The sequence below is a fragment of the Akebia trifoliata genome, chromosome 5, assembly GCF_017979445.1.
Source record: "Akebia trifoliata isolate Shusen 1 chromosome 5, ASM1797944v1, whole genome shotgun sequence".
Taxonomy (NCBI): Eukaryota; Viridiplantae; Streptophyta; class Magnoliopsida; order Ranunculales; family Lardizabalaceae; genus Akebia; species Akebia trifoliata.
In genome coordinates, this window is record NC_141379.1 from 29,892,002 (window position 1) to 30,006,301 (window position 114,300).

At 34.2% G+C, this 114,300-nt stretch overlaps 7 protein-coding genes and 3 long non-coding RNA genes across 17 annotated transcripts; 6 read left to right on the top strand and 4 right to left on the bottom strand.

Moving 5' to 3' along the window:
• The first annotated feature begins 1,085 nt into the window (after positions 1-1,085).
• LOC147402073 (polyubiquitin-like) lies at positions 1,086-6,100 on the top strand. The gene is made up of 2 exons (XM_086443585.1): positions 1,086-1,288; positions 5,099-6,100. Exons 1-2 carry the CDS (start codon positions 1,241-1,243, stop codon positions 5,975-5,977), a joined length of 927 nt encoding a protein of 308 aa, XP_086299711.1. The 5' UTR covers positions 1,086-1,240; the 3' UTR covers positions 5,978-6,100.
• Positions 6,101-10,408: 4,308 nt separating this feature from the next.
• On the top strand, positions 10,409-13,177 carry LOC147402074 (polyubiquitin-like). Of its 3 annotated transcripts, none has more exons than XM_086443578.1 (3): positions 10,409-10,644; positions 11,162-12,218; positions 12,797-13,177. In XM_086443578.1, the coding sequence occupies exons 1-3, from the start codon at positions 10,552-10,554 to the stop codon at positions 12,946-12,948; spliced, it is 1,302 nt and encodes a 433-aa protein (XP_086299704.1). In that variant the 5' UTR covers positions 10,409-10,551; the 3' UTR covers positions 12,949-13,177. The 3 variants fall into 3 exon arrangements, with proteins under 3 accessions (XP_086299704.1, XP_086299705.1, XP_086299706.1); XM_086443579.1 differs by having other exon boundaries at positions 10,409-10,597; XM_086443580.1 differs by having other exon boundaries at positions 11,162-12,183; positions 12,797-12,961.
• A 4,862-nt stretch (positions 13,178-18,039) lies between these two features.
• On the bottom strand, positions 18,040-24,014 carry LOC147402075 (uncharacterized). Of its 2 annotated transcripts, XR_015178790.1 has the most exons (5): positions 23,536-24,014; positions 23,292-23,451; positions 19,274-19,529; positions 18,555-18,662; positions 18,040-18,214 (listed from the first exon to the last, which is right to left on the bottom strand). It is a non-coding gene; the product is annotated as an uncharacterized LOC147402075 (long non-coding RNA). The 2 variants fall into 2 exon arrangements; XR_015178791.1 differs by lacking the exon at positions 19,274-19,529.
• A 4,174-nt stretch (positions 24,015-28,188) lies between these two features.
• On the top strand, positions 28,189-33,251 carry LOC147402076 (polyubiquitin-like). Its single transcript, XM_086443584.1, has 2 exons — positions 28,189-28,415; positions 32,318-33,251. Exons 1-2 carry the CDS (start codon positions 28,368-28,370, stop codon positions 33,194-33,196), a joined length of 927 nt encoding a protein of 308 aa, XP_086299710.1. The 5' UTR covers positions 28,189-28,367; the 3' UTR covers positions 33,197-33,251.
• Positions 33,252-40,511: 7,260 nt separating this feature from the next.
• On the top strand, positions 40,512-51,361 carry LOC147402077 (polyubiquitin-like). The gene is made up of 3 exons (XM_086443576.1): positions 40,512-40,682; positions 48,930-50,049; positions 50,687-51,361. Exons 1-3 carry the CDS (start codon positions 40,635-40,637, stop codon positions 51,136-51,138), a joined length of 1,620 nt encoding a protein of 539 aa, XP_086299702.1. The 5' UTR covers positions 40,512-40,634; the 3' UTR covers positions 51,139-51,361.
• Positions 51,362-58,425: 7,064 nt separating this feature from the next.
• On the bottom strand, positions 58,426-68,525 carry LOC147402078 (uncharacterized). Its single transcript, XM_086444476.1, has 6 exons — positions 67,941-68,525; positions 67,591-67,897; positions 66,572-66,802; positions 65,192-66,133; positions 64,460-65,074; positions 58,426-58,838 (listed from the first exon to the last, which is right to left on the bottom strand). Exons 1-6 carry the CDS (start codon positions 68,523-68,525, stop codon positions 58,426-58,428), a joined length of 3,093 nt encoding a protein of 1,030 aa, XP_086300602.1.
• Positions 68,526-70,675: 2,150 nt separating this feature from the next.
• LOC147402079 (uncharacterized) lies at positions 70,676-73,793 on the bottom strand. Of its 2 annotated transcripts, none has more exons than XM_086441607.1 (5): positions 73,493-73,793; positions 72,588-72,721; positions 72,261-72,367; positions 72,005-72,101; positions 70,676-71,289 (listed from the first exon to the last, which is right to left on the bottom strand). In XM_086441607.1, exons 2-5 carry the CDS (start codon positions 72,643-72,645, stop codon positions 70,808-70,810), a joined length of 744 nt encoding a protein of 247 aa, XP_086297733.1. In that variant the 5' UTR covers positions 72,646-72,721; positions 73,493-73,793; the 3' UTR covers positions 70,676-70,807. The 2 variants fall into 2 exon arrangements, with proteins under 2 accessions (XP_086297733.1, XP_086297734.1); XM_086441608.1 differs by having other exon boundaries at positions 72,588-72,726.
• A 2,085-nt stretch (positions 73,794-75,878) lies between these two features.
• LOC147402080 (uncharacterized) lies at positions 75,879-78,144 on the top strand. The gene is made up of 3 exons (XR_015178792.1): positions 75,879-75,969; positions 76,302-77,777; positions 77,862-78,144. It is a non-coding gene; the product is annotated as an uncharacterized LOC147402080 (long non-coding RNA).
• Positions 78,145-79,571: 1,427 nt separating this feature from the next.
• Positions 79,572-81,720, top strand: LOC147402081 (uncharacterized). Its single transcript, XR_015178795.1, has 3 exons — positions 79,572-79,653; positions 79,985-81,364; positions 81,451-81,720. It is a non-coding gene; the product is annotated as an uncharacterized LOC147402081 (long non-coding RNA).
• Positions 81,721-82,323: 603 nt separating this feature from the next.
• Positions 82,324-90,823, bottom strand: LOC147402082 (endoribonuclease). Of its 4 annotated transcripts, none has more exons than XM_086443589.1 (12): positions 90,544-90,823; positions 90,339-90,410; positions 89,705-89,784; positions 88,526-88,650; positions 88,379-88,411; positions 87,415-87,497; positions 87,270-87,342; positions 86,083-86,428; positions 85,608-85,939; positions 84,247-84,584; positions 83,263-83,623; positions 82,324-82,957 (listed from the first exon to the last, which is right to left on the bottom strand). In XM_086443589.1, the coding sequence occupies exons 2-12, from the start codon at positions 90,377-90,379 to the stop codon at positions 82,742-82,744; spliced, it is 2,028 nt and encodes a 675-aa protein (XP_086299715.1). In that variant the 5' UTR covers positions 90,380-90,410; positions 90,544-90,823; the 3' UTR covers positions 82,324-82,741. The 4 variants fall into 4 exon arrangements, with proteins under 4 accessions (XP_086299715.1, XP_086299713.1, XP_086299714.1 ...); XM_086443587.1 differs by having other exon boundaries at positions 88,526-88,751; XM_086443588.1 differs by having other exon boundaries at positions 89,626-89,784; positions 90,544-90,612.
• Between the last annotated feature and the right edge of the window lie 23,477 nt (positions 90,824-114,300).

The window sequence follows — 114,300 nt, forward strand, 5'->3', positions numbered from 1 at the left end:
TTTGGGTCAAGATTGATGTTTTGAATTTCAATAAAGTTTCAATCTAAAATTTTATTGGATTAGATTTGAATAAACCTTGTCCGATTTGACAAGGACTCAATACCATAAAATGTTGAAAGTATATAATTTTTTTAATTATAATTTGTTTAAATATATGGAGTTTATTTTGGTTTTATGTATCAAGTAGGGTTTGAACCCATCCAGTTGTTATTGGATCGATCCGGAATCTTAATATTAAGATTAAATAAAACCCAATCCGATATGAGCCCGATCCAATACTTATTGGATCAGATCCTGATCGATACAATCTTTTTATCTGATTTGTACCATGTCAACCTCAATCTGGTCTGGATCTGATTCATCGGCAATCCTATGTGTCTGGAGTCCAACTAGTTTTGTTTTTTTTTATTTCAATCTTTAAAAGGGTCTTTGGGCTTACATGCACTACTACTTTGGCAAACTAACGCCACAAACTTCTAGATTTCATTAAAAAAAAACTCATATTTAAAAGAAAAAAAATTTTGAATTTTTTTTTTCTTGAGTTTAATCAAAGATGTTGAAAATGTACGACTACTGAACACCCAAATTTAAAATTACAATTCAATAGTAAAAAAATAATTTTTTTTTTTTTAAATTCATAGAATTTCATCATCAACAACCTCATGGCATCAGATCATATTTTTGAATGCCAAAGATGATCAGATCAGGAAATTTCTCTCTTATTTCTTATGTCATTTGCGTCACATATTGTGGCTAATAATATCGTGCTGTGAGCAAAAAATTACTCGTCATGTATGTCTAAATCACCCTTGTTTTTGTTTTATTGGAAGTTTCCACAATCAGTATGTGGGCTGGGCCAGTTACGATTAATTAAGATTTTCATCATTAAAACATATTCTGTAGAAAACCATCACCTTGGGTATGGGATATCTTTAATATTAATAAAAGCATGATAGGATGATTCCAAACAGTATGGCAAAGGTATTCGAACTTTTCCTTCTTTTAGGGGTAGTTGAGTTCTCACTTTACAAAGTTGAGGAGAAGTGTTCACTCTTCCAAATCCATTCTTTCCTCATTCCACAATCAATCCTTCCTTCCTTGGATATGTATTCTCTTAGTCTTTTAAATATTATTTTTGTCCTCTTCATCAGTTCACTACCATCTGTGCTTGTAGCCTTTGTTGCAAAGTTTATTCATAATTCCAATATTTTAAGAGTTTCTTTCCTCATCATCTCTACCAATGGCAGCTATAGATGGGATTCAAAGCTTCCCTCCAACAGATAAAGAGGTTTCTTTATCTTTTAATAATAATTTTTTTTTAAAGTTTCTTTTTCTGCCCTTTGTTTCAGTTTTATTGTAGATTTTTTTTTAATAGTGATACACGTGGCATACTTGATCGACTTATCTGACATGACAGGTTTGGAAACGTAGATGTGCTCTTCTCGAGATACAAAACTGCATTTTTTTTTATGAAAAATAGTAATTGTATATCCCGAGGAGAGCACATCTATGGTTCCCAATCCTATCACATCAGATAAGGCGATCGAATTGCCTCGTGGCCAAATCAGATTATCAGTAGTCTCTCTTTTTTAGTCTTTTTTTCCTATTTTCTTTAGTTTCTGATTTAACTTCTTTCCCTGTGGAAGAATTTTCTGGGATTTGACAGAATCCAGCGTGACCAATCACACGAAGAGGGCTGTGTGTTGGATTGCTAATGTGACTGTAGATGTGCATTCTTCAGGGTATAGACTATCACCTTTTTATGGGGAAGTACGGTTCTGTATCTTGATAAATACATATCTATTGTCCCCAAGCCTATCACGTCAGGGGTGTTGATTGAATACGCCACATGCTTAAGTCAGATTATCATCACTCACGTGCTAATCTATTTGAGCAAAATGACCATTAGTAAGGTTTAAAATCTTACTAAGTTAGTAAGGAATCCCTTGTAATTTGGGGATGTCAATAGACATGGGTGTGAAATTTGGAATCGACTTTTATGCGAGCGAAAAGTGTGGGTCTATTTGCATACATTGAAATTGCAACTTACACCCACTTCTTGTCATACCCACCTAAAATAACTATCTACACACCCATTAACCGTACTTTAACCAAAATTGCCTATTTTACCCACTTAAAAGGTATCAAATCATTTTTCTTCTTCTTTTTCCTCCTCTTCTTATTTATTCTTTTTCTTTGTATTTAGAAAGGTTTCAATGAAGATTTTAAGTTTTGATCTTATTTATTTTTTTTATCCTCACTTACAATCAAATTGAAGTCATTCACATGGGAAAGTTCTGTTTGGTAGGTACCTATCGAATCGATTTTGTAATGTTCGATAGGCTCAATGTCACTTAAGTGGGTGCAATGAGTTGTTTTAGTGTGTGCAAATAGACCCAATATTTTCGAACGCACTAATGCTGGAGTGACATTGTATTTATTGCGATTTTTACATTTTTGACATGGAAGTGCGCACATAACCATAGATGTGTTTTCTCGTAGCGCAAGGAAACATCATCTACGGTTATGTGTGCACCTCCACGTCAGAAATGTAAAAACTGCAGTAAATCCAATGTCACCCAAATACTACTCTTTCGAACGTCGTCTCCCAAACACCAAAAATTTAAAATATAGCCTTATTGATGAGCATGATTCATCAAGAGCTCAAAGTCGTAACTTCATCTTAGTATTGGTCATGGTTCATGATACAATGGTCTAAAGTGTAGATTGGCAACAAGTAATTAGTGCAACGGGAAGAGTTATTGCTGGAGATTTTCACTGCGTAGGCTGATTTCTAGAATTTTGATTATTTTCATGTAGTACTTGATGATCTCATGATTCTGATGAATGTGATATTCAACTATTGGTTATCTTTATAAGTACTCTTTTGATTTTAACCAAACTTCTATGAATTTAACGATCATAATAAATCGAATGACATTAAGAAATAAATGAAAGTAAGAACACGTAAGGCTATGTCACGGGAGGAAAGTTTGTGTTTTTATTTAGATAAAGGGCATTTAGGTCATTTCTTGTTAATCTGTAAGAGAAAACCTAAGTCAAGAGGATGATGTCATCCGTTTAAATAGGATATCTTGAAGATTCACCCAAAACAACTAATGCCTCCTTGACCTCGGTCATCTCCAATAGATTAATGCAAATGACTTGAATACCTCATCTTTAATCTAAAATAAAAAATCCTTTGATTTCTCTTTTAAAAATCAATTATCTTTAATCTCTCGAGTAAAATCTCTTAGCCTAGTCTTCAACCTTCAAACCTAAAGAACAAGAAAATGCTTTTGAAGTACAAGCTGATGAGATTTTTTGGATAAAAAAATTCTAGAATTTTCTACAAGAAATTAAGATATGGTTAAAAACAATGGATTGAAGATGAGATTAAATAGATTAAAATTAATTTATCATAGAGGTTGAGGAGCTTGAAAATGATTGATTTTAGGAAGAAAATTTAAGAATTTATTTATTACGAATTGAAAATGAAGGTATTTAAATTATTTTTGTTTGTTAGGAAAGGAGGATCAAGTTCAAAGAGGATACATCAAAAGTTACAAAATATGGTGGTGTCTCAATATTAACCAAAATGTAGAGGAATGTCCAATTGGGGCATGTCATCAATATGGAAATACAAGGATATCTCAAATATTTACGAAAATAGAGGGGTTCTAAAATCAAAATCACTAAACTATTTACAGGGGCAAAGGGGGTATTCAATACGTTTGAAAACATAGAGTTAATTCAAATATGTCGAAATACATAGGGGCAGCAAATTAATCAAAAAATTGATTTTTTTTTTTTTTTTTTTGTGTGGGGGGGGGGGGTGGAACTGCCCTCTCTCGCCCCCCTAGGCTCTACTCCTGTTCACGGGTTTGTTATAAGTTTGCTGACAACATCCCTAGGCTCATTGAACCAATTTTATTATATTTTTTTCCTACGAGTATAGCTCTCATTTTATGTGCCTTGAAACTCTTTAGCATTTGAGATCACGTTTCTATATATAAAATAGTAAAAGAGATCAAGTTTCATTTTTTGTTTCATTTCATATCTTATAATGTTGTACTCGACATATATTTTGGTTGAATAATGATTTTATAACTAGAAAGTCTTCACTCGGTCAATACTAGGCTGACGTGTTATGGACACGGAACCATAGATCTGTTTCCTCAAGATACACAAATATGTTAGAATATCAACACTCATTTTGGTTTCAAGTACTACTCCACCTGTGCAATCCTCCACCTCGAGTTAGGTTGGTCAAGACTTCTATTACTCCAGTTAGGTTGAAAACCTCAATGATTTGCAACCCAATTGATCAACAATATCTTTAGTTTCATTGATCGTTTGTGTTATTTTTTTGTTGGACATGGGGTTTGGGAACATAGGTGTTTTTGCAGTTTCGCATTGATTTGATACAACAATGCTCAAAGACGTAAATCAGTTATTTGGGAGCTGTTTCAAACCAATGTGCATTCCACGTTTGTTTTTTTGGGCAGAATATACACTCCAACTCTAATTGTGAATCCTAGCTAATCATAATTCCAAAATTATCCCCCTTTTATTTATTTTAGGTTTTGAGGTCAGTTACCAAATTTCCTTGGTGAAACTATTCAATTAGTTGGCTACAAATGATTTCTAGAGATAGGTTGTGAAGGGATTATAAGAACCATGGAAATCTTTGCCTTGTGTGATTGCTTTTTTATTTCTTTATTGTTGTTCTTTTTCTTATTCAATGTATCTTGTGCATTGCTTTGTGTATATACAGTTTTGTTATAAATTTAGAATCATGATAATCTGAGTACCCCACATGGCATACTCAATCCACTCCCCCGATGTGACATGTGTGAGAATCGTAGACCTATACTTCTCGGGATACGAAACTACACATCCCCATAAAAGTGCAGTTGTGTATCCTGAGGAGTACATATCTACTGTTCTAGCACATGTCACGTCATGGAGAGTCAAATGGGTATCCCCCGTGGAGGAGTCATTTCATCAAGATTCATAAATTTATGCTACATTGTTATTGCTGGGTAAATATTCTCATTAGGTAGCTTATACACCCTGTTACTTATACCTGTTACAGATGAAAATACATTTGAAGGTAATAACAACTTTTGCCATGGGAGTGAAGAGCTCCGACACAATTGAGGATATCAAAGCTAAATTCCATCACATGGAAGGCTTTTCGGAAAATCGTCAGGAGTTATTTTTCGCTGGAAATCATCTCAAGAAAGGTAAAAAATTAGTTGATTATGACATACAAAATGGATCCACTCTTCATATGTTTCTAAATTTAGGGACTAGAATGCGAATACATGTAAAGATGCCACAAAGTAAAAAGACAATTACACTTGATGTAAATAAATGGGACAGCATTCATAATATCAAGGCCAAGATTCAGGAAGAAAAAGAAATCCAAATCAACCAACAATCACTCCTCTACAAGGGGAAAGAACTCGAGGACGTACGGACTTTGGTTTCTTATGACATTCGGAATAGATCGACTCTCTTTCTATCCTTTTCTGTAGAAAGGAAAATATTTGTAAAATTGCCGAATGGAAAAACAATCACATTTAAAACTAAATTAAGGGATTCTGTTGAGTACATCAAGACCATGATTGAGAGCATTGTGGGCTTCCAAGCAGTGCAACAAAGATTGTTTTTGGATGGGGAAGAGTTGGAGAGTGAGGACTTTGAAGAGAATAATAACCAAGAGGTGACATTGGATTTGGTTCTTACCATGCGAATATTTATAAAGACACAAGCAGGGGAGAAGATTAGCCTTGAAGTAGAGAGTTCTGATACCATTGGTAATGTGAAGGATATGATTCAAGAAAAGGAGGGGCTACCACCACATTATCAGAGGCTCATCTTTGGTGGGGAGAATCTCGAGGATTGGCGTACCCTCGCATACTACAATGTCCTAGATGAATCCACCATTCACTTGATCTTAGTCAATTAGCTTCTATAAAGTTTAAAACAGTGGTTTATTGTGTAGTTGCATTGTTTATTTAGACACTTCCTTGTATATTCTCAAGGGTTATTATGTGAAAATTATTTATAACTGTAATTATTTTAAAAGATTAAGGAACTCTCTCGTAGTATGTTTGATTAGGCATGAAAAATGGGTGAATAATGCATTTTTCATGGAAAATTATATTTTATTTTCTAACCTCATCCAAAAATTCACTTCGGGAGCATCTTAATTTCTCACCTAATATCATGAAAAAATGAAATCCACCTTATAGAATACACCAATATGTACACTACCACAAAGTCATGATCATTTGAAATTTTGCTTAGCATTTTAATTTACATTTTCATTTGATCTTATTATTCCTTACAGATTTTCAATTCACTCAAGATCTATACAAATTTAGTGTGAATTTACTAGTATAGATATCGTCTAAGTCTACATTTTTTACTCCCTTAAAATTCAACTCGGAATTTCTCAGTATTCCTAATGATCAATTGCATGAAGCCTAAGGAGGGTAGTTTTGTTATTGGGGGATGCCCTCAATACACACGAGTTCATGTGATTAAAATACCCTCATCTTCGATGTCACGGTATAAAATTCTAGATTTTTTATGTGAAAAAATCATTATCTTTTAACATCTAACCTATTGGCTATTGAACATCTTCAAACTAATTGTCTTCGACATATCATTTTCAATCTCTTGGCAAAAACTCCCAAACGGTTGAAAGTGATGGGTCAATTAGGAAAAATTGAAGGACAGAAAGTTAAGCTTAGAAGTTAAATGTTCATTTTCTTTGAGATTGAAGGACAAACGGTTATGAGTTCAAGTCCAACATTATCCAACAAAAAAAAGTTCTCTAGTAAATGTTCATTTTCTTTCATTTAAGTTTCAGGGGGCCAACTTGCTTTGTTGGTGAAGTCTTTGGTTGATGATACTAGAGACCTGAGTTCATATCCTGCCAGTGTTCGAGTCGTGATACACTTGCCTGCATTGGACAGTACTGCATTGACATGGCAGTGCACAGATAATCATAGATTTATTTTCTTGAGATACAAATTAAAAAAATCAATGATTTGACCGTCCAACGCAGTATTGAACGGTCTCTAATGCAGGCAGCCCATCATTTTTCTTAAAAATATATTCTTTTATCCACATTTTCTTCATTTACGGAATGGCGGTTTGGCCATCTGTCTTATTCATTAATCAAGTATTTTTGGTTCATTTATGGATGATGTTTCTAGGGCTTAAATGGTTCGGCTTGGATCTACGCATATCCATATTCAGATCCAAGTGAACCAACAGTCCCTCCTTTACAGAGGGGAAGAACTCAAGGATGTACGAATTTTGGTTTCTTATGACATTCGGAATAGATCCATTCTCTATGCATCTTTTTTCTGCAAATGGGAAAATATGTGTTAAAATGCCAAATGGAGATACTATAAATTTTAAAATGCATCTTATGAACTTCGGTAACTGTTTTCTCCTAATTTTTCTTGGAACCTAATGAAGTCATGATTTCTTAGATCAATTTTATTGTCATTTATATTTAATAATACCTATCACAAAAATTGGATAAATCAATGGTTTAAGAATTTTATATAATACCATTCAGGTTCAATAAATCTTATTATTATATATAAAGTCCTATTCTTTTAAGGCTTTTTTATTATTATGGTTTTTTTAAATAACAGACATGGACCTCATTTCTTTTCTCTTAGTCGTCCCTGTAATTATCTAGGCTTGGACCACACATTTCGTTAAGAATATTAGTTTGAATAATTTTTTATAAACATATTTGTGCTTAAAATATTAACGATTTCCCTCTATCGGAGTATCCGCTGCAGATGGAGATACTTTTGAATGTAACGAAAAAGCATTAACATGAGATTGAAGAGTTCTAACACAATTGAGGATGTCAAAGCAAAATCCTACCAAATTGAAGGTGTTCTTGAAGACCTTCAGGAGTTGTATTTCAATGAAAATTATCTTGACAACGGTAAAAATTGATCGATTATGATATACAAAATGGCTGAAGAATCCATATGATTCCCTTTCCAGGAGCTAGAATGCAAATACATATAAAGGCATCACAGATTGGAAAGATAATTTTAGAACAATGGGGACACCATTCTTAAGGTCAAGGCCAAAGATTCAGGATGAAGAAGGAATCCCTATCAACCAACATTCACTCTTCTATACTGGCGAACAACTCGAGGACATAAAAACGTTGAGGGACCTATAACATTCAGATTGAATTCACTCTCTATTTGAACATCAACCCATATTTGAACCATATTTTAATTCAGATATACTTCATGAAACCAAACCTGCTAAGTTTGAATTCAGATCATTCAAATTTCGATTAAAATCCGTACCGTTTTAAGCCCTACTTGTGTAGATTATTTCAAATCAAAAGAACCATCCTTAATCAATTTTCATCTAAAAGGAAAGCAAAACAATTGAAAAAAAATCTTTGAAAATAGCTTATTATTCATTATCAAATCCTTTTCATCATATTGGAGACTCCAAAACTTGATCGGATATCGAAAATCCAATTTTTTTAGACAAACATGGGAAGTATCTCAAATATTCTTTAAAATGCTTATATAACCCCCTTCAATTTAGTCTTCTCCAATAGATTAATACAAAATGATCTTATTACCCTTTTCCTTAAATTTGAAACTAAGATTCCTATGATTTATCTTTCCAAAATCAGTCACCTTCAACCTCTTTAGGTAAAATTCTTTATCTTAGATTTCATCTTCAAGATTAATCTAGTTTTTAAGTTTCAAATCTAAAAACAATATAAGATTTTGGAAGTAGAAAATGATGAAATTTTTGATAATTTTTTTTAAAGTTTTCTACAAGGGACGTTAGTGATTTTCAAAACGATTGATTGGGGATGAACCTTTCACAACCCCACACCTATATGTCAAGAAGATAAACTAATTTTATTTTTTCAATAGAAAACATGTAAATGTAAGATTTTAGGAAAAAAAAATATAAAGCTATCTAAAAATTAAAACATATATCAGGTAATTAGTAAAGAACCATGATAATAAGATGCTCCCTCTGACAAACACCTCGTTACGCCCCCATCACAGAATCGTAGATCAGCTGCATTGTGATACATACAAAAAATATTTATGATTCTACGTATCTTAAGACAAATGATCGATGATTCTATGATGAGGGTGTTGGGAGTGTTTGTCAAAGCGTTGTATGATCACGACTCACTAGTAAGGCATCACGTTCTTCATATGATTTGTCCGCTTGACAATTTGCACATATAGTCGCACAATGTCATGTTTGTCTTCCTTCATATTGGAAAGTGAAGGTTGATTCACTGAACCCTATTTCTCATTAAAATAATATGAAGGCTGTGCATTTTTTCGTTGATCTTAATTCCAACAGAGAATGATCATAATAGGCCCGATTTCATAGACATGTGACAACCACTAAAAGGTAAGATCTACATTTTCAACGAAATCAACCACTTAACTAAAGAGATATCCAGTCTTCGAAGGGATTGATTCTCTTAGCTCAATTGCAATGAAATCCTAATCTTTACTATTATCTATCTTTCACAATTATAACGAGAGAAGGGCGAAGTAGGAGTGGTTTGACTTTAAAATTTGGATCTCATAAATACTCTCATTAATTTAAATAGGGTATTTTTGTCAAAAATTAAAAAAATTGTAATTCACGTAAATATTATATGGGTTTGTTTCTAAAATTACAAACGTATCCTTTTTAATATATGTAATTCTTTAATTAATATTATAATTTACAAATAAACTCTTTTGATACATGTACGATTGCACATGCCACCTTCTACTAGTATTATAATGAGAGTAGAAGTAAATCGACCGCAAAATTTACAATTAAATATAAGAAAATACTTAGTTGCGCTTGACACTATGATGACGTAGAAATATCTGAAAAACATAGATTCTCTCTTTGTATCTTGAAGAAAAAATCTATAGTTCTTGTGACACTGCCATGTCAGCGTAGTGTCAAATGACTCTTATAGTAAATATAATTAAAATCAAGAAAAATTACAATCCAAACTTTATGATCACGTTGGTTAGTACTAAAAATTATAAGAATATCCTTTATAATATTTAATCTTAAAAAATCCTTTGATTAATATTTTAAATTACAAATAACCTTTTGTGATATATGTGCTAATAATAGTTTTTAAGCGCTGTTAAAGGGCAATAAATACACTTTGGAAATTAGAATCCCAGGGTATTTTTATAAGAAATAAATTTTTGAAGGGCATTTTCGGTACAAAATCCAATTTTGAAAGTGCATATATTGCAATTGAACGTGTGCCTTATGGTACACCTTAAAAAAATCCCAGTTTTTAATATACTAATGCTAGTTAGTTAGGTAGTGAAGATGATAAGCCTTCTATCTGAATTTTATATTATAGAAAGTTAGAAAACCAACCTGGCTTCGTCTCTCTGACGCTAGTCCGTACTTATCTCCTTTTGTCTTTTTTTCTTTCCAAAATTCATTCTGCCTACAACTCTGCATCATTTTTTTCTTCAAATGTTCTCTACAGTCATTAAGTCTTCCACAGCATCACATTCCAATGGTAGGGTTTCTTTCTTAAGCTCTAGAATGGAACCTTTAGATCAAGAGGTCTGTATTTTTTTCTCCATATTTTGATTGATTTTTTTTTTCCTCTTGCTTTTAATTGGTATAATTTAAACATTCTTCTGTGATAGAATTCAACCTTGATCCGAAAACCCTTCATCCTTAACCATGGGTTTTGGTTAGAAGATTGTCACTTGTTCTTATAGCACGATTTGATTAGTTAATAAACCTTAAATAACTCCTCCAAATAAATCAAAGTTGAAGTTGATGGTTTTTTTTAATGTGAAAATCAAGAGTTTTGTGGGAACCAAAAAAAATAATAATAATCTGTAGTGAAGAAGAAAAGCTCCCTGCTTTAATATCCTTTTATTGACAGTGTTTTAGCAAATAGTGAACATGTTCTGTCGATTTTTAATTCGATGTCTTGTTCTAACATCAAACCCAATTTTTTATTTTTATTTTGCATTGTTTGCATTATTTTTATTTTTTTAATATGTTATAATGCATTAAATTTTTTGAGTAAATGTGCTTGATATATATTTTTTGTATTTTTTCCTTTAAGATGAAGATATATGTGAAGGTAATGAAAACCATTGCCCTGAAAATGAAGAGCTCTGACACAGTTGAGGATGTCAAAGCTAAATTCTGTGAAATGGAGGGCGTTTCGGAAAACCTTCAGGAGCTATTTTTCGCAGGCAATTATCTCAAGAACGATAAAAAATTGGTTGATTATGATGTAAAAAATGGCTCAACAGTCCATATGCATCTCTATTCGGGAGGTAGAATGCAAATTCATATAAAAGCGTCACAAATTGGAAAGATAATTACTCTCGATGTGAAAAATTGGGACACCATTCATAATGTCAAAGCCAAGATTCATAATGTCAAAGCCAAGATTGAGGAAAATGAGGGAATTCCTATCTATCAACAGTCCTTAATTTACGATGGAAAACAACTTGAGGACAGCAAAACTTTGGCAGGTTATAGCATTCAAATGGGATCGACCCTTTCTTCAGTCTTTTGTACTGGAGACACGATGCAAATATTTGTAACTGTGCCTAGCAGAGAAACCATTAAACTTGAAGTGAAACTATGGCATACTGTTGAGAATGTCAAGACCACGATCAAGTGCATGGTTGGGGTTCCGGAAGATCGACAAAGGCTCTTATTTAATGGGAAGCTTCTAGAAGATGGTGTTACCTTGGCAGGGGAGAGCATTACACTCATGTTGGAGAGCTCCGACCCGCTTACTAATGTTAAAAGAAAGATCCACGACGAGGAAGGTATCCCATTGGACCGGCAGAAACTCATTTTCTCTGGGATGCATCTTGAGGATGGCAGAACGTTAGTAGATTACAACATTCGGGATGAGTCTACATTGAATCTTGATGAGATGCAGATTTTTGTGAAGTGTTGGACAGGGAAGACAATCACAGTTGAGGTAGTTAGCTTCGACACTCTTCATGATGTGAAGATTAAGATCCAAGACAAGGAGGGAATCCCATCTAGTCTTCAGAAGCTCAATTATGGTGGGAAGCAACTCAAGGATGATTGCACCCTTGCAGACTACAATATCCAAAAAGGGTTCACTCTTCACCTTAGCCTTTTTGTCAATATGGGTAATTATGTTTAGCAAATTCATCGGTCATTTTGTCTATTGTTGTTTTGTTTTTGTTTCCTTAATCTCGTGCACTGTCTTAGATATATTTGAACTTTCAAATATATCATATTAACCAACCAACTACTTCAAAGGACCGATCTATTGGAGAGGGGGAGAACTATGAATATAAGAGGGTCGCGGGGCTTAACTGGGGTATGACTAATACACACCCTAGAGTGGAGGAAAATTTACACTCCACATTCACCCTCATCCATAAGGGTGGAAAGAATCGAACCCACCCATGACCTCTATGAAGTGCTTTGATACCATGTTAACCAACAGGACTTAACTGGGGTATGACACACCCGAGAGTGGAGGAAAATATACACTCAACACACTTTTGAATGGTTTAGTTTAGTATCTTCTGTCCTCTTAATGTAGTTACTATCACTCTGTTGAGAATCTTTCGAACTCCACTTCGAGGCTTCGATACTTGAATGTTACTTTTTCTTAATAATTAATCACATGGTAGTGTGTGTGTGCATTTGGTTGTGTGTTTGGGGTTAAATGTGTGAAATCTGTTGTTCTTTTGTGAAGGAGGGACAAAGAGAATATTTGTTAGCATGCCTACAAGAGAAATCATTGAACTTGAAGTGGAACTATGGAGTACTGTTGCGAGTGTCAAAACCATGATTGAGAACATAGAGGGGATCCCAAAAATTTCAATGCACGTGACATCATGCCATTGATTCGTCAGCTTAACTCAGTTTTTTGTTAATTTTTTGTGAAGAATCATTTTAGGTGTTGTAATTGTTGAAGTTGAATATGTAAATTCGATGAAATCATATTTTGTCTATCAAAATGTGGTGAAGAAGAGACTACTTAGATATCATTCTACCATTCTGGATGGCCTCTGTTTCAATCCCAAAAATTCAGTATTTTTATTTAGATGTCCCAAGAATTGTTGAAGTTCTGACATCAAAGCCCAAAAATTTTAAGTTCAATTTATTGTTTTTATGTTATAATAGTGCATTATTGTTTTTGGTTGTCATGAATATATTTATTTGGAGGTTGTCAAAACAGTTGCTCTGGGAGTGAAGAGTTCTAATACAGTTGAGGATGTCGAAGCTGGAGTTTCAGAAAACCTTCAAGAGTTCAAGAGATATTTTTTGTGGCAAATCATCTCAAGAATGGTAAGAAATTGGTTGATTATGACATAAAGAATGGCTCAACCATCCATATGTTTGTTCATTCGAGATACATATAAAGGGGTTACAGATTGGAAAGACAATTACACTTGATGTGGTCAAGATTCAAGAGATACATATAAAGGGGTTACAGATTGGAAAGACAATTACACTTGATGTGGCCAAGATTCAAGACAAAGAGGGAATCATGATTGACCAACAAATCCTCACCTACATGGGAAAGCAACTCATCGATAATCAAACTTTAGTGGCATATAAATCAGAAAGTTAATATGTTTAGTACAAATAATAATCAGAAGTTTGTGATTAACATAATAAGATAAAATCAAAAGATCGTCTAAGATGTTTTTAACAGAGCATGATTTACTTTGATCTTAATTAAGTCATCAACAAAATCGAAAAACTATAATGATCTTTACTTATCAAATTATCATCACATATAAACAATGAAACACAAAAGTAAAACAAGCAAATTATTCATTTTAATTACAAGAAACATAAAAGAGAGAATAGATAAAAGAGACAAGAGAAAGGAGAAAAAATCTTCTTTATTGGTCTTGATTTGAACTTGGACAGTAATTCTTCTTATTACAAAACATACACAGAAAGTAAAACTAAAAAACTCACAAACGTGGCATGACTCAACTTTGTTGCTTATCTGTTTGTGGACCAGTTGGTAGGATGATTAAGATTTTCATCATGAAAACATATTCTGCAGAAAACCATCGACTTGGGTATGGGATATCTCTAATATTAATAAAAGCATGATGGGATGATTGACATCTTCATCATATATTCTATACAATATCGCATAAGTTTTAGAGAAGTATTCAGTCATCCAAAGCCATTCTTCCCCCAGTCCACAATCCTTCCTTTCTTCCTTCTTTGGATATTCTCTTAATCTTTCAAATATTGTTATTTCTCCTTCTTCACATGTTCACCACCATCTGTCTTTTAGTCTTTCTTACAACGTTTATTCATAATTCCAATATCTTAAAGTTTCTTTCTTCATCATCTCTAGCAATGGTCGCTACAGATCGGATTAAAAAGGTCTGTGTCGTCTCTTCATCTATAAATACAACGTTTTTTTTTAGCATCTTTCCCTCTGTGGATTCGACTGAATCCAGCATGGCCAACCACACGAAGCTTAACTTGGACATTTCGTAATGAGTCCTACTAGCCCTACTAAGTTAGTAAGAGGCTCAACTCGTGGCATATTCAGGGTTGTAGAAAAGAAAATTCTTTCAACTCTGAAAAAAATAATTCCAAAAAGATAGTTATTTTTCAGCCTTTTTTGAATTTCAATTTTAAGTTTGGGAAATCCTAATCTATCTAATCCACAATCTCTTAAGATTTGATATAATCTAAAATTATGATTCAGTGCATCACATTGCATATTTTTATATTGCATCCTACTATACTATAATATGGGAGTTATGTGGAAGTTCGATAGCCATAGATTTTCAAAACTCAAAATATATTGTTTTTTGAAAAAATAAATTTGCTTTTGAGTTTTTCAAAGAAACTCAAGAGGGCGGTGGGTTGGACAGCTGATGCGGTAATCCATTTGTGCAAAATGACCCTTAGTAAGGCCTAAAATCTTACTAAGTTAGTAAGGAATCTGTTCCTCTTCCGTAATTTGGGTGGGGTTGCTCAATACTGATTGGTCGTTCCAGGATTCCGTGAAATCACAATTCGACGTTTATGCTAGCGAAAATGTTTTCCAGCGTTGTCTCCCATACAACAAAAATAAAATAAAATAAAATAAATTGGGTAAATTACCCTCCCATGAGCCGTATTTGACAAATTTATAATTCCCGCCAACTATTCATTTTAATTACCAAAACGTGAATGTGCAAAATCGTAGGTTTTTCAAGTGACGAGATCACAAGTTTAAAGTGACAAATTCATTGATATTTTCCATGCAAAGTGACAATCACTGGTTTGGATAGTGACGACCTCACTAAAAGTAGCTAAACCTATGAGATAGTCACTTGAAACTTGTGAGATTGTCATTTAAACTTGCAAAATTGTCACTTTAAAACCTCTGATATCATTATCATTAACGTTTTGATAATTAAAATGAACAGTAAATCAGAATCTTAAATTTGTCAAAAGTTGGTTACGTCGTTACCTGAAAACAGGAAAATTTGATGGGCCAAGTTTCACGATTTTTACAAACCGATTTAGATGGCCCAAGGCTGTTGAAAATTTTTATGTTCCTGGATTCAATGGCAAAGATACTTCAAATTTCTCCCATCCTCCATTTATTTGATGGTTTTGATCCGTTGAAAAAAAAAATTCTACAATGAAAAATTCGACGCTTTGATTCATCAAATTTTATGAAGTTTGACGGCCCAAGGCCGTAGAATATATGGGCTTTTCTCATGTTGTGCGTTTTTCGTGAATATCTGTTTAAAGTTTAGCCTTATTGATGAGCATATTTCATCAAGAGTTCGAAGTCCTAACTTCATCTTAGTATTGGTCATGGTTCTTGATACAAAGGCCTGAAGTTTAGGTTGGCATCAAGTTAGTGCAACTGGAAGAGTGAGTGCTGGAGATTTTCACTGCCTAGGCTGACTTCTAGAATTTTGATCATTTGCATGTCGTACTTGATTATCTCATGATTATGATGAATGTGATACTCAACTGTTGTTTATGCTTTATAACTCCTTTTATTTTAACCAAACTATTTTGAATTAAACGATCATAATAAATCGAATAACATTATGAAATAAATGAAATATTTCACAGGTAGGAGCGGAGACAGGATTTTCTTGTGGGGTGGGGACGGGGGGGATGTAATTAAGGTTGAGAGCTTGAAGATGACTATTTTTGAGGAGGAAAATTCGTGTTTTTAGTTATAGAAAGGGCATTTAGGTCATTTCTTGTTAGTCTATGAGAGAAAATCTAACTCAAAGGGATAATGTCATCAGCTTAAATAGGATATCTCAAAGATTCACTAAAATGCCTAATGCCACCTTGACCTCAATCGTCTTTGATAGATTAATGCAAATGACTTGAATACCTCGTCTTTAATATGGAATAAAAATCCTTTGATTTCTCTTTTTGAAATCTAACATCTTCAATCTCTTGAGTAGAATCTCTTAGCCTAGTTTTCAACCTTAAGATTACTCTACTTTAACCTTCAAACCTAAACAACAAGTATGTACTTTTGAAGTAGAAGATGATTAGATTTTTTGGATAAAAAAATTCTATGATTTTCTATAAGAAATTACGACAAGGATAAAAACGATAGATTGAAGAATTAATTTACCATAGAGGTTGAGGAGTTAGAAAATGATTGATTTTAAGAAGAAAATTGAAGAATTTTTAAATTACTTTTTGTTAGTTTGGAAAAGAAGAATAGGGTCAAAGAAGACACATCATAATTTACAAAACATAATGGTGTCTCAAATATTAACCAAAATATTGAGGAGTGTCCAAATCATCCAAAAAGTTGAGAGAGAGTTTGTCACTAATTTGAAAGCAAAGGGATATCTCCAACAATTACCAAAACATTTGGGGGTGTATTAAGGGAGTGGCAACAACGCCAATTGGGGCGCATGCCATCAATATGAAAATACATAGATATCTTAAATATTTACGGAAATAGTGGGGTTCTAAAATCTAAATCACTAAAATATTTAGGGGGAGTGGGGTATGCCATATGTTTGAAAACACGGAGGTGTCTCAAATACACCAAAATACATAGGAGCTGAAAATTAATCAAAAAATTGATGAGGGCAACTGCCCCTCTCGCCCTCCCATAGGCTCTCCACCTTTTCGTGAGGTTCGTCACAAGTTTGTCGACGACTTCCCTGGGCTCGTTGAACTAATTTTATTATATTTTCTTTGACTATGAGTGTAGCTCTCATTTTATGTGCCCCGAAACTCTCTAACATTTGAGATCAAGTTTGTATTTTTAATATATTATAGAATAATGATTTTCTGACGTTCTGGAACGCCCTTTGATGTGGCATGTGGTAGACACTATAGATCTTTCTCCTCAGGATTCACAATTGTACATATTTATGGGGTGAGCAGTTGTGTATCCCTGACACTACAAAATTTTAGGTTTTTAGCGGGGGTCAAAAACCGTCGCAAATACCAAAAACCGCCGCTATTAGTAATAGTGATGGCCATGTGTAACGCCACTATAGGTGGTGTCGCTAAAGGCCATATGAAGCTCTATAGTGGCGGTCAAAAACCGCCGCTAATTGATTATATTACCACCGCTATAGATATGAGTGAGCCCTATAGTGACGGTCAACAAACCGCCGCTAATATATTTTATTACCGTCGCTATAGATATACGAGTCCCACACCACCTACCAAAAACCGCCGCTAATAGTGTATTACTGTCGCTATAAATATGAGTGAGATCTATGGTGATGGTTAAAAACCGCCACTAATTAATTTTTTACCATAGCTATAAATACAATTTTGAATGCTTATAGTGGCGGTAATAGCCACCGCTAATAAGATTTATTTATTTTTTAATTTCTTTTATTTTAAAATTATTTGTAATTAAATACCTATTTTTATACAACCTATCAATTAAACACAATTACTTAGTAAATCAAATTAGTTAAGAAACAAGTACAACAAAATAATAAGTCGATTGAATTAATAGTCAATGCTTATAAATCCATGTTTATCATTCAAAAAACAAAAGCTATCTATCATGGTTGTTGTGGACACTGCTCATTGTCGGCTTTAGATTCTGTAATGAGAGGCATCGAGTGCGGCCTCTTTTTCTCTTCGACTTTGTCCTCTCACCAGATGAAGTTTGTCCAGGTACCATCTGCAAATGTAATGTGCAACAGAATGTTCAAAATGGAGTATAAGTTTACGACTACAATAAGATACAACAGCTCAAAATTAGTGTTCTTCAATTTAGATTTTCAGCTATATTTGGGTACCAATTTGTTTCTTGAGTCAATTAGTATATCCTGTACTTGACAAGAAAGCCTACATTCACCTATGATAACATAGCTATCTACATAGTTCGAATGCTACTTTATACAAGTCAAGATCATAACACTCAAGATTCAAATTTCATGATTATTCCATGCTATATAATTCGGGAGATGTATTTAAAAATAATTTTTTTACAAATGTGCAATCTCAAACACATATCTTACCCCTAATCGATAAGATCCGAATGTAAATATAACAGCATTTGCATCCTGAACCATCTGCTCATTGTACCCTTTTTGACAAGTCAAGTGCTTCACCCAAACTCTTACAACCTAAAACATAGAATAAACAGTAATTAAATGTTTCAAGAAGTGGAAAACTGAAACTTCCAAAGCAAATTGAAAAATAGTATGCAGAAAATATAAACAGCTTTGGAGAACAAATGGTGCACTTATGGTCACATAAAGTGCAAATGTAAAGTGTTTGAGTCCTTTACAAATCCCCTCTTTACAAATCACTTGATAACACAAACAATGGTTCTAATTGCAACAAAGTACCTATAATAACAGCTATAGATAAGCTTCTACTTATCATTCAGCAGGAGAGTATTTTCAATTGTCATTTATATGTTATTTGGTAGATAATATGTTAATTTTATAAGTAAAATAATTATAAAGATTTTGTAATATTTTTCACATTCGATTAGTAGTTATGGTTCAAATTTTCTAAGGAACCAAGTCAGAACTGTCCATTGACACCCATTTCCCAACATTTTCGAAATAAAAAATAAAATTTGGTTGGGCAAAGGGTTTTGGATTCGGGTTCAATTCGATTTGCAAAAATTAAGACCGAACCGAAACAATTTTGTTTCGGAACGATTCGGATAAGAATCGGGTTCGATCCATAATTTCGGTTTCGGTTTCGGTTTTTTACCGATACCTACCCAAAAGAGGCTGTTTCTGGATTCAAAGATAGATAGAGATATCCACCTCCAGTCCTCCACTCGCTCTGTCCCCTCTATGAATGGCTCGTATCTAGCTGTATAAAAAACCCTGAATGGGGCGTCTTCAATTTCGATGTGTGTTCAACTGTGTGCATGATTTCTACACTTTCTGCACTAGTTCTATCACAGGCTGCACTTCGATCCCTTGTTGGGTTCTACTTCTACCTTGGTACCATTGTTGATACATATCGAATTTCTTTCTTGCATTCTCGCATAAAAGCACAAGTCTTCAATTCAAATCAAGTGACACAAAACATGCTAAGAACAGAACTTACATTCAATAGCAGTGTTCTATCTTAAATTGACAATCTAGATTAGAGATTAACGTTGGAGTGTTAAAGTAGGACATAATACAAGAATATTTCATATAGAGTATACTACAAAGAGGAAGAAACACTGAAAAAAGGAATGCAATATAACAGTCCCTCGTTGGGTCCCCAAAAATGCAATATAGCATAAAATGGGGTGCCACCAGAACTTGGTTAGGAATGGGACACCTGACTAGATCCCTACTCAATAACCACATGAGGAGATAAATTATACTAAAAGAAAGTTGCCTCGGGGTTTAGTGTCCATGATATGGTATGTGATATGATTAGAATGATTGCCAAGGAACCTATACAGACAAATGGTGGCAGAGGTGGTGATGCTTCTGGGACAATGGGTATGTTTCCAAACCTTATTTTTTGGTGCTATCATGCACTTTAGGTGCATTTTAGAGAAGACCCACCACATGACACAATTTAGTTATTTATTTTTAACTTTAATATTTTTTTGTGTGTGTGTGTAGGTGTGAGGCTTGTGGTTATGGGAACCTATACAGCCAAGGCTATGGAACTAACACAACAGCTCTTAGTACTGCCTTGTTCAACAATGGGTTGGCTTGTGGATCTCGCTATGAGATTATTGGAGGTGGTTGTTAGTACTAGTTATATATGAAAATAAACACAAACATGACTAGAGCCTAGAGAGGTAAATCCATGAGTCCAAACACTAACATGACGTGTAAATAAAAATAACAATTCAGAAATAAAAAAGAAAGCAATAAGTTAAAATTGAAAGTAAATTACAATCATTCTTAGAGCAAGATATTTGAATTTCTTACATAAGAAATTGAAAAATACAAGAAGGATAAAAATCAGAAATTTGAAAAGAAACACAAACCCATATCAGAATTCAACAAAAAAAAAAAAAACACAAAGAAACTTTTAAATCTTACTCTTTCTTTCACTGAAAAATATACAAGAACAAGAGAGTAAGATTTAATTTAAATTAGATCTTTGGAGAATGGAGACAGAACTCTGATTTTTCGGAAAAGAAATAATTATATAGCCGGTTCCCCTTTTTTTCTTTGTTGGGTTTTCTTCTTAGTTTTTAAAGAGAGAAACGGGTTCTTTAGGTAAACTGTATTTCTATTTCCACGCGTCACTGTTTTATTGTTTTTATGATACAATGGTTGAACACTTGAAAAAAAGCCCTTTCAGATGATCTAGCTGTTTACTAACACCTATTTTGGCAGTTTCAACTTTCAAATTCTAGTTGGAGGGAAATTCTAATGTTCAACATCGTTGGATATCCAATGCCCAGCGAAGTCCATTAAACAAGTACAACTAAAATCAAAATTAGAAAGGCGTTTGGATTTTGGAGCATGCCGGATCTTCTTGGGAGGACACGAAGTTGCCAATTTTGTTCGTCTTCAAAAGATTACTGTTCAATTTGGGAAAGTCTCATGTACCATAGACCATAGTAACTATTTGAGTCATGATACTATGACTCTCCCATGTGGCATACTCAGAATACTCTCCTGACATGGCATGTGCTAGAACTATATCTAATCCCCATAAATATGTGCAGAACAGCAGTTACAATACCAATTCGGTTCAGACCAGACCTCCCACTTCAGCTGCAGTTATATATGATTTGAGAGATCTTACCCGCAACTTCCCAATGTGGAAGATGGTAGCATTACATGATATAGAAACTCTCTCTTGGGCAAGGGCAAAGAGGGTAAGACTAAGTTTGCCTTCAAGTTCTAAATACAGGACACCAACCAAGGGACATATCTCTCAAAACCAAGAGAAAAGCCACAAACCTAAAACAGTATGTCAGGCAATTGGAAAATGTAAGTCCAACAAAGAACACAACCCAACAATGTCATGGAAATGTCAAACCAATTAGATACTACCCCATCCAAGAAAATGTACACTAAAAACATCTATGGACAGAACATAGAAGGAGGTACAGTAAGTAGGGATTCATGATGACAAAGTATGTATGTGACACCATAAAAACTTAAAAAAACTATTACTTTTGGATATAAAAAAAAGTTCGTTGACAATTGTTCTTTGTTATGGCCTATGTTTATTGAAGTATAGTTGGTATTTTTAGTTGGAAAGTTGGGGTTTGGCAAAGTTATTATCAGAGTTTGAAGTTGCAACAAGTTGTTAGTGACTTAACAAGTTGTTAATTTCGAACTGAAGACATTTTCCTTTGAAGATTGAAGGAAACAAAATTAAACTTCCATGAAGGTCCATAGTATTAAGATCAAAATGTTATTTTGAGTGGACTTGGAGGGGAATCAAAATGTTTGAAACCTCTGCCTATATAAGTCTCGTTGTAGTAAGATCTCCAAAATCTGAAAAACTTCAAGCTCTGATCATGGTTTTGAGTGTTCAGTCGGTCAATAATAGAACCATAGAGCTGTAAGACCATTTGCTGAAATTTCAGTTGAGGTCAAGATTGTTGGAATTTTGGGTATTGTTCTATTTCCAATTTTATAAGCCCAAGGGTCGTCATCATATATACGGGTTGGAAACTCGAATCCATTTTCACTATCAAATATGTCAAGAAAAATATGCTTCATCGGGCCATTTTCAGATCATTTTTTCCTTCTCAATCCAAATCCTCTTCTCACCATTCTACTAGGGTCATTGTCAGTGGTACTTTCCACCACCATCCCACATGTGCTCATTTCTACTTGGCAGCCATGTGTCATAACAACAGTCACCTGCTGCCATTTCATATCCACAACAGCTTCCACCTTCCTATTTAATGTGTTTGAAAGTTATACCTCTACATGACAAACTAATCTGCCAGTAGGATTGGACAATAAGTTTAGTACATGTCAAGCAATTTTGATTTATAATTTGTACGACGCGTTACTAAGATAGTAAAATGGTGGGGTGTGTGGCACAAATATACAACTTTGTCAGTGCTGGTCATGAGTAAGTATGGCTCAAGTTGCATATGTGATCATATTACGAAGTGTTAGCAGTCAATGAGACACAATGGTTAAATTGTATTAAAGGAAGTACACTGCAATATAAAATCACCCAATAACTATAATATAACTAAATAAATGATTGGAAACCATGCCATCAACACATGTGGACTAAGCACTGCATTACATCCAAATTCAGGACAATAGTTGAAATACATTAAAAAGATATATATATATATATATATATACAAAGGAAGGGGGTTTAGCCAAATTAAAGAACAATTCAAAGCAAACTGATTATCACAAAAAACAGTCTACATATATCAAAATTAAAACATCATGGGGATGAGATCAGAACTATGCTTGACAAGAGGTGTACCATCTAAGATTAGATTGAAATACTTTGATTACAACCTAAACACCCTGTTCTGAGATCCTATTGTCACAACGGGACCTTGCTGTAATAAGCATGGATGACAAGATAACTCAACCTATGATACATAGGTTGGATCTAACCTGAACTAATACATGGAATTGAACTGAACTTCCATGGTTTATAAAACATATCAACTAAAGTTTCATAAACCAGGTTTCCATGCATGAGGTTACCATCATGGGAAGTGATTGCATTGATGCCAACAACAAAGACATAGTACCTACTAATCAAACAAACAAAAAACTCTCAAATCTACCACATTTCAAATCAATTACACAGAATTTGGAGTTTCAAGATTGTACCTACTAATTGAGTAATATTGTTTATCTCGATCTCTAAAACCAGCAAACTTAGCTCAAATTCAAGCAAGCTCTATTGAAAATGTCCCCCAAATGTCCTACAGCAAACATAGCTCAGGTTCAAGCCATCTTTGATAAAAATCTCCCCCAAATGCTATAAAATCTGCAAAAAAATAATCCTAAATCATAAATCTATCGAATTCGATGGGAGAAAGAAATAGAATAACTCTTATTATAAGAATCATACCTCGTTCTGCGATTTGGATTCTCAAAACCTCAAAGAACTACGAAATCTGCTATTTCGATTCTCAAAACTTCAGAGAATGTGAAGAGGAGATGTGAAGAGCAGATTTTGATTCTCAAAACTCCAAAAACTGTGAAGAGGAACTTGATACAGAGAGAGAGAGAGTGATTTGGATTCTCAAAAACTCAAAGAACTTCAAAATCTGCGATTTCGATTATCAAAACTCCAGAAAATGTGAAGAGGAGCTTGATACAGAGAGAGAGACCTATTCGAATAGTAATAGAAACCCTAGATGTAGAGGAGCTGTGATGAACTTGATAGAGAGAGAGAGGTTTTCACAAAATCTGTTGATACAGGAGAGATAAGTTTTCCTTTTATTTTTTGTGCGAAATTTCGGTATTTGGCGCGCAAGCCGTGTTCTACAGTGGCGCCTATTTTGGCCGCCGCTGAGAATGGGTCGCTAAAAAGCACTATTTTTGTAGTGTGAGAAAAAGATTTGTAATTCTAACCCATGCCACATCAGGGGCGTATGTTAGAGGGGGCATCAGAAAATCACGTCTCTATAATATAATAAGCAAGATAGATTTAATTAAGTACATGGTTAAATCAAAGGATTGCTTGGTCACACTATTGGTCACATCATATCGTAGAATGTTGCACTTGAGATATAAGGTTCTAAGAACAATTCTTATGAATTTTGATTTTTTATACAATCATTAATCTGTTCATAAAAAAGAATTAATTTATTCATAAAGAAGTCATTAATCTTCATTCTAACTCCTAATTAAGTACATGGTCAGATAAAGGATTTCATTCGGAGAGAAAAGAATTAAAAAAAAGAAAAGGAAAAACTGACCTATTTTACTCTCCATTTCTTATCTTTTTTTATTTTCAATCCAAACAGGAGAAATTGAGAGAAACTTAGTAGGCGTTTGGATAGGACTCCTTGGCTACTTCTGACTCTTGCGGGGAGTTAGAAGTCGTTTGGATGCGTTTTGATGAACAACTCCTTCGAAGAGTTACTCCACGCAAGAGCCAGAAATTACTCTTTGTGAAGAAGTCGAGAAAACCTATTTCTCAAAACTCATCTTGCGGGGAGTCAAAATCTAATGGTTCGTTTTACCAAAATACCCTTAACTTTATTAATTTTCTATGAAAATATTCCTAATTCATTTGCCCTTAAATCAAATGAAAGAAACATTTATTAATATTAAATTTTTTTTTTTTTTGAGTATAATGGATTTAAACACATTATTAATATTTAATATTTAAAATATTATATTATATTATATTAGTATTTATTATATTATATTATATAATATTTATAGTTAAACACATTATATTAATATTTAATATTAAAATATTATATTATATTATATTAATATTTATAGTTAAAATGTCAAAAACAATATAGTTTGAAGGCATATTATGACACTAAAAGACAGTCTGTCAATTTTTTTTTAAATTTTGAGTATAATGGATTTAAACACATTATATTAATATTTAATATTTAAAATATTATATTATATTATATTATATTATATTAGTATTTATTATATTATATTATATTAATATTTATAGTTAAACACATTATATTATATTAATATTTAAAATATTATATTATATTATATTAATATTTATAGTTAAAATGTCAAAAATAATATAGTTTGAAGGCATATTATGACATTAAAAGACAGTCTGTCAATTTTTTTTTTTAATTTTGAGTATAATGGATTTAAACACATTATATTAATATTTAATATTTAAAATATTATATTATATTATATTAATATTTATAGTGAAAATGTCAAAAACAGTATAGTTTGAAGGCATATTATGACACTAAAAGACAGTCTGTCAATTTTTTTTTTAATATTATGTCATACTATGTCAAAAATAGTCTGTCAATTTTTTTTAAATTTTGAGTATAATGGATTTAAACATATTATATTAATATTTAATATTTAAAATATTATATTATATTATATTAATATTTATTATATTATATTATATTAATATTTATAGTTAAAATGTCAAAAACAATATAGTTTGAAGGCATATTATGACACTAAAAGATAAAAAACAGTAACTGGTATAATATAAGGGTATTCTGGTCTTTTTTCTAGAAGTCATGAGAAGTCATGAGAAGTCAGTATGGTTCCCAAACAGACTTCCAGCACAAAAGTACTTCTGCCAGTACTTCACAGAATTGATTGCCAAACGCCCTTTCTACACAGAATTACTTTTCCAGCTCCTCCATAGAGTACTTCAGCTCCTGTTATTTGGAAGAGTAGTTCTGCTCCTGGTATCCAAACAGGCCCTTACTTTTTTTTCATTTCTTTCCATTTCTCTCAATCCAAACATACCTACATTCTTATTTAAAAATATTGGATGAGTGATTTTGATTAATGCAACAAGTTAATAATTTCTACTCATAACATATTAACAGTTTCCCTTTACGGTTTACAGGAGGAGGAGGAGGAGATATATAATTTGAAGGTAACTAAAATCATTGACATGGGCGTGGAAAGCTCTAGCACAATTGACCATGTCAAAGAAAAATTGTACCAAACGGAAGGTGTTCCTGGAAACCTTCAGCGGTTGTATTTCAATGGAAATTATCTCGAGAATCGTCTAAAATTGGTTGATTATGACATAAAAAACGGCTCAACAATCCAAATGATTCCCCTTCCAGGAGCTAGAATACAAATACATATACATATACATATAAAGCTATCACCGATTAGAAATACTAACATTTTACTTGATGTGAACGATGGGGACACCATTCATAAGGTCAAGGCCAAGATTCAGGATGAAGTAGGAATCCCTACGCAACAGTTGATGTGTAGACCATTTGAGCATCTCGATGATACTCGTACCATTGCATACTACAATATCGACAAAGTACCCTCCTTCAATCCGAAATCCACCCTTGACTTATGTACCTAAAGTTTAAAATAGTGGTTTGCTTTATGGTGTACTTGCTTTGTTTATTTACATGATTTCCGTCTATAATTCTCAAGCGTTATTATGTGATAAAAGATTTAGCAACTTTATAAGACTTTTTTTTTTTATTCAATCGTGATAATCTGACTTAACCACGTGGCATACTCAATTGACACCCTTGACGTGATACATTCCGGAACCATAGATCTACTCTCCTCTCCTCGAGATACATAACTACGGTTCCCCAGAAAAAGATGTTGTTTTAAGCATAGAATGTAGGCCCGTTGGGTGATCCGGCTCGCTATACTATATTAAATTGTATTGTTTAATATATATTTTTTTATGAATTAATAATGGTGTCCATAAAATTTATTGTACAGAATGCAATTAATTTGATAAAAAATGCTAATAAAATATTATTTTAATTAGTTTTTGTTGTTGTTATTTGGTATGCTTTTGATACAATAAAAAAGAGCTAAAAATTAATTAGGTCCGGCCCTCCAATGGCCCATATATAGGTGGGCGGATTATAAGTAGACCGATTTTGAACTATTTTCTTACTTAAGCCTAGTCGAAGGGGGCATGCCATCACTTTGAAAACCAAAAAGGGTTGTTAATGGATCAGATAAGACCCGAAATTCGATCCATTGCCATCGATAACTTTGGGTCAAGATTGATGTTTTGAATTTCAATAAAGTTTCAATCTAAAATTTTATTGGATTAGATTTGAATAAACCTTGTCCGATTTGACAAGGACTCAATACCATAAAATGTTAAAAGTATATAATTTTTTTAATTATAATTTGTTTAAATATATGGAGTTTATTTTGGTTTTATGTATCAAGTAGGGTTTGAACCCATCCAGTTGTTATTGGATCGATCCGGAATCTTAATATTAAGATTAAATAAAACCCAATCCCATATGAGCCCGGTCCAATACTTATTGGATCAGTTCCTGATCGATACAATCTTTTTATCTGATTTGTACCATGTCAACCTCAATCTGGTCTGGATCTGATCCATTGGCAATCCTATGTGTTAGAGTCCAACTAGCTTTTTTTTTAAATCTTTAAAAGGGTCTTTGGGCTCACATGCACTACAACTTTGACAAACTAACGTCACAAACTTCTAGATTTCATTAAAAAAAAACTCATATTTAAAAGAAAAAAAATTTGATATTTTTTTTTCTTGAGTTTAATCAAAGATGTTGAAAATGTACGACTACTGAACACCCAAATTTAAAATTACAATTTAATAATAAAAAAATAAATTTTTTTTTTTTAAATTCATAAAATTTTGTCATCTACCACCTCATCACATCAGATCATATTTTTGAATGCCAAAGATGATCAAATCAGGAAATTTCTTTCTTATTACTTATGTCATTTGCATCACATATCGTGGCTAATAATATCGTGGTGTGAGCAAAATATTAGTCGTCATGTATGTCTAAATCACCCTTGTTTTTGTCTTAATGGAAGCTTCCACAATCAGTATGTGGGCCAGTTACGATTAATTAAGATTTTCATCATTAAAACATATTCTGTAGAAAACCATCACCTTGGGTATGGGATATCTTTAATATTAATAAAAGCATGATAGGATGATTCCAAACAGTATGGCAAAGGTATTCGAACTTTTCCTTCTTTTAGGGGTAGTTGAGTTCTCACTTTACAAAGTTGAGGAGAAGTGTTCACTCTTCCAAATCCATTCTTTCCTCATTCCACAATCAATCCTTCCTTCCTTGGATATGTATTCTCTTAGTCTTTTAAATATTATTTTTGTCCTCTTCATCAGTTCACTACCATCTGTGCTTGTAGCCTTTGTTGCAAAGTTTATTCATAATTCCAATATTTTAAGAGTTTCTTTCCTCATCATCTCTACCAATGGCAGCTATAGATGGGATTCAAAGCTTCCCTCCAACAGATAAAGAGGTTTCTTTATCTTTTAATAATAATTTTTTTTTAAAGTTTCTTTTTCTGCCCTTTGTTTCAGTTTTATTGTAGATTTTTTTTTAATAGTGATACACGTGGCATACTTGATCGACTTATCTGACATGACAGGTTTGGAAACGTAGATGTGCTCTTCTCGAGATACAAAACTGCATTTTTTTTTATGAAAAATAGTAATTGTATATCCCGAGGAGAGCACATCTATGGTTCCCAATCCTATCACATCAGATAAGGCGATCGAATTGCCTCGTGGCCAAATCAGATTATCAGTAGTCTCTCTTTTTTAGTCTTTTTTTCCTATTTTCTTTAGTTTCTGATTTAACTTCTTTCCCTGTGGAAGAATTTTCTGGGATTTGACAGAATCCAGCGTGACCAATCACACGAAGAGGGCTGTGTGTTGGATTGCTAATGTGACTGTAGATGTGCATTCTTCAGGGTATAGACTATCACCTTTTTATGGGGAAGTACGGTTCTGTATCTTGATAAATACATATCTATTGTCCCCAAGCCTATCACGTCAGGGGTGTTGATTGAATACGCCACATGCTTAAGTCAGATTATCATCACTCACGTGCTAATCTATTTGAGCAAAATGACCATTAGTAAGGTTTAAAATCTTACTAAGTTAGTAAGGAATCCCTTGTAATTTGGGGATGTCAAGAGACATGGGTTCATGTGATTGGTTATTCCAGGATTATGTGAAATTTGGAATCGGCTTTTATGCGAGCGAAAGTGTGGGTCTATTTGCATACATTGAAATTGCAATTTACACCCACTTCTCGCCAGACCCACCTAAAATAACTATCTACACACCCATTAAACGTACTTTAACCAAAATTGCCTATTTTACCCACCTAAAAGGTATCAAACTATTTTTCTTCTTCTTTTTCCTCATTTTCTTATTTATTCTTTTTCTTTGTATTTAAAAAAGGTTTCAATGAAGATTTTAAGTTTTGATCTTATTTATTTTTTTTATCCTCACTTACAATCAAATTGAAGTCATTCACATGGGAAAGTTCTGCTTGGTAGGAACTTATCGAATCTATTTTGTAATGTTCGATAGGCTCAATGTCACTTAAGTGGCTGCAATGAGTTGTTTTAGTGTGTGCAAATAGACCCAATATTTTCGAATGCACTAATGTTGGAGTGACATTGTATTTATTGCGATTTTTACATTTTTGACATGGAAGTGCGCACATAACCATAGATGTGTTTTCTCGTAGCGCAAGGAAACATCATCTACGGTTATGTGTGCACCTCCACGTCAGAAATGTAAAAACTGCAGTAAATCCAATGTCACCCAAATACTACTCTTTCGAACGTGTCTCCCAAACACCAAAAATTTAAAATATAGCCTTATTGATGAGCATGATTCATCAAGAGCTCAAAGTCGTAACTTCATCTTAGTATTGGTCATGGTTCATGATACAATGGTCTAAAGTGTAGATTGGCAACAAGTAATTAGTGCAACGGGAAGAGTTATTGCTGGAGATTTTCACTGCGTAGGCTGATTTCTAGAATTTTGATTATTTTCATGTAGTACTTGATGATCTCATGATTCTGATGAATGTGATATTCAACTATTGGTTATCTTTATAAGTACTCTTTTGATTTTAACCAAACTTCTATGAATTTAACGATCATAATAAATCGAATGACATTAAGAAATAAATGAAAGTAAGAACACGTAAGGCTATGTCACGGGAGGAAAGTTTGTGTTTTTATTTAGATAAAGGGCATTTAGGTCATTTCTTGTTAATCTGTAAGAGAAAACCTAAGTCAAGAGGATGATGTCATCCGTTTGAATAGGATATCTTGAAGATTCATCCAAAACAACTAATGCCTCCTTGACCTCGGTCATCTCCAATAGATTAATGCAAATGACTTGAATACCTCATCTTTAATCTAAAATAAAAAATCCTTTGATTTCTCTTTTAAAAATCAATTATCTTTAATCTCTCGAGTAGAATCTCTTAGCCTAGTCTTCAACCTTCAAACCTAAAGAACAAGAAAATGCTTTTGAAGTACAAGTTGATGAGATTTTTTGGATAAAAAAATTCTAGAATTTTCTACAAGAAATTAAGATATGGTTAAAAACAATGGATTGAAGATGAGATTAAATAGATTAAAATTAATTTATCACAGAGGTTGAGGAGCTTGAAAATGATTGATTTTAGGAAGAAAATTTAAGAATTTATTTATTGCAAATTGAAAATGAAGGTATTTAAATTATTTTTTGTTTGTTAGGAAAGGAGGAGAAGTTCAAAGAGGATACATCAAAGTTACAAAATATGGTGGTGTCTCAATATTAACCAACATGTAGAGGAATGTCCAAATCATCCAAAAAATTGATAGGAGAGGGAGTGTGTCACTAATTTGAAAGCAAAGGGATATCTCCAATATGTGCCAAAACATTTGGCGTGTATTAAGGGATTGGCAACAATGCCAATTGGGGCATGTCATCAATATGGAAATACAAGGATATTTCAAATATTTACGAAAATAGAGGGCTTCTAAAATCAAAATCACTAAACTATTTACGGGGGCAAAGGGGGTATTCCATACATTTGAAAACATAGAGTTGTATCAAATATGCCGAAATACATAGGGGCAGCAAATTAAAAATGATTTTTTTTTTTTTTGGGGGGGGGAGCTGCCCCCCTGGGCTCTACTCCTGTTCACGGGTTTGTTACAAGTTTGCTGACAACATCCCTACAAGTGTAGCTCTCATTTTATGTGCCTTGAAACTCTTTAACATTTGAGATCAAGTTTCTATTTATAATATAGTAAAAGAGATCAAGTTTCATTTTTTTGTTTCACTTCATATCTTATAATGTTGTACTCGACATATATTTTGGTTGAATAATGATTTTCTAACTAGAAAGTCTTCACTCGGTCAATACTAGGCTGACGTGTTATGGACACGGAACCACAGATCTGTTTCCTCAAGATACACAAATATGCATATTTGTGTATCTTGAGGAAACAGATCTGTGGTTCCGTGTCCATAACACGTCAGCCTAGTATTGACCGAGTGAAGACTTTCTAGTTAGAATGTCAACACTCATTTTGGTTTCAAGTACTACTCCACCTGTGCAATCCTCCACCTCGAGTTAGGTTGGTCAAGACTTCTATTACTCCAGTTAGGTTGAAAACCTCAATGATTTGCAACCCATTGAACAACAATATCTTTAGTTTCATTAATCGTTTGTGTTATTTTTTTGTTGGACATGGGGTTTGGGAGCATAGGTGTTTTTGCAGTTTCGCATTGATTTGATACAACAATGCTCAAAGACGTAAATCAGTTATTTGGGAGCTGTTTCAAACCAATGTGCATTCCATATTCGTTTTTTTGGGCAGAATATACACTCCAACTCTAATTATGAATCCTAGCTAATCATCATTCCAAAATTATTCTATTAGTGGGCTACAAATGATTTCTAGAGATAGGCTGTGGAGGGATTATAAGAACCATGGAAATCTTTGCCTTGTGTGATAGCTTTTTTATTTCTTTATTTTTGTTCCTTTTCTTATTCAATGTATCTTGTGCATTGCTTTGTTTATATACAGTTTTGTTATAAATTTAGAATCATGATAATCTGACTACCCCACATGGCATACTCAATCCACTCCCCCGACGTGACATGTGCGAGAATCGTAGATCTATACTTCTCGGGATACGAAACTGCACATCCCCATAAAAGTGCAGTTGTCTATCCTGAGGAGTACATATCTACTGTTCTAGCACGTCACATCATAGGGAGTCAAATGAGTATGCCCCGTGGAGGAGTCATTTCATCAAGATTCATAAATTTATGCTACATTGTTATTGCTGGGTAAATATTCTCCATATTATTGGTAGCTTATACCCTTTTCTGTTACAGATGAAAATACATTTGAAGGTAATAAAAACTATTGCCTTGGGAGTGAAGAGCTCCGACACAATTGAGGATATCAAAGCTAAATTCCATCACATGGAAGGCGTTTCGGAAAATCTTCAGGAGTTATTTTTTGCTGGAAATCATCTCAAGAAAGGTAAAAAATTAGTTGATTATGACATACAAAATGGATCCACTCTTCATATGTTTCTCAATTTTGGGACTAGAATGCAAATACATGTAAAGATGCCACAAAGTAAAAAGACAATTACACTTGATGTAAATAAATGGGACAGCATTCATAATATCAAGGCCAAGATTCAGGAAGAAAAAGAAATCCAAATCAACCAACAATCACTCCTCTACAAGGGGAAAGAACTCGAGGATGTACGAACTTTGGTTTCTTATAACATTCGGAATGGATCGACTCTCTATCTATCCTTTTCTGTAGAAAGGAAAATATTTGTAAAATTGCCGAATGGAAAAACAATCACATTTAAAACTAAATTAAGGGATTCTGTTGAGTACATCAAGACCATGATTGAGAGCATTGTGGGCTTCCAAGCAGTGCAACAAAGACTGTTTTTGGATGGGGAAGAGTTGGAGAGTGAGGACTTTGAAGAGTATAATAACCAAGAGGTGAAATTGGATTTGGTTCTTACCATGCAAATATTTATAAAGACACAAGCAGGGGAGAAGATTAGCCTTGAAGTAGAGAGTTCTGATACCATTGGTAATGTGAAGGAAATGATTCAAGAAAAGGAGGGGCTACCACCACATTATCAGAGGCTCATCTTTGGTGGGAAGAATCTCGAGGATTGGCGTACCCTCGCATACTACAATATCCTAAATGAATCCACCCTTGACTTGATCTTAGATTATTAGCTTCTATAAAGTTTAAAACAGTGGTTTATTGTGTAGTTGCATTGTTTATTTAGATACTTCCTTGTATATTCTCAAGGGTTATTATGTGAAAATATTTATAACTGTAATTATTTTAAAAGATTAAGGAACTCTCTCGTAGTATGTTTGATTAGGCATGAAAAATGGGTGAATAATGCATTTTTCATGGAAAATTATATTTTATTTTCTAACCTCATCCAAAAATTCACTTCGGGAGCATCTTAATTTCTCACCTAATATCATGAAAAAATGAAATCCACCTTATAGAATACACCAATATGTACATTACCACAAAGTCATGATCATTTGAAATTTTGCTTAGCATTTTAATTTACATTTTCATTTGATCTTATTATTCCTTCCAGATTTTCAATTCACTCTACATCAAGGTCTATACAAATTTAGTGTGAATTTACTAGTATAGATATCGTCTAAGTCTACATTTTTTACTCCCATAAAATTCAACTCGGAATTTCTCAGTATTCCTAATGATCAATTACATGAAGCCAAAGGAGGGTAGGTTTGTTATTGGGGGATGCCCTCAATACACACGAGTTCATGTGATTAAAATACCCTCATCTTCGATGTCACGGTATAAAATTCTAGATTTTTTATGTGAAAAAATCATTATCTTTTAACATCTAACCTATTGGCTATTGAACATCTTCAAACTAATTGTCTTCAACATATCATTTTCAATCTCTTGGCAAAAACTCCCAAACAGTTGAAAGTGATAGATCAATTAGGAAAAATTGAAGGACAAAAAGTTAAGCTTAGAAGTTAAATATTTGACACAAATATTTTAACTGAAAGATTTTTTTTTCATTAAGCTTTGAGGTTGTGAGTTCAAGTCCAACATTATCCAACAAAAAAAAGTTCTCTAGTAAATGTTCATTTTCTTTCATTTAAGTTTCGCAGGGCCAACTTACTTTGTTGGTGAAGTCTTTGGTTGATGATACTAGAGACCTGAGTTCATATCCTGCCAGCGTTCGAGTCGTGATACACATGCCTGCATTGGACACTGCATTGACATGGCAGTGCACAGATAATCATAGATTTATTTTCTTCAGATACAAATTAAAAAATCAATGATTTGGCCATCCAACGCAGTATTGAACAGTCTCTAATGCAGGCAGCCCATCAATTTTCTTAAAAAAATATTCTTTTATCCACATTTTCTTCATTTACGGAATGACGTTTTTGACCATCTGTCTTATTCATTAATCAAGTATTTTTGGTTCATTTACGGAATGACGTTTCTAGGGCTTAAATGGTTCGGCTTGGATCTACGCATATCCATATTCAGATCCAAGTGAACCAACAGTCCCTCCTTTACAAAGGGGAAGAACTCGAGGATGAACTTTGGTTTCTTATGACATTCGGAATAGATCCATTCTCTATGCATCTTTTTTCTGCAAAAGGGAAAATATGTGTTAAAATGCCAAATGGAGATACTACAAATTTTATAATGCATCTTACGAACTTCGGTTACCGTTTTCTCCTAATTTTTCTTGAAACCTAATGAAGTCATGATTTCTTAGATCAATTTTATTGCCATTTATATTTAATAATACCTATCACAAAATTTGGATAAATCAATGGTTTAAGAATTTTATATAATACCATTCAGGTTCAATAAATCTTATTATTATATACAATCCTATTCGTTTAAGGCTTTATTTATTATTATGGTTTTTTTTAAATAACAGACATGGACCTCATTTCTTTTCTCTTAGTCGTCCCCTGTAATTATCTAGTCTTGGACGACCCATTTCGTTAAGAATATTAGTTTGAATTTTTTTTATAAACATATTTGTGCTTAAAATGTTAACGATTTCCCTCTATCGGAGTATCCGCTGCAGATGGAGATACTTTTGAACGTAACGAAAAAGCATTAACATGAGATTGAAGAGTTCTAACACAATTGAGGATGTCAAAGCAAAATCCTACCAAATTGAAGGTGTTCTTGAAGACCTTCAGGAGTTGTATTTCAATGGAAATTATCTCGACAACTGTAAAAATTGATCGATTATGATATACAAAATGGCTTAAGAATCCATATGATTCCCTTTCCAGTAGTTAGAATGCAAATACATATCAAGGCATCACAGATTGAAAATATAATTTTAGAACAATGGGGACACCATTCTTTAGGTCAAGGCCAAAGATTCAGGATGAAGAAGGAATCCCTATCAACCAACATTCACTCTTCTACACTGGCGAACAACTCGAGGACATAAAAATGTTGGGGACCTATAACATTCAGATTGAATCCACTCTCTATGCAATTTTTTTGTAGTACTTCAGACATAATGCAAATATTTGTTAGAATGCCGGATGGAATGAGAATCAAGCTTGATGTGAAACAATGGTACACTGTCAAGAATATCAAAATCATGATCAAGTGTATTTATCGAAGACTGCTGTGATATAAATAATCAAACATTGCAACTGGTTCTTACCATGCCCATATATGTATATACACAGAAAAATGAGATTCTCAGTCTTGTAGTAGACAGCTTTGAAGCCATTTATGATGTGAAGGTTATGATTCAAGATGAAGTGGGGATCGTTCCATATGAACAGGTGTTCATCTATGGGTTGGTGCCACTTGAGGATGATTGTTCCATTGCAGACTACAATATCAAAAAGGAATCCATTCTTTACCATCTAGATTTGTGTTTGGTCTGTTAGTTTCTCAACTCTCAATCTCAAACAATAGTTTATTGTACTTGTTGATTGTGATCTGGTCTCTTTTTTTCGCTACAAATTTGATGTTGTTTTTCCTAATTTAGAGTTTGATTTATGTTGTGGATACACTCTGACATCCTAGCTATATTCATCGATGGATAATGGAAGGAAAATGATGAAGTGACAATGAAATCTACATCGTTTAACACATTTCTGATGTAATCATAGATACTTCTTATCGAGATAAATGTGAAAAGCATCTATCTCTATGACAACAATGTGTAAAATGATGTAAAGTTTAATGTCACTCCAGCACGACTCTAAAGTGAACAGCACCCTTCTAAAAAGAGTCGTGATACTCTGACTACTCCAAGTGGCAAACTCAATGGACTACCTGACAAGACAAGTTTGAACCGGAGGTCTGTGCTCCTTAGGATACATGATTCCCTCGAGATATATATTTTTATGAGGAAGTGCAATCATGTATCTCGAGGAGCGCAGATCTATGATTCCAAACTTGTCACGTTAGAGTTGTCGATTAAGTTTGCCATATGTGGTAGTCGGATTATCACAATTCTTCTAAAAATGCACCCCATTTAAAAGAAGAGTGCTGATAATTTGACGTATTTTTAGCACACGCAAACTACGGAAAAACACATAATTTATTAAAAAAAAAAGAGTTTCTCCCTCCTACCCATAGTGAAAAAAGAAACTGTCTGATCTAGGTGCTCAGTAACCATCCATCTTAAACACCTTGGATCAAGTTCGAAAAACAATTATTTTTAATTACTATTTTTTTAAATATGAATATTTTCAAGAAATCTAAATGGTTATGTTGTTGGATTGTCAATGTGATAATCAATGTGGGCCTAATGATCCTTTTTAAGATTTGAAATCTAAAAAAATAAATATGTGAGTAGAGAACAGGCAAGAAAAAAACTTCTCTTTTGTTTTTTAATAAATTATGTATTTTCACGTCAACATGTGTCAAAAGTATTAAATTATCAACACTCTTTAAAGAGGTTTTGTTAATGTGAGGGCACATGTTATAGTGCAATAAATGCACTTTGGAAATTGGAATTTGAGGGTAATTCAATTCAAAATCCAATTTTGAAAGTGTATGTATTACACTTTAACGTGTGCCCTAAGAAGACCTTCAAAAGAATAAATATATTGAATGGGTCTATTTTGTGACCTCTTATTGAACATATTCATAACAAATTGATAACACGTTGTTGATTTGCTATGAATAGATAGGATAAGAGTCGAGTCGTTTTTTGTTCATAGAATTTTTGTTCATTGTGCTCACATACTCATTGCCACATCAAGTATGCAAGGGTGGTTTTGTAACTAATCAGGGTACTTTTGAAAAATTAGGAACGTTATTCAATACACATGAGTAAATGTGATTGGCAGATGCCAGGAAAAAAAAAGGAGAAAAAGGTAAGAATCATAGAATAAACCCATTGAATAGGACCCATTAGATGTTTCTATTTTTGGGGTTTTTTATTTTTTGTTTTTAAGTGGGTTGGGTTTTACAAACATGATTGAGGGGGCGCGAGTGTGAGTGTTTGTAGACTTAGAATTGTTTGTTGAGTCGTGTTGGGGTGACCATGGATTTACTGCAATTTTCACATTTTTGACATGAAGGTAAGCACATAACTATAGAGATTGTTTTCTCGAGATACAAGTGCATATATCTATGGTTATGTGTTCACCTTCACGTCAGAAATGTAAAAATCACAGTAAATCCAAAGTCACCCCAGCATGACTCATGGTATCATCCTTTAGCAAATTGAATTGTTTAATTTTATGAATTTCAAGAGTAGTGGAATTGGATTAGGGTCTTTTAATTTTACGATTTGAGTGGGCCTCTTACCAGATTTTATTTTTTATGTCGGGCTCTATATGTCAAATCTAGAGTAAAAGAATTGAACTGCAATTACAACTATCGACCATAGCTCTAAAATAATGAAAAATTGGCTACCTATGTTAGTTAGTTTTAGTCCTCTAAAAAAATTCATATTTATTTTATAATTCATGTTGGAGTGAACTTAGGATTGTAACTCACATCGCACATCATTATATGAAAGTTTATGGGAACCATAGATGCTTTCCTCAAGATACGAGTGAAAAAGCATCTATGATTCATATTCATTTTCACGTGGTAATGTGTGATATGAGGTCCAATCTTGAAGTCACTCCAACATGACTCTTATTTTATTTGTTTAATTTAGTGAAGAAAACAACTAAGAGAGTCGTGCAGGGTGACTTTAAAAATTACATCGATTCACACTTTGCTAACGTGGAGGTGCTCACAAAACCATAGATACTTTTCACTCATATCTTGATGAAAGTCATCTATGGTTTTGTACACACATCCATGTTAGCAAAGTGGCTAAAAAATGAGAGTTTTTATTGGCACCCCAACTTTTACTTATTACACCTCAATTAAAAATAAAGAAAATAAATAAATGATTAAGAATAAATAAAAGGTGGGGTGCCAATAGAAGTTCTCTCCAATTTTTTTTTTTTTTTTATTGTTGTTAGATTTCTATTTTTTGGGTTTAAGATTTTTGATCGATTGTAAAGCTTGCAATAAAGATGCAGAGATAGAGATTTGAACTAAGACTTTGGGCAAGTCGAATTCGTTCCACAGGGACAGTTTGGATTCAAAAATTCAATCGGATAAAAGTCTAAAACAGAATTGGAAAACAAATTTTTCTTAAAAACAAAACAGATTTGTTGCACAAATGAAATGGAAATTAACTTGCAATTTGAAATAAAAACAGAAAGTAGAGATTGAAGATATAAGAAAGGAGGTTTAGAGAAATCAAATCAGCTTTTGCAAACTATCCATAATGCAGATCAATTCCAAGAATAACTCAATCCATGTAGCAAGTCATTGCTCATGGATCGGAAGGTGGAGCGGTTTAATTATCAAAGGTAACCAAGAGACATTCATGAAAATTCAGATTTAATTGAGATTGCCTAGCTTATATTCAGATTCTTCACAGAGCATAGCCGTTCTTGAACTTATCTAAGTAATGGCTATCAAAATTTGAATTAGAAATATAAGTAGATCATCTAATCAAAGTAGAATTTCTAGAATAGTAAACATGTAAGCAAAATAAGGAATTAAAACTACATTAGAGGGATAAACTTGCTTCGGCATCCTTGATCTCTCTAAAGAGGATCTAGCCGATCATTGCAAGGATCATATTGCAACAATAATAAAAGTAAGAAGATGATAGATGGAGAAGAGAATGTAGAATAGTGTTGAAACTTAATTCCTTCCTTGATGATTTCCCAAAAGAGTTACAATTAAGCTAATGGATTACTCTTGATGTTCTCACTCCTCTCAAAAGCTCATCAAAAGGAAAAATTACAGAGAATTAAAAGAAGAAACTAAAGAAAATTATAGAAGAAAAGAGCCTAAGAGGAACCCAAGAGGGGACCCCTTCTTTGAAATCAACCTTCAAATTTATAATGTTCTTATTCGGGGTAATCGGGGTGATTTAGCGGATAATTCGATTCAAATGACCCAATCAGTTACAACCACCGAAGCTTCTGTAAAAATCTTGAGGACAAATTTCTCGAAATGACCGCGGCGCGGTGACGTGGCGCCCAAATCGATCGATATTTTTCTAGAAACTTCCTTTCGGCCCGCGTATTGTAACCATAATTGTTATTTCTTTTGTTGGTTTCCGAATGTGCCATTTTCACCTGAAATTAGTAACAAACTATTGTTAGTCACATTAATTTGGGATTTAATAAAATTTATTATTATTTTAAGGGAACTAGTATTTATATGATGGTAATCTCGGTGAAATTACGGTCTCAAAATGATATTATTGGGACCTTATCAATTTTAAATGAGCCTAATCATATATAATTGTAAACAACGATTGGAATTGTTTGAAAGACTGTTATAATGTTGAGATAATAATTTGAGTTAAACCATTGTAATGTTTGAATGCTGTTTTTTTTTTAAAATTTTTAATTTGGGTGTGATAAATAATTTAAGAAACTGTAGACTAATAAGTAAAAGTTGGGGGTGCCAATATCAACTCTAAAAAAAAAAAAAATCATACTTACTTTATATTTGATCTATCGAATGGACTAGTTTAAATTGATCAATTGGTTATACAGATCAACGACTGATCTAATCTTTAAAATTTTGTTCTAAATAATATTGAAATTTTGTATCAAATCTTTCCTACTTGTGGTTAGGGGTGTAACTTGATTCGATTTGGGGCTAAATCATAACTGAACCCAAGATTGGTCAGTTCCACAAATAAGAATGAGAACTAAACTGAATTGCCCAAAAAATCAAATAAAACCAAATTGATCTAAAATTGATTTAATTCAATTAAATTCTATAAGTTGCCAATATCTTATAAATTTATTTGGAAGCAACATATTTTTAATGAAAAAAAATAAACCAATGTCTCACACAATAAATCTTTAATCTGTCCGTGAAAAAAGAGAAGTCATTAAGTCATTATCGGTTCGGTTCGGTTCGATTCGATTCTCGGTTTGAACCGGACCAAGTTGCACACCAACTTTTGGCGGACCTTTTCAGTTTTGAGGTTGCGGAGAAGTATTCACCGTTAAGTCTTCTACTACGCTTCACCATTAAATGTGGAACACTTGCAAATTTCCTACTACGCTTCACCATTAAGTCTCTGTCGTAAGTGTGGAACAGTTCCAAATTTCATCTCTACCAATGGAAGCTGTAGATGGGCTTCAAAGCTACCCTCCAACTGATGAAGAGGTCTGTGTCTCTCTCTTTTTCTTTCGATAAATGCGTTTTAGTTTTTTTTTTTTTTCCCCTCACTTTGTTGTAGTTCTAAGCTCTAACTTCTATATGTATAATTTCAGTTGATCTTTTCTTTTTCTCCAAATAACAACTTTGTTTCCGTACAATCCCAAAATTTTAGTCTTTTTAGATGTTGGATTTGAGCTTTGTTTATCAAGATCTTGATGACCAAAAATTGTGATTTTCTTTTTTTTCATCCTTTAAATCAGTAATCTTCATCTCTCTATTTTTCATTTTTAAATTTGGTGATCTTCAAACTTAAAACCCTATAAAAGTATCCTGATTTCTTTTTTCTTCCTCAAAACCAGTGATGTTCAATCTATAATCTATAGAGAAATTTTGAATTTTTTTTTTCTTTCTCCAAATCAGTATCATCAACTTGAATTTTCTTCTTCAAAATGAATTATCTTCAACCATAAAACTCTATCTATTTCAACATACAATCCTCAATTTAAAGTGGGTTTTTGGGGAAGTAAAGAACACGAAATTTGAGTTTCAGGAAGAAAAAAATTGATGCAAAATACCTGATTTTTTTAAGAGAAATCAATTAGGATTTTTGAATAAATGAAACAAAATATGCGTAGATGACCTTGTAGATGACTGATTTAACCCCCGAGGATTCGTGAGAATGAGATGGCCAAAAAACCATCTTCCAAAGTGGAGGTCTTGAGTTCGAATTCCACTTAGGGGCCACCCTCAGGGATTTATCCCAGAAATTAATAATTACCTGGTGGGGGTGGTGGGGTGGTTTGAGATGTGGGAAGAAGGAGAGAGAGATGCACGTTCCCTGAGAATTAGAGAATCTTCAACTGTTACTTGACTAGTTTATTTTGAACATAATCAAGATTTGCGGTTTTATGCTGTATTTTATTTCAATTGTGTTTGTTTTTGTTAACCAACCAATTACTCCAAAAGACCGATCTATTGGAGAAGGGGAGAACATTGAATATAAGAGGGTCACGGGGCTTGACTGGGGTATGACACACCTAAGAGTGGAGGAAAATATACACTCAACATTCCCCCTTACATTGCACATGCCAGAAGTACCATTGACAGTCTTCTTTCCCCTATTTTATGAATTGTCTTCAACATGTCCTCATCTTTATCTAGTGCAGATGTTCTACCCACCATTGATTCTTCCAATCCTCTTTACCTCCCCCGTTCAGATAATCTGGGTGTTGTCCTTGTTTCCCAACCATTAACAGGGGATAACTATTGTCCTTGGAGTCGTGCCATGACTATGGCTCTCAGTGCAAAGAATAAACTATGCTTTATTGATAGATCCTCCATTCAACCCTCCATTGATTCGCCTAGTCTTTCTCTATGATAGTGATGCAATCATATGGTTCTCTATTCGATTCTTAATGCTCTTTCCAAAGACCTTTCTGATAGTGTTATTTATGACGACACTGCCTTAGAAATTTGGATCGACCTACATGATCGTTTTTCCCAAAGCAATGGGCCTCAGATCTTTCAAATTCAGTGTGCAATTTGTTCTCATTCCCAGGACCAGTCCACTCTGGCTACCTATTTCACCAAACTAAAGACATATTGGTATGAACTTTCTTCTTGTTCTTCTCCACCATCTTGCACTTGTGAAGTTGTGATGCATCTAAAGCCCTCTTATCATCTGAGCAACAACAAAAACTCATGCAATTTTATATGGGTTTCAATGGAAGCTATTCTGCTATCAAGGGACAAATTCTTCCCATGCACCCTCTTCCCACAGTAAACAAGGCTTCTTTATCTCCTTCTTCAAGAACAAAAACGTGAGGTTTCTGCTACTAGTAACAACTCCTCTAAAGCTGCTGCCTTACTTGCTAAAAACATTGTTCGGCCTTGAGATGAAATAGATTTTGTTCCTGCACACGAAGCTGATTCTTGTGATAGTCGGAACAAACCTCGGCGCACCTGCCCAACTTGTGACAATTGTGGCTGGATCAGATGCACGAAATAGACTTGTTACGCTCTTCATGGGTACCCACCTAGATATCGGTTGCATAATGCCAACCAGCCAACACCTTTTGCTTCTCATGCCAACAAGTCAAGAAGTGGCAGCTCTATTGTTGCCCCATCATTTACTCAAGACCAACATAGACAAATTCTGTCACTGCTTAATAAAGGTAACTCACAGCCAGAAGCAAACTCAGCAGGTAATCCTCTTTGTCTATCTAGTATTTCAGTTTCTTCATCTTGGATTATAGACACAGGTGCCACAGATCACATTGTCCATTCACCATCCTTACTTCATTCCATCAACACATTATCACCTGAATCACCTGTGAAATTACCTAATGGGAGTTTCGTTAATGTCACTCATATTGGTTCAGCTACCCATACACCAGCCCTCCATCTGTGTGATGTTTTGTGTGTGCCTTCTTTCGCTTCAATCTTCTTTCTGCTAGTAAACTTACACATACCTTAAATTGTTCCATCACATTATTTCCTGATTTTTTCATCTTTCGGGATTTGGCTTCCAAGACGGCGATTGGAATGGGTAAGGAGCTTGGAGGCCTCCACATCCTTTCTGTCCTGCAACCATCTTTTTGCGCTTTCTACCTCACTATCATCTTCACATGACTTTTGGCACAAACGTCTTGAACACCTTTCGTCCCATCACTTTCAACAAGTAGTTCAATTAGTCCCTGGAATTTCTCCTTATAAAGATTATCATTGTGATGTATTCCCTCTAGCCAAACAAACAAGATTACCTTTTAATTCTAGCACTAATTTACCATTTCAATTAATTCATTGTGCTGTTTGGGGACCATATTCTACACCCTCCTTCTCTGAGGCTCGTTATATTTTGACAATAGTTGATGATTTTACTCGCACCACATGGATTTACCTCATGCAATTCAAATCTGAAACAAAAATCATGCTAAAAGTTTTCTTCACAATGGTCAAAACGTAGTTCCATTGTCAAATTCAAAATTTTCGCATTGACAACGGGACCAGATTTTTTCTCGTGAAGTTCGACCTTTTCTTGAAGAACTTGGCATCATTCATCAATATAGTTGCATTAACACTCTGCAACAGAATGGGGTAATTGAGCCCAAACATAGACATATTCTTGTAGTAACCCGTGCCCCTTGTTTCCATGCACATTTACCATTGCGTTTTTGGGGTGAATGCATTTTAACGGCTACTTATCTTATTAATCACATACCAACCTCTCTATTGTCTGGGCTTACACCATATGAGGCATTATTTCACAAAACACCCTCATTTACCTACCTTCGCGTGCTTGGATGCCTTTGTTATGCCTCCACTTATGCTCATAATCAGAACAAATTTCAACCATGTGCCAAGAAGTGTATATTCATCGGATACCCTTATGCTCAAAAGGGCTATCAAGTCTTCGATGTTGAATCACTAAAAGTTTACACAAGTCATGATGTTGTTTTTCATGAGACCAAATTTCCTTGCCACCAATAGTACGCATCACCCTACCCGTACCTGTGCTTGATATTGACACATCTCCAACTGTAACTCAGCATGCACCCAACCCTGTACCTATCATCCACCAACCTGATCTCCAATCTCCTCCACCTATTTCAACTAATGTGGTTGATATTCCTCATGTTTCCACACCAGCCACCCTTGATGTCCCTCCAACTCTTGTGGAAACTCCTATTTGTCATTCCGAACATGTTCCCAAGCCTCCTTCATGGCTTCAAGACTTCCAATGCTCTACCACTGTAGCTCCCAACCCAGGTCGCTTGTTGCCTTCCATGCCAACATCACAAAAAGGTATGAAATTTCCTTTGGCTAACTTCATCTCATATGACAAGTTATCTCCTTCCTATCGTCAATTTGCTGCTACTGTTTCTTGTATTTTCGAACCTACTAGTTTTAATCAGGCAGTGCAAGACCCAACTTGGCATGATGCTACAGCATGGTTTTTAAACTCGTCCGAGATCGAGACGTATCGCCCGAGTTAACTCGGTATCAGAGCCTAACGAGACCAACTCACTATGTGTCATCAGACGATCGCATATCGTGAGATAAGCGAGTTGTCTCAGACGATATTTTCGCAAAACTCGGGCGATACGAACGAGATATACGAGACAGCGCATATATTATGTTAACTCGCAAGATAAATGAGTTGTATCGGACGAGATTTTCAAAATTTCGTCCGAGTTAACCGAGACAACCAAGTTTTACCTCAATCCTCAATTATTTACCCCCAAATCGATTTTCCTCCATTATTTCTTCATCTTCTCCACCAAGTAAACAAAAAAAGGTAAGATTTTGGGAGAATTCTCCACTAAGTTAAGCCTCAATCCTCTATTATTTCACCCTCCAAATCAATTTTTCTCTATTATTTCTTCATCTTCTCCACCAAGTGAACAAAAAAAAAGTCAAGGTTTTGAAGAAAACTTCACCTTCTTCATCTTTTGTGGTTAAGTTGATGATTTTTAGTGATTAATTGAGAGATTTGTGTTTCTTAATTTACTCTCAATATTGACATACTGAATTGGAGTATTTTATTTATTGTTCCTTTATAGATTAGATTCAATTGCAGAACAGTACCCATTATCTGACTTAATTATGAAGACATAAGGTCAAGGTTATTGTGTTCAGTTGTACTTCACAATCAACCATCAAGTCTTTAAGTTTCTTATTAAATTTACAATCCCAAGTGATTTTTTTGGTTTTTATCTATCTTGGATTTGAGCTTGTTTGGTAGGTGCATCAGTGCAAGTGGTTTTGGTTATTTTATTTTCATGTTTCAATAAATTTTGTGTTAGTTTCTCTTAATTTAGATATTAAATTTATAGAGAGCAACTAGAGAAGGACAATTCATGGAGGTCCCCATTTGCCAAAAAGCATTAAATACAAGAAAAAAATACTTGCTAAAATCATTAATTTTGGATTGATCTATATGAATTTGTTTTACTCATTTGTTTGATTATTATAAATATTATCACAGATGAAGAATATGTTTCTTCTAGATTTTAATGGTAGTGATTTAATCTCCGTGGTTCAAGTTCAAGATCCATGGTTAATTTCCAAGATGTTCATGGAAGAAAGACTTGTAAATATTACTTTATTTATTTCGATAGGTATATTATGAAAAAAAATTTAATTATATATATATTTTTTTGGGTTCATTTTTTAATAGGAATCATTTCTGAATTTTTCCTGAATTTTTCAGATTTTTTAAATGGTTAAAAACTATTGTCTCAATGTCGAACGAGTCGACTCGAACGGGACAAGACGTATCGTCCGAGTCAACTCGATATCAGTGCTGAACAAGACGATACCAAATACCGAGTTTAAAAACCATGTGCTACAGAGAATGAGCTCTAAGCCCTTCAACAAAACAACACGTGGACCTTTACAACCCTGTCCCCAGGAAAGAAACCACTTGGATGCAAATGAGTCTACAAAGTCAAGTACGGCTTGGATGGCACTCTTGAGTGGTACAAAGCTTGACTCGTAACCAAAGGCTACACACAAACTGAAGGTCTCAATTATCACGAGACATTTGCTCTAGTTGCCAAAATGATCACCGTTTGAACCCTAATAGATGTTGCTATTATACGTAATTGTCCCCTCATCCTTGATAACTGGCTTGCAAGGAGAGGGTTGCCCCCACTTTATACATTGCACATCCCAATAGTACCCAGGCGATGTGGGAGTATTCTAACTCTCCCCCTTGGTGCCAAGGCTGGAGACCCTCGACTCTCCCCCTTCACGTGGGTTGGAGATACTAACCCAACTCATCCTTGAGGTATACCCACTTTGATACCATGTAAACTAACCAATTACTCCAAGAGACCGATCTCTTGGAGAAGGGGAGAACAATAGATATAGGAGGGTCACAGGGCTTGACTGGGGTATGACACACCCGAGAGTGGAGGAAAATATACACTCAACAGTTCCATACAGTTAGGAAGTTATCCAAATGTGGGGTTGTACGTAGGTGTGGTTACGGAGTTATTTGCTTTAGGAGTGGTTGCTAACTTTTAGGAGAAGACTTGTGTATTTAACTTCTTTGGATAATGGAAAACGTAGGCTGCATTTTTTTTAAAACATGTTTGGAGGGAGTAACAATGGTTGGGATTAAAACTGGTTTTTAAAACAATTTTCCATGAAAAGAAAAGACCAAAAATGGTATTTAAGAGAAAAGGGTGACAAAATAGGTATTTAAGTGAATAGTGATATAGAGGGGGTAACTTCAAAAGCGAAGACCGATTTGAGTTCGGTTTGGAGGTCTCTATCTCTATATTTGGAGTTTTTAAGACTTGTTAGAGATGTTCTTAGTCAGGTGTTCTAAGAGGTCCGGATACCTCGGTTCAAAAAAAATATACTGATTTGGAGAAGAAAAACGAGTGTTGGGGATTAAATTTTTTATTATTTTTTTGTTGGGGTGGCAAAAGAGGGTATTTTAAGTTGAGTGTTGATAATATGATGCGGTTTTGGCGCATGCACCTGACGCGTTTGCTCACAACCCAACAAACGTTTGACATGTGGCACAGATGACATCATCAATAGAGAGATTTTCTCTCTTGCCCGCTGCCCACATATTTATTGTTTTAGATTTCAAATCATAAAAGGGTCATTGGGCCCACATTGATTATCACATTTACAATCCAACAACACAGCCATTTAGATTTCATGAAAATATTCACATTCAAAAAAAATATATTGTTTTTTGAGCTTGATCCAAGGTGTTGAAAATGGACGGTCAACGAGCACCCAGATTAAATTTTTTTTATTTTTTTTAATTATTTTAAAGTTCATATAATTTTGTCCTCTACAATTGTATTGCATCGGAACATGTTTTTAATGTCACAAGAATCAGAAAGTTTTCTTTATTTCACTATGGGCAGGAGAGAGAAAATGACGTTGAGTGTGTTAGCCACAAACTGCGTCATATTATCAAAGTTCTTTTAGGTTAGTTAGCATTAAGTGAGCATTGTGTGTAGATAATCATAGATTTGTGTACACTTATCTTGAGGAAAAGCATGTTATCTGCGCACCCAAGTACACCCTTGGTGCTACTTCAAGTGTTACATCGGGTCACTTCAACATTTTTCTTAATATAGATGTGAAGACAGGGATATTGGAACCCTTTGAATCTGAGGGCTGATGTGGCCGGCACTCATGGATTCGCATCCCCTATGATGCGAAGCATCCACACCAATCTCACTTTCCTTGATGTATCAGTTTGATATGCTGTTGGCAACAAGTTAGTGGTGACACCACAGCTAGAAGTGTCTGTTTCAGGGCATTTTATCTGAATAGGCTGATTTCTGGCCTTTGGATCACTTGCATGTTCAACTTGATGATCTAATTGTTACGACTAGAGTTGTACATCATTTTGATCAATTCAATGTTCAACTATTGGTTTATTGTTAAGTTGTGTCTTATCTCCTGTCACACATGCGAATTTGGTTACCAAAATCAAACTCCCCCAATAACAAATCTCAATCAATTCCTAAAGTCGACAATAAACCCTAAGAAGGTGTGGAAAGCAAGTGCACGAAACAAGAAAGAATGGACACAAGATGTAAGTGGTTCACACACAAATGGGGTTACTTCAACAAACAAATTGATAGTAGAAATCCACTAATTAAGATAAAGGTTACATAAGCGTAGATCAATACTTATCTTCCACACTCCCATGAAATCCGCCAAACTATCTACAATCGACTCACACAAAAACCTAAACAAGTAACCTCGCCTTCATTCATGTCACAAACCCCGGGATCATGACTGCATTGTCCTTTTGCAGATCTCTTGCATCCGTCATTTATGGGTGTAACTGTTGATGAAGCTGATTTTGTAAATTCAATGCAGCCATAATTATCTGTTCTTCTTGCATTTTCATCGATATAGTCTTCAACCAAAGGTGTCTATTGTGTTGTGTGAGTGTCTTCAACTGTAAAGAACTGAAATATTTTTATATTTGCTTTTCCTTGTGCATATAAATACTCTGTCTATCAAAATGTATTGAAGAAGAAAAACTCCCAACTTGCCGTCAAAACCTCCATGAACTGCAAACTGATTCAGCAAACTAGCGAACAAGCTTGAACCATTTTTATTTCAATATCACCAACAATTGTAAACATTCTAACTTCTAACACAATTTAATTTACTTTGTTTGCTTTATTTATTGCTTTTATGTTATAATGGATTATTGTTGTTGGGTAAATGTTATTGATAATTGGTTCTTACCTGTCCTTTAAGATGAAGATATATTTGAAGGTAATGAAAACCGTTGCCCTGGGAGTGAAGAGCTCCGACACAGTTGAGGATGTCAAAGCTAAATTCTGTGATACAGAGGGTGTTTCAAAAAACCTTCAAAAGCTATTTTTTGCTGGAAATTATCTCAAGAGTAGTAAAAAATTGGTGGATTATGACATAAAGAATGGCTCAACAGTCCATATGTATCTCTATTCAGGAGCTCGAATGCAAATACATATAAAGGCATCACAAATTGGAAAGACAATTACTCTCGATGTGAATAACTGGGACACTGTTCTTAATGTCAAGGCCAAGATTCAAGAAGAGGAGGGAATTCATATCTATCAACAGACCCTCATTTACATGGGAAAACAACTCGAGGACACCCAAACTTTGGTGACTTATAACATTCAGATGGGATCGAACCTATCTGTAGTCTTTTGTACCGAAGACATGATGCAAATATTTGTTACGTTGCCTAGCAGAGAAACTATTGAACTTGGAGTGAAACTTTGGTATACTGTTGAGAATGTTAAGACCATGATCGAGTGCATGGTTGGTGTCCCAGCACACCAACAGAGGCTCTTATTTAATGGGAAGCTTCTAGAAGATGATCATACCTTGGCAGGCTGCAACATACATACGAAGGAAATATTGTTCTTGGTTGTTGGTATGCAGATACACGTGAGGAAACCAACTGCGGAGAGCATTACACTCATGGTGGAGAGCTCTGACATGCTCACTAATGTGAAAACAAAGATTTACGACAAGGAGGGTATCTTACCTGACTGGCAGACTCTCATTTTCTCTGGGAAGCATCTTGAGGATGGCAAAACATTAGCGGACTATAACATTCAGGAGGATTCTAAATTGAATTTGATCATCTGTCGTAATGATAGGATGCAGATTTTTGTGAAGTGCTGGACAGGGAAGACGATCACACTTGATGTTGCTAGGTCTGACACCCTTGGTGATGTGAAGATTAAGATTCAAGAAAAGGAGGGGATGTCACCAGGTCGTCAAAAGCTTAACTATGCTGGTAAGCAGCTCAAAGTTGATCGTACCCTTGCAGATTACAATATCCAAAGAGAGTCCACTCTTCACCTTGTCCCTTCTATCAATGGTAATTATGTTTAGTTTCATTGGTTGTTTTGTTCTTTTATTTTTTTTCTGTAATTTGATGCACTTGTGAATGGTTTAATTAGTGTTTTCGTCAAAAGCTTAAATGGGTTGGATTTTATCCAAAATCCGAGTGAGCCGAAATCTGAATTTAGCGGGTTTGGGTCCATGGAGTAGATCCGAATAAAAAATTGGTCGAATATGGTTTGACCTCCCATGACCTGAGTTGGATACGGATTCATCCATGTATCCACTAGATCCAAATTATATATTGCTTTAAACTTTATCTTTTTTTATGTTTTTCAAAATATCCTTGTCTACTCCTTTAATATAACATAAATTCTTATAAAATAATTTTATTTTGACTTGATCTGATCCAAATCACCAGATCGGATCTGGATTAAGTGAAATCAAAATGATTTGGATATGGTTTATCTAGTAGGATCCGATTCAGATTCGGATCCAGATAAAGAAATTCGGATCTGAATGTGGATATAGTCAAATTCAAACCGAATCTGACCCATTTCAAGTCCTAGCCCCGTGAGGCTTTGATACTATCGATTTTGCTTTCTCTTGATTATTAATTGTGTGTTTTTTTAGTTGGGTTAAATGTGTGGAGTCCTTGTCATTCTTTTATGCAGAAGACACATTGCAAATATCTGTTAATATACCAGAAGGGAAAACTATCAAATTAGAAGTGAAACCATGGTGTACTGTTGCGATTGTCAAGACTATGATTTTTAATGAGGTGGGGATCCTAGCACACTTGCAGAGGCTCTTCTTTGAGGGGACGCAGCTGAAGGATCATTTCATCTTGGCAGACTTCAAAACCAAGAAGGTGACATTGTCTATGACAGTCCTTGACATGCAGATATTCGTGGAGACACTGACGGGGAAGAAGATTTCACTTGGACTAGAGAGATCGGATACCACTGATGATGTGAAGACTATGATTCAAGACATGGAGGGGATCCCTCCGGATCAGCAGAAGCTCTTCTTTGCTGGGAAATATCTCAAGAGTGGTGACACCCTTGTCCAAAACAATGTCCAGAACAATGACACTATTCGACTCCGTGGCCATCGTCGTCGATAGTGATCATTTGTAGTTTTTGAAAACCCAAGCAGATCAATTAGTTTTGTTTAGTGGCCATTATTACAATGTGATAATTGTGATAATGCTTCTTTTGATAACTGGGTATTTATAGTTTACTTGGGGTGAACCGTGAACATCTTGTTGTATAGAATTCTGCTTCCCTTCAGGGGTTATATTTCAATGTTGAGAATGGTAAAAAAAAATAGTCGATTATGACCTGAAATGTCTCAACAACCCATACGATTCCCCTTTCAGGAGTTGGAATGCAAATACATATAAAGGCATCACAGATTGGAAAGACAATTTTACTTGATGTGAACAATGGGGACACCATTCTTAAGGTCAAGGCCAAGATTCAGGATGAAGAAGGAATCCCGATCAACCCATATTCACTTTTTAACATCAACAAACAACTCGAGGACAGAAAAATGTTGTCTGCCTATAACATTCAGATTGGATCCACTCTCTATGCTGCATAATCTTTTGTAATGCAGACAAACAGGGACTTTATTTTTCTGGTAGACAGAAGGATGGTAAAGCCATTGAAGGCTAATGTGGTATAAATTATCCCTAGCAGACTACACTGTCTGATTTTATAATTTCCAGGATGATAGAGTTGGCTTAGGCCCTTTTCATATTGCAATATGATTGGGTCTTTTATCGGAATCTATTTTTATATGGAGGTTCTATATGCCAAATCTGAATAAACGAAATTGCACTGCAACTACAACCATCAAGTATCTCTCTGGAAAAATAAGGAACTGCCTAACTATGTTAGTTTGGTTAGTCCTCCCCTCATATTTATTTGAGTAGGGATCCAGAACGGTGTCCCCTTCCTAACCAAGGTCAGGTGGCACCCCATTTTATGACATTTGGCATTTTTTTTTTTTTTTTTTGAACCTACGTACCAAAAGTCAAGAGTGTTTTGATAACTAGTATCCACTAGATCTAAGGTCTTGAAAAAAAAAGTTAAATCCAACGATTAGAAATTATTCTTAAGACAATGCTACTATCAATGGATGCACATCACCAATCAAACTTATCTTGTGTGTGGATTCACCAAGGGATGGAATTACGTATCCATACGGTCAGTGGGTCACTAAAAATGCCACGTGGCATAAAATGGGGTGCCACCTAACCTTGATTAGGTATAGCGACACTAATTGAAATCAATTCACACATTACTGGTGTGAATGAGTTTACAGAGCCATAGATGCTTTTCATTGAGTTACGGGTGAAAAGCATCCATGACTCTTTGCACACCTCCACATGAGCAATGTATGAATCAATGTCAATTTTAATGTTACCCCAGCATGACTCATTTATCCCCATATTTTTTTTTCTTACTGTTTTAAGAAAGTTAAAAACTACAAGAATAATGCTGAAGTGATCTTAGGCTAGAATCTCATGTCATACTTCTTGATGTGAAAGTGTATGGAACCATAGATGCTTTTCATCGATGCTTGAGATCACTCAAGCATGACTAAAACTAAAAAAAAAAAAAAAAAAACTACTCAACAAAGACTAGTGGATTCTAAAAGATAATTTTGAGTGGAGGATAAAACACACATCAGGCCTTCAAGAATCATGGTCTAGATCAGATTTGAGGAAAAAATAAGTTAGTTTTGAACTTCGTCGAAGGCTTAGGTAATGTATAGTAATTGAACTTCCAAAAAAAGTGCCAAAAGTACGTAAACAAAAATACAAGTACTACTACTAGAGAAAAAAGTACAAGTACTGCTACTACTAGAGAGCATACCCTGAGATTTGCTGATTAGAAAATTATTTGCTAACTTGATGAGTCAATGCAAGACGTTACGTGTATTAAATGATCAAATGTGATTGGTTAGTGAGAGAAAATTCAGTACACATGGGGTCGTGTGATTGGTTCATCAACTTAGTACATAACTTTCACAACTTTAAGGCACCTCTATTTTATCATATTTGGTCGAACCCTCATATTATTTTTACCTGAATCAAAGTGGGCCAGTTTATCAAATGGTTAACATCTTCATCATCATCATTCCAAACAGTTTGGAAAGCTGTATCCGACAAATAATTATAAACACACCCACAAATTAATAAGGGCAACCCATAATATAACCAAATTTTTTGTCTTATATGAGTTAAAAATTCCTAAATGAGCTGAACTTTCGTGAGGATGATCTCTATAATGAGTAAATCATCTTCACCGGAAGCCAGTTCATTTCACTGATTTACAAAATAAATGAGTGCTTTATGATTCTTGAACTTATTTTGATAGGGTTGGAAATGTCGAAATAGACTGATTTTTAAAAATGGTGATATCTTCGTTATAGAGATCATTCTCACCAAAAACCATCTCATTCTAAAACTTTTAACTTATATAAAACAAAATAATTCGATTATTGTGTGAGTTGCCGTTATTAATTCATGAGGTGCTTTTATAATTACCTGTATCTGATATTTCCTTAATTTGATGGTAGTTTTTACATTTTTTATTTCCGTGTTTGCAAAATAGAAAGGTTCAGTCCTCTGACCTTTTCCAACCCATTTCTCAACTCAAAATAAGTTTGTTACACACAGACCTGAATTTCATAAATTCCGACACATTCTTTTACTATGTATTTTCTAAACTGTTAAAAATTGAAACATTTTCATACATCCAATAAGCTTATTTTAAGCCAAAATCAACACAAAATGCAACAAAGAAAACATCGAAAAACACTGAGAATTTACGTGATTGGGCAGCATGCCTAGTCCACGGCTTGTCTAGATCAAAACACTATATAATTAAAGAAGCTTACAGCACTAGAGATCTCTACTTGCTACACAACATGATAAACAGGCAAAAGCCTTTTCTCTATATAAAAGCCCTAATCACCTCACCCATATATTTACCGGTACGAGAAATGTCCAAGATACCCCTGTACCCTATTTTGTATAGAAGCACCCAATACCCTATGATTTAGATGATTAGCGCATCAAGAAGTATGAAAAAAAAAATCCCTCAAGAGACAAGATTTATGTGATTCAACAAAATTGCCTACATCCATGGGCAGACCATGAAAATTTCATACTGAAGAAGTCATGAAAAAAACATTATATATATATATATATATCTATCGTCCTAGGGGTTCATTCCCCTTGGGTGCCTACTGGTCCGAAGCCCCAACACTCTATGTAACCCAAGTCCTCCTACATACCTCAACATGTGGCAAACTAATTTAAAAAATTTGGGAACAAGTTCGGTTATATAATGTACTATTTACCCAAAGAAGCTTTGCGCTGAGTTGGATTGGGGATTGCAGGGGAAACAATGTGCCCCTAATAGGTTTCTCAATTTCGTAACTATAAGCCATTTGCAAATATAGCATTTTGCGGGAAAAAAATGATTTAGTTACAGTTTGGGTTAATTCCAAGTGCGTAAGTTTCGGATTGGGAAAATCTACGGTTTTATAACTAAGGACTGTAATCATTCTCATATATAGTGAAACTCTCATTTCTCTTCGGTGGACATAGGCATAGCCAAACCACGTAAAATCTTATGTTTTTTTTTTTTCCTAATCTGTACATTGCTCGATCCAGGGATCCATATCACAAGTTAAGACTATTTATGCTCAAACATCAAACGTAGTTATTTTAGTTGTATTTTTTTTTTTTTGCATTGTTAGGTAGATATTCTAAACATAATTTTAAGCTTGCTCTTCAATGTTACAGATGAAGTTATATTTAAAGGCAATGAAAACCATTGCCTTGGGAGTGAAGAGCTCCGACACAGTTGACGACGTCAAAGCCAAATTCTGCGAGATGTAAAACATTTCGAAAAGCCTTCAAGAGCTATTTTTCGCTGGCTGATTATCTCAAGAATGGTAAAAAATTAGTTGATTGTGACATAAAGAATGGCTCAACAGTCCATATGTTTCTCAATTCGGGAGCTAGAATGCAGATACATATAAAGCTGACAAAATACAGAAAGCCGCTTCTACTTGATGTGAGTTACTTTGACACTATCATAAGGTCAAGGACATGATTCGGGACAAGGAGAAAGTCCCAATCAGCCAACAAACAATGGCAAAAAACTCAAAGATAACCAAACTTTGGCAGCTTGTAACATTTAGACAGGATCCACTCTCTACGTGGTCCTTTGTGAGAATGACAAGAGGCTAATATTTGTTACAATGCCATCAAGGGAAACCATCGAACTAGAAGTGAATGCTGTGTATGTGAACACCCTTGTGGAGCTCACTTAATAATTTGGTCAAACATTTATTGGGTACTTAACCAAATACCTTATATATTATGCCTTCCAAAACCTTGTTTAGGCAATGAAGAGTAGCCCAACTAATAGTAACAAATGCAAAAAAGATAAATAACCATACAAAGAAAAAAGTAAGAACACAATACTCACAACACGAGATTTTACATGGTTCACCCAAAAGTTACGTTCACGGAGGTATGAGCGTTGGAACTCGATTTCACTATGAAGAAAAAGGGGCAAATCGATACAAGGACTCCATTTATCAATTAGATTCACCTTCTTCTAGATCTCAATCTTCCACCTCTCCTCTCTTGGGTTTCTTTCTTTCTCTACTCTCTTCTTTAGGAGAGACATAGATTTGAAGGTAGACTTCATACAACAAAAGAACAAAATTCTTTTTAGAAGCACCACATAAGTGGGTCACTTACATAAGTTACAAGCCCAACCCAAATTACCTTGGACCGACCCAATAAATACACACACTTGGACTGGGCCTAATTGCTTTTTGAGCTATACTTCAACAGTAAAATCATATTATTCGGCTGAAACAGTCAAGACCATGATTGAGAGCATGGTGGGGGTCAAAAGCTGGACGATGATGAGACCCTTGAAGGGTACAATGAAAACAAGGAGCTGACATTGGTTCTGCACATTAAAATACAGATATTGGTGGAGACATTGAATGGAAAGAGGATCTCTCTACAAGTATGGAGTTGTCATACCAATTAAAGATGTGAAGGTTAAGACTCAAGACAAGGAGGGGATCCCACCGGATCAGCTGAGGCTCAAGTTTCTTGGGAAGCGGCTCGATGACAATTTTACAATTGCAGATTACAATATTGAAAAGGAATCCACCCTTACCCTTTGATGATCATTGGTGGCGGTTCTCAAGTGTATGATTGTGCATTTTCCATGTAATTCATTTTTCTCTCCAAAATAATTTTTCACCCTGACTGAGAAAAATGTTTTCTCAGTCCACCTCTGCAGGAAATCGATTCTCCTACTTCCGAATGTTATTCTCTCGTGCATAACACCACCCTAAAAAGTAAAAACCGACTCTCTTTTTAGCATTTTCCGGGGGTTACAATCAGTGGAAATCATTTTCCCAAGAAGTTTGTATTGAGGTTCAAACAGACTAGTCCTTAGCATCTTTTGCTGGCCATTTAGTTTGACCATTATTACCATATCGGATGTTTAAGAACTCCATTTGATACTTGTTCAACTGATTTCTTTTGTTAAATGATATTAAATAGTTTACTTGGGCTGAAACTTGGATCTTTTTTTAAAGAAGTTTTTTTTACCTTTCAGTTGTTTCTCAAGCAAGACCCCAATAAAGGGACATTTAGTCTTCTAATTAATAATTATGTTGCTTTGATGTTTTCCAGGGTGAAGCATATAAATTCTTTTGGCCAGACCAGTCCGAATTCGTGAGAATGGCAGCTCGATTTGGGGCCACAATTCTACCATTTGGAGTTGTTGAAGAAGATGACATTACACTAGTAAGCTCGCGTATATTTGCACCTCAATGAATCCATGGGAATTTTGGAAATTTATCTGCTTGATAATTTTGGATTTGTTCAAACCTTTATTTTTCCATTGTTGTTGATCTGATGGAATACTCATACTGTTCAGAAGTATCCTTTTCAAAGAGATTTTAAAATGTGTTGATTCCTCCTCTCCTTTCAAATCATCATAATTAATGTTTCTTTGAATTCTATAGTTATCTGATTTTCAAATTTAGCTTCGCAATACCAAACGGGTCCCACACATTTAAGAGTTTTTAGTGGTAAAACCACCAAAAGCATGGTTGAATCATGATATCATACACCACCTAAGTTACTGCCCAAAAATTGGGGGTATTTTGAAAGAAAACCCACCCCATTCAGGGTTGATTAAGTGTTTTTCTTTATTTTTAAAGGTTACATAATCCCACATTTATTTAAGTTTGTCTAATTTTGTAGAAATCCTTTCCAAGCTTATTTTAGGAGTGTTTTTATCCTTAAAAAATAGAGTTATACTACATTTGAGAGTAATATAACATTAGAATCCTAAAACTTTCTTTTGACCTTCCTTTCTAGGATCTAAGTTAAATTTAAATTTAAACTGTCCACCAGAGAAACAAACCCCAATACAGGAAAAACCCAACCTGTACATCAAAATACAGGGACCAGGTGATAAAATACCATCTCGGTATCTTTTGTGAATGAGTGGAATTTTCAATGTGAATCATCCATAACGATGACTCGTATTTTCAAAATGAGTCGTGTAGAGTGACTTCAAGCTGGAACCTCATATCACACTTCTTCACGTGAAAGTGGTTGAGAACTGTTAGAAAAAACCCTTAGATCTGAAGTATAAATCAACAAGAACACAAATAATCTTAAAAACACAAGATATACGTGATTCGGTCAAAGCAACGACCTACGTTCACGGGCGAAAACAGCGATTTCACCATCATAATAAAAAAATAACAGGGTTACAATTTCTCTGCCTCTCGTATCTCTCTCTAACTCCCTTAGGATTTCATTTCTTACCTTTTATATACTTATAAAGAGGGTAAACGGATCGAATCCAAATCCAAATTGAATGGGTCCAATATTTTGGCCAGGCGAGAAAAATAGAAGACATAACCCAACAAGAACCATAAATGCTTTTTCACTCATGTATCTCGGTGAAAAGCATCTATGGTTCTCGTTCACTTTCATGTGAAGAAGTGCAATATGAGGTTCTAGCCTGAGGTCACTTCGGCATTATTCTTTGAAAATATTGGCTCAGTGGAAAGTCTCTAGTCTACATAAGTGAATTTAACTAATAGAACAACCTAAAAACAAACACCAGTTCAATGGCTATTACAGGTTCCTTAAGAAGCAAACTAAATTTTCCCAAAATTATGGGCGGAGCTGGTGCAACTGTTGGTCAGACGTATCAAAGCGAGTCTCTAAATACACTAGAGTTCCTTACATTGTAACATAATAGAGCAACAAAGACACTACAGAAAATCACTGTCTTGAGATTTTAAGAAGCAAAATAGAGCGTACAACTGATTATCACCCATGGGCATGAATGCAGACGTGAAGGGTGGAGCCTTTTTGGATATTGTAGTCTGCAATGGTATGATCATACTCGAGTGGCTTCCCATCAAAGATTAGCCCAAAGTGATCCGATGGTATTATCACCTTTTCTTGAATCTTTGCCTTCACATTGTCGATGGTGTCAGAACTCTCTACTTCAAGTATTATCGTCTTACCCGTAACACCATTCACAAAAATCTGCAAGCCAAGCTTCAGACACAAAGTCAGATACTTCAAGTTATAACCTGAAAAGGTCTCATCATCCTTCATTTCCTTCGCAGAAAAAAATACTCTCTGTCGGACTGTTTGGACACATACAATGGTCTCAATCATGTTCTTCACATCCTTAACAGTATACCATTGTTTTACTTCAAGTTCGATCGTTTCTCCTAATGGCATTATAACAGATAATTGCATTATGTCTTTGGAACTAAAAACAAAGTAAAGAGTGGATCTTGTCTTAATGTTATAGGCAGCTAAAGTTCGTCTATCATTGAGTTACTTTCCCATGTTTGTGAGGGTCTGTTGATCAATCAAGATTCCTTTCTTGTCCTGAATCTTGGCCTTGGTTGGCATCATGAATGGTGTCCCAATCTGTTACCCCTTTATATGTATTTGCATTCTAGTTCGTGGCTTGACGAACATATGGATTGTTGAGCCTTTCTGTATGTCATAATCAATCAATTTTTTACCGTTCTTGAGATGATTGCCCTCAAAAAATAAATCTTGAAATTTTTTCGGGACCCCCTCCATAGCACAAAATTGGCTTTGACATTCTCAACAGTGTCAGAGCTTGTCACTCCCAAGGCAATCGTTTTCATTACCTTCAAATATATTTTCATCTGTAATATGATAACCGACAAGTAAAACAACAATTAATAGTGCAGATTTCATAAGCTAAGTGGAATTATGAAAATTATTCATTTCATTATAAATAAAAAACAATGCAATATAAAACCGTAATTCACATTTATTAATAACAAGAGGGTAAATATTGTTGACGCAAATCCGCACTAATGAATATATTTTAGTTGCAAAAACAGCACCCTCATATAGATCCATTAATGCATTTCTATTAGTGTGGATTTACGTCAACAATGTCCTTTGCAACTAAAATATATTCATTAGTGCGGATTTGCGTCAACAATATTTACCCTTTTGCTATTAATAAATGTGACAGCCCCTCATCTTAGTTTTCTCTGCAAGATTAACAGAAAATGACTTAAATGACCTCATCTTTTAAAACCAGGTCAATAAAGAAAATTTTATCCATGGTTTTCTACAGGTAGTTGAAGACAATTTTAAAAAATAAAAACAATTTCACCCAAAGGTTGAAAAGCTTGATTATAGAATTATTACTATTTTTTTATTAAATTATTGAAGAGAAACATCAAGGGTTGTGGAGGAGAAACCAACACTAAGATTGGTATAACAGAGAATGTATTGTGACTAGTGAGCAAGATGAAAGTGTACGTTGAGAAAAAAAAAGTAGTAAATAAATAAGAATCAGAAATATTCAATATTGAATGGAGGAGAAGACTGAATGCCTCTGTGGAACCTCGAAGAGTGAAAGCTGATGCAGCTCTATAGAACAGATCGGATACAGTTTCGAAGATGATGATCTTAGTGGAGTTGGGATTTGCTATAAACAAATGAAGTTATTAGTTATACTGTTTGATCAACAGAGAATAGCCCCGTGTCTTAAGAAAAGGTTATTTTAAATTTCAGTTCCGTTCCATTCCGTAGTGGGATATATACAGTTTCGACAGTCGACAGTCGATACTCGATACCCTTATTTGCGATTCGGAAGAGGTAAAAGTTTGAACGTTTCCATATAAAGACCTAAATTGATAAAATTTATGATGAAGAGGTCAAAGTTATTTTAAAATTTTCAATTCTGTATATATAATCAATATTTTACACTTTGACTAGGGTGAAAATGTTTGTTCATTAAATGAATTTTTTAATCCCACTTTTATAAAGAAAATTCTTCTAAATTTTTCAAAAAAAAAAAAAAAAATGCAATTTTAGTGATTTTTTCAAGATTTTTATAGAATTATTAAAAAAGATAAATTAAAGTAATGAAATTTCATATATTTTTCTATCATACCTAAAAAAATATATAATAATTTTCCTCGTGATTTTCCATACATCATTTGCCAAACAAATGTACATCATTTTCTTAGCAAATGATTTAGCATACCCTTAATTAATTTAGTTAAGGCACTAACCGTTTTTTTCTTCTTCAAATGTAATGGATAATTCTTGATTTCTAGTTAACCACCATTTTAGTGGTTGCAAGGGTAGATTGCCCTCTACCCAAGGTTGGGGATTGGGCACCATAACTCCCAACCCAATTTTTGTTCAGGTTTACTCCATTTTGTAATTATCTGTCATATGCAAATATGGTATTTTGGAAAGGAAAATACATTAGTTAGAGTTCGGGAACCCAACAAAAGGGTCATTTTTAGATTGGCAAACATGTGATTTATAAGTAACAGTTGTAATCATTCTCATATACGGTGAAATTAAAAAAAAAACATTGCTCACAGAAAAGTCAATTTGAGATTTCAAAAATTAATTTGCATGAACTCGTGTGTATTGAAGGCATCCCAATTTACAAAACTACCCTTATTAGGTTTTCTACTATTGGTCAGTCTGTGAAATCCTGGATTAATTTTTCTCTTAACAAAAAATTTCTTGTGAAACTCTCCCATTTATTATCCATGGACTGAACCATATAAAACCTTGTGTTTCTTGATTTTATCGTTTTGTTTTATCAATATACATTGTTTGTTAAAATTTTAATGTTAGGTAAATATTCTAAATATATTATTTAGCTTGCCCTTCATTGTTACAAATGAAGATACATTTGAAGGTAATGAAAACCATTGCCCTAGGAGTGAAGAGCTCTGATATAGTTGAGGATGTTAAAGCTAAATTCTGTGATATGGAAAGTATTCCTAAAAACCTTTAAGAGCTAGCTATTTTTCGTTGGGAATCATCTCAAGAATGGTAAAAAAAATTTTGGTCGATTATGATATGAAGAATGGTTCAATAGTCCATAAATTTCTCAATTCAATAGTTAGAATGCAAATTCATATAAAGATGTTAGAAGAAGAAAAGCCACTTCGACTAGATGTGAATTACTTAAACACAATTCATAATGTATGTCACACCCCAAATTTCAAGATCCATACCTCGATCCATTACCACAATTTGAACCGTGATTCATAACCTAGGGGTGATTTAGGAATAATCCACTTACACACATTGATAAAAAAAAAAACGTTTTAAACTTAACTAAAAATATTATCTAAATTCATTTCTTGGAAACATCCACATAGGACAGTTCAACACACCTTCAATCAAAAATTCATAGTTTACTCAATTTTTATTAGAATTTAATGAAACACCCCATTTTGGAAAGATCGTTGAAATAATCATAATAAAAAATGTTAAACCAAGCAAAATATTTATTTTTCTAGTATAAAAATATCGAACAAAGGTTCTATACTATGATACAATTTAGGATTTAACAACACATCGTGTGACTTTTAAAATTTGTACACATTTTAGTTCTTATTGAAAAGTAGAGATTTTAAATTCTATAGAAATTACTAAAATGTAGAACCCAAGAAAAATATGAAATGTATTTTAAAATCATTGTTTGGCATATAAAATATTTTTACAAAAAAGAGGTACAGAATGAGTTTCCTACAATCTTATTCAGTAGGTTGGATGGTAAAATTTGAAATAAATATTTATATCATTAAATTGGTATGGGACCAAAGTTATGTCGAAGTTAACTTCCAAAACCTAATTCTCAAAACAAAAATAAAAAAATAGAACCAAAAGTGAAGTATAAGTAGGGATTGTGACGATATAAAATAGGTTTTGTTTTCTATTCATTTCTATTGTCCACTACCAGCAACAGCAAAGATGACTTGTTTTAAAATAAAATAAAAATTTTAAGAATTTCAAAAAAATATATAAGGATATGCGTATGTAAGTTATAGAATTTTTTCAAGTGGTATCACATAATTTCAACAACAAATGAAAATTCTATAATTTTTCTCGTAAAACATGTTAAAAGGAATCAGTAACATTACAAATCTTCTTTTCTAAATCAATTAATAATCAATATCCTTAAAATGAAAATCCAATATATTTATTCGTTAAATTGGTATAAAACAATTCTAATAAGTATAAGATAACATTAAGAATTCTTTCCAAAATCCCATACACCCTTAATCATGGAAGCAAATCAACGTAAGAAATACATCATAGCAAATCGTCAAAGACGATCTCAACGCCCCTAATGTGTCTTCATCAAAATCTAAATTTTTTGACATAAAACGTCGATAAGCGACGAAACCCAATAGGAGTAACATGACACCCCTCCAGATAGTAAAAAAATAATAGAAAAAAATACATCGAGTTGTACATGGTACAAGGAGAATAATATAAAAACAAAACAATCATTTTAACATTTCATAAATAAGAAAATCACAAAATCATTTTCTTATCAATCATTTTAGCCATGTTATCATCAGTTTGGCTAAATCATCATATTCAATTCAACCATTTTATCCCCGATCTGACGAAACCACAAACTACGCCATTTCAAGGCCTTCCTCGAAGCTTAAGTGACTTGCACCTAAGGGCCTACGCCCTACTTACTTTACACCACCATTTGTTCTCATAAAAAAATATTATATCATTTTTATGTAACTCAAAAATCATCTAGACCATTCATCCTAAACATGTAATCATCAAAATCATACCAACATTTATGCATACAATATCACTAGATTATATAATTATCATCGTTTTTTTAATATTATGCTTTAACAATGAGATATATATATATATGCATGATTTACTTCTTTTATATCACTATTAAACTAAATTAAGGAGAGTCAAATCCTACCTTGATCAAATTCTAGATCATTTCCGGTTGAATCACACGTTCTTCATACTACCTTAACCTCGTGTTCCTCTTCTTCTACTACTTAACCTCAAAAGAAGAACATACACCAATGTTAAATTAATATAGTAAATGAATTAAAGTAAAATATAAAAGATGAAGATGAAAAGAAAAGAAAAGAAAAAGTTAAAGAGGTTACTCTCTTGGAAAGTCTCTACACTACTTACGTCAATTTTCCTTCTCACAATTTTTCTCCCTTTCTACTAAATTGGTTATTAATAAGAAATTAGAAAATTAAGAAATTTCTCTTTCTCTTATTGATTTAATAAAACAAGCTTTCTAAACTAGGTTAAAAAAAATAAGGAAACTTTTTTTTTATTTTTATTTTAAATACATGAGAATTCTTCCTTTTTAGGGGTGAAATCTCCATAATAAAAGAAAGTTTGAAGATATTGGATTTGACTCATAACAGTCTTGGAATCCACCATTTTAAAGTCAAGAAATCAACTTACAACAAATTTGGTCATTCCAGCATCTTCTGTTTTATATTTTTTATTCCCACAACTTTTTTACAGTTTGAATTGTACTCTATACATTGTACAGGGGGTTGTCCAATCCGTTGAGGATGTAATTTTGACATAGGAAATAAGAGTGTTTCCAAACCTCGACAACGACAATAGTAGTCCTTTATGTTTCATTCTCTTGTAGAAATGAGGCATCCTTAGTTAGAAATTTGGCCAGATTTAGTGTTGTCAAGTAGAACAACATTTTCTATTGCCATCTTTTGAAATCAGTCCTAAGAGTGTTTGAAAAACCACCACACATGGAGTGGTGAAAGCTTCTCATATTTATTCTGTTACAGACTGTATATATAAATGGACATTACAAAATAAATAGAAAGAAGCAGCAGAAAAACAGCTCCTAAGATTAGGGGTCAATGAATGCACATATGGAAGGCCTTTGATTTGCCTTTGATTAAGGCAGAGAATCCTCAACACCCCCCCCCCCGCAAGCAGAGCGTCGGATTTGAATAGACGTGGAGCTTGGATCGAAAAAATTGAAATAGAGGCCTAGGCACACTTTTGGTGAAGATATCGGCAACCTGTAAGTGAGAGGGCACATATTGGATGCGGAGTTTGCCAGCGACAACAAGTTCACGAAGAAAGTGATAATCTAACTCAACATGCTTGGCTCGCTTGTGAGACACGGGGTTAGAGCTTAAAAAAATGGCACTTTTGTTGTCACATAAGAGAAGAGGCTGTTGTGGAAGAGAAATCTTGAGGTCACGAAGGAGATGCGTGAGCCAAAGAAGTTCGGCGGCAGTGAAAGCTAGGGCACGATACTCAGACTCGCAACTAGAACGAGAAACAGTTGGTTGCTTCTTGGCACTCCAGGAAACTAAGTTGTCGTCGAGGTAAATAGAATAACCAGAGGTAGAGCGACGAGTGTCAAGACATCCTGCCCAGTCAGCATCAGAGTAAGCAACCAAAGCACCAGGAGTAGCAGATGGATGAAAATTGAGGCCAAAATGCAGTGTGCCCTTAACATAGCGAAGAATGCGCTTGACAGCAAGGAAATGGTCTTCAGTCGGAGAGTGCAAAAATTGGCTGACAGAGTTGACAGCGTAAGCAATATCAGGACGCGTGATAGTCAAATACTGGAGAGCACCCACAAGAGATCGGTAAAGAATGGGATCTGAGAACAAAGGACCATCAGAAGATAGCTAGTGAGAGACAACCATGGGGGTGTGAACAGGCTTGCTGTCCAGTAACTAAGCTCGCGTGGGAATGTCCCGTGCATATTTTAGCTGACTGATAAAAAGACCATCAGTGGTTGATGTAGCTTCTAAACCAAGGAAGTAACTGAGAGAACCCAAATCCTTAGTAGCGAACTCAGAATTAAGCTTATGGGTAAAGCTGTCGAGAAGAGACGAGTTGTTGCCTGTAATAATGATGTCATCAACATAAAGAAGCAAATAAATAATGGCAGACTGCCTGTGAAAGACAAAGAGTGATGTGTCAGCACGACTGCAATAAAAACCAAGTTGAATGAGGAAAGAGCTAAATCGTTGAAACCAAGCACGTGGGGCCTGTTTGAGTCTATAAAGAGCTTTCTTCAACTGACAAACATGATTAGGGAAGCGAGGATCAATATACCCAAGAGGTTGTTCCATATAGACTTGTTCAGTAAGATGACCATTGAGAAACGTATTCTTGACATCAAGTTGGCGGAGAGGCCATTTGTTGGTCACAGCAAGAGAGAGTACAACACGGACAGTGGTAGCCTTGATAACAGGACTAAAAGTGTCAGTGTAATCGAGACCAGGTACTTGCGTATAGCCCTTGGCAACAAGGCGGGCTTTTAGACGCTCAATAGTTCCATCGGGCAAGTATTTGGTCCTAAATACCCATTTGGAACCCACAATGTTGGTATTAACAGGTCGAGGGACCAAAATCCAGGTACGATTATTTTGCAAGGCTCGAACTTCTTCATCCATGGCAGCAAGCCAAGTAGGATTTTTAGCAGTCGATTTGAATCCTTTAGGCTCAGTGGATGTAAGGAGAGCAGAGAGAAGATCAGAGGATCCCAAGAGTGCAAGATTCGCCGGGTGGCGAGGTTTGAAAATACCAACTTTGGCTCGTGTAAGCATAGGATGAGAAACCATCGGAGTTGTCGCAACAGGAGTACTGATAAGCGGCGCTGTGGGAAGCTCGAGAGAATCCGGGTTGGGATCCATATGCGACGGGGATGAACCTGCAAGAGAATCATTTTCCTGCAAAGACTCATTCATTTGATCAGTACAAATACCACACGGGTTAGATCCGGATTGTGCAATTTGTCGAGAATGGGACGTAGGGGAAGATGGGAGCATTTTTGTAGGGGTTAGACTAGGTTCCAAAAAATTTGAAAATTGAAGGGAGGATATGGGATGAGCCTGGGATGTATTTAGGAAGGGAAAGTAAGTCTCATCAAACTGAGCATGTCGGGTGAGATATATCCTAGAGGTGGTGGGATCAAGACAACGGAACCCTTTGTAAGAGGAGCTGTACCCCAAAAAAATGCAAGGAATGCTACGTGGGGAAAATTTATTAGGCATATAATCACGTAGACAAGGATAAACACGACAACCAAATGGATGAAAATTTTCATAATTTGGAGAGGAACCATATAGAAGCTCAAAGGGGGACTTACCTCCAAGAAGTGGGGTGGGCAATCGGTTGATGATGTAAGCTGCAGTGCTAAAGGTGTCAACCCAGAAGCGAGGAGAAGTATGAGAATGGAAAAGCAAGGCTAAGCCAGTCTCGGTCACATGACGGTGTTTCCTTTCAGCACGACCGTTTTGGGCAGGAGTATATGGACAAGAAAGTTGATGATGAATGCCAGAGGCATGAAGATGGGTTTTAAAACAGTTGCTAGTAAATTCTGTACCACCATCACTTTGAAAAATTTTAATACGAGAAGAATGTTGATTTTCCACAAATTTTTGAAATTGAATAAAGGTAGCATAGAAATCAGATTTTAATTTCAATGGATAAAGCCAAGTGAAACGAGAATAATCATCAATGAATAAAACATAGTAGGCAAAACCTAAATTGGATTTTACGGGTGAAGGGCCCCAGATATCACAATGGATAAGATCTAACACATTAGACGACCTATGTTCATTACGTGAATAAGGTAGACGATGATTCTTTGCAAGTTGGCATGTATCACATAATTTAGGAGATGGCAATAAAGAGGTAAGATAAAGCTGTCCTTTTTTATTTAAGAAAGAGATAACAGAATGATTTACATGTCCTAGGCGAGCATGCCATAAATCATAGGAGGCATGAAGAGATTTATTTTTAAGGACAGAAATAAAAGCGGAATTTCCGCGCTCTAGCACATATAAGCCTCCATTGCGTTTACCGGTTGCCACCACCCTTCCCGTTTGGCAATTCTGAATGATGAAAAATTTATTAGTAAATGTAACAGATAAAGGAAAATCATGAGTTAATTTACTAATGGACAAAAGATTTTTAGTGAGGTGAGGGACCACCAAAACATCTAATAAATGAAGATTTGGGGAAGGTGAAATTTTACCGGTGTGGGTAATAGGGAGGGATGCACCATTCCCTACAATTACACAATCCTTACCCGTGTAGTTTTTGGACTGATCCAAAGTGGAATGGGCTGGAGTCATGTGGGCCGAAGCCCCTATGTCCAAGAACCAATCTGAGGCTTCATTTTCAGATAGGGAGCATGAAGCATTGAAGGCTTCTGCAAGTTGTGTAGATGGTTCATGCTGATGGCGATCATATCGTTGCCGGCACCGATCAACATAGTGTCCTTCCAAGCGGCAAATCTGGCATCGTGGTGGACGACGACCGTGAGTGGATTAGGTACGCCCTTGTTTGTGAGTGAAGGTATCGCTGCGGGAGCCATTTGTGCGGCCACGACCATGGCGAGATAGGCCACCCCCGCGATGGGAAGAGGTCCGGTTAGCAGTGAATGCTGCAGCTGATGGTGCTGGAGTTTCTAGAGAGTTTTGAAAGAGTTCAAAACTCTCAGCTTTGGATACCAGATCTGGGAAACAGGGGAGAGGCGTTTGTGCCATTTGGGCAGTAGAGAAACTGGAGAAATCAGGCCCTAGTCCACGAAGAAACCAGTGAACTTTGTCGGTTCCATCAACGGGGCGACCAATGGCGTGAAGTTGATCACATAAGGCCTTGAAGGCACGAGCATAGGCAGTGACTGGGCGGGTGCCACGCTTCATTAACTGAAGGTCATCTTTGAGACGAATTTCGCGGGCTTTAGAGCGGTGGCTGAAAGTGTTTTCCAGGGCAGTCCAGACCTCACGAGATGTGGAGAGGTCGACGGTTTCAGTCATGGCTTCTTCTGTGAGAGAGGAGAGGAGAAGACTGAGAAGGCGCTGATCGGTTGCTTTCCATTCCAGGTGTTGGGGATTTGGTGTCTGAGAGGTGGGAGGATCAAATGGAGGTGGAGGCAGAAGGGTACCGTCCACATGACCCAGCAGATGTTGGCTCTCAAGAAGTGGAAGAAGTTGACTCTTCCATAAGAGATAGTTGGAGGATGAAAGTTTGATAGTAACCATGTGAATCATGGTGTTGAAGGGAAGGAGGGTGGGAGAAGAATTAGAGGTCATTGAGGATCAATGCTCTGATACCATAAGAGTGTTTGAAAAACCACCACACATGGAGTAGTGAAAGCTTCTCATATTTATTCTGTTACAGACTGTATATATAAATGGACATTACAAAATAAATAGAAAGAAGCAGCAGAAAAACAGCTCCTAAGATTAGGGGTCAATCAATGCACATATGGAAGGCCTTTAATTTGCCTTTGATTAAGGCAGAGAATCCTCAACAAGTCCCATCGAATTTTTTGAATTTCTCATGATGGTTTACTATAGGATTCATCATTTCTGAAAATCAATTTTATACAAAAATATTAATAAAACTCTTGTTTCTGTGATGTAAGATTAGAGAAAATAAACAGAAAATGATGTGAAATAAAATTGGGGTTGTGACTTGAGTCCAATAAAGTTTTAGCAAAAGTGGGCCTTTGACGCACACCCACGTGAGGTTTAAATCCGAAGTTTTGCACACCTCATGTGCGCGCATCGTATGCACACACACGGACTAAGGTTTTTCAGACCAATGGGTTCAAATCCCTTTTAGAACCCATGCGCCCTCACGTGTGTGTGGGCTTGATTCATATATTTCTCACACTTACAATACTATGTGAGAGCATCTATATAAGAGTTACACTCTTTAGTTGTTTATATTCAATGTGGAACTAAAATTTTACACTACAACTTACAAACAAATCACTTAACTCTTTCTTTCATTTTTTGCTTTTACTTCTATTCCACTTCCATTCAAACATTAGAATCAATCCCACATTAATCCAACAAGACACAGACCAAATAGGAGGGGATCTCGATGGATCAAACTATCTTGGGAAGCAACTCGATAAGGATGATCGCACAATCAAATATTATAATATCCAAAAGGAGTCCACCCTTACCCTTTGCTGATAATTGGTAATGTGGTTTGACATTTCTGAAATCTCCAATAGTTTGCTTGGTTTAGCTTTGCTAGTTTCTTTGTGATTGGGCATGGAAAATTGGTAGGAAAATGTGTTTTGCACGTGTGATCAATCATTGATCTTTATTTTCTCACAACGATTTCTAAAGAAGTTCATATTCCCTTGAAAAGAGCTTCCCTACAATCATGTAGGACCTTAGCCCTTATGTATTTTTCCCTTTACTTTGACCATTATTACCATGTTGGACTTGTTTAAGAACTCCATCTGATACTTGTTAAACTGTTTTCTTTAGTTAAATGGTTATAAATAGTTTACTTGGGGTACAATGTCTGTAACTTGGATCCATTTCTACTATTTTTTTTTTTTTTTGTTTTAATTTCGTTTGCCTTTCAGTTGTTTCTAAAACAAGACCTCAATGAGGTGTTACTTCTGTAATCTTTATGAGTAGGGCTTTCTTTTAGGAAATCATGTCAAATTCAAAATAATTATCAAGCGAATTCTAATTTTTCCCCCCTTAAATGATAGGTAATTTCAATACTTCAATAGATGTATGTATCCAAGGGTGATTTAAGAATTCAATCAATAATTTTTTATTTAAAAATAAAAAAAACTTCATATGTAGATAGGATTTTGTGAATAAACTCTGAGGGGTTGGCCTGGTGGCAAGCCAGCCGAGCCTTGGTAAGCTCCCCGATCAGGAAGGGTAGGTCGAATGTTCGAAACCCCCAATTGCACATAAGACTTACCGAGGGGGCAGTGTGTGTGACCATGGGATTAGTCTCACCCAAAGGGTGGGGATACCCATGATAAAAATAAAAATAAAAAGTATCTTGTGAATAGTGAAGAGTTTTGATGTAGACTTCAATTTTTTTCATCCCAAAACATGTCATCTTCAACCTGTGTTAAAAAAATGTAATCTCATCTTCATGTTCAAGATTTGCCATCTCCTTAATCCTTCAAAATCTCCAGAGCAAAGTGGATTTTTGGGGTAGAATGAAGAAGATGAACTTTTGGTAGAAAAATCAAGGGTTTTTGGCAAAAGGTTGAAGATGTGGTCGGATGAAGAGTTTGAAGAGGAGATTTATATAGAGGAGAGAGAGATTTTGGCTAGAGGTTGAAGATGAGGGTGTGTGCCATTTTTTGTCAGTCTCTCATAGAAGACGATGGCAAATTTGCCATATATATTTTAAAATATATTTGACCAAAAATGGATTTAAATTGATATTCATGATTCAAAATAGTCCGAGTTCCAAAGGTACACATCATCCAATTAAGCAAGTTAAAAGCTAACAGTATTACAAGACCAATGAGAGAAAAAAAAAATCACCAATTTCAAAATTACACTAAACTTTGTAGACTTTACAAATCATAACATCCTCACAAAACCCTTTGATCACCTCCCTTTTCTTCTAAATCCAACGCTTTCAAAGCTGAAGTAAGAGATGGTTCACTTTTCTTGGATCCAGATCCGGATCCAGGATCTGAGAAAGGAGAAGTGTAAGTTGTAGAAGGGTGACCTTTTGATCTCAATCTCGTTGACCCCCCACCCAAAGACCCATTCTTCGATTTCTTCTTACGAGATTGTTTTGGGACTGAGGGTAGTTCTTGTAAGGTTGGATCCATCGTAGGAGTTGAATTGGTTTTTCGCCTTGGTTTGATCCTGTCGGTTGGATCTCGTGTAGGGGAGTTGATGGAACCATCTGTGGACTGATGCTGACGTCGAGCTTGCTTGGGTGCATCAGGGAGCTCTTGAGTTACAGCATCAAATGAAGAGGCAGTGCCCGATGAGGTGCGGCGTCGTGGCTTAGGCAGTTCTGGCATGTTTCGAGCTGGAGAGTCTCGACCATTGCGGGTTGGATCTACACAACAATAGATTCAGCCTCACTATTGTTATATGTTCATATGTGTGTTATAATTATTATTATTTTTTATGGGTCATATGTGTTATGGTTCCTCTTGAGTACAATACAGAGTTGTCACTTCAAAATTCACGAAAAAGATCCGACAACAAAAAAAAAATTATAATAATCAAAATAATTTTTTTAATATTATTCAATTATAACTGTTTTGAATGTTCCATGAATAATGGGTACAATGTTAACCAACCAGAGATGGCACAGTGACCAAAGCATCCCTCCAAAAAGAGAGGTTATCAGTTCATACCCTCTCATTGACCACCCATGAGGATTTATCTCTGTTTACTTGGTATATGTAGTTTGTGGGGTATTGCATGTACCAGAGGAATTTGAGCAAGATATGGTTGTTCTAAGAGGCCAATTGCCTCGTCTCTACTAGTCGGGTTACTGGTCCAGAACCCCCATCATAAAAAAAAATTGGTACAATATTTCATATAATTGAGAAATAACATGCAAGATTCAAAAAATGAAGTTTCACTAAATCATTGAAGAGATTATATATATATATATATATATATTTATTTATTTATTTAAATCTCACAAATTGCAATAACAATACATGTATATATTTGCAAAGTAACAAAAAATATACTACCAAATAGTTGTAGGTTTACAAGCTGGTTGCTTTGGGTGCAAACAAAATTATAAATAATCAAACCTTCATAAGTCCTTTTTGGTTTTGGATCCTGCTTAGTTTCTCCACCAAGACTTAATGGGGCTGACGAATATTCGGGGGTTGATCTGAACTCGTTCATCTGCATTAAAAAAAAAAAACGCATCACATATCGTGATCTTATAAGGAGATGATAAGGTAAGCTAATTTGTTAAGGAAATCACAAACAAAACAAGATTCATGTTTATGACCCCAAATAATTACAATAAGGTGATGGTGGTGATGAACAGGTAAAGCTTACCCAGCTTGGCGAAGAAACAGATGGACCATCCCATCCTATGTGGGCTACATGCTTAACGTCTGTGGGGTAGCCAATTTGCATTTCTTGTTCTTTATCATTACCATTATCTACAACAAAATTTTGATTTTATCAGAAAATTGATAATTTTATATTTTTCTAATCATATCAAATGTATTTTTCTAATTAATGTCTTAATAATTTCAACAAAAAAAAATCAAATGTTCTTGTAATCTTGACAGGCTTCAAAATGTTGGCTATTGTGCTCATTATACAAATCCATGATTAATTTTCCAAATAGTATTTTTTTTAACTTCCAAATTTACTTACCAAATATTTGTGAAATATATCTTAGGCCTTTTAAGAGGCCCTTCATTTTCGTCGTCATTTCAGATTTGTAGGAATTGGCTCTCTGATCCAGAGAGCACACACCAGGGTTGCTTGTCGTCTCTGCGCTTGTGATCCTGAACTTCAAATTCAAAACATAGAACAAATAATTATGCCATCAAGGAAGAAACTAGACTTATATAATAGTAAGATTTAAATGGAGCGAAGTTGAAATCTTTTGATGTTCAAACATATATATGTTTTTTAATTATGATTTAACATTTATGAAAAGAAAAATCTTTTTTTTATTGATCAGTATGAAAAACTTTCCTTCATTTGGATCCAACCTTTATTTAATTATAAGAACAATGATTTTATATCGCCCCCCCTCTAACATACGCCCCCATCACAGACCCGTAGATCATTTGCCTTAGGATATGCAGAACCATAAATCCTTTTCTTGTGTATCCTGAGGCTAATGATCTATGGTTCTGTGATGGGGGCATATGTTAGAGAGGGGCATCAGATTATCACAACTCTAATTATAAACCAAGAAACTAAAAAAAAAAAAAAAAATGCCCTATTGAAAGATTTGCAATCTACTAAATGAATCTTATTCCTCCATTTCCACTTGATTCAAAACCAAGTTTTTGATTACTGAGAATGAATTCATATATATTTTCATTGTCTCCATTCACGCTCTCCCACTCTTTTAGAAAAATTAAAATAATTACCATTGGTAGGAAAATAAATTTAAAATCCTTTATTTCAAATTGAAAAAAAAAAAAAAAGTAGAACTCAAATAAGAAATTTCGTAATATGTTATTTTGAAATGCACTATTGTAATTAACATTGAAAGTAAAATTATTTTTCAGGAAAAAAAAATAGATTCAATGAAGAAACCACACCTTCAAGAGTGAATTTGCTAGAACAACAATGCCAAACTCCTAATTCGTGAAATATCGGATCTACGTTATGTTTTCTGAGCTTCCCCTCACAATACGATTTAAAAAGCATAGTGTCATCTCTCTAATTTTCGTAATAAAATGAGAAAAGATGAAATAAAGCTCTAATTTCAATAATCTAATTCATCTAGAAGATGAATAGAATTAGCAAATTCAGTTCAAAGAAAAGCTTTCGATAACAACGATGTCTGTTGCCATAGCCCTTTAATCAAAACCATTTACCTACCCTAATTTTTAGGTTAGAAATTCCAAAATTTTAGTGGGAATTTGAAAGCGCGGAGCGAAGTAACGGCTAGAAATTGGAAGTCAAGCTGACTGCTATTTTGGGTTTGTTTTTATTGGGTTTCCAAAAAGCGCGGGAAGAAAAGGTTAGAATATTGACGAGGGGAAACAGTTGGTGCTTATGCTGGTTGGTCCACGCGGAAACGGGTTTCGCGCCAAAAAAAAAACATATTAAATTACTAAAATACCATTTTAGGGTATTAAAGGACGTCTGGTGGAGTCAAAGTAAAGATCCAATTCGGTTCGACCATTTAAGGATTGAGCTCCCACGGCTTAAGGCCTCCAGTCCATACCTAAACACAAAAACCCATTACAATGGACCGGCCCAAGATCTAAATAGTTTAGGCATGGGTCCCACCCCCAAGGCGATGGATAAGGTTACTAAATATGTTGAATCCAAAATTGGAATGGGGGCCCATAAAGAAAATTTATCAAAGCCCATACAACAAATAATATAATAGAAATAGAGAGTTGCTATTAGCACACTAAGTTTTACTAATGACACACCAATCCATATGTTACTAAATCAAAGAGATTGATGTGTTGTAAGTAGAAACCGAAAGTTGGACTAGAGAAGCATTCAAGACCAGAACTGATCATAAGCCAAGGAACATGACGCGACATCTTCAGCGATCCCCTCCTCAATGGTATTCCAATCCAACCTCGTTTCAACTTCTGAAAGGTCCTCTTCACCATGGACAAAACGTGTCACTTCTTCAGCAAATTGGGTTGGGCACATATCGAGGCCTTGTCATTCCCTCATCTTAACTCCATAATCTCCGATCCATACTCAAAGAAAGTAAGAGAAGAGAAGAAATATTGGTAAAACATATCGAGGCCTTCTCATTCATTCAATATTATAAAAGAATCACCATAAACATCATTCAAATTCAAGTTTTTAGCAGAACCAACATTCGAAATCGGGTTTTCTATATATATTCCTGATTAGAAATCCGGGTGGGTTTTTGCTAAACCTGCGTTCAAATTTCTATCCCGATCCCATCCCCCTAAAATTGTACTAATTATATTAACAATTCCCATTTGTGTTCTTCTTCATTGTTTCAAAATCTAGTTCAAGCCTCTCTAAACTTTTCCCACGATAATACGATGATCCCAAGTAAGTTTCCTGAGTGTAAAATTTCGGCTGTTGGATCAAAATCACAGTAAACCTTTACCTTCAAAGGATTGAGACTAGGGTTTGAACAAGCTGACCAGAGATTCTCGCTGGTTATCGATTCAAGGAGGGACCTTTCCTCAAGAATTTCAACAACATTGGGTCTGTCAACGAAACCCATGTCTTGATTTTGGGTGTCGAGGGATTTTTGTGTGGATTCAATGCATTTGATGATTTGATGGTACAAACCCGAAATACTACAGCTTTGGATCTGGATTCAGATTTTGGACTATAATAGGGATCCGATCCGTTCTAAGCCAATCATGTGCTGACGTGTATAAAAATGTTAAAAAGTCAATCCGGGATAGTAAGATTGCAATCCCTATAATCACGTTAAATTTTACCTTTTGAAATTTACAAAATATATTTCTAAATATTTTTTTATGTTAAATTCCAAATCCATTAAATATTATTTCAAACTATAAAAAAGACTCCAATAAAACACACAATTAGTCTCTAAAAAACTAATCGAAGTTTAATTTCTAACATTTTTATTTGATTAATGCTGGAGTGAACTCTTTGGGAGACACAACATCTTGATGTGATTCTCCGAGATACGAGGAAAATGTATCTATGGATACATATGTGCCACCACGTCAAAGTGACCTTGTTGAGGTCACTCAAGCGTGTCTCTTTTTCTTTTTGTATTTCAATTTCATCCGAAATACTTAAAAAAAAAAAAAAATCCATCTAAAAAAAATTTTGATTTAATTTTTCCTTCATGACTTTCTTTTGACTTAGAACAAACTTACTAAAACCATAGTTTAAGGGTACATAGTAAATTTACTAAAACACAGGGTGTTCCAAATATTGACCAAACTTTGGAGGGTATTTGTAAAATAATAAAAGCTATAAAAGAGAATCAAACCCTAAGCCTCAATCCATTATGTACATATAAGGTAAGCTGTCACCTCTCTTTTTCTCAAACACGAAAGGCGGCAACAACGAGAAGAAGAACTCCAAGGTAGGTCTCCCTACATCTCTCTCTTTAGCTCTCCCTCAAGTATTATACAAATACCTAGAAAACTCGTTCTGATATGTTAATGGAGGACCTCAAATGTTTTATTTTTAGATTAGAAACGTCTATCTGATTAATAGATCAGGACTTTTCTAGCCTTAACCCACTGTTTATTCTCTCTAACAGTTGAGATGAGAGAAAAAAACAAAAATTTCCTAGAGATCAGTACCCTTTTTATTTTTTTTTCTAGGAATTAATATTAGATCTGTTAGTTTGAATAATTTTTGTAAATGTAGTGTTAACTAATGGGTTTTTTTTTTTTGATAATTTCGATACAGATAGTTAACAGGGACATCGTGCACGAAGCGGCTTTGAAAACGGATTTGTACCGAATATGGGTTCGCCTTGGTAACATTGTTTCGGAGGAATCCTTGAACCAATGTATTAAATGGATATTGTTTGGACTAAAACCCTTTTCTTCCATTTCCATGAACAAATCTTCAATTTCTTTTATTCTTCTTTACTTTAAAGATTTCTCAAACATTAAATTTTATGTATTAGATAGGAAATCACTAGCAGAAATGTGATAATTCATTTGAAATCTTTAGATTCCCAGCTTTGCACATATTATCAATGATGATGTTGTAAATTATAAAGTTCATAATATTATTTACAGGGTCATCATTGATGGTATGCGGAATTTTTTTTTTTTTTTTTGAATGATATAATATGTGAAAATCTGGGAATTTAAAGATGGAAAATGAATTGTTTCGTCACATTTTTGCTAAAGATTTGCAATCTAAAACATATAATTTAGAGAAATGCTAAATGGATGCTGTTTTTGGCGACATACGTCTTGCCTGCCGCCCACATATTTATTTTTGTAGGTTTCAAATCTTGAAAAGGGTCATTGGGCCCACATTGATTATCTCATTGACAATCTAATAACACAGTCTTTTAGATTTCATGAAAATATTCATATTCAAAAAATAAGAAATTAAAAAAATATTATTTTTCGAACTTGATCCAAAGTGTTGAGAATGGACGGCCACCAAGCACTCAAATTTTATTTAATAATTATTTTTTGTGAATTTTTTTTTTAAGTTCATATAATTTTGTCTTCTACAACTCCACTTCATTGGATTATGTTTTTGAACGTCATAAGGTGATCAAATCAGAAAGTTTGTTTTTTTATCACTATGGGCAGGAGAGAGAAAAAGGAACGTTTATTTGGCATCACTCTATAATTTAATTATTAATGAATTTTTTAAGATTTGTTCATGGAAATGCAAGAGAAGAGTACTCCTCTAAATGATATCACATTTATCCCATGGTTTAAGGATTTCTTCAAAATAATGTTATACATGAGGCAATGTGACAACTTATTGATGAAATGGTTGAAAGGGTTTTCTCACCTAATGTAGAAACCTCATCTATGGTGGTGAATTTGCTTGTGAAAGATGGATCATATCATGAACATATTATAATGCTTGGTAAGTTCATCCTTGAGGGATGAGGCAAAGGTAACACTCTAAACATTTATGTGATAAATTAGAAGAGAGTTCTGATTGAAGCATGGTTTAAAACTCGGTTTTGTGTCTTGTCTCGTCCATGCCAGATACTGAGTCGTCTTGGACGAGTTTTCCGATACGTTTGAGACGTCTCGTCCAAAAATTTGAAAAATGAACGTGGAGCATTAAATCTTGTTCGAAAAATTGACTTGTCCGTCGATCTTGTTCATGCCTGATACCGAGATAACTTAGACGATACGTCTCGGTCTTGGACGAGTTTTGAAACCATGTTTAGAAGCCAATGTAAGTGGATTGATATTGTATCATTTGCATTATTCATAGTTACTATTATGAGATAATCTATTTAATTCTTCATTCTTTGGACAGGTAAGCCACTGATTATGGTAATAGGGTTGTTCAAACTGATAGTGAAGATGGTGTTGGCTTGATTCAAGTGAAGACTGGTTCAACAATTTGTTTAAAAATACAGGAATGCTAGCTTATCATTTATTGAGAAATCCAAAACAACTCTGTAAATTAGTCAGAGTTCCAATTGAGTAACCTTTGGGCATGTTTTATTTAGTGTTGGAGATGTAAATTTCTGTTTCTTGATCACTGACAGTTGTACATGTTGAGCTTGTGAAATGACAAAAATATTCCAATTGAGTAACCTTTGGGCATGTTTTATTTAGTGTTGGAGATGTAAATTTCTGTTTCTTGATCTATGACACTTGTACATGTTGAGCTTGTGAAATGACAAAAATATTGCATCGATTGAATGTTTTGGTTAATGAAAAAATTGATATGGTATCGGCCTATACATTCAATAGAATCCTGAGACATCCAATACTTTGTATTGGTTTGGGCCAATACTGATATGTATCGACCTATACATTTCGATACTTTGTGAAATTTTAAATCATGGATATAATAACAACTGCAGGGGAAGGGTTGCATGTTGGTTGTTGCAAATGTGTATGGTCACCCTGCAATGGACCTTGTTATTTTATGTGAACAAGTGAATCAATCTTCTTTTGAAAGTGTTTGGGAACTCTCACCTGCAAAGAAGTAAAGCATTTCTACAATCATCAAGTTTGGATTCATATTCATTTTTATGATTGAGCCATGTTGGAGTGACCTCAAGATTGGACCTCATATCGTGCTTCTTGAAGCGAAAGTGGATATGAACCATAGATGCTAAATAAGAGAGGATGGTTGTTGTGAAGGAGAAAGGTCTGTGTTATGTGTGTATGTTAGATAAGCTTGTCACCCCCAGAGTACAGCACCACACCACACGAACATTTGATGATTTGAGGATATTATTTCTGAGGACGTCATGCAGTGGTACAGACCCGAAATCCGATACCTTCGGATCTGGATTCAGAATTTGGACTATAATAGGGATCCGATCCAAAAACTATCCGATCTGTTCTAAGTCAATCATGTGCTGACGTGTCAATTTACCTCCATCGGATAAAAATGTGAAAAAGTAAAACTGTTTTGCTCACGAAAAAGTCAATATGGGATTGTAAGATTGCAATCCCTGTAATCACGTTAAATTTTACCTTTTGAAACTTACAAAATATATTTTTATGTTAAATTCAAAATCCCTTAAATATTATTTAAAACTACAAAGAGACCCCAGTATAGCACACAATTGGTCTCCAAAAAAATTAACCTAAGTTTAATTTAAAATTAACCTAAGTTTAATTTCTGACATTTTTCTTTAATTTAGGTTGGACTCAACTCATTGACTTGATGTGATGGCGTGTGCATGTCTGTAGATGCATGTCTCCGAGATACAAGTAAAATGTATCTATGGACATACACGTGCCACCACATCAAGATGCCCCCGTTGAAGTCACTCAAGGGCTACTCTTTTTCTTTTTGAATTTCAATTTCATCTAAAATAATTTCAATTTAATTTTACCTTCATGAATTTCTTTTTTGACTTGAACAAATTTACTAAAATCATAGTTTAGGGGTACATATTAAATTTACTAAAACACAGGGTGTCCCAAATATTGACCAAATTTTGGAGGGTATTTGTAAAATAATAAAAACTATAAAAGAGAACCAAACCCTAAGCCTCAATCCATCATCTACATATGAGGTAAGCAAGTTACCTCTTTTTTTTCTCAAACAGGTAAGGCGGCAACAACGTGAAGAAGAACTTAAGGTAGATCTCTCTCTCTTTAGATCTCCCTCAAGTATTATACAAATACCTAGAAAACACGTTCTGATATGTTAATGGAGGATCTCAAATGTTTTATTTTTAGATTAGAAAAGTCTATCAGATTAATAGATCAGGACTTTTGTATCCTTAACCCACTGTTTATTCTCTCAACGGTTGAGATGAGAGAAAAAAACAAAAATTTCCTACAGATCAGTACCTTTTTTTTTTCTAGGAATTAATATTAGATCTGTTAGTTTGAATAATTTTGTAATAATTTTTGTAAATGTAGTGTTAACTAATGGTTTTTTTTTTTTTTTTTTTAATTTCAATACAGATCATTATCAGGGACATCGTGCACGAAGCGACTATGAAAGCAGATTTGTACCGAAGATGGGTTCGCCTTGGTAACATTGTTTTGGATGAATCCTTGAACCAATGTATTAAATGGATATTATTTGGACTAAAACCCTTTTCTTGCATTTCCATGAACAAATCTTCAATTTCTTTTCTTCTTCTTTCCTTTAAAGATTTCTCAAACATTAAACTATATGTAGTCGATAGGAAATCACCAGCAGAAATGTGATAATTCCCAGCTTTGCGTATATTTTCAATGATGATGTTGTAAATTATAAAGTCAATAATATTATTTACATCATCATTGATAGTATGCGGATTTATTTTTTTTATTTTTATTTTAATGATATAGTATGTGAAAATCTGGGAATTCAAAGATGGAAAATGATTTGTTTTTTCACATTTTGCTAAAGTTTTGCAATCTAAAACATATAATGCCACTGCCTACATTTTACTTTTTTAGATTTCAAAATTTAAAAATGGTTGTTGGGCCTACATTGACAATCTAACAACATATCAATTTAGATTTCATGAAAATATTTATATTCAACAATTAAGAAATTAAAAAAATATATTATTTTGATCTAAGGTGTTGAAAAGGAACGGTCACCTATCACCCAAATTTTATTTAATAATTACGTTTTTTGAATTTTTTTTCTTAAGTTCATGTAATTTTGACCTCTACAACTTTATTGTATCGGATTATGTTTTTGAATGTCATAAGGTGATCAAATCAGAAAGATTGTTTTTTTTCACTATGACTAGGAGAGAGAAAAAGGAACGTCCATTTAGCATCACTCTATTAATTTAATGATTAATGAATTTTTCAAAGATTTGTTCATGGAAATGCAAGAAAAGAGTGCTCCTTTAAATGATATCACATTTATCTCATGGTTTAAGGATTTCTTCAAAATAATGTTACACATGAGGCAATGTGGCAACTTATCAATGAAATGGTTGAAAGGACTTTCTCACCGAATGCGGAAACCTCATCTATGGTGGTGAATTTGCTTGTGAAAGATGGATCATATCATGAACATATTATAATGCTTAGTAAGTTCGTCCTTGAGTGATGACGCAAAGGTAACACTAAACATTTATGTGAGAAATTAGAAGAGTGCTCTGTTAGAAGTATGGTTTTAAAACTCGATTTTGTGTCTTCTCGTCCATGCCAAATACCGAGTCGTCTCGGATGAGTTTTCCAAAATGTTTCTAAGATGTCTCGTCCTAAAAATCTCATTTGAAAAATTGACTTGTCTATCTGTCTGTCTCGTTCATGCATGATATCGAGTATATCGAGATGACTCGGATGATACCTCTCGGTTTGGGACGAGTTTTGAAACCATGGTTAGAAGCCAATGTAAGTGGATTTATGTTGTATCATTTGTGCATTATTCATAGTTACTATTATGAGATAATCTATTTAATTCTTCATTCTTTGGACAGGTAAGCCCCTGATAATTGTAAAAGGGTTGTTCAAACTTACAGTGATGATGGTGTTGGCTTGATTCGAGTGAAGACTGGATCAACAATTTGTTTAATAATACAGGAATGCTAGCTTATCATTTATTGAGAAATCCAAAACAACTCAGTAAATTAGTCAGAGTTCCAATTGATTTACCTTTGGGCATGTTGATCTATGTCGCTTGTACATGTTGAGCTTGTTAAATGACAAAAATATTGCATCAATTGAATGTTTTGCTTAATGAAAAATTTGATATGGTATGGGCCTGTACATTTGATACAATCCTGAAACATCCAATGTTTCGTATTGGTTTGGGCTAATACCGATATTCTGATATTTTAAATCATGGATATGATTAGCGCAAGGGATTGCATGTTGGTTGTTGCAAATGTGCATAGTCACCCGGCAATAGGCCTAGTTATTTTATGTGAACAGGTGCATCAATCTTTTGAAAATGTTTGGGAATCTTACCTGCAAAGAAATAAAGCATTTATATGACCATCAAGTTTGGATTCATATTCATTTCTATGATTGAGTGACCTCAAGATTGGACCTCATATCTTCACTTCTTAAAGCGAAAGTGGATAGGAACCATAGGTGCTTTTTCACTTGTATCTTAAGGAAAAATATCTATGGTTCCCATACACTTTCATGTCAGGGTGTGCAATGTGAGGTTTAAGCTTGAGGTCACTGTAGCATTACTCCTTTCAAAATAATAGTTAAAGAGAAAATGCCGCAAAATTATGAACATGGATTGAGTGCATCTTAACTATTAATCAGAGAAACCAAGATTGTCTTTTTCAATGGAAATTCAACTAATTAAAAAAAAGTAATTGTTAAAAAAAAATATAATATAATAAACAACTAATCAATAAAACAAAAGTGAACATTAGGAAAGACTCCATACCCTTGGATATTTTTTAACTTGATTTTTTCATGTTCTTCCACTCACATCTGCCCCATGCAGTAACTATTAACCGAGATTCCACTTGTTCAAAACTTTGCTCATATTGTTTGATATAAATGCAACAAGACCAACCTGATAATCAACTTGTTGATTTGGTTGCACAAAAAGATAAGAGGAAAAATTAGATGCATCAGATCCTGACCGTTCAACCGCTGCAGGCCCAACTGGAACTGCCCCAATATTTCTAACCATCATTTGCTTGGCTTACAAGCCGTATGATTTGTTACATAGAAAAATTCCCAAATCAAACTACTTTTTCGATCTGGCTTGGTTGAAATGAAATCAATATCAAGCAGAGAGACCTTTCAGAGTTTGGAAGCAAATAGCTCACATGTGATTAAATCATCCATGGACAATATGGATCTACCAGCACCTAAGACAGGAACAACATTGAATATGGACTCTTCACCTGACTCCATCCTCTGACTCATCTCTGCAAATTCACCGAATGCATCCGTAAAGACGAGGGACAACGTTTCTGCGGGCACACAAAGGCCTGTTGAGAAGTAGAACCTCAAATTCTGCAAAAGAGAGTATGAATTGTGAAATTCCATGAACTTAAGACCTAACAAAAATACAAATTGACAGAGATACTGGTATCCCCACAGATTGTAATGAATACCGACCGAACCTTATATATATATTACCCACCAAAAGAAAGAGCAAGAAGAAATATATTTTTTTCAGAAAAAGATTCATGAAATTTCCTTCAAAATAAAGAACGTGTTGCGTCCTTACGTTTGGTTTCCATTATCTTTCAATGATAGAAGGTTATAAGAATCATCTTAAATATGAAAATGAGTGACTAATACGGAAAGAAACTGACCGTTATGTCTCCCCAAGAGAATTCATTCTCCAAAAGGATCTTATCAAGAAAATAAATGCAGAACCTTGCTATTCTTTTCAGGTGCTTCTGTGTGCCGAAATACTGACACTCTCTAGGATTCTGATCAGTGTTTGAAGACTCTGAACAGACCTTTTCTGCAAGTTCATTCGTGATACTAAGGCTAACGACACATAATTTTCTATGAACAATATATTTCTGAAGCCAAGAACCATGCCAATGCGAGTGCGCAAAGCCCCAATAATTTGGACAAGTTATGAAAGATGGGTCCAGCATATCAGTCGTAATTTCAGCTTCCTTGTCTTCTGGAACATAAAAGATGGGCTTTACTTCCACAAGAGCACTGCAAAACAATTTAAAGTCAAAATGTGAGTCCATTTTGCCTATTTTTTTCTCAGAAAAGTTGTATGTCTTGAATATTAAACATAGCAAACGACAAAAGGCATAAGGTCAAACAGGATAGATGTCTCTTCAGCTTGAAGGTAATAAAGTTCAAAATCAACGTTTTTGACACTCCAACTGAACTTAGATACAAGGAGTTTGAATTGACCTGGAACTTGGTCAAGTGCTTGATTATGAATTTTGCGGTAAAACAACTCAAGCTTTTTGCTTTTTTTTTCCTGGCCAGTAATTGGTAGGTGGAGGCGGGTTTTGAACCTGAGTCATAAATTTTATTTTATTTTTTGATATTTCAAGCACTTGAGTGGAGTTAGCTCAGGATATTTTTTGCTTTATAAAAAATAGTAATATTTCTTGACTGAAATCTTGATCACTTGACACATTCAAGTGGTTTTCCCTACTTGATCAAGTTTCTAAATAATGATTTAGACAGATCTATGCATAGATCAAACAAGGAACACCAGAAAATGACTAGGAAACAACAGAAACCAAATAATAGTTAGATAGGGTCCCTCCTGAAACAAAAAAGATGATCGTTCAGAAAAACTAGCAATATGACAGATGTACCTTTTTGGCAGGTCGGGTGCAAGAACATATAGAACAATGGGATTGAACAATTTATATGTATTTCCATTATCTAATTCAAACTTCCTACTTCGCTCAAGGAAAGCTTCTAGCTTGCCGTGAATTTCTATTCTCTGTGAGGATGTGAGTGATGTTGAACAATAAATGACAAAGAGGATTGCAGAAAAAGCTATAGAACAGTTGAAGCATTTTGTCACTGCTTCACAGTTGTCTAGTGCTTGCTCTAGTTCTGCAGCAGCTCCGCCACTGCAAAGTTTCATTGTGGGCGGATCAAGTCCCAACTGCCCGGCCATGTAAAGTATTTCTTTATGCAAAGTTGCCTGAAACAAAAATATAATAATAGAAATATATATTAAATGTGCAAGATGGAATAATGATGTAACTAAAATGACACGGATTCAGAAGATTTGTACATAAAGGAGGGCAGTAACAATAAACAAGACAAGAAAATATATTCAGTGGAGTTGTAGACTGTTACTTCGTGGGAATTTGTGCAGATATTAATCTGAGAACAAGAATTGAATTGATGACATATTCATTTCAAAGTTAAATTTAAACAAAAAAAAGGTGGTGCCAAGTGCCAACTTCAAGATTTTTTACACGGATAAACAATAACTAGGATTTATATGGATGGGAGACAGTTTTTGCTCAAGTAAACTATGAAACTAATTCCAAGTGGTCGCGGACCTAATTAAACTGGTTTGAACTTCCTTAATGGTAGTGTACATACATAAATCTGCATGCACTCAGAGTGGGAAATGTAATAAACCAAAAGATTTCTCTTTCCACTACCAAACAAAAAACAAAACAGAACTCCTTCTGCTGATTACCAAACCAGACCACCTAATCATTTTAATGGTAAACTATCAATGAAGGAAGACCCAGCCCCATGCGAAGATATCAGATCCTCCAATGGAACATTCTTGTTTCGACCAAAAGATGGAGAGAGAGGCAAAAAAAAAAAAAAGCAAACTCGACTACTCAAGTAAACTATTTAGCCCTGAACCCAAACCATTAATCTCTGAATTACATTTGGGAAAATGATAGCCCAGTATGAAAAAAGTTAAATTTCTTTTCAATATAAAGTAAGTAACAAACTGTCAATAACATGAAGATTGAAAATAATAATAGGAAGATAAAGCTTGCAGGCACACTTTTAATTTCTTTATGACCGTGATTTTCAAAACAATACTCCAAATAATAAAGACATCTTGTAGCATAAGTAGGTCAGTGCAATGGCATCCATGCACGTGCACTGCAAAACATTGTCATTATCCTGTTGAGTATGAATTTTGTGAATTATGAAGATAAAAGTGTTAATTTATTTCTCATTGTCTGCTTACCTGGCTATATGGTCCAATACAACTTGGTGCCCAGCAAGAAATACTTTGGACATGCAAAACTTTTTTGCTCTGGTCATTTGCCACTAAAACTTCAACATATGCTCTTCCTAGACCCGCTTGCATTAGAGGCAGCTCAATTGTACTACGTGATGGAACACCCAAGAAGCACTTTTCCTCTGTTATAAAACTTACATATGTTTCATTTGCCAAAACAAACTCATTCATATCAGCAATATAGAGATGAATATAGAGAATGTTCATCCAACCCAAACCATCTTCAACAAGTCGTGATTCAATTTTCTTTAGGACACTAGCAAGGTCTTTTTTCAAACCTGTCAATTAGAAAAAAAATCAATATAACTAAATAAAGATGCACCTACAATGCGGAAATGAATGAGAAATCAAGCTAGAAATATGCTTAGAGGCAATTGTTGTCCAATACCACCATACTTTCAACAAGATGGTTATTGCTTACCTTCTGAAGTTCTGCAAGAATCATGGATCCAACAGCCTATGGAAAATGTGTCATCCCTTTTGGTTTTTGAAATATGAAGGTTAAACTCTTTAACCGCACCAAACTCAAGGGTTAAATCTTGAGACTGGTACTTGGCTTCATCTTTTGGTGCAGAGTTTCCTTGCACTTCACAAACAGAACCCATTTCATCTGGGCTGGCATCATTCATTCCACCATCACTATTGAAAGTAGCGAGCTCCCTTTTGTGTTCCAAATGGAAAGCTAAGGGATGAAGGACTCCAACAGGGGCAATGGAATCCAAAGAGTGCAGTACAACTTGAAAATCATCAAGAACAATTCGGGCATTCTGGAAATTATTCATGTTAGATGCCTGATAAAACATTTATGAAGAAGCAAAAGACTTATTTGCCAAAAGTTGATCTAAACCTCAACAACAATAATACAAGTGGCAGAAACTCAGAGAATAATATGGGGTCTTTTCTATACAAGTTCGGTATCAGTTCTTACAAAAAAATCCAAGATAAGTATTTCCAATGTCCAACCAACATTCTTCACAAATATAATATTATCGGTCAGAATAGCAACGTAATTATCTACAAGAATATGGATTTTTGCGAAGGAGACAAAAATGGAACACATCCACACATAAGACCATGGTTTTCAATCTAGTTTTTTCTTTCATATTGTCTCATTCACATGTGATACTGAGATGACTCCATGAGACATCACGGTTATCTCGGACAAGATGCTAATTTTTTTACCCTAATCTCTGAACAGAAAGAAGAAGAAGAAGAAGTAGAAGTTGAAGAAGAACCAGAAGAGAAGGAAATGTGATGATCTTGGCCACGGTGTCTCGTCTCGTACACGAACGATGGAGAGTCATCTTGGCATCATATGATTGAAACCATGCCTAAGAAAACCACAAGCTCAAGCTCTTCTATGAAAACTGTTGTAAGAAATGAGATAGTGCATATATGGCCAAGGTTTAAAATCTCATCTCAAACAAGAGAACAACCAAGACTGTCTCAACCAAGACATTCCAAAACATTCCAAGACAATCTGAAACATTCCCTAAGCATCAAATTTCAGAGTTAATGTATTATCCCGGTCTTGGCCAAAACATTTCAAGATGGTACGAAACTTTAAACCATGTATATAGCTAGAAGAGACGAGTGCTATAAACTTACTTTAAAAAGAGGGCAGTCAAGTGTTAGTGTTTCATATTCTCCTCCTTCACCGCATACATTTATACCATAGAGCCTGCAAGAACATAAAGAAATGAAAACCCCTATTTATGGCATAAAACAAATAATACAATCCAACTTGACATACTCTTTCAATTGATGCAGATGGTGCTGCAGGTATGCAATCTGTTTTCCCAAGTGTTTTGCAGGATCCAACCCCATGGCCGCAACCTGTATTGTTCAAAAATATCAACAACAAAAAAATTTATGTGTAAAATATTAATATTCATAACTCAACTCCTAAAACGTCGACAACAGCAGCCAAACATAGTGGTCTAGTGCAAAACAAAGGCAAGAAAAGTTTGAGAATTTGATTAAGGGAAACACCCCATCTTACGATGTTTTCTTTTCTGATACATACATGAGTGAAGGTGGGGTTTTGATCCCAGGTCTTTGGTTTTACCACTCACAGATTTTAACAAATTGCCAACTTGGTAGCATTGATCTCACAATGTTTATTAAATAATTATCTTGAAGGAAGAAACATATAGGAGAAACAGAAGGAAGGGACAGATTTGTGAAGGGAGAAGGGAGACTGTCTTCCCCAAAATGATGTGACCAATGCACTGCACACCATGCTTTCTGCTCCATTTTCCTTTTTTAGAAAGCTCTATAAATAGCAAAACTTTATTCAAACAAGATTTCCAAACCAATGTGCATTAACTAGATCATACAAGTTGGAAGAAAAAAAAAATAAGAACATTGTGAAGTGCACACTTAGCAAAATTGGTAAGACGTTTGGACCCAACTGCACGTGCTAGCCACAAGAGAGAGAGAGAGAGAGAGAGAGAACTACAATCAATGCACAAACATCATGGGGGATAGCAACTCGTGTTGGTAAGACATTTGGACCCAACTGCACTTGTTAACCGCTAGAGAGAGAGCACTGCAATGCACGAACCTCATGGGGGATAGCAACTCATGTTGCAAGTTCCAAATAAACACTCGACGAAACATACCAATTTTCATTACAACCAAATAAAATTACACAAAATGCAACAAATCATAGTGACGGAAAAGAAATCATAGCATATTAAAACAATAATTTGTACCTTGACAGTGATAGCCACAATCTCCTTTGTTATCTGGTTAAGGATAAACAAGCCAAACATTATTCGTCAATAAAGTAAGCAAGATGGTCAAAATTTTGAAAGAAACAAAAGAAAAGCTGACTTTCAAACTGACATTGAAGAAATTACCATTTCTTGAAGAAGAAAAGATTGATCTTGTTTCCATAAATATGCCAGTGAAACAAGTCCTAACCTTGAACAAACATTCTCCACCCGTAACCTTTGATAGTCAGAAGCAATGGCACCAGAAGAAACTGCCATGACGGAAGGTATTTGTTGTTTTATTTCATTTAACAAAACAAGTAAATCTTCAACTTCATCTCCTTGAGTCAGTCTGTAGCTAAGGTTTTGATGCCTATGTAACAAAATAATACAACAGAAAGTCATGGAGTCAATTATATATTGGATAAGACTATTCGTCTAAGTGGTACTCCTTACATGAGCATTGCAAAAAATACTAGCCTTGAGGATTAAAATGGTTATTCCTTTGGTTAATGCTCAAGAACAAGGCACCTTTATTAAGGAGAGCCAAATTTATATAGTGTTCTGCTAACGAGTTTATTGATTCTATTGTTAGGCCTGGCAAGCTGGGGATTGTATGCTAGATTGATTCAGAAAACGCCTATGAAATGTGATTGAAATTTCTTGGAGTATGTGTCTATGGACTTTGGTTGTAGGAGAATTAATTGGATTATGAAATATGTTTCCTCACAATCTTTATCAAATGGTGGTCTGATAGACTTATTCAAGAACTCTAGTGGTTTAAAGCAAGGGGACCAGGGACCTCTCTCTCCCCTTTTCTTTTTGGTATATTGGTTGAACCTCTAGATAGGCTAATTTCAAAGGTAGTGAACAGTGGTAACCACGTCGGATTTGGGGTCAAGGAAGATGGCCCCATGGGTTCTTACCTTCAATTTGTTGATGAAACCCTTGTTTTTGTTGGTGCCTCCCCCTACCAACTTAGTTTTCTTAGAGGTTTTTTGTGTTGTTTTGAGGCAGTTTCAAGGTATTTGGGGTTCGCAAGGTTCCAAATTTTGAAGTCCTTGCAAGTTTTTTGAGGTGTGACATGGGTCAATTTCCATCCACTTATCTAGGCTTGCGGCTTCTACTTCTTATCCCAAATATTTGGGGAAGTAAAAAAAAAACAAATGTGACAAAAATAGCAAATCCCATTGTTATATGTCCTAATATATCAAGTTAATTTCCCGAGAGAGAAAAAAACTTCATACTTGTAGGCAGAGAAAAGAAAGCAATGCCCCCAAATAAGATGGTTATTTTAACCAAACTAATCCTACTTAAAGGGCTTGCCTTGTCGATCCATGTATTCGCCTTCGGAACAACGGCAGCCCCATGCATCCTGCATAGCTGACCACAATTTGGTGACCCACCTGAGGAACAAAAATCACTTTAGATTCATGGACCTCTAATCGAAATACTAAGGGGGAAAAATTATAATATTAAACTCAAAAAAGAAAAAAAAAAAAGTGAATGATAATTCATATTAGAGGATAGGTTCCCAAGACATAAGAGAGAGGAACTTATCCTAAATCAGGTTTGTCTTAGCATCTTACAATTGTGTTTGTATGAGACAATTATAATAAACTAAAGCCTTGAAATCATTTAATTATCGACCGTGAAAAATCCAAATAAATAAATGAGTAAACAATCGAAACCCATATCTCTCATTAACCCTAAAAAGATCTTATCTTGCATCACTTGGAAAGATAAATAAAACCTATTTCATTCACACACACACACACACAAGTTACATAAAATGGTACGCAGAGGAAACTAAGTCCAATCAAATGAATTACAAACACATTACAATCTATCCATTAATTTATTAACTCCATCGATGAAATCAAAAATGACAAATAAGAATCAAACTTCATTTTTTTTTTTTTTAATTGAAACTTTAATGAGAGAGATTGAGAGGACTTACAGTTTGATACATGTAGCTATCCAATTCATCGACTGAGTCATCGAGTGGCATCAAGTTTGCCAACGCGACGATCTACAAGAAAGAAAAAAAAAAAAAAAAAAAACAATCGTCATAAACCCTAAAATCAGGAGCGAGAGAAATAGGGCTCTCAGAACCCTAGTTTAGAATAAAATTAGGGCTTTAATGAGAAAGAAGAACACAAAACCTCGTGACCATATTCGACACATTTCATCATGGCATAGCAGCTATCTTTCCCGCCACTCACCAATCCAACTACTTTCATCTTAATCGTCCAAAATTAAATATTTTAAATTAAATAAAATAATTAAAATATAATATAAAAAAACTCAGATTTCTCTTATAGAAAAATAAAGGAAAAAAAAAAATTCTCTGGTTTCGACTAAGCAAAGGACTCTCTAAACGGGGAAGAACTGATTCTGAAGTGAGAACAGTTGACCTGTTTCAAGCATGTAGAGAAGTGAAGAAAGCATGAGGGCAGTGGCACTATTGTAGTTCCAACGATAAAATTTGGTGCTATTCTTTAATGTAATGTGTTTTACGAAAATACCCATTCATTTCCAACAATTAACCCTAGCGTCCCAATAGTAGGTGATCAGACCCGAAACATCGAGAATTTTGTTCTAATAAGGATCCAAACTGATTACCGGAAAATCAGATCCAATAAAATGTGAGAAAATATTTAGGGTATGTTTGATTGCACATGAAAAATAAGGTGGAAAATCAATTTTCATGAAAAATGACATTTTTCAAATGTTTGATTGCACATGAAAATGAAAAATTATTTTTCACCTTAATCAAAAAGTTCACCAAAACATGAATTTCATTTTCTCACTCATATGAGTGGGAAAGTGAAATCCACCCATATTTTTCATCCCCAATTATTTCCCACTCATATCTTCTTCTTTCTTATCACCACCACCACCATCATTACACTAACTTCGTTGTCATCATCATCACCGTCATCGTCGCCTCCGTCTCTATTATTGTCGTTTTCATCTCTATCATCACCATCTCCGGCCACCTTCTCTCTCTTCTTCTTCATCCCTCACCTCCTCCGCCACCACCACCATCACGTTTTCCTCCCTTCTTCCTCACTTACCTCCGTTGACGCCACCATCACCGTCACGTTCTCCCTTCTTCTTCTTCCTCACTTACCTCCACTGTCACCATCGTCGTTGTTGTTGTCACCGCCGCCGCCACCACCATCGTCTCCGTCATTGTCGCCGCCACATCCTCCCCCCTCTCTCTTCCTCCTCATCTTCTCTTCTTCTTTTTTCTCATATTTTTTCCATGATTTTATCCAAGTAAAATCAAACAATGGAATTTGATTTTCCAACCCTACTTATTTTTCACCACTATTTTTCCATGGATTTCAAATTCCATGGAAAATCACTTTCCATGCAATCAAACATACCCTTACACTATTTTAAATATTTTGCATATCAAATCGAAATCCACCGATTAAATTTTATGTCAAGTCCAACCTATTTTATAAAGTTATATATGACTCCCCAAATACTTCTTAACTCGTTTTTTTTTAAATGTGGTGAGATTATGGCTTCTTATTTAAGTATTTGGGGTTAGAGTTCTCTCCAACACTAGCGTGAATTTTCATAGGCAATCAAATACTCAATTTGTAATTAACACTTACTGTCAACTTTTTAGAAGATTGAATTTTCTACAGTCCAACTTTCAGAAGTATAACGCCACAAATCAAATAGATTCTCGAAAAACTAAAATTTGATCCTCTAGTGCCAAGGACTAAATTTTGTTGATCTTTACTTTTTATTTGGAGAACTTGTAAGATTTCTCTTTTACAGTGATGGAGTACAAATCTTCATAGAGAAATGATTCGAATCCTCTTGTGACCTTGACTTTGATAGTTATAGACCTATGGTGGTGAATTAGCTTTTTATATTATACCCCTCATTTGAAAGGTTGTGAAAATTGGTTTCAAAAGTCAAATTATTTTAATTCAAATTTTAATGATTTTAGGGATTTTGGATGAGTCTCACAATCTTCTTGGGTGTGGGACCAGTGACCAAACTATCTGATTGTTGAGCTGACCCATTTTTATGGATTTGTTAGTTTGATTATGGACTCTCTTTTTTTTTTGTGGAAACTGAGATATATGGACCTCATAGAGCACCCAACTAATCCTCGGGTCGATCCATCTTATTTGGTGTGCAGGTCCAATGCCTCACTTGGACATGTGTTCGAACTATGGATTTATTCATTGAGACGTAGGCTTGGGTCGTGGAATGACCTATTCCTAACCATTAATTTGGATGAATAGGACTCACTTAAGAATTTTAAGAGTTTTTTTGTGATGTCTACAACATATTTACAATTAGGTAGAAAAATCTTTCCATCATCTAGGTCCTTATGAGAAAGTTTAGGTAGGGGTGCAACTTGAATCGATTTGTGGTCAAATTTGAACCAAACCAACATAGATCGGTTCCCCTAAATAAGACCCAGAACCGAACCAAATTCCATTGGAACCAAACCAACCCAAATCGAACAAAATCGGTTTGGGTTGTTCGGTTTGGTTTTATGGGTTGTCAATATTAAATAAATTGTAAGTAATATTTTTTAATATGAAAAAATAAACATAAAATTTTATACAATAACTCACTAATCTATCCATAAAAAGTCATTAGTTTATCCATAAAAGATCACTAATATGTCATATGTGTCCTAACTCCTAAAATAATTTATAATAGTTATGATAGACATATATATTTATTTATTGCATAAGGGGGTACCAATTCTCGATTTGGTTCGGTTCAATTCTATACAAGCTTGATCCAAGAACAAAACCAAATAGATCAGTTTTTCATTTTCATAACTCGGAACCGAACCGAACCACCTCAAAGCTATCAGTTTGGTTCAATTTCCAATTTGAACTGGACCAGGTTTAGGACATATACCTTCTTTATTTGACTCATCATATTGCTACAAAGTTGCCATATTTAAATAACTTTCCAATGCTAGATTTCCTTATATTGCATCCACCAAAGATAATATTTTTTTTATTTAAGTAAATAACTTATCACCTTAACCCCAAGGATTAGTGAGATGGCCAAAATATTACTTTTTAGGAAACTAAGGTCTTGAGTTTGAATCCCCTCCCTTTGGGGCAACCCTTGAGAATTTATCCCAAAAATTACTTGGTACATGTGGGGGGAGAGAATGTATGTGCCCTGAGAATTAGTTTGGTGCTTTAAGAGGCACCCGGATACACCTCAATTCAAAAAAGAAAAGGAAAACTTATCATATTTAATATATTTTTAATGTGCCAGCTAAATCGAGTGATTTTTTGCTCACAATGTCGTGAAGGAAACTTTTCCACAATCCAACACCCATTTGATATATGGCACAAATGACGTAAGCAATAAGAGAGAAAATTTCTCTCCCCTGTCCATGGTGAAAAAAAGAAATTTCTTGATTAGATCACCTTGCAGCATTCAAAAACATGATCCAATAAGGACAAAATTTCATAAATTTTAAAATTAAAAATTAAAAATTAAAAAAAAATGTTATTTTTCACTGTTGAATTTTTATTTTAAATTTGGGTGCTTGGTAGTCGTCCATTTCAATACCTTGGATCAAGCTTGAAAGACTTTTTTCTTACCATGATTTTTTTAATAAAATCTAGAAGGTTGTAGTGTTCGATTACTAATATGATAATCCATGTGGGCTCCAAGACCCTTTTTAAACTTGAAATCTTAAAATTAAAATTAATGGGCAGAAGATGTGCAGGCAGGAGAAAGATATTTTTTCTAAATTACTTACATCATCTGCACCATAAGTCAATCGGTTGTTGGGCTATGAGCAAAAAATTGCTCTAGCTAAATCCAATCCACAGCATGATCATTGTTCATAGTTTGAGGAATGGAATGGTCTTAGTAGCCATAGCGAGTGAGAATGCAAGAGCACCAAGTCAAAAATTATCTTAGGATGCGAGTGTTTTCTATTTCCTTTTTTTTTTTAAATTTACTCCATCATCATCTATTATATCATAAGAAAGAGAAAAAAAATTCCTTCACAATTTAAATTGATAATTTACATAAAAAAACAATTGAATATGTTTTAACTAAATAAATTGTCTTCAAAATAAATAATTATAGCTCCACTACGATTTTTTTATAATATAATTTATTAATATAAAAAACAGATAATATGCAAAAGGCAATCAAGGTGGCCGACATAAAAAAATAAAAATAAAGCACAGAGACTCCTCAAAGAAAACACATTTGAACTCTATATAAGTTTTTTTTTTTTCAAAAAATAACAACCCTAAGATATTATTTAAGATCTTCTAAGAATAATGATTAGGATCTAAAAATGGTTTCTAGAGTACTTATTATATGAACTTTACAGATAAATTACATATTAAATCCTCTCATTAAATATAATGCATGGTTAGTCCATATTTATCATTCATTTCAAATTAATTATGTATTTCGGAACTAATTATTGTTATGTACATGTAACAGAAAATATTCACAAAGTTTCAAGACGGATCAAAAAAATCAAAAGTTACCACTGTGATCCAAGATCTGAAACAAGACCAAAGACCAAAATTCAAGGCAATTGGGCAAAATTGTACCGCAACGCCATGGTCAACGGCGACGGCACAATCAACGCAAATAGTCAAGTCTCGAAATTCATACTAAAAGTTAATAGCTAGAAGGTATTCATATTGAAGTAGGATTTTGATATTTTTGTAATCATAGAATGTTTCTCAAATCCTAATCTGGTCTCTTCATAAATAGGATATTAGATTAAGAGTTAATGTATCTAGATTTTAAAGAATTAGTAATAGTAATTTTTATTTTCTCTCTTTTAGTTTCACAAAAGTTGTAAGGAGACTCTGTCAATTTTAAAATTAAGAAACAATAAAAAAATTCTTCTTCTCATCTCTACTCTTTTTTTTTTCATGTTCTCTTTACTTTATCGTTCTTAAGATGATTATTAGCTAAACTCTCTATTAGGTCGGTTGAGGAAGTCAGAGCAAGACTTTGTAAATGTTTCTACTGTTCTCGTAATCGCTTCATAGTTCTATTGTGATAGTTATTAGATAATTCTTATTAGGTTAAACATTAAATATTTCTCAAAGTTTTGATGGTTCATTATTTGATTAGTTCAAGATGAACCATACTTTATAGAGAACAATCAATGTTTATTTAATAATCTTGACTTAGTTTATCACATACTTTCGATTTTGTTCTATTATAATTGTTTCATATTCCGATCTACAAATATTAGATTTGTTTAGTGGATCAAGATAAATAGAGAACTATAAATCATTGATAAAGCTTGGGAAGGTAGATCCAACTGATCTACACTTCTTCATAGTAATTTAAATCTTTTTATTTTAGTACTTTGTTTTAGATAATTTCTCTTAAAAACTATTTTTAATCATTTACATAAACTTGAATTAGATTGTAAGTAAAAATACTTTGGATTAATGTTGTCTCTGTGGTTCGACCCTTGCTTGTCAAGGTTTTGTTTTGTTCTTTATTTTATCATCATTTACAGTTCAAACAAAGAGGACTCCACTATATGAAACACCATCACTATTCTTTTCCAGCCAAATCCCTCCAGCACAATGCAAAAAATGAGAAGACTCCCCAAGATCTTCTTTCTTCCAACAAAAAAATACTAATCCTAACATTGATGAAAACTCAAGAATGAATTTGAGACCACCTAATTATATTTCAAGAGAACTAGGAAAATGAGACCAAACAAATAGAGTAGGAGAACAATATGTAACAAGATATGATCCACCTACTCCCCATTGCATTAATACAAAGAACATAAGTTTGACAAGATAAAACCTCTTCCTATGAGGTGGTTAACTGTGGGAATTTTGTCAATGGCGGCTTGCCAAACAAAGAAAAGCACTTTCGAAGGAATCTTAGGACCTCAAATGAGTGAGGATGAAAACTGGTTAGGATCCGAATGAGAACAATTTAGATCTAAGAAAAAGGGATTGACAATAAAGTAATTTCCTTTTAATTTATAGTTAACAAATATTTTCACTCATCCCATGCCCATAGTTTGGCTATTGTTATGACTATTATTATTTAACAATAACAACATAAATTTAACAATTAAAATGTCTTCCATCTTTCATAATTTAATCAACATATCATGTAATTGTAATAACATTTTAGTTTTTCTATTATACATTATAATAATTTTCTAGCCGCAACAAACACGAATGCTTTGTTATAATAATCATTTTCAACGACGAAAGAAATGCTTGTTTAACAAAAAAAGAAAAAAAAAACTGACCACTAACATTTTTCATGGAAAGCAAGTTCCCAAGATTCTAAGAATGGGTTCAATTATTTTGGGAGCAGGGGATTTAAGAAAAATCAACTCCCAAAGTACCAAAGTACAAAGTGAGGTTTGGGAGCAAGAGCAGCCCTAATAAAAGGATCTCGACACTAAGGGAATGGTCACAGCCGCGTACAATCCCAACTTCAATTTTGGACTTAATCTTGTACATTATGAAATTGTGTATAACTACAATCGTGTCGCTATCTCATAAGAGGGTTTTTTTAATTTTGCTTTCATTGTTAATTTTTATTTAAATTAAGAGAAATAATCTTTATTTATGCATTAAAATATTGGCTGTGCAATTATGATGGCAAATTTGATATAAAAACGCATGCTCGCGTGGAAATGAGTTAAGGGCTGATTTCAACAAAGATAATCTAATTTGAGATAAGCACACAATTTAATTCTTTTGAAACTTCAACGATATTAAATAGACGGCCCACTTTTGTTTCAATGAGCTTAGTTTTGTTAGAAATCAGCCTCGGAATTACGAGTCGTGATAATATGACGCCCCCCTCTAACACATGCCCCCATCACAAAATTGTAGATCAGTTACCTCAGGATACACAAGAAAAGATTTATGGATATGCATATCCTAAGGCAAATGATCTACGGTTCTGTCATGGCGATGTGTGTCAAAAAATCATTACATCTGAATTATTTCCATGAGAGAGAGAGAGAGAGATGACCCTTAAAGATACAAATTGATAAAAGACCATCAACATAAAAATTCCATTACGGTAAAGAGAGCATATAATACTCCCTTCAAGATACATATTGATAAAAGACCCTCAACATAAAAAATCAATTACGGTTTAGAGAGCAAATAATACTCCCTTCAAGATAGATAGCTAACATATAAAAAAGAAACGCTAAACACAAGGACAATAATTCTAACATAAAACCCATGACGATGAAAAAAAAAACAAAAGACCTTGAACTAGAAGACAAAAGAAGCAAAGCACTATTTTCACCTTTCCCTAACACCATTTCTTGTACCATGCATGCCTAGGAGAAACCAATCTAAAAACACAACCCAAAATAAAAAAAAACCACAATCATTCATGAGCCTAGCTCTCAAAGCCTCAAAGTTAAATCTAGCCCTCCATCAGAATCATCAGCAACCTCCACTGCTTCAGATGAATTCTCTCTATCACGAGCCTCAGATTCCTCATGCTGTTGCCTCGTCAACTCAACAAGATATTGCCTAATATACCACTGTCGTCTAGCATTCCATCCTGCAAGCCATTGATTAATCGATCTCGCCGTTGTGACCCAGATGACCAATGGGTTTGGTTGTCTTGCGTTTTGGTTCATGTTTGGTTGAATATTATTTTCCATGAGCATTCTTTCTGCCCTATGTACATGTCGATGCACACCAAGGCCTCGTGCGGTCCTAAAAACCCTGCTACAGAAATGACATGGGAAATTGCTGTCTCCATATGGCCATGATTGATGAGCTCCATGTTGCTGTGCTTGTGCTTGTGCATGAGTTTGCCAACCATTCAACTCCAACTCATTTCTGGAATTATTGTTGAAGCCCCAATGGTTGCCAGATGGGTTAGACATGGTTACCAAAAGAAAAAATTTGAAAGAAGGGAAGTGAAGGTTTGTTGAAGGAATTGGAATACTACAGGGGGGCTTATATAGGCACAAGGGGATTACCTTTTTTGTTATTCTTAGGCTAATATGGAAGATTTAGAAATATTTAGAAAGATTTAGCTTTTAAGTAGTTAGATTTTAATGGGGTGGGTTACCTTTACAAATATGGAAAAAAAAAAATTAATAAGCTTTTACTCCTTGAGTTAGGCTAACCCTATGTTCTGGTTCATCAGTTCGCTCGGTCTGAATTAGGGTTCGTGGTTCGCCACTCTAGAATGAACCCGATTCATAAGGGTGGGTAGAAATAATTTGTTTCATCACTTCGCTCGTTTGGTTCACTTGTGCATGTATATATAATTCAAGTATACAAGGCATAAGTACAATTATAATGTTAACAAAATTCTAAGCTAAATAGAAAAAATTAATATAATAATCTAACTTCTAAATATGAACAGTGAAAAATATATAATAAATTGGTTTGATTTACCTAACCAATTAAAATTGTGGCAAACAACATGTTTTGGTTCGTCGAACCGGTATGCTTTGATTTGTTAAACCCAATAAAATTTGGTGGGTTCGTGGTTCACTTGATTTTAGGAACCAATTCAACTATACCATGAACCAGTTCGGTTCGTATCAATTCGTGGTTCGGACTAGTACAACCAAATTAGGTAACATTATTAGATTAGCCCTTATTAATTTGGTAAGATTTTAAAGCTTAGTGGGGAGCGGATCCTCTGTAGTACTTTTTTCCTATAGTTATCTGTGGTTAATTTTGACAGATGAGAGATTATCACATGATATAAAAAGAACAATCCACTGGTCAAAAAATGGAAGTTCAGAAACCGTCCATTTCAAAGTCTTAGATCATGCTTAAATTTTTTTTATTTTTTCTTTTTTTTTAAAAGATCTGATCTACAACATGATCCTTACATGGCTGCGATGTTAGATCTCCTTTTCAACATCTCATTCTCTGCTATTTTAAATTCACTACAGATAACTCTAAGAAAAAATACTATAGGGAATCCCCTCACACATTAAAAAAGGTTGTTTAGCTTATTGAGATCTACAAGAAACGCTTTTACCAAACTTTATTGTCAAGGGAAAAAACCCCAAAAGAATAATGCTCAACAAGGAAGTGTGTAGGAACCATAGCTGCTTTTTCATCGAGATACGAGGGAAAAAGAATCTATGCTGAATCAACCCTTTGGGGACGTAAAAAAAAAATGCGACAATTGTGTTTGTATGAGACAATTATAATAAACTAGAGCCCTGAAAACATTTGATTATCGACCACGAAAAAATAAAAAATGAGTAAATAATCGAAACACATATCAAATTAACCCTAAAAAAAATTCTCATCTTGCTCCACTTGGAAAGATAAATAAAACATATTTCATTCACACACACAAGTTAAGTAAAATGATTCCTAGAGTAACTAACTCCAATCAAATGAACTACATACACATTACAATCTATCCATGCATTTATTAACATTATCAATGAAATTAAACATGACAAATAAAAATCAAACTTAAAAAAAAATTAATTTTTTTTTTCTGAAACTTTTAGGAGAGAGATTGAGAGGACTAACAGTTTGATATATGTATCTATCCAATCCATTGACCGAGTCATCAGTGACATCAAGTTTTCCAACACAATAATGTACAAGGAAAAAACCAATTGTCATAAACCCTAAAATTAGGAGGGAGGGAGATGGGGCTCTCAGAACCCTAATTTAGAGTAAAATTAGGGTTTTAATGAGAAAAAGCAAACAAAATCTTGTAACCATATTCGACACATTTCCTCCTGGCATAACAGCTATCTCTCCCGCCACTCACCAATCCAACTATGTTCGATGCAGATTGCAGATATAAAAATTAACAAGTAATAATAAACTTTGGTGAGCAAAGTTTGATCCACAGGGACAACGATCGATTCAAAACTTCTATCGACTTAAAATCAATGCAAATTTTAATAACCAATTTAAAACAAAGTTTGGAGAGATTATAGGTAAGAAAGAGTGAAATTAAAACAAGAATTGTAATGCAATGAAAATATTAGAGGGATCAAATCCATCGTTGCAAGTTATCTCAATATCTATACAATTCTATTTCTCTCTCAATCCACGCGACAAAACTCTTGTTCGTGGATCAGAACGTAAATCGGTTAATTCTTTAAGTGAATAAAAAATATATGTGAATCATTAACTAAGATGAGATTATCAGATTTATGTCTCAAGCTTGTCACTGAGTATGATTAAGATTGATCTTATCTAAATATGAATCATCAAAGTTAGAACCCTAGATATAAATTGGATAATCCCAATCTTAAGAGTCTTCACAAAGGCACATTAAAACAAAGGCGATAGAATTGATTCGACAACATTAAGATAAACTCACTCCAGCTTCATTAACCTCCCTATGGAGAGTCTAACTGATCATCACGAGGAATAAATAGCAACAAGATAAAATAAAGAGAGCAAAGTAGATAAGACAATGGAGGTTTCTTGTTATTCTTTGATTCCAAAAACTAACTTGAAGCTTTTTACATAGTTTGAAAGAAAACTAAACTTAGATTACAATAAGAAATAAAGAAGAAAGGGTTCTTTTAACTCTCACTCTACAAGAACTGTTTTTCTCACAAAAACCAGAAAATTACAGAGTAGAATTAAAAAGAAGGGAGAGGAACCCTTTTCTTTGAGACAACCCTTCTATTTATAGAATTTGTTTCGGGTTTCGGGTTAAATTCGCTCTACTTGATGTGAGACATATCCATCATTACAATGGCCAAAAGGCCTAGAAACTTCATCACAAATCTTGAGGTTTATCTCTCCAAGATCACCGCGACGCACCACAAGGTCACTACGGCGGGATGACGTGACGGATTTTTGCTACAAAATTTTGGTGGATGATCCACATTGGCTCCCTCGTTGTAATGCAAAATTCGTTTCATTTTTATTTCTCTCCAACTTTAGCCTTTTTACCTGCAATCAATGGAAATTCTTTTAGCTATCAATAATTTGACATTTATATGATTTGTTTTTATTTGGGGAAAATAGCAATCAAATGTGGATAATCTTTGTGTAATTATGATCCCAAAAAATGATTTTATGGGACCTAATCAAACTACTTTCGTCTACATAATCCAAATTTAATTATTTTAAATTAAATAAAATAATAATAAAAAGAAACTCAGACTTCTCCTACAAAAAAATAAATAATAATAAAGGGTAAAAATCTCTATTGTAGTTCCTACCCTTGTTAGCAATTTAAAATATGGCAAAAATTTGATACGTGAAAAATCCAAGTTCTATTTGATTTTGGTTTACAAAAATCTGATAAAAAATTCGATAAATGTGTATTATCCGTCTCATTTCAAAAATTCAAAAACCAAAATTTCAATAATATGATAGTGATGGTAATGGTAAAGGTGATGATATAGTGGTGATGGTAATAATGATGATACTGTTAATGAGGGCATTGAGGTTATTGTTCCGATGGTTTATAAGAGAAGACCACAGTAAAGGGACAAATCATTAATTTGGAAATTAAAGTATAATCTCAAGTAAATATAGAGGGCCATGTCATTATTTTTTACAGATAAAAATGATGTTTGTCATGTAAAAATGTGGATTCCTCCAAAATTTAGAAGCATGGCCGCTTCAAAGTCAACTTGTGTTACGCTTCACAACTTACCACTTTACACTTTGCAACATACAACAAGTTACAGCAGCATTTTTTTTCCACCGAATTTTATAAAAATTCGTAAAACAAACGTGTTTTATTCTTTTTCAACTTAAAATGCGTGAATTATTCAGAATAGTTCAATAATCCATATAATAATACTTTCGTTGAAAAAAAAAATTAAAAATTCGTGAATTTTTCAAGAATTAAAAGGGAGATTGCTAACAAGACTTCCAACAAGAAAATTTTGGGCTATTCTTTAATGTAATGTGTGTTACGAAATGTTAATGATTTTTTCACTTGGTATGTACACGGATGATGTGGCAAGGGCACAGAACCATTGATCTTTTTCCTTGTCTATCCCAAAGAAAATGATCTATGATTTTGTGCCCTTACCACGTCAGCCGAGTACAAAACGAGTGAAAATAATCAATTCAGAAAATTACAACTCTATACAAAAATACCCTTTCATTTCCAAAATTAACCCTAGCATCCCAAAAGTAGTAGGCTATCAAACCCCAAACATGATCCGTTCTGATCCAGTAACTTTGGGTCTAAATCGAGAATTTTGTATCCAATCTGATAACTTATATGGCTTCAACCATGCTTCGAATTGATTGAGATCAGAATTTCAGATCCATTAAAATGTGAGAAATTATTTACACTATTTTATATAGTGTCGTGTCTAACACCCCCTCTAACATATGCTCCCTGATGTGGCATGGGCTAGAACCATAGATTTCCTTGCGATACACAACTGTGCATCCCTATAAATATGTGCAGTTGTGTATCCCAAGGAAAAAAATATATGGTTCTAACCCATGCTGTGTCAGGGAGCGTATGTCAGAGGGGGGCATCAGAAAATCATTATTCTTCTATATATTTTGTTTAATTAGTATTTTATATATATATTTTTAGGCGTATTGTAAATCTATATTTTGCGTATCAAGTTGGAATCGACTGATACAATTTGGAATCAATCCATAAATTATCAGACAAAATTTGGATCCAAAAATTAAATTCCCATACGAAGCCAATCTGAGAAGGGCCCAATACAGTAATTATAACACATACTGAGTCCAATATGTTTTTTATCAGATTGGTTCCAAATCAACCCGATCTAATTACCCCATAAAAGAGACCTATACCAAATGGGTCAAATCATGGGTCGGATACAAGTGAAGAATATAAGACACGGTATAACACATCCAACTAGAGCTCTGGCCCAGTCCAAATCAGGGTCCAACCCTAACTCGTCCATAAATAGATGCACATTTAAATCCGGAATTTTCTTATATTGAATCGGACAAAATCTGATGGGACACGATTCAATCTGTATTGCTCCTTGATTCGGGTTGGGTCAGATAACATTCGGCATTTTGACCTGTTTTTTTTCCCCTTCTTTAACAATATAACACTCAGATTCGACAGATATAGGTACAGGTGTGTATCTCACTCGAATCCAAATCAGGTCAACGGAAAATGAACTATTTTCCACCCATTTTTTAGTCAGATCTACCTGAAGAATCCAAACTTGCTAGATTTGATTTTTCGGATTATTTTGATTTTAGGTCAAGTCCAACCCATTTTATGCCCTATTTAGAATCCCCAACTTCATAAAGTTATATATGACTTCCCAATTCTTCTTATCTCGTTTTTAAAGGAGTTGCAACTTTCTACTTACGAGGTGAGATTATGGCTTCTTATAAGTATTGGGGTTGGAGTTCTTTACAAGGGGGAATTTTCATGGGCAATCAACTACTGAAATTGCAAGTAACACTCAACGCAAAATTTTTATAAAATTGAATTTTATAAGTACGACTAAATTTAGTTGTTAAAGATCTTTTTTTCTTATTTGGAGAACTAATAAGATAGGTCTTCTACAGCGATGGTGCTCAAATCTTTGGAGAGAAATGATTTCGATCCTCTCGTAATCTTGACTTTGATGTTTATAGATCTAGGGTGGCAAATTAGTTTTTTGATTATGTCTCTGATTTGAAAGATTTTGTTAATTGGTTTCAAAGTTAAATTGTTTTCATTCTAATTTTAATGATTTTAAAGACTTTTGATGAATCTCACAATATTCTTGGGTGTGGGGCCAATGACCAAATTATTTGAATTTTTTAGCTCACCAATTTCTATGGATTTGTTGGCTCGATCCTGGGTCCATCCATCTTATTGGGTGTGTAGGTCCATTGTCTGATCGGGATCACTTGGATGTGTGTTCAAAGTAGAACTTGGGATTTTATTAATTGAGACTTAGGCCTTGGGTCGTGGAATGATCCGATCCTAACCATTGATTTGAATGAGTAGGACTCACTTACGGCTTTTTGATGCCTACAACATATTTACAATTAGGAAGAAAAATCTTTCCATCCACCAGTTACTATTGAGAAAGTTTAGGACACAAATGCTACTTATTTGGCTCATCATCTTGCTACGAAGTCTAACATATTTTAGAGAACTTTCCAATACTAGATTTCCTTGTATTGCATCCACCAAAGATAGTAATTTGTGATTTAAGCAAAGAACTTACCATCTTAACCCCAAGGATTGGTGAGATGGCCAAGGTACCACTCTTACGGAAGCTAAGGTCAAGAGTTCGAATCCCCCCTTCGGGGCAACCCTCATGAATATATCTCAAAAATTATCTGGTAAATGTGAGGGGAGGGGATTGCATGTGCCTTGAGGATTAGTTTGGTACTTTAAGAGACACTTGGATACCTCGATTCAAAAAAGAAAAAGAAAACTCACCATATTTAATATACCTTTTATGTGCCAACTAAATCTAGTCCATAGCACTGTCATTGTTCATAGTTGAAGGAATGGAATGGTCTTAGTACCAGAGCGTGGAATGAGAGTTAAAATGCAAGGGCACAAAACCTAGAATATCTTAGGATGCATAGTGTTTTTGGAGTTTTTTCTGTTCATAGTTGAAGGAATGGAATGGTCTTAGTACCAGAGCGTGGAATGAGAGTTAAAATGCAAGGGCACCAAACCTAGAATATCTTAGGATGCATAGTGTTTTTGGAGTTTTTTCTGTTCATAGTTGAAGGAATGGAATGGTCTTAGTACCAGAGCGTGGAATGAGAGTTAAAATGCAAGGGCACCAAACCTAGAATATCTTAGGATGCATAGTGTTTTTGGAGTTTTTTCTTTTCCCTAGTTTTAATTTACTCCGTTGTCATCTACTATACCATATAAAAAAACATCCTTTACAATTTAAATAGATAATTTATATATAAAAAAATAAATGAATACATTTTAACTAAATAAATTATCTTAAAAATTAAATAATATTAGCTGCACTATGATTTTTTTTATAAATATAATTTATTAATTTTTAAATAAAAAAAAATATATATATATATATATATATACAAAAGGCCATCGAGGTGACTGACCTAAACAAAATATAAATAAATAAACACTCCCATCACCTACAAATTAACAAACTCCTCAATGAAAACACCTTTGAACTCTATGTAAGTTTCTTTGTCCAAAAAAAAAAAAAAAAAATTTCCCAATATACTCCCACTTACAAATTAACAAACTCTTCAAAGAAAACATCTTTGAACTATATGTAAGTTTCTTTGTCCAAAAAAATAAAACCCCAAGATATTATTTAAGATCTTCTGAGAAGATCGGACTCCACAATTTAGAACACCCTCCTCTTCCTCTCCAACCAAATCCCTAGCACACTTTAAAAAGGAGAAGACTCCATAGGATTCTCTTTATTCTAGCAAACAAATATTGATCCCAACGTTGATGAAGACTCGAGAACGAATTTGGGGTCACATAATTTGGAAAGAACTAGGAAATGAGACCAAGGAACTAGAGAAGAACAACAATAATGCAACACGATTTGGTCCACCTGATCCCCATTGTATTAATACAAATAACAGAAATTTGACAAGATAAAGCCTCTTATTTTGAGGTGGTTAATTCTGGGGATCCTGTCAATGGCAACTAGCCAAACAAAGAAAATCACTTTCGAAGGAATCTTTGAACCCCAAATGAGTGAGGACAAAAACTACTTAGGACCCTGATGAAAAGAATTAAGAGCTAAAAAAAAGACTTTCCAGAAAAGCAATTTCCTTTTGATTAATAACTAAAAAGCATTTTCACTCGTCCCATGCCCATACTTTGATTATTGTTATGACTATTATTATTTAGCAATAATAAGATAAACTTAATAATTAAAATTATTAAATGCCTAAAAGTTTGCATTTTCTTATTGTTTTATATATCACCTAGTTGCTTAGGGATCCGATTGTTTGTTTTATATATTACTTAACCGTATTCAACTAGTTAGGTTTAATTCTAGTATTTTGTTTTCATACATGTGTTTTTTAAGGGTTTTAATAAATTTATCTTCAATAACCTTGGATCATAGGTATTTTTCAATTATTTCTCTATATCCGTCATGTTTGGCGTGATACGTTCCTATTATAAATAAAAAAAATTCATTATATCTAATGCTCGTTGTGATGGAGGATCATTAGTCAATAAAATATTTTAATGAATTTTTTTTCGCTAATTAATTAAATTTATTTCATAAGGATTTTTAATGAAAATTATTTCGAGCCAAGATCCTTAGTTTGATTCTTGATTTGAGTTATCTGACAAGAATTTAAATATTAGGATTAGATTTAATTATGTTATTTTGGTGAATTCGTTATCCCTAGATTTTTTTTAATTGCAAGTTTTTTTTCTTAGTTTTAATTAAATTTAGTTTTTCTCCAAAATCACGCTTCTTCTTTTTTTTTTTTTTCCTTTGATTTCTAAAATTTAAAATATTAGTCTTTCAATCTTCAATGGAACGACCTACTTGCCAATCTAAAATAGGTTTTTAAGACAACTTTACACATCGAACAAAAATTTCTTCTATCCTTCATAATTTAATTAAACATATCATGTAATTGTAATAACATTTTAGTTTTGTTTGTGACAAAAAATGTTGTTTTGTTCTCACTTTTTTCTATTTTTCAAGGGTTTTTTTTTCACAAGACAAAAAAAATTAAACAATCTCTTATTTTTTTCAATATGGGATTTGATATATAATAGAGTTTGGTGACTCATAAATGTAAAAATATGGGATTTGATGGTAATAACTTGATTTTATGAATTTTTATTAGATATATATAATTTTCATAACTTTTAATATTTTTTATTTTTATCATTTTTTCTCATTTTTTTCTCTATTTTCAACGTTTTTTTCCAAAGTTTTCCCTTACCATTTTAAACTCGTACTCCGACTTTGCGACTATGCCAACACCCCTAATAAAAGGATCTTGACAATAAGGGAATGGTCTCAGCCGCATACAAACCCAACTTCAATTTTGGACTTAATCTTGTACATCGTGAAAATGTGTATATTTAACTATAGTTGCGTCTGAATGAGGTGCTACCTCCTAAGAGGACTTTTTTATTCTTCTTTTCCTAGTTAATTTTTTTAAAATTAAGAAAAATAATCATTGTTGATGCATTAAAATATGGGTTGGGTTATTATGATGGCAAATTTGATATAAAAATGCATGCTCACATGGTCAACATGGAAATGAGTCAAGGGTTGATTTCCATAAAGATGATGTTATCTCATTCGAGTTAAGCATACAAATTAATTCTTTTGAAACTTCTACAAAATCAAATGGACAGTCGCCTTTTGTTTCAATGGACTTATTTTTTTTGGAAATCAGCCTCTGAATCATTTGCATGAGAGAGAGAGAGAGAACCCTCAAAGATACAAATCTAAGAAGGAGAGTCAGTGATTTTTTGACACCCCTTTTGACACATGTCCTGCGTTAGAACTATAAATTTTTCCCTCGGGATAGACAATATTTGTACATCCTAATAATATATGAGATTGTGCATCCCAAGTAAAATAATCTATAGTTCTAACACATACCAGGTGAGGCCGTCAAAAAATAATTATTCTAAATATAAAAAGACCCTTCCACATAAAAATCTTATTACTATTTAGAGAGCAAATAATACTCCCTCCAAGAAGATAGATAGATAAAAACATGAAAAAACAAAACTAACAATAATAACATAAAACCCATGAAAATGATAAATAAATAATAAAAATCAGAAAACCTTAAACTAGAAGACAAAAGAACCAAAGCACTATTTCTCCTTTCCCTAACACCATTTCTTCTACCATGCATACCTAGGAGAAACAATCTAAAAACACAAACTAAAATAAAACAAACCACAATCATTCATGAGCCGAGCTCTCAAATCAAAGCCTCAAAGTTAAGTCTAGCCCTCCATCAGAATCATCAGCAATCTCCACTGCTTCAGATGAATCTTGTCTTTTAGGAGCCTCACGCAGTCGCCTCTCCAACTGATCAAGATATGGCCTAGTATAGTAATCCATGGTCTCCTCCTCCTCCACTTCTTTAATCACCACACCTTGCACAACTGGTGGAGCTTGATTATTCTGCGGCATGTGTCGTCCAACATTCCATCCTGTAAGCCATTGATTAACCGATCTAGTCGTTGTGGGCCTGACAACCAATGGGTTTGGCTGTCTTGGGTTTTGGTTCATGTTTGCTTCAATACTATTTTCCAGGAGCATTCTCTCTCTCCTATGTGCATGTTGATGCCCACCAAGGGCTTGTGGGGTCCTAAAACTCTTGCTACAGAAATAACATGGGAAATCGTTGTCTCTATACAGCCATGATCGATGAGCTCCAAGTTGTCGAGTTTGTGCATGAGTTTGCCAACCATTCAACTCCAAATCATTTCTGTAGGAAGAGTTGCCAAATGGGTTAAACATGGTTACCAAAAGAGAAAATGTGAAAGAAGGGAAGTGAGGGTTTGTTGAAGGAATTGGAGGACTAAAGGTAGGCTTATATAGGCACAAGGGGATAACCTTTTTCGCTATTCTTTGGTTAATATAGAAAGATTTAGCTTTTAAATGGTTAGATTTGAATGGGGTGGGTTAGTTTTACAAATTAGGGAAAAAATCTATAAGCTTTTTCTCCTTCCCTCTGTACTGGCTCGTCGGTTCAATCAGTCCGAATTAGGGTTCGTGGTTCATCACTCTAGAATGAACCCGACTCATAAAGGTGGGTAGAGATAAATCATTTCATCAGTTCTCTCCATGTATATATAATTCAAGTATACAAGTTAATTGTACAATTATAATGTTAAAAAATTCTAAGTTAAATAAAAATAAATTAATATAATAATCTAAATTCTATTTATAAATATATATATATATATATATATATATATATATATAAATAGAATTTAGATTATTATATTAATTTAAATTCTAAATATAAACAATAAAAAATATAATAAATTGGTTTGATTTATCGAAATAATTAAAAATTTTGCAAACCTGCATGTTTTGGCTCGTCGAACCCAATAAAAATTTGATGGGCTCGTGGTTCACTTGATTTTATGAACCAGTCCAACCATACTACTTACGAACTGGTTAGGTTCGTATTAATTCATGGTTTAGACTAATACAACCAAATTAGGTAACATTGGGCTAGGGCCCTAAATAATTTGGTAAGATTTTAAATCTTAGTAGCGGTTGTTGGGCCCACATGGATTGTCACGTTAGTATCAACCTCATGGCCAGATTTGATTACGTGGGCCAAATTTAAAAAAGAAACAAGGAAAAAAATTTTAGGCTTCTTCCAAGGCTTTTTAAATGGACGGCCACCTAACTTCCAAATTTACGTGGGCCATGTTAATACAGTTTATATGCAAAATATTGTATAACTAATAGCCTAATCATCACTTTTAATGCAAAAAAATGCAATATGTATAGATTCAATTCAAAATGGAAATATAAGGATTTTATTTTAAATGATGTCTGATTTTGGTTATGCAAGTAGTATGAAACTAAACGTGGATTTGAATTTTAGATTCAGCTTATGGGTCAGAATCAGATTCTAAAATAAAAAAAACAAATGCCCCCTAAACATCACAAACAACGTTTTAGGTAACAAAACTGTGAAAGCTTCTGCTTAGAGTGCTGATATTATCACTAGAAAGGGAATGTGCATTTGTGTATCCCGAGGAAATACATCTATGGTTCTGTGTCCATAACACATCAGCTGAGTATTAACTGGGAGAAGACTTTCTAGTTAAAAAACCATTATTCCTTATAATATTACTAGAAGGTGTCATGTGCAAACACACATGTATCAAAAGGATTTATTTGTAATTTAAAATATTGATGAAAGAGTTTTTAAGATTATATGATTAAAAAAAGATGCTTTTGTAATTTTTAAAACTAAAAAAACGTGATTATACGGTGGTGGATGCAATTGTTTTAGGTTTTTATCAAAATGGCCAACATTTTATTAAATTTAAGGAAAAAATACTTAAAGGACCCTAGCATATGGACTTTTTTTAAAATAGTCCTTAAGTTTGGGACTATCTGTTAACAGTCAAGTTAGTAAATTTTTCTTTTCTTAATAGTCCTTGAATCTCATTTCACATTTTGTATTTGAAATACCCAAACTATCATCTTCTCATCTTCTTCACATAGTTAGGCTTATCAATGGTGTGATCATTCCCGACGATCTTTGATCATGAATGACAATTGGAGAATAATATTCTCTTAATTTTGAATATTTAGATATGTTTTTTTTTATTTTAATGTTATATAAAAACAAATGAAGATCGGAGTTGAGATTCTAAATTTTTTTATGGTAATGTTGTAATTTGTTATTTACAACTATTATATATGCATTTTGGGTATTTCGAGGAGATTTATCCAATATTAATCTCAAAAAAATGTATAAAAAAAATATTGATCACATGTACAGTGTCGACTTTATGTTGTAATTTTTATATTTAAAGTATGATTTATGCATTTTGGGTATTTCGAGGAGATTTATCTAATATTGAACTCAAAAAATTAGAAAAAAATTATTGATCACATTTACAGTGTCAACTTCACCACTTTTTATTATTTATTTCAAAAAAATTATGAGCTCACCACTACTTAGTGTCTACTTCACCATTCTTTATTGTCTAGTCCAACATTTAATTATTGTCAAGACAAATTTTTTTTTTTATATTAAAATATTGTTGAACTCAACAATAACTAAATGTTAAACTAAACAATAAAAAGTGGTGAACTTAACACTTAGTAATTAAATGTTGAACTAGATGATAAAAGTGGTGAACTCAACACTAAGTGGTGAATTCGACACTAGACTAAGTAACTAAATTTTAAGCCAGACAATAAAAAATGGTGACCTCGATTCTAAGTGGTGTGTTCGACACCATGTAATTAAGTGTTGACTTAGACAATAAAAAGTGGTGAACTCGACCTGTAATATTAACCAGAATTCTTTTTTTTTTTCTTTTTTCTTTTTTCGACTTTGATACTTGCGAAATCTCCTCGAAATACCCAAAATGCATATATCATATTTGCAAATCAAGAGGTACGATTTAATCATCAAAAATTTAGAATCTCAACTTCGTTTTTCATTTTTTTAATGAAACATCAAAATAAATCATAAAAATATGTCTAAATGTTCAAAATTAAAAGAATATCATTCTCCATTCGTCATTCGTGATCAAAGATCGTTGGAAATGATCACAATCGCCATTGATAACTCTAAATAAGTAAAAAAAAGTGAGAAAATGGTAGTTTCACAATTTCAAAGATATTAGAAACGTGAGATGAGGTCCAAGGACTATTAAGAAAAGAAAAATTTACTAAATTGACTATTATGAGACTGCCCAAAACTTAGTAACTGTTTATAAAAGAAGTCGGGCCATTTATAACTACTAAATTTTTTGTGTCGAAGTCACTTCTACATTGCATAGTAAGGATTTATTGTGCGGAGAAGCTTAATTTTAAATCGATGAGTTAAGTCCAACAATGACCAACTTCATTTACTAGAAAATAAACTAGCAAAAAACAAAAGAGTTGGAAAGAAAATTGGGAAAATTACTTAAAGGATCGTGACTGAGGGATTTCTTTTTAATTAGTCCCCAAGTTTTAGGGCTTCTCTTAGTAGTCCATCTAGTAAAACTTTCTTTTGCAATCAGTCCTTGAAACCCATTCATGAAATTTCTCATGATAGAATGTCCCTACCCTTCAATCTCAGTGTTTTCGTCCAAACAATTGGAATTTGGGCATCACAATCGAGTTTCAAAGACTCCATTCCGTTGGAAAGAATTTAAGAAGGAAGAAGAACTCATTTTCAAGCTTTTTTTTTATTTTATTTTATTTTATTTTTTTGGGGGGGGGGGGGGGGGGGGGGAAGTAAATTTTCTTCAGTTTTAGATGAAAATCAATCAAAGATGATTGTTTTGGTTTGAAATTATCTAGAGACAAGTAATTATTTCAAGTTTTTAGTCGATTTTTCTATGTATATTAATCGGAAAAACTCATTACAAAGATGGGTAGGTTTTACCAACGTCGAGTTCACCACTTTTTATGGTCAAGTTCAACATTTTTTAGAAATTGTTGAATTCAATATTAAAAAATGTCGAACTCAACAATAAAAAGTGGTGAGCTCAACAATAAATATAAATTGGTGAACTCGCCAATAATGAGGGACCATTAATTACACAAAAAAAGTTTACTAAATAGATTATTTAGAAACTGCCCAAAATTTGGAGAGTATTTAGAAATAAATTTCTCCAACAAGGAGCTTTAAGTAATTTTCCCAAGAAAATTTACATGAATGTAACTTAGGGTTTCTTGAGGGGAGACCTTATGTCAGAACTCAGAAACCTTCGACCTATGCTGCCAAGTTTGGTCAACCCATGCCCCACACATGGGTCTGATCCAACTGAAGCCCACAAGAGACCAAGCGAACTATTGAGGTGAACCCATGCGGGTGGGCTCTTCAGCTCATGTAGGCCCCACTTCAGCCACCTCAGATTCTCATGTGCATGAATCTTATTGCAGGGAACCATAAAAATATATCCTACCATTCTAAATATGGAAATAAAAGATAGAACGATGCCAACAAAATGAAAAATGGAAAGATCTTGTTTTTATAGAAATTAATAGAGCCAAAATCAATAACTTTTTATTGATGAGATGTAGTACAGACTCAGCTAATTAAATGTCAGAAAAGTCAATTTTGGTAAATATATAACTATAAAATTGTATTACAAAGATTTAACTCAGTAAAATATTATTTACTACGTAAATCAGCTAAGTTTTATCTTTTCAAGTCAAAAGTGCATGAAGAGAGCACAACGTGAAAAAAGCCCATATTTGACCGTCCAAGGTGATCGAATTTCATAAAATTTGATGGACTAAGGGATCGAATTGATGTTGAATTTTTCATTGTCAAATTTATTTTATTGATGGGATGAAATCGTCAAATTAATGGAGGATGGGAGAAATTCAACGGCTCTAAGCTGTCGAATTTAAGGAACATCAAGAATTTCAACTGTTGTAGACTGTTGAACTTCAATTTCTAAAATCTGTGGCCTTGGGCCATTGAATTTTTCAGTTTTCACGAAACGGAGGGTGTGTGCATATGGTGAACTGATGTTATTATGATCAATATCCCTTGATTTTAAAATTGTTTTATTATTACTATGGGTTTTGGATAAAATGAAGAGAAAAAATATATTTTTTGTTTGGAATAGAAAAAGGGTAGGATTATAATCAATTGTTTTGTCGTATAATCCCATTAAAAGTAATTTGCAAAGAAAATGGACAATTTATGATTCTTCAACTTGTTTTGATGGGATTAGGAGTTTTGGAATGGAGTGATTTTTGGTGAGGATGATCTCCTCACCAAAAATCAACTCATTCTGGAGGATTTAACTCAAATAAGACAAACAAGTTGGCTGTGGTGTGAGGTGCCCATGAGAATAATTAGGATGCCTTTAACACTATTCATCAAAAAGCAAAACAAAATTAATGGATATAAACTTTAGTATATAAGAAAAAAAATCAAAATAAATTAACATAGTAGAATTTGTTTTTTTTTTTTTTTTTTTTGCTAAGCTGCTAGAGTATGTATATAAATGACTGAAATGCTCTCATCTTCAACCTCTAGGTTTTTATAATAATTTAAAAAAAAAAATTACCCTCATCTTTAACCTCGAGATTCTATCATGTTTAACCTTCAAACCTCATAAACAAGATAAAGATTTTTGTTGGAGGTTGAAGACAAGGGTTTTGACATAAGCTTGAGGACAATGGATGCAAAATGAGGTTGAATAGGTTAAAAATATATATACAGAAGATTAATGTGAATAAAATATATATGGCGTTTTGATGACTAATGAGTGTCTTGATTCTAGGATCAAAAACAATGAGAAGGGGTTACTAGGAAAAATTGATT

Bases quoted from the DNA above. Each gene is read 5' to 3' on its own strand.
- LOC147402082 (XM_086443587.1), bottom strand. From the start codon at position 90,621: ATGAAAGTAGTTGGATTGGTGAGTGGCGGGAAAGATAGCTGCTATGCC. The intron at 89,785-90,338 runs GTAAGTCCTCTC...TTTGTTCCTCAG, and splicing joins ATAGCTACATGTATCAAACT to GTGGGTCACCAAATTGTGGT. The intron at 88,412-88,525 runs GTAATTTCTTCA...ATCCTTAACCAG, and splicing joins CTTTTCTTCTTCAAGAAATG to ATAACAAAGGAGATTGTGGC.
- LOC147402079 (XM_086441607.1), bottom strand. From the start codon at position 72,645: ATGACGACGAAAATGAAGGGCCTCTTAAAAGGCCTAAGATATATTTCA. The intron at 72,368-72,587 runs GTAAGTAAATTT...ATTTTGTTGTAG, and splicing joins ATATATTTCACAAATATTTG to ATAATGGTAATGATAAAGAA. The intron at 71,290-72,004 runs GTTTGATTATTT...ATTGTTGTGTAG, and splicing joins ACCAAAAAGGACTTATGAAG to ATCCAACCCGCAATGGTCGA.
- LOC147402077 (XM_086443576.1), top strand. From the start codon at position 40,635: ATGGAAGCTGTAGATGGGCTTCAAAGCTACCCTCCAACTGATGAAGAG. The intron at 40,683-48,929 runs GTCTGTGTCTCT...CTGTCCTTTAAG, and splicing joins ACCCTCCAACTGATGAAGAG to ATGAAGATATATTTGAAGGT. The intron at 50,050-50,686 runs GTAATTATGTTT...TCTTTTATGCAG, and splicing joins CCTTGTCCCTTCTATCAATG to AAGACACATTGCAAATATCT.
- LOC147402073 (XM_086443585.1), top strand. From the start codon at position 1,241: ATGGCAGCTATAGATGGGATTCAAAGCTTCCCTCCAACAGATAAAGAG. The intron at 1,289-5,098 runs GTTTCTTTATCT...TACCTGTTACAG, and splicing joins TCCCTCCAACAGATAAAGAG to ATGAAAATACATTTGAAGGT.
- LOC147402076 (XM_086443584.1), top strand. From the start codon at position 28,368: ATGGCAGCTATAGATGGGATTCAAAGCTTCCCTCCAACAGATAAAGAG. The intron at 28,416-32,317 runs GTTTCTTTATCT...TTTCTGTTACAG, and splicing joins TCCCTCCAACAGATAAAGAG to ATGAAAATACATTTGAAGGT.
- LOC147402074 (XM_086443578.1), top strand. From the start codon at position 10,552: ATGTTCTCTACAGTCATTAAGTCTTCCACAGCATCACATTCCAATGGT. The intron at 10,645-11,161 runs GTCTGTATTTTT...TTTTCCTTTAAG, and splicing joins TGGAACCTTTAGATCAAGAG to ATGAAGATATATGTGAAGGT. The intron at 12,219-12,796 runs GTAATTATGTTT...TCTTTTGTGAAG, and splicing joins TAGCCTTTTTGTCAATATGG to GAGGGACAAAGAGAATATTT.
- LOC147402078 (XM_086444476.1), bottom strand. From the start codon at position 68,525: ATGACCTCTAATTCTTCTCCCACCCTCCTTCCCTTCAACACCATGATT. The intron at 67,898-67,940 runs GTATCCAAAGCT...AAAACTCTCTAG, and splicing joins TCCCCTGTTTCCCAGATCTG to AAACTCCAGCACCATCAGCT. The intron at 58,839-64,459 runs GTGTGCCTAGGC...TAATGCCATTAG, and splicing joins TGCCGATATCTTCACCAAAA to GAGAAACGATCGAACTTGAA.